The 143,582-nt window shown below is 47.5% G+C and overlaps 2 protein-coding genes and 1 long non-coding RNA gene across 3 annotated transcripts; 2 read left to right on the top strand and 1 right to left on the bottom strand.

The window, feature by feature from the left end:
* Positions 1-30,110: 30,110 nt before the first annotated feature.
* On the bottom strand, positions 30,111-127,501 carry LOC148774699 (uncharacterized). Its single transcript, XR_016035510.1, has 7 exons — positions 127,401-127,501; positions 60,778-60,914; positions 59,943-60,038; positions 46,825-47,031; positions 33,911-33,982; positions 32,042-33,395; positions 30,111-31,341 (listed from the first exon to the last, which is right to left on the bottom strand). It is a non-coding gene; the product is annotated as an uncharacterized LOC148774699 (long non-coding RNA).
* On the top strand, positions 65,528-67,229 carry PIRT (phosphoinositide interacting regulator of transient receptor potential channels). The gene has a single exon (XM_088828460.1). The coding sequence runs from the start codon at positions 65,632-65,634 to the stop codon at positions 66,037-66,039; it is 408 nt and encodes a 135-aa protein (XP_088684586.1). The 5' UTR covers positions 65,528-65,631; the 3' UTR covers positions 66,040-67,229.
* On the top strand, positions 81,441-87,062 carry TMEM238L (transmembrane protein 238 like). Its single transcript, XM_088828459.1, has 2 exons — positions 81,441-81,868; positions 86,753-87,062. The coding sequence occupies exon 1, from the start codon at positions 81,441-81,443 to the stop codon at positions 81,783-81,785; it is 345 nt and encodes a 114-aa protein (XP_088684585.1). The 3' UTR covers positions 81,786-81,868; positions 86,753-87,062.
* Positions 127,502-143,582: the final 16,081 nt, after the last annotated feature.

The raw sequence follows: 143,582 nt of genomic DNA, 5'->3' as shown, positions 1-143,582 counted from the left end.
AACTTTCTCTCATGGCAGGCAACCTAAATTCAGGGGTAGCCCTCCAGTTCTTAAGAGAGAATTGGGATTAGAAGAACAAAGAACTCCAGGGCGACCACTTGCTGACTTGAGTCTTCCAACTGGCAGAGGAGGTGGGTGGGGCTGGAGGGCGTGGCAGAGCCGTATCCTACCAGGAAGGGTTGGGGCCAGAGCTCTGAGCAGCCCGGGTCTCCATGTGCCCAGTGTCACCACACCAGCCTAGCACGGAGTCGATCAGTCAGAGCTGTTGTCACCAGGAACACGGGGGTGATGGTGTAGCTTAGAGCCACAGAGCTTGTCTGCACCTGCTGGCGCAGCCCAGGCTGGAGGAAAACCAGTAAAGTCGAGGAAGGGAGGCTCGGCGGAGAGGCAGAGGAAAGGACTCTGCCCTTCATTTCTCTATTTTCTGTATCCTCAGCGCTTAGTGCACAACTGGCCTGGTCAGATGGATCCAGTTCGACCCCTGCTTTGATGCTCTCTCTATGTGAGCCTGGGTTGAGTCTTTTACACATCTGAGACTCAGTTTTCCCACCTGTGCAATGGGACTGACATTTTGTCTGTGTGATAAAATACACATAGCATAGTATTTACCATTTTAAAGTGTACCTATAATCCAATGGCATTTAGTGCGTTTACAGTATGGTACAATTATTCCGGCTATTTCAATCCAGAACATTTTACATCAGGTGGCCATGATTACAATGGATGGCTACATTTATATGAAACGCAAGACCCAGTAACACAAGTCTCTGGTGACAGAGATCAGAGCGGGAATTGCTGTGAGGCAGAGTTCACTCGATGGAGCACAGAGAACCTGCTGACGTGAAGGAAATGTTCTCTGTCTTGCTGAGGTTTGGGCTCCATGAGTAGATACAGGTTCAAAACTCATGTCAAAGTACGGGGCTAAGACCTGTACATTCACTGTTGGTAAATTTTATCTGAGCGCAAAATAAAAAGCAATGACCAAGAATTATTAAAAAAAAGCACCTGATGAGGAAATAGGTGACATTTCCTGGAAAAAATGTCAGATTTCTAGTTGGTTCCACAGGATGAAGGAGGCAGAGACACCATCAAAAGTTTACCTGCCTTTCTGCCTAGTTTGCTTTCATCTGTGTCCATATAAGGCAATGAGACCTCAAGAAAGAAAGAAGTAAAAGTGGCTCAGTCATGTCTGACTCTTTGTGACTCCATGAACTGTAGCCAGCCAGGTTCCTCTGTCCATGGGATTCTTCAGGCAAGAATACTGGAGTGGGTTGCCATTCCCTTCTCCAGGGGATCTTCCCAACCCAGGGATTGAACCCAGGTCTCCCACATTGCAGTCGGATTCTTTACCATCTGAGCCACCAGGGAAGCCCTCTACAAAGTTAATAATCGGGTGGCATGATTTGGGAGAATGGCATTGAAACAGGTATATTATCATATGTGAAGCAAATCACCAGTCCAGGTTCTACGCATGATACAGGATGCTCGGGGCTGGTGCATGGGGATGACCCAGAGGGAGGATAAGGGGAGGAGGGAGGTGGGAGGGGGGTTCAGGAAGGGGAACTCATGTACACCCGGGGCGGATTCATGTCAATGTATGGCAAAACCAACCAATATAATATTGTAAAATAATTAGCCTCCAATTAAAAAAAAAAAAAGTTAATAATCGCTCTCTGTAATACTGGGGGTTCCCAGGTGGCACTAGTGGTAAAGAACCCGCCTGACAATGGAGGAGATCCCTTGGAAGAGGGCATGGTAACCGACTCCAGTATTCTTGCCTGGAGAATCCAATGGACAGAGGAGCCTGGAGGGCTACAGCCCATCGGGTCACAGAGAGTCGGACACAACAGATGCGACTTAGCATGCGCACACTCTGTAATAGCAGGTCCTGGAAACCACCATCCATCCACTCATTAGCAGAGACTGTAGAGGCTTATGCAAGTCTGGCTCACAGGACATCAGCCATTCCTGAAACACATCCACCAGTGCCACTCTGGAATGAGGGCAGATGGCATTCTGCTGATGAAAGTGCAAGACGTCAAGAAGGAAACTGCCAGATCTGACATGATCCATCTAAGAAGGTGTAAAGTAAATGAATGACAATAACTTCAATGGGAGCAAGACTGAAGTAGACAAGGCACTGATTTCATGTGAATTCCCCAGCAGCAGAAAAGGGAGATTAGAAAGAACACCATCTAAGAGCCAGCGGCAAACGCACCTCCACATCAGCACATCACAGCCCCAGCCTCGCCCCGGGGCCGTGCAGGGAATGGTGATGCCGCATTCCTATTCTCTGAGGCTCCAAAGCGGCTCAGGAAGAGGCTGGAACAAACACCAGCTGCTCAGGCTCTGCCCCCACCCCTCTTGTCCTCATCCTTGTGGCTTTGCTCAAAAGTTGCAATCAAGACTTCGATATCATGACCCTGTTTGTAAGCTCCAATGGTAGTTATTCTTACCTTAAAAAGAAAGACCATTTAAATAAAAATGCAAAGGTGAACTTTTCCCTAGGAAACCTACTGAATTGGTGAGCTTGCTAGGTACAAGGTCAAAACAAAGAATCTGAAAACAGACCGCGTAAGTGGAGGCTGGTCCTGAGCCAGAATTTCAGACTCCCTGAGACCAGTGCCCACTCCACTCCCTGTTGCCCGTTTTCACGTCCTGAAGGCGTCTCCATGACACTCCAAGATAGAGCTCCCGTTTGCTTATTCCTGAACTATCAGCACAACTATACAAGTATCTGGTGCTCATAAAATATGATCTCTACTTTCAGTGCCAACTAAACATATATCTATTAGTGCATTCTAAGTTACTTCAGTCGTGTCTGACTCTTTGTGACCCCATGGACTGTAGCCTGCCAGGTTCCTCTGTCCATGGGATTCTCCAGGCAAGAATACTGGAGTGGGTTCCCATTTCCTCCTCCAGGGAATCTTCCCAACCCACGAATCAAACCCACATCTCTTATGTCTCCTTCATTGGCAGGCAGGTGTTTTTTTTGTTTGTTTGTTTTTTGTGGTTGTTCTGTTTCGTTTTGTTTTGAGCCACCAGGAAAACCCCTGAATATATATTTGAGGAACTCCCAAGAATCAAGGCAACTTGAGCACAAACATGTAACTGTACAGCTATCTTCTTCCTCATCACTGGTCTCCCAAATCTCAATTACAAGTGCCAAAGAAATACCAAGTATAGGGAAATCAACCCTGAAAATTCACTGGGAGACTGATGCTGAAGCTCCAACACTTTGGCCACCTGATGCAAAGAGCTGATTCATTGGAAAAGACCCTGATGCTGGGAAAGATTGAATGCAAAAGGAGAAGAGGGTGGCAGGGTATGGTTACAGGCTGAAGTAGATGGTTAGATAGCATCACTGACTCAATGAACATGAATCTGAGCAAATTCCAGGAGACAGTGGAGGACAGAGGAGCCAGGCACGCTACAGTCCATGCGGTCACAAAGAGTTGGACACAACTTAAACTGAACAACAAGAGGAAAATTACATCTGGAAGGTGAGAGAGAATGTCACACACATGCCATTCACTCTGTAAGTTGTAGGCGTTGAGTGAAGTACTGTGCTGTGTATTGAAAGCATTCTGATATTCCTGCTAGATGTGTAGAGAAAACATGAGCCACATGGATACGGCTGGGATCTGCTAACGAATAGTGATCTTGACACCCTTTCATCCAATGTGAGCTCCCTGACAAGCAGTACACACACTTACACAGAGTCTCTAGAAATTTTTTACTGTCTCACTTTAAAAAAACTACATGAAAATAATTGAAAGCAGGGACTCAAATAGATGTGTGTACAACCACGTTCATGGCAGTATTATTCATAGAAGTAAAACATGGATGCAACCCAGGTGTCCATCAACGCGTGAATGGGTAAACAAAACGTGGTGTAGACAGCCAATGGATTATTGATTATTCGGCTTTTGCAAGGTATGAAATTCTGACACCTGCTACAACATGGATGAACCTTAAAATAATTGTGTTGTTGTTGTTCAGTTGCCAATTCATAGTCGTGTCCAACTATTTACGATCCCATGAACTGCAACATGCCAGACTTGTCCCACAGAGTTTGCTCAAACTCATGTCTCTTGAGTCACTGATACTATCTAACCATCTCATCCTCTACTGCCCTCCTCTTTTTGCCTTCAATCTTTCCCAGCATCAGGATCATTATATGATTTATGTATGATTATAAAATCATTATACTAAGTGAAATAAGCCAAACACAAAAGGACAAACACTATGATTCCACTTATGTGCCATATGTAGAACAGTCAAATTAATCAGAAAAGTTGAATAATGGTGAGCAGGAGCTGAGGAGGGAGTTATGGTTTAATAGGTACAGAATTTCAGTTTGGGGTGATGGAAAAGTTCAGGAGATGCCTAGTAGTGATGGTTGCCCAAAAATGTGAATTTACTTAATTCCATTGAATTGTATACTGAAAAAAATAACTAACATGATAAATTTTATATTAAGTATATTTTGCCACCATAAAAAGACATGACCAGCAAAGGATAACTAGATACTTGAGAAAGGCATCTAAAAGAAAAAGAACAAAACAAATAAATATAAACAAGAAACCTGGATGATACAGAGATGACTCAAGGAGCAGAAGAAAAATCTATAAATAGTATCTTTAGTGGAATGAAAGGAGACATCACCCTTATAAACTGTATATTACAGATAGAACAGCATACTACCCAAATGATCATTTCAAAAACAAAGAATGAACTTTTAGAAATCAAAATATTTGATAACGAAAATTTAATAACAGTATGTAAAGTTAGGGAAATAGTCAAGAAATGGACCAAAAGATCAAGAGGTAGAAAATAGTGGAGGAAGGAAAGAGTATTTTTCAGAAATTATGATATCTAAATAATTGGACTTTGAAACAACAGAGAAAACAAAGAAAAGGAAATCATCAAAGGAAATAATAGAAAAGCATTTTTCAGAACTGAAATCTCTAAGTGTCCAGATTGAAGGGGCTCATAAAATACTCTGCAAGATGAATAATAAAAAGGCAACTAAGGCACACTGATTTTTGAAATTTCAGAACTTCGGGGATAAAGAAAGGAGTCTAAAAATACCCAGAAAGAAAAAACTAATATGTAATATGCTAAGGATAAGAAATCAGAACCAGAACAGACCTCTTAAAAGCAACATCAGACACTAGAATATAATGGAGCAAAACCTTCAGAATTTGGGGGGAAATTTTACTGTCAACTTGGAATTTTATATCCATTTAATCATAAATTCAATATGAGAAACAATGCAAATGCTTTAAGACATATATGAAGACTCAAAACTTGCTCTTGCCTTTCAGTGTTTCTAAGAAATCTACAAGAATAAAAGGAAAGCACTAAACATAACACAGGAATTGAAGGAGTCCCAGGATAACAGCTGTGCTTTACAGTTTAATGCAGGCTCACGTTCTGCAAGTAGACTTTTATGTCCCCATTTTTCTTGACATTTAAGCAGCAACCAGTTGCATTACCTCATCTAATCTTCTCAATGGACCCTATAAAGAAGACATGATTTTTCAATCCACGTGGCTTAAAGGGTAGAAAGGCTACATGTCAGGAAAAGAACTAGTTTTAAGAGGAAGAGAAAGATTTCTTTTTGATATACATACACCCCAATATTCATACACACTATTCCAAAACATGAAAACAACCTAAGTATCCATCAAAAGATGAAAGGATAAGGAAGATGTGGTACATATATACAATGGAATATTAGTCAGTCTTTAAAAAGAATGAAATAATGCCATTTGCACCAGCGTGTTTGGACCTAGAGATTATCACACTAAGTTAGTAAGTCAGAGAAAGGCAAATATCATATGACTTTACTTACATGTGGAATCTATGAAACAGTACAAATTAACTTATTTACAAAACAGAAATAGACTCACAAATATAAAGAGCAAACTTGTAGTGACCAAAGGGGAAGGTGGGGAAGGGATAAATTGTGAGCACTGGATTAACAGATGCATACTGCTGTTTACAAAATAGATAAGCAAAACGGATTTACTGTACAGCACAGGGAACTATATCAATATCTTGTAATAAACTATAATGGAACAGAATCTTAAAAAATAATATAAATACATATCTATGTATAAATGCAAATTTATATGAACTTTGCTGTACGCATGGAACTAACACAACATTGTAAATCAACTACACTTCAATTTTTAAAAATAAACAATAAATACAACTAAGTAATTTTTTAAAAAGAATTTTTCAATACAATAAACTTGACAACAACTGGATATGTGTATCTGAAGCTTAGGGCAGAGGTCTGGGCTGAGACATGGATTTTAGGAGGAAAACGAAAGCATGAGAGGTGATGAAACAAGCTATGGAAATAAACATATTTTTAAAACAAAGTGTTGAAAGCTTTAAGAGAAATAAAAATGAATCAGAGAATAGATCAGAACTAACAGGATAGTAACGGTAATCAAAGCTGTATCAGGAGAAAGAATCCATGACTCATAGAGATACCAAAAGCTATCAGAGAAAGGCTTTCTACATGTAGATGGAAAGATCAGTGAAAAGAAACCAAGATCAAGACTTTTCTTGGTTAAATGTGTTATATGAGAGAGACAGAGAGAGAGAAGAAGAGAAGAAGGAGGAGGGGGAGAGTGAGGGAGTGAGGCGGAGGGGAAGTTTCCAGAGATAAAATGTTGGTTACCATTGAGGGAACCAACCTCCCTGCTAGTCTCATGCTTCAGTGAAGAGGGACTTCTGTCAGGATAACACCACTAGCTTCTCTCTGCATTTCTACTAATTTCTTCCCATAAGAGGAACAGTGATTTATCTGATATTTGCTTTTGAAAGAGAAAACTGAGCTTGCTTGGTTCAGCCCCTAACTCCTGTCTGGTCAAACTCATCAGCTATAAAGAGTATGCACCCATCTCCTTACCGGCCAGGTGGTAGAGTCTAACTCTCAGGTAGAGACATGCACTTGAAGGGTGACCGTGTCCCCTTCAAGTTTTGGCAAAATCAGAAGATGTGATTATAAGTCCAGCCACAGACCTAAAACCACTTTCAGCTTTCATTTAAACCAATCAGCTTTAAAGTAATGCAACTGATTTCTGATCTTCCTCTTCTGTCCTCTGTGTTCTTAAGTTAATCCCTAAATTTGTCACCCAAGGTAGTCCAAATTAGGAGGGAAATAACTTAAAATACAATTATTACCCACATAAGATTATCCATAACATTAAGGATTAGAAGACAAGAGCAAAGTTCACAAACTGCTAGTTCTTGAGCAAAATATAGCCCAGGCATATGTTTTGTTTGGTGATTTTGTATGGCATATACAATGTTTTATATGGCCATGCGATTAGGCAGGCATACAATATTTGATTATAACACCTCTTCCTCCAAGGCTGCCTCACATGCAGGTGTCCTGCACAATCTCTGGAGAACTTGAGTTTGCTACCCCTTCAACAAAGCAATGACCCAAGAATCCAAAGTAAAATAGAACAGCTGTTGATCTCTAAGCGCCAATATGGCTAGACCTCCAAGCCAACTCTTGGCTGAACAAGCAAGGCAAGCTATTGGTGGCATTAAGTCCATTCACAGTGTTCTGCAACCCCCACAGCTATCTCTTTCCAGAACTTTTTCATCACCCTGAACAGAAACATGGTACCCACCAAGTAATGACTCCCATCTCCCCTTTCCTCCAGTCCCTGGAAACCTCTAATCCACATTCTGGCTTTATGAATTTGCCTATTCTAGGTATGTCGTATGAGGCATCGTGCAATATTTACCTTTTGGGTTGGCTTATTTCATTTAGCATAATGTTTTTGAGACTCGCCCATATCGTACCACGTATCAGAATTCCATCTCTTTTTATGGCTGAATAATATTCCATTTTATAATAACTACATTTTGTGTAACCCATCCAGCCACTGATGGACACGTGCATTGCTTCCACATTTTGGCTGCTGTGAATAATGCTGCAGTGAGGCAAGACTCCCTTCCAATGCTCACCTCTCTCTCTCTAACTTTCCATCACATCACCCCGCTTTATTTTCTTCAGAAAACATAATGTCACATGACATAAACTGTTCGGCTTATTTTTCTTCCTTCCCCTCATTCTCCTCCCAAAGGTACAGTCCATGGGAGCGAGAACATTTTCATTCCCCACTTTCATGCCTTAGCCTAGTATCCTAGTATAAGGGCTGGAATAGAGCAGACACTAAAAAAAATATCTCTTGAATGAATGAATAAAAAAAGCAATAATGAGAAGCATAGGTTGGGCAGGTGACCAGACTCACTAACTTGCTAAGCCCTGCCCTCCCACCACAGAGCAGGTCATACAGACTCATAGTTTAGCAACATGACAAATTGCTCCATTCCATGGTTCTTCAGAATATGATGCATAAAATAGGAATGACTAGTGTTAGATCCTCAAAGCTGAATATCTGTGACACTACATGGTTGAAAGTTGCTGTAACGGCAATGTGTGGCAAAAACTCCAAGACATGGAAGGGTCGGTGAGTAAAAAGAAGTGGGAGGAAAAAAGGAAAGAAGCTTTGTGCAGCTTTGTGCGCTGAAGAAAGGGCCGCTGGGTCCCTCTTCCACCAGGAGAGAGTCTCATTAGCATCATTGGCCAGAAAAGCATGTGGGAAAGTGGTCCAACCTTCAGGGCTTTGCCACTGCCTTCTGCCCTGGAAGCTCCCAAAGTCAGGACCTGATTTAACAGGTCTCTCTTTATCCCCAAAGTTGCCACACACCCTCTCCCTGAAAGAGAATTCTTCGCACCACTCTTGTCCCCGGGAGGCTATGGAGAATTTCAGTTCGTGCACGTTGATCCTATTACCGCTCACTACAAGGCTATTTCCTGGGGCGGGGAGATAATCCAATTCTGCTCCTTCCCAGCACACAAGCATAAAGCCATAATATATAACATATTATGTCGGACACAGGCGCTGTCCAGCTCAGCATTCTGTCCCTGACACCAGGAGCAAGGAAGATTTTGTGAGCAGCTCCATTACTTACTTTGGCTTCCCAGGTGGTTCTGTAGTAAAGAATCTGCCTGCCAATGCAGGAGACATGGGTTTAATCCCTGGGTCAAGAAGATTCCCTGGAGGAGGAAATAGCAACCCCCTCCAGTACCCTTGCCTGGAGAAACCCATGGACCAAGGAGCCTGGTGTTCTACAGTCCATGGGGTGGCAAAGAGTCTGACATGACTTTGCTACTGAGCACACAGGCACACATGCTACTACTCCCTCACATGACACAAACTCCAGGTCCTGCTCCCCCTCCACAGAGCCCCATCGGATCCCTGCTTCCTGCTCATCCTTTTGATCTGGACCACCTGCACACCATCCTCCATCCATCATCCTGCATATGCCTCCCACTGGCATCTTTCACTGTTTCAGGATGGACGTTGGGAAGCGGAAATTTTAAAATGAAGGACTCATGGCCCCTGTGGGATTCCACTAGGCAGCAGAGCCAAGGACCACTTGACAAGAGCAAGTAGGAACTGCTTAAGCAGTGGAAAGACAGGGAGGTCTCGAAAGAAAAGCAAAACAGAAGAAAAGAGAAAAGGAAGAGGAAGAGGAAACATGGACATATTTGGACACCAGGGAGAAAAGCCTGAGTGGAGAAGAAAGAGAGATGGAATACATGAGAGAGGGAACGAAATTTTTCCCAGAGAAAAAACAGGAAGCAAAGGAGTCAGCATTTACTTTTAGAAAGGTTAGCTTTAGCGATGAGTAAGAACTCCTTCAAATAGAACCATGAAGGAAGCAAATATAGGTAAAAAATACAGGTGAATCTGGGCTTTCTAAGTGGCACTAGTGGTAAAGAACCCGCCTGCCAATGCAGGAGACATAAGAAACCTGGGTTCGATCCCTGGGTCAGGAAGATCCCCTGGAGGAGGGCATGACAACCCACTCCAGTATTCTTGCCTGGAGAATCCCATGGACAGAGGAGCCTGGTGGACTACGGTCCGTGGGGTTGCAGTGAGTCAGACATGACTGAAGCGACTTAAGCAAGCACGCATAGATGAATTTAGAAGACCAAGGGGGCACCCATGAGATAGATCATCTCTGAGGGACTCCATTATCTCTGTAGAGCCCCAGCTGCCCCTGAGTGGGGAAGGTAATGATGGTGGGTTGGGTGGAGTGAATGGAGGTCAGGGGCAGCCGCTGAAGGAAGGTGAGAGAAGGTCGACCAGAGAATTAAAAGACGACTGAGTGGCAGTGGCTGCCCTGCAGAGGCCAAATGGTTCATAAATGTGTAATGGAACCAATCTGCCATGGTGATGCAATTTTTCTCAAGTATTGTCCTGCAGCACCGGGCCGAGGAGAGAGAAGAACAAATGATTGGGTTGACACCGCACTGGGGCCCGAGGCGCAGCTGCAGAGGGTGAGGAGGACTTGATGAGAGGGTCCTTGAAGGGATGGGTGATGAATCCCAGCCAAAGCAGGGGAGATGGGCAAGGCCAAGTGAGGTCTGACAGCCTGCAAAATCAGGCGTCAAATGTATCCAGTGTGTAGTCAGCCATAAGGCTTTGTGTTAGTCAACAACGTCCTCTGGAGAAACAACCAATTCCTTGTAAGTCTCATTACAAGGAATTGACTCACAATTCCAAGATTATGGAAGCTAAGAAGCTCCAGGACCTGCTGTCCTCAAGCTGCAGATCCGTGAAAACAGTGCTGTAGTTCCATTCCAAGTCCAAAAGCCTGAGAACCAGGAGAGCCAGGCTTGTAAGGACAAGTCCACATGTCCGGGAGAAGACCAATGTCTCAGTTTAAGCAGTCAGGCAGAGAGAAAAAAGGCCACCTTCCTCTGCCTTTTTGTTCTAATCAGACCAATGAATCAACACCCACGGGCACTGGATGATGCCCACCCATACTGAGGAAGGCCATCTGCTTTACCGAGTCCACAGATACAAATGCTGATCTCTTCTGAAAACTCTCTCCCAGACAGAAATGATGTTTAACCAGATATCTGGGCATCCCACGGTCCAGGCAAGTTGGCACATAGATTAACTATCCCAAACTTGGTAACAGTAGCTCTAATTGTAATCCCTGGCATGTACGCAGTGGGCACTCACAAAGAGCTTTACATGTGCGGTTTCATCCTCTCTCAGTTTACAGAAGAATAATTGCAGCTCAAGGAAGCTAAGTCACTCTGGACTTCACTCATGCCAAAACTCATGCTCTTAAACACACAGCCAGTGAGATTTCTGAGCATGTGGTTTCGTAGTTTGAGGCATCCCAAGGGATGAACAAGGAATAGGAGGTGGCAGTGGGTGTGGATTGAGGAAGTGAATAGAGGTTGAGTCATTGAGGCTGAGCACATCAGAGCAATCTGCGACTGTGAAGTTGAACGGCTCACCAGGATGTAGAAGTTGTGTCAGAGGGCCAGGTCGGGGACCTTGGAGTCACAGGAAAATTTGGCCGCCCAGAAGGGTTCATGTGAGGAAGAACCAGCCTGAAGCCAACTGGAAACTCAAAACCTGGCATCTCTCCCTTTGAAAGTCTCCCAGTTGGGTCAGGGGGTCCCCAAGGCCATCCTGAGACTCAGGGATTTCACCAGGAGGACTCAGAGAACTCAGAAAACCTCTTACACTCATGGTTACGGTGTGTGACGGTGAAAGGATACGGACTCAGATGTGCAAAGGCGATGGGTCCACAGGGCGAGTCCAGGAGAAGCCAGATTGGCCTTCCAGCTGTCCTCTCCCTGCAGAGTAGCACAGATGGGACATATTCCTCCCAGTAATGACACAGGATAGCTCAAAGGAAGTAATCCCAGCCGGGGAAGCTTTCCTGAGCCTTCCTATCCAAGATTCTTAGGGAGTCCATCACAAAAGCAATGAAATACCTGCATGATTGACTTAGGTACCTGACTCCAGCACTTCTAGAGGTCAAACTGATACAGCATGGCTCAGAGCCCCAGGCAAATAAAGGCACACATTCTTTGTAAGTCACGTGACAGCCATAAACTGGGCTTCCCCTGTGTCTCAGCAGTAAAGAATCCACCTGCAATGCAGCAGCCACAGGAGACGCAGGTTCTATCCCTGGGTTGGGAAGATCCCCTGGAGGAGGACGTGGCAGCCCACTCCAGTATTCTTGCCTGGAGAATCCCATGGACAGTGGAGCCTGGTGGGCTACAGTCCACGGGGTCGCAAAGAGTCATACACAACTGAAGTGACTTAGCACTCACACATGCACAGTCATAAACTATCTGGGGTGGCTGACGGCTCCAGGCATACAAAAGCACTCTTACAACCAGAACACTTTAAGGATGTAGAAGGTCTCTCTGTTTAAGGGCCAGTCCTTCCTCTGGAATGTGCAGGACTTAAGCCAACCAAGCAAGGACTCTGGATTAACCCTTTGCAGCACACAAGCCCCAGAGACCAATAAACCTGATTTGTGATGCAAGACACCCATTCTGGCCCTGGACAGCACAGAAGCTTCCAGGGATCAAGGGTGTCCCAGTCACTTGAAGGTAATCTCTTCATTGAAAGTTAGAATGTCATCCTTTGAGCTTGGAGTTCACAATGAGCTGAAACTCTGAGGCTGGTCCAAGAACTCTTCTACTTTAGATCATCCTATGCTCTCTCTGTATATGGCTAAACCCTCCCAGGTGACATTAAAAAGAAGCAAGCAAAAAAACAGACCGCTCTAATGTCCAGCCCTGGAAAACAAGTAAAAAAGAGTCTCTGATATCCTTTGTTACTTAGTCGCTGAGTTGTGTTCAACTCTTTGTGACCCCTTAGACTGTAGCCTGCCAGACTCCCCTGTCCAGGAGATCCCCAAGGCAAGAATACTGGAAATGGCTTGCCATTTCCTTCTACAAGGGATCTTCCCAACCCAAGGATCAAACCTGTGTCTTCTGCATTGGCAGGTGGATTCTTTACCACTGAGCCACCTCAAAGGCCCCCCTGATACCCATAAGGCATCTGCAAACACGCTGCAATGAGGACCAAGAGATTTCCCTCTCTGCACTGGGCATTGGGATCCTGTTCCTGAGAGCCCTAGGCACAGAACTCTCCCAGAATCCAAGCACCAGGCTGAGGGGCAACCAGGAAGCAGCTGCTGTGCTTTCGTCTAAACTTGCAGTGGGTTCGCCGGACACCTCTGGGGTGGCCGTTCTCCTGTGTCTGCAAGGCACAGTAGGCAGCAACTATCACCTTCTCCTGGGTGCACAGGCTTATAAAGAGTTGAATAGAGATGGAATTAGCGACAGAGACAGAGGCAGAAATAGAGGTCTGAGTGGATGTTTTTGTTAACATAGCGGTTTCTGTCATTCTCTTGCATTCTGGTATGCCTTTTGTTTTCATTTATGTGAAACTTGATTCTTTTTTATTGAAGCACAGTTGATTTACAATATTGTGTAAGTTTCAGATGTATAGCATAGTGATTCGGGGTGGGGGGGTTGGGGCAGATTTTATTCCATTATAGTTTATTACAAGATATTGGATGTGATCCCCTGTGCGACGCAGTACATCTTTGTTGCTTATCTATTTTATGTATAGTGGTTTGTGTAGGGAAAAAAGTAAATGGATCCTTTACCCTTGGTGGTTGAGAGCATGGACAGCGCTCAGCTCTTCCTCTTCCTGCCATAGTCCACTTTCAGATCTCAGATCAGATCAGAGCTCCCTGTTTATGACACACAATGGGTAACCCTTTTGTAGAAGGATGTTCTACTGTTGGGGTAATCCATGAGTTTAGCTGGTTAACCCCTTTGTCTCTACCTTCCACTCACCAACAGTGAGACTGTCCTGTTCCAAATGTCTTTGAGGAAGGTTATCACAATGGTAAAGAAGGGAGGAAAAAACCCCATGCTCAGTTTTCACATTTCAAAATGAACGTTTGAACCCAAGGCAGAAGCAAAAGCCTAATGGAAAGGGATATCAGAGTTCCAAAGCAGAGCCCAAAGAGACCCAGCACAGAAAAGTCATTTTCAAAAAAGGAGGCAAAAAGGATTCAGGATTGGTTAGAGCCAGTTTTACTATCATTCATATTATATTAAAATCCCCTAGAGTGGGCCTCCCCTGGTGGTCCAGTGGCTAAGAATCTGATCTCTCAGTGCATGGAGCCTGGGTTCAAGCCCTGGTCAGCGATCTAGATCCCACATGCCACAGCTAAATATCCTACATTCTCCAATGAGGGGCTTCCTCGGTGACTTAGTGGTAAAGAATCTGTCTGCAACGCAGAAGACGTGGGTTTGATCCCTGGCTCAGGAAGATCCCCTGGAGGAGGAAACAGCAACCCACTCCAGTGTTCCTGCCTGGACACTTCCATGAACAAAGACGCCTTGCGGGCTATAGTCCATGGAGCCTCAAAGACTTGGACATGACTAAGCACTGAGAACTGATGGTCCAATGAAGACTGAAGATCCCGTGTGCTGCAACTGAGACCCAGCCCAGTCAAATAAATAACTAAAATGAATAGATATATATTTTAAAAATTCCCTTGGTGGGAAAAGGGGGAAATTAAGAGCGGTCCTGAGGTGGAGCTCCTGTCTTGCCCCTTTGAGGTCAAGTCTGTAGGGATGGAGGAGAACCATAAGACCAAAAGCAGAAGGAACCACAGCTTACCTGCTGAGTGAGGCCTAGGAAAGTGAACACGGTCTTGGGATTCTCCACTTGCACCCTCCCATGGGGCCACAGTGATGGAGAACTGACTTAGGGTCTAGAGAAATGAGCTTGACCTTCAGGTCCCACAGGGTGAGGGGAGAGACTGAAAGCTTCACATTCATTCTTTAGGGCTGAGGGGCCCTAGTGTCCTCTAGTCAGCTCGTTGGAGACAGAGTGAGTTTCATGGGCCAGCCACCAGGGAAAAGATGAGGACTCAGACATCCCGAAGGGAGCCGGCAAGGATGGACTGGGACAGTCAGGGCCAATGACAGCGAGGCCGTGGTGGAGACGCAGAAGACAGGATGGCCTGAACCAGACGCAACTCCCAACGCCTGGACAGCCCTCGGATCTCCTGGAAATTAGGTGCAATCATGGGGGAAAGAGGAAAGTGGGGAACTGTGAACCAACCAAAATAACCTTGAATTGGTTGAGTTTGTCCTGCAATGACCACAATCAAGTTTCTACAACAGTGGCATGGAACTGCAGATAGAAACACAATTCAGTGATGGAAAAATAGAGGCCTTGACCTTTATTTGGGCTTCCCTGGTAGCTCATCTGGTAAAGAATCTGCCTGCAGTGCAGGAGACTCCGGTTCAATCCTGCGTCTAGAAGATCCCCTGGAGAAGGGAATGACTACTCACTCCAGTATTCTTGGTTTCCTTGGTGGTGGCTCAGATGGTAAAGAATCCACCTGCAATGTGGGAGACCTGGGTTTGATTCCTGGGTTGGGAAGATCCCCTGGAGAAGGGAAGGGCTACCCACTCCAACCTTGAGTTGGAATGTCTATGAGAGGAACACTTCTAATGTTTTAAACTCCTGAGACCTCAAAGATGTGAGAATAGATAGGTCAGTGATACCAACAAGAGCAGCAGGCTGCATATACATTTTATACAAATGTTTAATGCTGTAGATATAAAGTCTAGTTTGTCCAAATCAAAATTTGGGGTGCACTGTTCTGACCACCGCCTTCCCAGGTGGCGCTAGTGGTAAAGGATCTGCCTGCATTACAGGAGATGCAAAAGATGCAGGTTGGATCCCTGAGTCAGGAAGATCCCCTGGAGGAGAAAATAGCAACCCACTCCAGTGTTCTTGCCTGGGAAATCCCATGGACAGAGGAGCCTGGTGGGCTACAGTCCACGGGTTCGCAAAGAGTTAGATACGACTGAGAGAATGAACACGTTCTGACCATGGAACAAGTGTAAATGGGGCTTGGCCCTAAAAGTGTGAATCGTGTGTGCTCAGGTCATCTTCTTTCTGTCTCAGGGGTGTACCCATTCCTGGCCAGGTGACAGACAGTGTGACTGTGCCTTGCAAAAGAGGAGCCATGTAGACGCCACTTCTGGACAAGTGAGGCCATCTTGGAGTTGTAGACTGGGTCCCCAAGGTTGGGATGGCTGGAACTAACCAAGGATCAAGTTTAAAGCCCTCAGCATGACAAGGCTTTTCTCAGTGGGATCTGGCTTCCCTGCCCAGCCCCTTGGGACTTCACAAGGACCACAGGCCAACCTCTAAATCCGCTCTGTCCTGACCCTGGGCCTTTGCACAAGCTTCTCCCTCTTCCAAATGTACCTGGCTATTCCTGCGTGTCCTTCACATATCAACTTGAACTCACCTCTTTCAGAAAGCCTTCCTGAATTTTCCCAAGCTGATTCCACTGCCCTTCCATGAACTCCCACAGCCTCCTGGGTGAACCCCAGGTGTACTGCTTATCAGGCTGCATTTAACCGCTTCCCTACATATCTCCTCCACGAGACAGTCAGCTTTTAAGGGCGAAGGCATGTCTTGACCATCCTTGTGTCCCCAGAACTGAAGGCAGCACACGAACATGAGAAGGTGCTCCATAAACACTTATTCTTTTGACAAGGTGGATGACGACTGGGGAAGCAGGGGTCTGGGCAATTTAAGAAAATCCAAGCCAATTGGCCCACCTCCCTGGGGAAATGGCTCCAAGCGATAGACATCAGAGTCAGAAAGTTGTGGCCAAAGGATTTTTCTTCCCTTGTTCCCCTGGGGAAAATGACTGCTTTGAGCAGTGATGTTATAAACCTGGTTCTTAAAGGAAAGAAACCTCTTCGGGTTGGTAACGTACATCAGCAGATGCACACCCGCCCCCTCTCTGGTCTGTGCTTCTTCAGTCAGGCAGCACCGCAGTCTCCCCATCTCTGAGACCACTGTTCTGAGTCTGGGCTTCTGGGGTTTATTTGTGCCGGCATTCCCCAGGATTCCTACTCTGCTCAGGGTTTTTTCCTGTAAATGCCCTGAACAGAAAGACTCTCTTAGTGCCTTCTCAGTGCAGGGCTCTGGACCAGGCACTTCCACATAGAACATTAGACTGGTGGTGACGGTTTAGTCTCTAAGTCGTGTCCAACTCTTTTGCAACCCCATGGACTGTGGCTCGCCAGTCTTCTCTGTCCGTGGGATTTCCCAGGCAAGAATATTGGCATGGGTTGCCGTTTCCTCTCTAGGGGATCTTCCCGAACCAGGGATTGAACCCGTGTCTCTTGTGTCTCCTGCACTGCCGGCAGATTCTTTACTGCTGAGCCAGCCGGGAAGCCCTAGAATGTCAGATTTAACCCTCAGACAACCATTTTGAGATAAAACCTTTCCTCTCAGATGTACATGGTTGAAAACTGGGGTTCGGCGAGGTTAAATAACTTGCTCAAGAGCCCAGCTGGCCAGGGGCTGAACTGTTCTTGGGAGAAAAAAAAAAAGCCTCTGCTATAAGACTGTTCAATTTTTTACACTGCTGTCATAAAAAATGCAAAATTCCACTACTTTTTTGAGAAAGCTCTGGGTGACAACACACACACACACACAGAGGCTCCATGAAGAGTCCAGCAGGTGATAATTGGTGTTGCAACAGCATGAAAGAACAAGAGAGCTGTGAAATTCTCCACTATCCTGGGGAACAATCAGGCATTTTTCTATATTGCTAACCACAGTATTCTCAAGCACAAGGTAAAGATTGAAGCCATAGTTTCCCATGCTTCTGATTCCAGTTTAAAATTTCCAGGAAGACCAGAAAATGTCAGTTAGTTAGGTCTTCGCGGTTTCTCTATTTTTTAGAGAGAAAGAGATTATGTAAGTTGTTTACTCTCACAAATAGCCAGGAAGAGTCGGGTGTGTTCCCTGGCCTTGCATCAACATTCCACACACTCATTAATCATTCACAGATTACTTTATCCTCTGCCCATGCCCTCAGATGTCCCTGTACCCAGGTTGGGCAGCTGAGGTTACGAATGCCAGGGCCCAGAGGAGAAGCAGACCCATAGTAGAAATGCTTGAACCCCAAGGAGCTCACGTGGAGGGTTGCCCAGTGACTCAGAGAACCTGTGCTCTGCCTGCAGGGGGCGCCATGGCTCCACTCCAGCCAACGGTTGCCATGTAGGATCCCCAAGTCCTTGTGGCTAGGTCTGATTTTCAAAAAGAAAAAATGGCAGAAGTCTGAAATTTTACATGAAATTTCCTGATTGGTAAAACACTCTGAGAGGCTAATAGCATGTGCCTGTGGGTAATTTTTCACCCATTGTGAACCCTTGGATTAGTGTCTACAGCACCACTGGCCCTAAGGACCCAGGACTTCGACGAGCTCATCAGAGTGAACCCAAGAGCAGACAGCCGGACAGCTATGGGGGGGGCGGGGGGGGCGGTGGCATCAGAGGACTTTGCGTCTGACGAAGTCATGAGCATTGAATCAAGGAAAAGAGGAACTGTCTATCCCATGACGAAACAATGACACTCAACAAGTCCTTGTGGCCTCGATTCTAACAACCTTGTGGGTTCAATTCCTGGGCCAGGAAGATCCCCTGGAGAAGGAAATGGCAATCCACTCCAGTATCTTGCCTGGAAAATCCCATGGACAGAGGAACCTGGCAGGCTACAGTCCATGGGGTCGCAAAGAGTTGGACACGACTTAGCAACTAAACCACCACCTACCATCTCTGGTAATTCTGCAGCAGTTGCATCTGCTCAGGCAACAAGAGATGCAGCTTTAGGAACATCATATGACCCCTTTTGTCTCAGCTCTGAGTGAGGTGAGCTGCGAGTCAACTATTCAAAAGCAACACAATCGCAGGTACAGAGCCTCGCCGAGATGCTTGGTGCAATTCAGAGGGACTCTGACCAGGGGATTAAATGGGCTTCTGAGAGCGTAGTGGAAGGGGTTGGAAGAGGCTGGGCTAGTGGGAAAACTCATGAGCTGATCCCCAGAAGCATGTTTCATCTCTTGAGCAAGGATGTAGAGGCTTCCCCTCGCGCCAAGCACAAGGCTAGACAAAGCTGTGAACCACGCTCACAACGTCCACTGGTAGAAGTGAAGAGGGAGCCTCTGAATTCTGTCCTGTCCAGGCAATATCGCCCTCCACCCAGCCTGGTCCTTCCCCAGCTGACCTGCAGGGAATCCCGGGGCTCCCTGCCCCTCTTCCCTTCTTATCTGAGACCCCAACAGGACTGAGCCCACCTGGCTTTTGTCTGCCCATTTCTGCACGGGAAACCCCGAGACTTCCTCAATTCATCCCTCGTCACCCTTCCTCCCATCCCTGAAACCTCTGTCCACCCCCTAACTGAAGATCCCTAAGGCCCCAAGTCCTCTCTCTGGGTCCTCTCTTGGAACTCCTGGTCCGTTATCAGCAAAATCCTTCCATCTTCGGTTGGATCTCTAAACATTTTCTTCACCTTTTTGTCCTAACAGAGCAGGGAGCCTGTTCCGGAACAAGAAACTGAGCAGAAAATTAATTTTAAAAGTAATCATATTATTAGCGAAAACTAGTGTGCACATTCACCGTGTTCTAGGCATGGTTCCAAGCGCTGTACCTGCATCGATTCCATTAATCTTCACAACAACCCCATAATTAAAGCCATTACCACCCCTATTTTCTGATGAGGAAACTTGGGCACAGAAAGGTGAGGTAATTAGCCTAAGTTCACAGAGTTAATAAGCAGGGAGCAGGAAAATGGGATTTGAGTCAAGGCAGTTGGACTCCCAAACCTGTGCGTGGAACCACTGTGATACGTTGTATCATAGAATGGTCTTTGGCGGAAGAGAAGACCAATCCAAAAAGGGGCGACAGAGACCACCCTAGGGAGGCAGCACTAGGAGGACCCCAAATCCATGTGGGTCTAGAATCCACCCCTAAGAGAAGCTCAAAACTCCCGCTAAGGACACAGCTTCTCCTGCCACCTCTCTCAACAAGCGGCTATTTTTTCATTTCCTTGCTCTTTGTTCCACTGGGCCTGGTGGCGGGTAGTATAACTGGGGACGGTTAATTCTGAGTTTACACTGGATCTGCTTCTGTGACTTTAACCCTTATTTTGCAGCTTCTGTTATTATAAGCATCCATGATGGCCTGCCTCGGGGAGATAATCTGAGCCGCCCTCCTGTGAAGGACTGTAAGGCAGTGAAACTAACACATTCCCCTGCCTGAAGCTTGCCATGCTAGGGAACTTTTACAAAGATTGAATAGTCTTTTTACTTTAATTCCTCACCTCTCCCCTCATCTCTGATCCATAAAAGAATCTGACATCCAGACCCCGACCAGATGGTTATTTTCAGGCACTAGCCTGCCATCTTCTCGGTCAGACGGCTCCCAAATAAAGTCCCTTCCTCGTCCCAACACCTCGTCACAGATTCATTGACTTACCTTGCGGTGAGCAGAGCTGCTTGGACTCGGTAACAGAAGAGGGTCCCCCTGCTCTTTATTAATCTTCTGTACCATCACCCCCCCCACACACACTCTTGGTCTTGAAGATCATGCTGCCAGACTGAATGATCTACTGCCTCTGCGGGTTGTAGTCATCCAGAGACGCCCTCATTCCTACAAGATCGGCGCATCTGCTCTCTGTCCCCTCTCTGATACTACTTCAGTTTTGATCTCAGGAATTTCACTTTCCATTGAGGAAATCTTTGCAATGTCCTGGACTTGCAGTGCCACAACCACTTCTTGTCCCATTCTAACTCATCTTAACTCAGCCATCCCCTCCCACGGCTACACCTAGACCTTTCCATACAGGAAATTCACTCTTCCACTATCTTAATTCTAAGGATCTTACTTTCCAACCGCAATCTCTCATCTTTAGTTTGCCAGTTCCGAAAATGAATGACCCCTGTCTAACCTAAATACATTGATCATTGCCACCTTTTTCAGTTCAGTTCAGTTCAGTTGCTCAGTCGTGTCCAACTCTTTGCGACCCCATGAATCACAGCACGCCAGGCCTCCCTGTCCATCACCAACTCCCAGAGTTCACTCAAATTCATGTCCATCAAGTCTGTGATGCCATCCAGCCATCTCATCCTCTGTCGTCCCCTTCTCCTCCTGCCCCCAATCCCTCCCAGCATCAGAGTCTTTTTCAATGAGTCAACTCTTCGCATGAGGTGGCCAAAGTATTGGAGTTTCAGCTTCAACATCAGTCATTCCAATGAACACCCAGGACTGATCTCTTTTAGAATGGACTGGTTGGATCTCCTTGCAGTCCAAGGGACTCTCAAGAGTCTTCTCCAGCACCACAGTTCAAAAGCATCAATTCTTTGGCGATCAGCTTTCTTCAGAGTCCAACTCCCACATCCATACATGACCACTGAAAAAACCATAGCCTTGACTAGACAGACCTTTGTAGGCAAAGTAATGTCTCTGCTTTTTAATATGCTATCTAGGTTGGTCATGACTTTCCTTCCAAGGAGTAAGCGTCTTTTAATTTCATGGCTGCAATCACTATCTGCAGTGATTCTGGAGCCCCCAAAAATAAAGTCTGACACTGTTTCCACTGTTTCCCCATCTAATTCCCATGAAGTGATGGGAGATGCCATGATCTTAGCTTTCTGAATGGTGGCATCTGCATATCTGAGGTTATTGATATTTCTCCCAGCAATCTTGATTCCAGCTCGTGCTTTCTCCAGCCCAGCATTTCTCATGATGTACTCTGCATATAAGTTAAATAAGCAGGGTGACAATATATAGCCTTGATGTACTCCTTTTCCTATTTGAAACCAGTCTGTCATTCCATGTCCAATTCTGTTGCTTCCTGACCTGCATATAGGTTTCTCAAGAGGCAAGTCAGGTGGTCTGGTATTCCCATCTCTTTCAGAATTTTCCACAGTTTACTACCCCTCAATTCCTTCATATCCTTACACTTTTTTCTTACCTGTTTATTATAACATTCTACCATGTACTCTGGAGAAGGCGATGGCAACCCACTCCAGTACTCTTGCCTGGAAAATCCCATAGACGGAGGAGCCTGGTAGGCTGCAGTCCATGGAGTTGTGAAGAGTCAGACCCGACTGAGCGACTTCACTTTCACTTTTCACTTTCGTGCATTGGAGAAGGAAATGGCAACCCACTGCAGTGTTCTTGCCTGGAGTATCCCAGGGACGGGGAAGCCCACTGGGATATGCAGTCGCACAGAGTCAGACACGACTGAAGCAACTTAGCAGCAGCAGCAGCAACCATGTACTCCAGATCCTTTCTTCCTCTTTCCCTGGAAAAAATACAACCCTTATTAAATTTTACTCTATTCTGAATCTTCATCCAAGCAACTGGGCTTGCTCTGAAGAGAATTTCACAGCCTCCTGCCAACACATCTACCAGCCTCAGGGCATCTCTTCCCTACCAGCACTTCCCTTGAATTACTGTGGATGAATGGAAAGGCTCCTCTCTAAGGCCAACCTCTCAATTTGAATCCCATAGCCTCATTCTCTTTTCAACACCAAAGTCATTGATCAGTCAGTCATCTTTGACGTGGTCCAGGCGCGGGTTGGAAAAGAATTTCCAGACATGAGGCAGAATGAGAGGAGAATAAAGTTTATTAGAGTGGGAGACACTGTAAGAACAGTGGGCCAGCTCAAGGGAGAACGGACATTGAACAGGGGGCACTTAGTCCACTTTTTTTTTCTTAGTCCACTTTTATAGCCAAGGTACAAGGAGTGGGATAGGAGTCTTGCAGGTCATTTGCTGATTGGATGAGGCACGTATACTGGGTGTGGGGAAGAGTAAGGCAAATCCCTTCTCCCTATGGGGTAGGAGGGGAGACAGGTTATACTGCTCAGGAGGACGTGAAATCCATTAATAGTTACAACATGGGGGTGGGAAGGACCATAAGGGTCTGCTTTTTCCGTTCCTGCATTCCAAGACCCTCTTTGCTTTTATCTGCTCTTTTGTCCTTGGGTCACCACAATCCTCTTTCCCTGCATCACTGAATTTCCCCCCTCTTCTTAATCGTTCCCATCACCTACCAAAAGTAAAAAGCCCACCTGTTCCTCCAACCGCTTCCAGCTCTCAGCCCCGCTTCTCAGCCCCTTTCCTAGAGTTGCTTCCACTTTCTCTCCTCTCTTGTTCTCTTGAATCCAATGCCCCCTGAATTGCTTCCTCATTACTCAACCACAGTCCTGCGAAGCACATCTGATAACCCCCAGGTTCCAAGCCTGGGGGTCAAGTCCCACTCTTCATCTTACGTAGCCTCAGAAACGTTGGACAAAGCTCGCCCCTCCCTTCTCTGGGAACCCTTCTGATGCTTGCTTTCAGGACGCTCTTCTCACCGGGAGTTTCTTCTACATCACCGACTGCTCCTTTTTGGCCTTCTCTCCTGGTCCCTGTCCATATTCCAGACCCTGAAGAGGGCCCTGGAGTCAGCCCTCAGCTTTCTTTAATCTCTCTACCTTCCTGTCCAGGGATCTCATCCAGTCTCATGGCATTAACCCTGATGGCCTCCAAATTTCTATCTTCGGTTGGACCTCTCCCCTGAATTCCAGACATCTCAGCTCAACCCCACATCTCAGTTGGGTTTCTAATAGGCACCTCAAACTTTACAAACCCAACTCCTGACTCACCTCTGACATACACACACACACACACACACAAGATCCTGCACAATCTTCAGTAACTAGGGCCTCAGTTCTTCCATCCAAAACCTTGAAGTCATTCTTTCCTTTGCTTCTTTCCTCACTCCCAATGCTCAAACAACAAATGCTGTAGATTGTGTTGGGAGAGGGTGTCTCTTTCACAGTCTGCTAACCCCCACTTTGCCACCTGATGAGAGCTGAACCAGGGATGAAGGGTTGGAAGAATGAATGACTGGATAGATGGATGGAAGAAGGGAGAGGTGGATGAATAGCAAACTGACAAGGTGTCAGATGGTCTGCTTTTTCCCCACTCTTGTTCCCTGCCATACTCTTTAGAATAAGAAGGGAAATTCAAGAAGAATCTACATCAGTCTAATGATTATATTCTCAATTCCCATAACTTGGTGTTGGAATACAAGTGAAAATAATTTTTCACAGTCTCTCCAAACAGCATCCATCTCTTCCTAGACCTCAGTAGTTAGGATGTCATCTTGGATTGACTTCCCAAAGATTCTCGACCTCAAAACCAGCTCTTTACACCATTGGTCATTATCATCACTTGGCCAAAACACTTACTCTTACACAAACACTTAGGGAGCACTTACTCTATATAAGACCATTAATAGAGCTGTAATACAGATCATCTCTTGCAATCTCACCCTCCTCTCACCTTATAAAACAGATATTTATCATTTTTATTTGCAGATTAGGAAACAGAGACTCACAGAAGATAAGCAAGTTGCTCACAGCCACAGCCAAAATTTGATAGGACCAAGTTTCAGATCAGTCAACCTTAAAGGAAATCAGTCCCAAATATTCATTGGAAAGACTGATGCTGAATCTGAAGCTCCAATACTTTGGCCACCTGATGCGAAGAGCCAACTCACTGGAAAAGACCCTGATGCTGGGAAAGATTGAAGGCAGGAAAAGGGGACGACAGAGGATGAGATGGTTGGATGGCATCACTGACTCGATGGACATGAGTTGGAGCAAGCTCCAGGAGTTGGTGATGGACAGGGAAGCCTGGTGTGCTGAAGACCATGGGTGGCAAAGAGTTGCACACGACTGAGTGACCGAACTGAAAGGAAGTTTCAAATCCAGATCTGACCCTGACCTGTTCCAAACCATTATGCAACTGCCCCCACAAGTACCATCACTGTGCCCGATACTGTGGTTACACATTAAACACATGATTCAAGGGATCTAATCCTCACGTTAACTTTCAGCCACTTTTTCCAGATGAAAAACTGAGTCTTGGAGAGGTATTTATGAGTCACCTGCTCAAGGTCTTAGTACAAGCAAGTGGCAAAGTGGGTTCACCCAGGGCTGTCTGCAATGTCAAATTCCTCATTTCATAAAAGAAAAGAAGACCAAAAAGCTAAAGCGAAATGCTGAAAGAAATGGGGGAAAAATGGAAACAGTGACGGACTTTATTTTCTTGGGGTCCAAAATCTCTGCAGATGGTGACTACAGCCATGAAACTCAAAGACACTTGCTTCTTGGAAGAAAAGCTATGACCAACCTAGACAGTGTATTAAAAAGCAGAGAAATCACTTTGCTGACAAAGGTCCCTATAGTCAAAGCTATGGTTTTTCCAGTAGTCATGTATGGATGTGAGAGAGTTGGACATAAAGAAGGTTGAACGCAAAAGAATTGATACTTTCAAACTGTGGTGCTGAAGAAGACTCTTGAGAGTCCCTTGGACAGCAAGAAGATCAAACAAGACAATCCTAAAGGAAATCAACCCCGAATATTCATTGGAAAGATTGGTGCTGAAGGTCCAATGCTTTGGGCACCTGATGTGAAGAGCTGACTCATTGGAAAAGACCCTGATGCTGGGAAAGATTGAGGGCATGAGGAGAAGGGGGTGACAGACGATGAGATGTTTGGATGGCATCACTGACTCAGTGGACATGAATATGCGCAAACTCTGGGAGATGGTGAAGAACAGGGGAGCCTGGCGTGCTGCAGTCTTTGGGGTCGCAGAGAGTCAGACACGATTTAGTGACTGAACAACAACAACCTCACTAATCTGTGAGAACAGTGAGACTGAATTACCATTGTCACCCTCACTGCAGCATGGCAGTGCCCTCCAAGAAGCAGTGGGTCTGCTGCCTGTCCTGACCCCTCACAATGACTCCTGGGCAATTCAGAAGACGTCCCTTCATGATGCTGCCTGGGGCCCGGCTGAGTTCCCAGTGAGCAAAAACTCTGGGCCAGTCTTTCCCCAGGACGGGGCCCAAGTCAGCCAGCGGTGGAGCCAGGACAGGGTAGGGGGCTCTGTTCTGCTTCATCACACTTGACCTCGGTTGAGGGGGGTGGCGGGGGTGGAGGGTGAGGTGTCTGCCGGAAGTGAACCACATTTATCTTGTTCCCTGTGCCCCAGAGAGTGCTGTTTACTTTCTCACTGGAGGTGCAATTATTTAACGAGGTGCCAAAGCCTGGGGGAAGATTGCACATTTTAATCAAAGCTGAGCTGGTCTAGATGACTCTACAAAATGTATCTGAGGCAAATTTTGCACAGCAGTGCCTGGGTATCAGGTAATTACGGGCAGAGGGAAATAACTTCCCAAGGGGCGTAAGCAAACACACCAAGTCAGCCTCACTTCAGCGTTATGCTGAGTGGGGAAAATGGATTTCTGAGTGGACTGCAACCCCGGGGCTCCTCCTTCAAAGTCGAGTCAGGCTGTGTGGGGTGGGGAGCCCACGGGCTAGGCTGTGGGGCCACGGCGCCCCCTGCAGGCCGAGGCGGGGAAGACAACCCAGGGAACCTCTGGGAAGCTTGCAGCCCTGAAAGGCGAGGTGACTTTCTCAAGGTCACGTGACACCCAGGGTCAGAGTTAAGACCCGTCCCTGGCTTTCTGATTCCCAGTCCTGTGTTACTTCCTGTCTGCTCCTCCAGGGCTACCCAGATGTCAGCTGCTGATAAAACAACAGTAACAATAACTCAGAAGGTGATAGCTTCCACGTGTGCATGTATATATCCTGAGCTGCTTTCTGTGCCTTTTATCCATTAATTCACTAAACTCTCCCAAGGACTTCATGGAGACGCTAATAGTCTATGCCCAGCTGAAAGCTGAAAAAAAACGAGACGCAGAAAGAATTTAAGGAACCAGCCCAAAGTTATACAAGTAGAGAGAGTTACTTCTTGTTAATTTAGTTGCAAAGTCACGTCCAGCTCTTTGGGCTACCATGGACTGTAGCCTGCCAGCCCCCTCTGCCAATGGAATTTTCTAGGCAAGCCTACTGGATGCTCTTCTCTAGGTTTTCTTTCTACCCTCCTGGTCCCTGTCCACATTCCAGACTCTGAATCGTCAGAGCGCCCTTTCCTTGCCATTTCCTTCTCCAGGGGATCTTCCTGACCCATCAGCAGGTGGATGCTTTAGCACTGAGCCACCAGGGAAGTCCAGAGAGTGTCATCGGCAGGTATTAGACGCAGACCCCCAGACGTGCCAGCTCCCTGAGCCTGGGCCAGCCCTGGGTTCCATGATCTCTGGGTGTCCAAATCCTTCCCCGGTTCCTACGGTGAGCCTGCGCCCCTCTGCCTCCCTGGCTCTGCTTCCAAGCCTGTCTGTGTTTGGGGCCACACTGATCCTAATGAGTAGTTCTGTCCTTTTCTCAGTTCTCACAAAACATAATAAAGACAAACAATGAAACCCGAGCAAACAAAATACACTGGAGCATGCTGTAAACTTCAGGGTCACAAGCTCGGCAATCTACTGAAAACCACTTACTAGACATTTTCTGCAAAGGCCCAGGGATTTTTTTTTTTTTAATATTTTACTGGTTTCTCTCAGGGATTTCTTGCTCTTTTCTCTGATTCTGGTCTTGGCTGTGGTTTGCCACCCCAGGTCTTATCTCCTCCTCTTACCCCATCTTCATGCCCCCTTGGTCTCTCCTTCCTAGTGAGGTGGAAACAAATTGATCCATGCCCTCGGGGTCTTGCCTTCTGCCCTGAGCAGCTTATCAAGATATTTCCATTGGACAGAGGCAATTTCCTTCTCTGAAAGCAATTCTGGAGCTAGTTGCTAAGAAAATGCATTATTCATTGTTCATTGTGTGACACCAATAAATAGGAGGTCTCCACTTGCATTTTTTAAGTCCACATGTATGTTTATTTGCAAAGCTTATGGTCTCCACATGATCATCCAATCAGGAAACCTGGGAAGTCAAGCATATCCACACATTGTGTCCCCTGTAAAGCCAATCATTCCTTGACTTTCACCCTCAAGAGTTCATCATGATGCAAACCGAAGGCTGTCCTCCCACCTCCTGACCCCAGCCTCTGAGCAGCGGCTCTCAGAAACCACGGAGAGTGGCAGTGCCTCGAGGGTAGAAGCCTCCTTGGTTTAATTTTGTCTCCCCAGAATCTAGCACAGAGACTGTACAGAAGACACTCATTCATTCATTTCAACAAACATCTGCTTGTTGTATATGGGCTACAGTGAAAAACTGATCTGAGATCCTATTTCTAGAAAGTATGCATATTTTGGCACAGTCCTTGGTAGGTAGGTGCACTGGCCCTGATTCCTCACCTTTTTTCCCCCTGTATTATGCCACTGGCCATGTAGCTTGGCAGGACCTTCCACTGTGGGTGGGATGGGGGTGGCCTGCCCCACCACTTGGCTTTGAGCTCATCCCTGGACCTTGCTTGGGCCAATGGGATGCCAGTGAGAATGACACACACAGAACTTAAAATGACTTGCACCCTGAGGCATGTTCTTTTGCATTTCCACCACCACCATGCAAAGGGCAAGCCTGGACTGGCTCTCTGGCCCAGAAGGGAGATGAGAAACATGTGAGTGGAACCCACATGCCCCAGCAAAGGCCAATCTCAATCAGCCATCAGCCAGGTACCCCCCGAGATTTAAACAAGCCCATTCAAGATAAGCAGGTTTCCCCGACGGCTCAGCGGTAAAGAATCCGCCTGCAATGCAGGAGAAGTGTATTCTATTTCTGGGTCGGGAAGATCCTCTCGAGAAGGAAATGGCAAGCCACTCCAGTATTTTTGCCTGGGAAATTTCATGGACAGAGGAGCCTGGTGGGCCACAGTCCATGGGATCACAAAGAGTCGGACATGACTGAGAAACCAACCCCTGAAAGAACCCCGGCTGACTCCAAACATGTCAGGAACAGTCATTTCTGCGGGAGGCCACTGAGATGTTGTGGCTGTTTGCTCCTGATTATTGTGGCAGTTGGTTAATAATTCAAAAATCTGAGGGCTTTTTGAATAACCCAAAGGTTGGTAGATCCCAAGTTGGGAACCCTTGCTCTTCTAAGGGACTCACGAAGAACACAGGAATTATAGCACAGAGAATGAAGCATCAAAGGTTCCTCTGCGTGTTTTAAGAGCACCTAGCAAGGCTTGTTTTCAGGAGGAGATGATGTCCAAACTGAGATCTGAAGAACAGGCAGGAGTTAGCCGACGGAAGGGGAGGAGGAGGGGTCCCAGGACTGGGAATTAGCACAGAAGCCATGAGAGGAGAGAACGTGTCATCAGTTAGTCTTCTTTCGAGAGAAGAGCTCTGAACACTTTGAATTTTTGAGGATGCTGATACATTAAAAGATGAAGATATGCTAAAACAGGGTACAGAAATAGTGGTATAATTTAAGTAATCTTCTTGGAAGAAGTAAACAGTTTGAACACTGGGAGGAATGCAGTGTTCATACATAGAACCTTATCTGGATGTAGCAGTAAATGCCTAAACACGACCCTCATGAACATGAGAACCAGGCCTGATGGCCTTCCTGGCCTCCGACCTCCAACTTTGTCTAAAATAGAGGGTGTGAAGACAAAGAGGGTGGCTGGCGAGAGCTGAGACTCAATGATTCCTTGTTAAACTGAATTAATAGGAAGTGAGTAATTTTCAGATGTCAGCAAGGAGAAAATGTGCCCTGGCTTTGGGAGGGTCGTCTCACAAGGCCCCCTCATGGCGATAAACTGGAAAGCCCTCAACCCCAGCTACAGGGCATGATGCAGGGGCCCCATCTTGGCTGTCTTGGTCACCAGGAGGCCCCCGGTTATCCTGCCAGCCCTTTAGAACTGGTCCAAGCTGCTCACTACCCACTGCGAGGCACAGAGGTGACAGTGGTGTCACACTGCCACCTAGTGGTCACACCCGAGAAGCTATCTGCTCCACCCCTGGGACTGACGCGCCCACCCAGGTAGGTCTCACCCTTGAGAAAAGTCTGCTTAGTTTACATATATACTATATATTAGAGTTACTATAAAATACCTGGCCCAGAGCCTGTCACATAATGCTTATCACATAGTAACTGCTGCTATTGATAGCCTCATTATTATTGCCATGATGCTGAAGAAATATACCTGAGTCTCTCTGAAATTTAACTGAGCTGTGGGAACACGAAATTTTTTAAGACAATTAAGAATCCAGCTAGTGGTCACTGAGGAGAGGGAGCTGGGGAGGGGCGGGGTGGGGGAGGGGGTTAAAAGGTACAAACTACAGTGTATAAAACAAATGAGCTACTATACAAGGATATATTGTACAATACAGGGAATATAGCCAGTGTTTTATAATAACTATAAATGGAGTATAACCTTTAAAATTTTAAGTTGCAATACTATACATATAATATCTGAATGCTATACATATAATATGCTGAAATATATAATATCGTACATCATCTATACCTCAGTAACAGGAAAAAAATCCATTCCCCCTTTAATCATCCAACAAACCTGTGCTAGACATTTCATATATGCCAGATCTGTGCCGTATAACTGGGACAGCATGAAGAAGATAGAAAAGTGACTAAGATACGGTCCTTACTGCAACACATTTCCAATCTTGAAGGAGAGGTGGGCTAGTAAACAGCCAGCTCCCACGTGCTAAATAGAAATGCAGCTGGAGAACTGGCTCTGACAGTCAGAAGTGGCAGCCACTCCTTCAGATGCCAGCAGTTTCCCTTCACCCCCACAAGGGAAAGGGACCTTATTATGACCGTGGCCACGCCTGTCTGGGCCTCTCCGGGCCTCTCTCCAGCACCTTGGAGAGCTCCTGGTCAGGCAAGGGTAATGGGACGCCTCATGAAGTTGTGAAGTAAGCAGGCAAGGGAAGGTTGGGGGCGTCACTTCTGGAGTCAAGGTTTCAAGCTGGACGTCCTTGGCCGAGTTACTTAACTTCTTTCTGTGTTGAATCCCTCATCGGTGAACAGGAGGCTGTGAAGAGCAGCACCTGCCTCCTGGGTTTGTTGTGACTTAGTGACTGAGCAAGCACTTACGAGGTAACTTTTTATTTTCTTTAAGAGGAAGGGAAGGACTTTCTGGCAGGGCTGAAGGGATCTTAGGAAAGGAGTTGACTGGGTGCCATTCGCACCAACTTCGGGGTCTGCAGTCAGATGGCTGCCCAGAAGCTCACAAGAATGTCACGTGGAAAATGTCCTTTGTGCCACCCAGTCACAAGTGCCCTAAGAGCTCTGTTCTGTCCTTCCTCTTCTCCACACCTTCACAGGAGGGCCCCAAAATCCCTGCTGGGGGTTCACGGGAGGTGAATGGAAATGAAGGAAGGAACACTCCAGTGTCCTCCCTCAGCCTGAGTTCTGAGCCTGGAACAGACCAAAGTGACAGAGAGTTTGGAATTCACTTATCAGCCGGGATTAGGTTTTCTATGACTCAAAAGTAACTGAATAACTTTGTTTTTTTTTTTCTTATTGTCGTCTGAGAGTGACCAAAAAAGCTATTGCATTGACCCAAAATGTTCTCTAGGGGGAGAGAGCAGGTAACAAGGAGCAGAGGTGAGAAAGAGTGACGCTGTTTTCTGCTTGAATCTCACTCATTCAATAAACCAGTTGCCAAAGTTCTGATTGAATAGCACCAGGAGGCTGGAATTTCTGCTCCAAAGAAGATCCAAAAGTGGGTGTCCACATACACATGCAGACCTGTAAGAATGGATTTGCTAGAAGTCACTTCTTGAAACCTTTGGGGACTCGACTCGAGCCCACAGGCACAGCCACTGTGCATCTATGCTCATCACCAAGAGCCTTGTGGAAGCTCAAGGCTGTTAAGACCATGGGAAAAGATGCAAACCATCCCCCACTTCTGATTTTCAAATCTAAAACAGGCTAAAGTGATGGAAGAAGAGTATAGGGTTTACATATTAGACTGGATTCGATTTTGCACATAATAGATTTTCAGTGCATTATAGAATAAAAGATCCAAACTCTATCACGTTTCCCATGTGATGGGCCCTCTCAGGGCACACCATAATCATAGCTACTTTCACCCTTGTGAGAGCCCTTGAAAGTATCCCATTTTATAAATGGATAAGCTGTTGCTCAGAAATGCTCAATTACATGCCCAAGTTCATATAAGCATCAGAGATGGACTCAAACCCAAGTCTGTTTGATTCCAAATCCCAGAGTCTTTCCCCCAGGCATCACTGCCTCTGTGCCTATTACTGAGTAACGTGGAGAGGACCGTTAACGTGGGCATTGGAAAGCCTCTCTTCTGAAAGGCCAGAGGTAGTCTCTAAGAGGAAAGGCCAGCAGTAGTCTCTAAGAGGAAAGGCCAGCAGTAGTCTCTAAGAGGAAAGGCCAGCAGACTGTTTACCGAGACGTCTCATAAACTGGTATTACTGACCTTGAGGAATTTCCCATGTTCCTCCATCTGACTCCATCTGACTCTTAGATACGACAGAATCTGAAGAGGGGTCCATCTCTCAGTAGAGACATTTTAACCAAGCATGGAGTACTGATGCATTAATATAAAACTCAAATGTTTCTTTCTTCATTCACAGTGAGAGATTACCAACATGAAGACCTAAAAAAAAAAAAACTTGAATTCTGTAGGATTAGCCCTTTCTTGCCCCAAAGACTGACTCTGAGAAAAGCCAAATTACAATCTGAGAGTTTTCTGGTGTGCCTGGAACAGAACAAGGGGAATTTAATAATCCTGTGCTCCTGGGTCCAGCTGAGATAGCCTGGCATCTATAAGAGGGATGGCCTTTCCAATGGGACCAGAGACATTTTGCATGTGGGGCTCCACTCTCCGCCCCCATTGAGTTAAGTCTCCCTCTTCCCTGGAGTTTGCCAGAATGGACACTGCTGACATTTTCCTCCCATATCTTTTTGCTTTCAGCATTGACCAGTACTGCCTTTGATGGACACATCTTTTATTTACAGTTAATGCAGTCAATCTGGTGACGGCAGGGCCTGCCCAACTGGGAGCTGTGCCTTCTCCGCCAGCTGACTTTGCCTATCTTTACTGTGCTCCACCGTGTTATCCTACAGCTGAACTTCCAAAGGGCAATCCTATTCCCTTCATTCCCAAATTCAGAAAAACAAAAGTCAACTTACTGTACCCCAGGAAGGATGGCTGAGGGGAAGGTATAGAAGGTTCTGCAGACAAGTACTACATTCTATACTCAAGTATTAGCTCTTCAAAAGGCGCAACTAGTTTTAATGAGAACCCAAAAAGGAATATGTGAATATTAACTCCCAAATGCTTAATAAGGAAGGGCCTGGATCTATCCTTTGCGAGCTAAGTTGCTTCAGTCATGTCCGACTCTTTGCAACCCCATGGACTGTAGCCCGCCAGGCTCCTCTGTCCATAGATTCTCCAGGCATGAATACTGGAGAGGGTTGCCATGCCCTCCTCCAGGGGATCCTCCCAACCCAGGGCTGGAACCTGTGTCTCTTATGTCTCCTGCATTGGCAGGCAGGTTCCTACCACCTAAGAACCACCTAAGAGCTTTCAATCAGTGCAACAACCCTAAGAAGTAACTATTATCATGCTTTTTTACAGCTGAGAAAACTAAAACCCAGGTTAGGTAACATCACTGGTTTCAGGAGAGCTGGGATTTCTGGCCTGTCTCCAGACAAGAAGAGTAGATTTCTATTCCAATGGAAACACAAGAGTCTTTTAAAAAAGTGCTAACATATGTGAAGCTGTTTTGTGAGCTGCCAATGAGCTTACATAGGTGCTGCATCTGAAACTGAAAGGAAAAGAAAGTTAGAAATGAACTGTACATCCCAATTAGCAGACTGCTTTTTCAGCAAAAATGGGACTCACTTTCTAAAACATTTTGCGGAAAGTCTCTGATATCTGAACCTGCTGTATCTCCACAGGGGCATCATTTAAATCCAGCCAGGCGGAGTCTTCCTGCTACAAACAAGCTTAGCCGTCCTTCACTTAATTCCATCCTGAATCACTAGGGCGGTGATTCAAACATCAAACATCAAATGTTTCCATCAGAAGCCCAGAACTGTGGTCACAGCCATGTCCAGAGCTCACCCACCCTGGTAGACAGCACATTCTTTAGAGGAACAAGAAACTGCTCAAAGGGACAGGGACAGAGCCTGCTGGAGGTCATGGCCAGCATGCAGTCCACTGTAACTCTCCAGTTCCTCCCATCACTCGGGCCCTGAAAACCACTGTCCTGGCAGCTCCTCCTGGGCAGTATCCGTCCTCCCGCAGTTGGCTTCTGCACACTTACCTTCCCTCACTTACCGTTTTATGCAGCGAGGAACGAAAGACAGAAAGAAACCCTGGGGCGCTTCCCACTCTGAGAGACAAAAGAACCTAAAATATGGGGGAGAAGAAGCAAGAAAAGATTATGGATAGTCATCCCAGCATAATGCTCATGTCTGATTCCTGGCATGAGGCCCCTTCTGCTGCCAGGACATAGTAGACCCTCCCTCACTTAGAAGCAAACTCCGTGTATTCACTTCATGGTTCCAGACAATCAAGATCTGAAAAGGAAGGGAAGGAGGGGGAAAAAAAAGGCATTTATCAAGTTTAAGAAAGAACATATTTGATTTCATATAATCCTTCAAACAATACTGTTAGTATCTATATATTTCATGGAGAAGAAAACTGAAATTCAGAGAGGTTAGATGGAACCCATGCCTGACGAAGTGGAAAGTCCATACTCTTTTCACTAAACCACAGACTCAGAAGATCTTCCTGTGTGCATCAGAGAAGGGACATTTACACGTTTACTCATCTGGCACCACAGTTTCTAGGCTGAAATGAGTATTCTTCAGTGTCGTATATGGCAGTATTTTGTCCTTTGTCCTCATTTTGTCAAGGTGCACCTGTTAGGCAGAATGATGTCCCCTCCCAAAGATGTCCATGCCCTAATCCCTAGAACTTAGGAAATTCTAAGTTCCTTGGAAAAGAGGATTTGAGGTTACAAAAGGGATAAAGATTGCTCTTCAGTTGACCTTGAGATGGGGAGACTAGCCTGACTTATCCAGGTGGCCACGATGCACTCACAGAGGCCTTAGATGTGGCAGAGGGAGGCAGAAGCAAGAGTTGGGGACAGAGAGATGAGGAAGCTGCTGTTTTGCTGGCATTGAAGACGGAGAGAGAAGCCAGGGGACAAGGAACGCGGGCAGCCTCCGGAAGACAGAGAAGGACAAGGAAACGGATTCCTTCCTAGCGCTGCTGGAAGGAACACAACCCAGCTCACCCTTGGATCTTAGCTCCAGTGAGACCCATGTCTACTTGAATTTCCAACCTTCAGAACTACAAGTAATAAAATTATATTGTTTTGCACCTCTAAGTGTGGTCATTTGCTTCAGCAGCAGTAGAAAACGAGTACAGCACATGGAAACCAAATTGCCATGCAAGGAGGTGCTAACTTTCACGGTGCAGGCCACGAAATCTCAGAAGCCCCTCTCCCCACCCCCAGCTCGAATCCCCGCCTGACCCTGTCTGCTCGAGATAGCTCAGTGGAACGTCATCTCACTCGCAGGACGAAGATCTTACCGAGGCAAACTGAGATAGATCTGTTAGCTAAGATTCCATCCCGTGAGGAATGGTTTCATTGCATATCCCTACTCACCAAAGCTTAAATTAAAAAGGAATGCCGTTTAGAAGCAGAACGAGACTTAAGGAACCAGAAAAATCAGTGGGTCTTTCTCCTCCCTTACTCTCCTGCGCCCTGTTTTTTCCCACAAAAAGCTTATTTATTCTTCTCTTCTGGCAGACACTTGTTGTCTTACTCCTCTGTACAAGGCTGCAGCGTGGTCATCCCAAGCTGATGGCTTCTCTCCCAGGGACCATCCAAACTTCCAACGTGGTTCCCCCACAGCCAACTGATTTCAGTCTCCCCACCCTCAGTCCAAAACAGGGTACTGTGGTGACCTGAATGGGAAGGAAGTCCAAAAGGCAGGGGATACATGTATACGTATGGCTGATTGATTTTGCTGTGCAGCAGAAAGCAACAGAGGCTTCTCAGGTGGCTCAGTGGTAAAGAACCTGCCTGCCAAGCAGGAGATGTAGGTTCCATCCACGGGTCAGCAAGGGAAGATCCCCTGGAGGAGGAAATGGCAACCCACTCCAGTACTCTTGCCTGGGAAATCCCATGGACAGAGGAGCCTGGTGGGCTACAGTCCATGGAGTCACAAAAGAATTGAACACGATTTAGTGACTAAACAACAAACAATAAAAAGTAACACAACATTATAAAGTGGCTATACTCCAATAAAAAATAACTTTTATAAAAACAAGAGAAAAATTCCTTGCATGCCTGCCTCGTCCCCACAAATTGTTCAGAACACAGAGAAAATGATAGACTGGTATTAATCTGGTACTGGACTGTATTCACTCCAGGGGGCGTTTAACGGGAATACCAATCTGGCATTCGCTCTCTGTCCTGATCAGCAGGGTGGGGCTGGGAGCAAGGGCACCTGCTACAAAGACCTCTGGCATCTGAAGCTGCGGGGTAGGTGAGATCTTCAAGAGGCATCGGGTGTGGGGAGGCGATGATTGGCATCTTCTGTGCGTCTGCTGACTCCAGGGATGGCCTTATCTTTGGAAACAGAAATGCACCATCCAGGGGGCTGAGCTGCCTTTCCGCCCCGCCCGGGCCAGGTTGAGCCCGTTTGCATCTGTGATAACTTCTTCTGTCCCTGCCATTCTGTGATTGACATACTGTCTCTTAATATGTTAATCTATTCAACCAAGTTACATTCAGATGCTGCTGGTCCGGGAACCAGGCTGTATCTTTCTGGTGACTTTGCATATTTCACGACTTAATTCTCCAAGGGAAAGAATGACAGCCTGGCTTTTGAAAGAAGGGGCACCTCAGTGTGAGCCCCAAGTTCCAACTGTTATAATCGCTAATAATAATAATCCAGATGACAACGCATTTATTTAGGGTTTCAGAGTCCAGAAAAGGCCCCCCTAAGATAATTGAAGGTGGCAGAGAAGATAAGAGATAACACAGATCATGAAAATGAGGTTCGGAGAGTCGAAACAATTTGGGCAAGGCCCCAGAGCATTGTGGGATGCTTTGAGCTAAATAAAATGGGATGATAAAGCACTGCCTGCAACTCCATACTTGCTGTTTCATATGCTCACACCGGCCTTTCCAGGTAAGACTTTGCCTGAAGTCCTACAGTTAGAGGAGCATCTGACTTGAAAGCCCGGGCTTGTCACCAAGGACTCCATCCATTTCCCTAAATTCTTGGAAGTGGCTTCAATGAGGGCTTCCTGTGTCCGTCCTTCAAAGCTCAGCTCAGACACTGTCTTCTGTACAAATCCTTCCCTGGCTCTCCTACTCTCCATCCCTGGCACTCGGTTCATCCACAGATGTATACTGAGGGCTGTCCGTGTGCCGGGCACAACACGGATGGCTGAGCATATGGCTTGGCATAAACCAGACATGATTCCTGCCCTGGGGAAGCTAAGGTGTGGTAAGGGAGGGAACGGTGGGGATTGCCAAGCGGGATTCCCCCTCCAGAGGGGCAAGGCCCAGCCTGGGCGCTCAAGACAGCTGGCTTCCTGAAGACCCGGCATTTACCTTGAGACCTGAAAGAAGGGCAGGGTGGGCATTGAGGGGACCCCAAACAGCTGCAAGATGGCATATCCGGGATCTGAAAACTTCCTGTGGCAACTGGAGCAGAGAGAGGAAAGGCAGGAGGGACCCCAAGAAGACTAGAGAACCCTCCAGGGCCTTTGGGCCACCTGGGGAACCTGCGTCTGTGTCCCGGTGTGCGGGGTGCGAGGTTCACGTGATGATGTCAGTGTGAGCGAAGACTGCTTGGTCTGAAGGGATGGAAATCAGGGAGGCTCAAGTGAAACTGGGCTATTTCTTAGAAATTCCCAGAAATTGAATGGAATCTAAGAGCATGGATAGTTCTCAGGAAGGACCTGGAGTCCGAATCTGGAACACTCTTCTGGAGCCTGAGAGTTAGTCTCTCTCGGCCACATCCACTCCTCTGTGTGTCTGCTCTATTATTTTCTCTTTCTTTCTCTGCACTTTCTCTTTCTCCGCTTCCCTAAAACTAGGGTAGACACTGGCCAACCTCTCAGTGCTCAGGTTATAAGCTATGTGGGTGCATGTGGCCAGTCATTCAGTTGTATTCGACTCTTCATGACCCCATGGACTGTAGCCCACCAGCCTCCTCTGTCCATGGGATTCTCCAGGCAAGAGTATTGGAGTGGGTTGCCATTTCCTTCTCCAAGGGATCTTCCTGACCCAGGGATCCAACCTGCGTCTCTTGAATTTCCTGCATTGGCAGACAGTTTCTTTACCACTGCGCCTCCTGGGAAGCCCCATAAGTTACAGTTCGAGCCATACAGAGAGACACAGTGGTGTTTATGAGTCCCAAATCAAAATGCCTGGAGAACTCAGTTGAGTCAGCCTGGGTCAGAGTATTTGCCCCTAACTCACTGAGCTACAGGTGAGGTCCAGGAAACTCAAGCCCTTGTAATAAAAACATGCCTTCCAGGAGGTGGGATGGATCTCGGACGAGAGGGGGCCCTGGCTCCTAGTTAGCACCCTTCCAGTGGCAACCACTGCAGACATAATCAGACCCACACATTACACAGATGGCCGCACTATCCCTCGGGGAAAGGACAGGAGGGGGGCTCCAACGGAGCCAGATACTCCAGGAAGGGACTCCACGCAAGGGAGAGGTGGTGAGGACTGGAGTCAAGAGTGGTGGCTGTGGGGCTGGGGGAATGCCCGAGAGACGGTGGGGAGCTCAGACTAGCAAACTGTAGAACAAGCTGGGGAGGTCCAAATAACAAGACAAAGATTTGCTGTCCAGGAGGTCTAAATGGGGGGAGAACGTCAGGTGATGGTCGGGTTTATGGTCTGACCAACTGGGTGGACAGTGATGTCACGGATAAAACAAGGAAAGCACGGGGAGAGGAATGGGTTGGGACGGGCACAGTGCGGAAAGCGCTGAATTCTGTTTGGGACAGTGGGGTCTGGAGTGGTCTGTGGGCTGTTGGACATATAGGTCTGGAAGAGAGCTGTTCTTAGGAGACTGGCAAAGGGTGGTAATTAAAACAATGGGAGTGAAATAAATGGCCTGGGGAAATCGTGGGGCATACAAAGAGAAAGGGGTTTTGGGGACAGGTCCCAGGGGGTTTCCAACTTCTAATTGTTCTAAGTATCCAGGACGTGGAGAAAAAAGAAGCCCAGGGCAGAGACTGAGAAGAGCAGCCTGAGAGATGAGAGGGACACCAGGAGAGTCTCGCCCAGTAGATGTTTCAGAAAGAATGGAGATGCTATCTTTGATAAGCACCACCAAAGAACCAGGGGGAAAGAGCCCACTCAACTTATTTATCATCTTACACTTTTTTATTAGTGTGTCTATTTCTCTACTAGACCGAAAGCTCCTTTAGTTAAGATGTTTTCATGCCTTTATTCCCAGCAATTAGCCCAGATGCCTGGCAAGAAGTCTTAATAACAGTTGAATGAATGAATAAAAATGTCACAGGCATTGAAAATATTAAGGTTCGCATCTGGATGATATAGGAAACATACCCTGAGTCTTTAGTAATTTACAATAAATGAACAGGGCCGTTGATAGGACCTTTGGAAAGAAATGCCATCTCACGGTTGTCCTTTGTATGAATAACTCAAGAATGGCTTACAGGGACTGTCTTGCTGTAATTGGAAGCACTTCAGTTAAAGAGCAACTTTGGTGGTGCTTGAAAACGGTTTTATGTATATGCTCTTAGTATTCAAATTGTATTTGCATAATTAAATCTAATTATCTCCAAAGTCAAGGTCATCTTAGTCGAATCCTTGCCTGAATTATCCAAAAACTCTGCCATTGATGGGATTTTCTTCTGTTTATGAAATCCAAGTGCCACTGCGTGTATCATTAGACACAGTTGGGATGTCAGTGCTTGACCCTAGCTGGCTAACAACAAAGAAACAGATGGAAAACTCTAAAAAATATCCCTTTTCTTTTTGTTTGTCAGAAATGTAAACAGCTCCTAATTCATAATGTGGGTAATGCTCTTCCCTAAATACATGGCGACCATCAGGGGTAATACTTAAACTGTTTAACCATAGGCAAGTCAGAGGTACGGATTTCCTAAAATAAGGTCCTGATCATGATGCTATGTAGGGGCTTCCCAGGTGGCATTACTGGTAAAGAATCCACCTACCAATGCAGGAGATATAAGAGATGTGGGTTTGATTCCTGGGTCAGGAAGATCCCCTGGAGGCAGAAATGGCAACCCACTCCAGTATCCCTGCCAGGAGAATCCCATGGACAGAGGAACCTGGTGGGGTACAGTCCATGGGGTCGAAAAGAGACATGACTGAGCATCTGAGCACAGAAATAATGCTGTGTTAAGAGCTCCTGCTGGACCAGACGTTAAACCTTAGCTGATGAGTGATGGCGGTTGGGGGTGGGGGGCGCAGGGATGGTCAGGTGAAGGAATCTGTAGCCAGAGCAACAGAGAGGCCCTGGGCAAGGGGTGTGGGCAGGGGGAGGGTGGGTTTTTGCCAGTCAGTGCAGAAGTATATCAGCATTTTAACAACTGCAGTGAGTGTACCCCTTTGTGCTGACTCCCAGCTATGGGCAGAAGCCAGAGGCGCTCCAGCCCAGACTTTCAGTCCTACTGGTTTCACAGAGAAAGAAACTGAGATTTAATGAGAAAAGGTTTGGGTAAAAGTCCAAAAACCAGTGGCAGAAGAAGTGGCAACAGAACTCAAGTCTCTTTATTCCCAAACCTGATGTTATCACCCCTAAGTTTTCCCGAGAATTTTTATGAGACAGAAATTCTTGTCATGAATGAGCACACAAAACCTGGATTTGTTCAGCAATTGTTCTGAAACAACAATGGCCATATGGTTAGCAAGAGATGCCGTCCACCATGGAGACACAGTACTATATGGCAAGTCACTCCAGTACTATTGCCTAGAAAATCCCATGGGTGGAGGAGCCTGGTGGGCTGCAGTCCGTGGGGTCGCTAAGGGTCGGACACAACTGAGCGACTTCACTTTCACTTTTCGCTTTCACACATTGGAGAAGGAAATGGCAACCCACTCCAGTGTTCTTGCCTGGAGAATCCCAGGGTCGGGGGAGCCTGGTGGGCTTCCGTCTATGGGGTCACACAGAGTCGCACATGACTGAAGTGACTTAGCAGTAGCAGGAGCAGTAAAGGGCTTCCCTGGTGGCACAGTGGTAAAGAATCCGCCTGCCAAGCACGAGACGCGGATTTGATCCCTGGGTCAGGAAGATCCCCTGGAGAAGAAAACGGCAACCCACTCCAGTATTCTTGCCTGGGAAATCTCGTGGACAGAGGAGACTGTGGGCTACAGTCCATGGGGTCGAGAAGAGTCAGACACGACTGAACAATGAAACGATAGCAATGCATTCTGAGAAGACTGCCTCAAGGCTCTCCCAGCAGACTAAACCTGAAATGTCCCCAGGGGAAGCCAACTGCAAGTGACCCATTTCAGGACGAGGAGGATCCATCTCCGTGACTTTCCCACACACTTACTATTCTAGGTATGAGATACGGTAATTAATTTCGTGTTCTTATAAACTGGGAGACAATTACAGGGGAGGTTGCTAAGCGGTCCTGAGCAAGCTCGCCTTATGAGACGTACGTTTCATATTTTGTGACAATGGTCGGGAAAAAAAGCACATAATGACTCCTTGTGGATGAGGCCCCTGCTAGTTATGTTTTCATTATTAACCCAATTATACGGGTGAAGCAATAGGTGATAATTTCACTTCTTCACTGCCGCTTCATTTCTGCTCCCCCAACCACCAGCCTGGGGGACACTTCAGAAGTCATTTAAAGGGGTTTGTTCTAGAATACAGCCAGCAGCAGCCGGGTCCCACCTCCTGGGTCTCTCACCTCATTTCCCCGAGACCCTGAGGCAGGAATGGGTTGGAGAGTGGTCAGGAAAAGAAGCAATGTGTCCTGGTAAATGGTCGTGATTGGATGCATGAGACAGCAGAGTGGAAGTAGCCCCAGGAACAAGACAAGGGTGCCCACTCTCACCACTACTATTCAACATAGTTCTGGAAGTTTTGGCCACAGCAATCAGAGCAGAAAAAGACATAAAAGGAATACAAATTGGAAAAGAAGAAGTAAAGCTTTCACTGTTCGCTGATGACATGATCCTCTACACAGAAAACCCTAAAGACTCTACCAGAAAGCTACTAGAGCTAATCAATGATTACAGCAAAGTTGCAAGATATAAAATCAACACACAGAAATCCCTTGCATTCCTATACACTAATAATGAGAAAATAGAAAGAGAAATTAAGGAAACTATTCCATTCACTGTTGCAATGAAAACAATTAAATACTTAGGAATATATCTACCTAAGGAAACAAAAGACTTGTACATAGAAAACTATAAAACACTAGTGAAAGTAATCAAAGAGGACATGAATAGATGGAGAAATATACCGTGTTCGTGGATTGGAAGAATAAATATTGTAAAAATGAGTATACTACCCAAAGTAATTTATACATTCAATGCAATCCCTATCAAGCTACCAACAATATTTTTCACAGAACTAGAACAAATAATCTCACAATTTGTATGGAAATACAAAAAACCTCGAATAGCCAAAGCAATCTTGAGGAAGAAGAATGGAACTGGGGGAATTAACCTGCCGGACTTCAGGCTCTATTACAAAGCCACAGTCATCAAGACAGTATGGTACTGGCATAAAGACAGAAATATAGATCAATGGAACAAAATAGAAAGCCCAGAGATAAACCCACGCTCCTATGGACACCTTATCTTTGACAAAGGAGGCAAGAATATAAAATGGAGAAAAGACAGTCTCTTTAACAAGTGGTGCTGGGAAAACTGGTCAGCCACTTGTAAAAGAATGAAACTAGAACACTTCCTAACACCATACACCAAAATAAACTCAAAATGGATTAAAGATCTAAATGTAAGACCAGAAACTATAAAACTCCTAGAGGAGAACGTAGGCAAAACACTCTCCGACATAAATCACAGCAGGATCCTCCAAGACCCACCTCCCAGAATATTGGAAATAAAAGCAAAAATAAACAAATGGGACCTAATTAAAATCAAAAGCTTCTGCACAGCAAAGGAAACTCTAAGCAAGGTGAGAAGACAACCTTCAGAATGGGAGACAATAATTGCAAATGAAGCAACTGATAAAGGACTAATCTCCAAATTATACAAGCAGCTCCTGCAGCTTAATTCCAGAAAACTAAGTGACCCAATCAAAAAATGGGCCAAAGAACTAAACAGACATTTCTCCAAAGAAGACATAAAGATGGCTAATAAACACATGAAAAAATGCTCAACATCCCTCATCATCAGAGAAATGCAAATCAAAACCACAATGAGATACCATTTCACACCAGTCAGAATGGCTGCTATCCAAAAGTCTACATGCAATAAGTGCTGGAGAGGGTGTGGAGAGAAGGGAACCCTCTTACACTGTTGGTGGGAATGCAAACTAGTACAGCCACTATGGAGAACAGTGTGGAGATTCCTCAGAAAACTGGAAATAGAACTGCCATATGATCCAGCGATCGCACTCCTGGGCATACACACCGAGGAAACCAGAATTGAAAGAGACACATGTACTCCAATGTTCATTGCAGCACTGTTTATAATAGCCAGGACATGGAAGCAACCTAGATGTCCATCTGCAGATGAATGGATAAGAAAGCTTTGGTACATATACACAATGGAGTATTTCTCAGCCATCAAAAAGAATGCATTTGATTCAGTTTTAATGAGGTGGATGAAATTGGAGCCAATTATACAGAGTGAAGTAAGCCAGAAAGAAGAACATCAATACCGTATATTAACGCATATATATGGAATTTAGAAAAATGGTAACCTGAACCCTGTATAAGAGACTGCAAAAGAGACATAGGCATTGAGAACAGTCTTTGGGACTCTGTGGGAGAGGGTGAAGGTGGAATGATTGGAGAGAATGGAATTGTAGCATGTATATTATCATAAGTGACCAGTCCAGGTTCGACGCATAAATTTTCCTCTGTTCATTTCTTTGCATTTGTGCTTTTTTAATAAAATTCTTTTTTAAATTAAAAAAAAAAAGAATTAGGAACAATGTATAGTAGGCATCTAGCATCATATAGTTACATAGGAAGGTATTAAACAAATGAAATATAATAAAAAAAAAAATAAAGAACTATTCAGATTAAAAAAAAAAAAAAAAAGGAAGTAGCCCAGGCAGGGTCTGGCTTTGTATGAAAGGCTGGGTGTGTCAGGCACCCTCTGAATCTCAATTCCAGACACTGCAGGGGAAGATGGAAAGGGGGAATAATCTGCTTGGATTGGGGGGGATTTTTCTGGACACCTCTCCACCCTTAAGAGATGGGAATACAGTAAGTCCCATACATACCAAACAGTTCCATTCCGAGAGCACATTCGTAAGTCCGATTTTGTTCCTAAGTCCAACAAAATTAGCCTAGGGACCCAACTCACACAACTGGCTACCTGGTACTGAAGGATCATCGGCAACAGGAGACAGAGGGCAAGCTGCAATGCCACTTACACCTGACGCTGATGGAACACACGTTTGCATCGTTGGAAGTTTTCAACTTAAAGGTTCGTATGTAGGGGACTCACCATATGGGTTCAAGGTTTCTGTAGTTAGTATTTCTGCCCCAGTGCCTTTCATAAGAGCTTTACATAGTCTTACAGAGCCACTCTGTTGCCCTTAGAGAGATGGGGGGATCTATTCAACTCTGATACTTGTCTGACTTACCAGTGGTAGATAGACCTGGTGGGGAGGACAGAACATGACAGAGGAAGGAAAGAAGGGAGAATATGGGGAGGATAATGACCCAGGGAAAACAGATCCCGGGACTCTTCCTGGAAGCTGGAAATGCAGTCAACTTCAAAGGTAATTCAGGCAGCCACATGGGAGCCCAACCTCAAGCCTGGACCCTGCAGCCAAGATCGGGAGGTGAGGCTTAATTCCAAACCCAACCCAGAGTGGGTGCTGAGCCACTGATGACATGGCTAGTACCTCAGTCAAGGTTGGGTTTAAAACATGGGGCAAGAGAGACATTCACATTTGTGACCTTTGTAAATACAGATATCCACAGCCCACACCTTGAATACCGAGGGCTTAGAGCAGGGTTCCCCAACCTCAGCAATCCTGCCATGTGGAGCCAGGTAATTCTTTGTTGCCAGGGGCTGTCCCATGCATTGCAGAATGCTCAGTAGCACCACTGGATTCTACCTGCTAGTTGCCAGAAGCAGCTTGACCCCAAGCTGTGACAACCAGAATATCTCCTGAAATTGCCAGATGGTCTCTGGAGGTCAAAATCACCCACTGGTTGGGAGCATAGAGAACTAGGAGTAAGGCACGCCACAGAGAGGGGCTTTAGTGGGACTGGCATCTCAAACGATGGCACAGCGTCCGGTATGCCATTTGCTTGACCTGTCCAGAGTAATCAATGAGAACTTCTTACATATGAAGTGGTTTAACTCTGCCTATGTACATTTCAAATATTTGCTCCCTTCTGGGACTTCCCTGATGGTCCAGTGGTTAAGACCCCGAGCTTCCAATACAGGGGGTGCAGGCTCAATCCCTGGTCTGGGAACTAAGCCTTCATGCTGTGTGGCATGGCCAAAAAAATTAAAAGACAACAAATATTTGCTCTTTTTGATGATCTGCCTCAGCTCAAATTATGCAGTAGTCAAACTGTTGATATTTCTTCCAAAGGCAAGGAAAAAAAAATCTCTATTTTAAATCATGTTACTTTTTAGCCAAGGAATGCTCAATTATTTGGGAATATAGGGTAGACCAGTGCCTTGTTTAAAAAAAAAAAGTTCCTGCCAGTGTCTTCATTTAATTGCTATAAAGAACATCCCCTGTGATAGCCCAATGGCAGAGCCATTCTAAGGAAGTGCAGGAAGGGCCCTTTGCAATACACATCTTGAATCACATGATGCGATGGCCACCTGCTTCACCTGTCCAGGTGAACATCTAGTGAACCTTTTCATCGTCCAGAAAATGATGCACTTCCCCCTTGCTCTCTCAGAGGGATTGTAGTGATCAGATGAGCAAAGACCTTCTTAACCTGCACGGTCCAGTTCAGCAGCCACTTGTGTTTAGGCAGCTATTTAATGTAAATTAATGAAAATTAAACAGAATGTAACATTTAGTTTAGTCACATTAGCCACTCTTCCCAACCACAGGTGGTCATTGTATGTTAGTCGCTCAGCCGTGTCCAACTCTTTGTGACCCCATGGTCTGCAGCCACTGGGCTCCTCTGTCCGTGGGATTCTCCGGGCAAGAATACTGGAGTGGGTTGCCATGCCCTCCTCCAGGGGATCTTCCTGAGTAGGGGATGGAATTCGGGTCTCCCACACTGCAGGCGGATTCTTTACCACTGAGTCACCAGGGAAGGCCTGCTTAGTGGACGGTGGATAATGGATAGGTAACGGACTCATACACAGAGGACAGCTCTGTGGCTGGAGAGCGTTCCACCCACATCACTATTCTCAATGACACAACCTGGTGCAAATAGCAAGTCATAGTCTTAGGGCCACTGCCGGAGGTTAGACCCAGGGTACACACACGAGGAAACACACCCATTCACAAATGGCCACACACCTTGAGCACTGCCATTGCGGACTGCCGAAGCGCTCGTTTGTCACCACTGCGTCGTAGGCAGTCACAAAAGCAGCAAAAACATAATAAAGCCTTGGCGGCTCAGATGGAAAATAGGAGCAAGGATCAAATAATTATGGGTCATCACTTTCAATAAATGTCATTGTCTAGACTACAAATAGATAGTTCCATGAACCTTTTAATTATAGCAGCAGAAAAACAAGATGAACACTCCTTTCCAATAAAATTACTAGTTTTGATTAGCTATTTATAAAAAGACATGTTATCTTCTGGGTTCTAATATCCTTTACTTGTGTTCTTCAAGACTGAGACTCCAGGCTGGGAGTGCAGAGAGTAGGAAGCAGCTACAGAGGAGCTGTGTCCCTGCCCACAAGGAACCGATGGCACCAGTGCTCTGCGGATGCCGGAAAGGAAAGCCACAAATGACGTGTCCCCCCCGCAAGGACCGAACGAAGCAGTCATTGATACCAACAAGAATAACAACGTCCAACACTCATCGTGTGCCAAGGCTTATGCTCAATGCTTCAAAAACCTTACCTCGTTTGTCCAGCAAAAGGGAAAGTGCTAGCTGCTCAGTCGGGTCCGACTCCGTGTGACCCCACGGACTGCAGTCCGGCAGGCTCCTCTGTCCATGGGGTTTTCCAGGCAAGTACACTGGAGTGGGCTGCCATTTCCTCCTCAGGGGACTGAACACACGTCTCTTGCATCTCCTGCACTGGCAGGCACATTCTTTACCAGAGTCACCTGGGAAGCCCAAAATAGCGATGCGGTAGATGTTCGGCATATTAACAGATTGTATAGATTTATAGACAAGGCTCAGAGAGGTTAAGTAATTTGCCTGAGGTCACTAAGTAAGTAAGTATCAGAATCAAGGATCAAACTTAAGTGTGTCCGACTCCAGAGACCATGGCTCATGAGCCCTGTTCTCAATCAGGGTGGCCCTAAGTGGAGGAAGCCATTCCGTCTGCTCCTTTGGGGAAGGATGGTTTGGGTGGGAGGGTGGGGCTGGGGGTGGTGGTGTGTGTCTCACCCTCCCATTCTTCCCCACCTTGGCTCCATCCTGAGTTGCAAGGGCCTCCCGCAGCTTTTGGACCAACCCGCCCGCCCCACCCAACCTAACCAATACCTCCACCTCCATTCTCTTTTCCATTTCACATGAAATGACCCCATGCAGGTTCTGGAAGCTGGTTCAAGGCTGCCTGGACAAAAATTCTGGGATCTCAAGTGCCCAGAGTTTGATCTAGGAGCAGAGAGGATGGGTCCTTGACACCATAGACATCTTTGCTTTGGGGGAAGGGCAAGCTGAAGAGGGCCATGCAAGGGTCCTCCAAAATCATTCCTCAAAGCCGGGTCCAGCAGCAACATCCCCTGGGGGCTTGTTAGGAAGCAAACTATCGGGCCTCCCACCCCACACCAACTGAAGCACCAACTCTGAGCAGAGCCTGTGTTTTTACAAGCCCTCCGGTGATTCCGATGCTCGAATCAGAATCCTCTGAGGTTCTCCGAGACCCGAGGGCCACTGATCCAGGACAGCTTTTTCTACCTGTGGTCCAGGGACCGGCAGCATCAGCACCGCCTGGGAGTTTGTTAGAACTGCAAATTCTGGGTCCCCCTGCAGATCTGCTGAACTAGCACGGGTGTGGGTGAGCCCAGCAGTGTTCGGGTCAATGTCCTCTCCAGGTGATTCTTATTGCAGGAAGGTCTGAGAAGCAAGGACTTGAAGTTGCCCCTCTTCCTATTCCTCCTCCTCACTGTTACATTGTCAGTAAGGACTGTTTCTGACCAGCAGGAAGATGACAGAGGACGAGATGGTTGAATGGCATCGTCGATTCAACAGACACGAGTGTGAGCAAACTCCAGGAGGCAGTGAAGGACGGGGAAGCCTGGCGTGCTGCAGTCCATGGGGTCACAAAGGGTCAGACGTGACTAAGCAACTGAGCAACGAAGGACTGTTTCTAGTTCACAAGACAGAAACTCATCTCATAAATGGGCTTAAGGGAGAAAAAGGAGTTATTTAGCTTAAATAACTGAAGAAATTGTGAGTATGCAAATTTAGCACCACCGGGTCTGGTGGCCAACTACAATCCAAGGGCCAGACCGGCCCACTGTCCGTGTTTGTGAATAAAGTTTGAGGGAGACACAGCCACACCCATTCATTTCCGTATTGTCTGTGGCTGCTTTCCCACTGAAACAGTAGACAATGACATTAGGACCCACGAAGCCTAAAATATTTACAGAAAAGATTTGCTGAGCCCTACTTTTAAGCATGGGGGCCAGGACAGGGATCCTCCTACCCAGATGTACGTGGAAGATGGGGATAAAAGATGTACATTCACCCCTCATTCACCCTCTGTGGGCAATTATGCTTTGTTCATTCAAGGGCAGGAATGCCAGCGGTTTTAACGCTATGAAATGAAACACCCAGAAAAACCTTAAACTGAAGAGGCTCAGAGAGGTTAGGGTTGGTGACCCCATGGAGGAGCTGGGGGAGTGGTGTGCTGGTGAGGGCGCTGAAATTCTGCCCCCCGCCACACACTCGTGTGCTTGTACCTCACCCTGGGTATCTAGCACATCCAGCTCTGCCTACACTATCCTTCGCGTAAACAGGAAACGGAAGTCAACCACTGCTGTGAGTTCTGTGACCCGTTCTAACGAATCATGGAGCCTGAGGAGGGAGTCGAGGGGTCATTATACGTGTCAGAATCAAACTGACAGCCAGTTGAGTACCCAGAGATCTGGAAAACATTTCCGAGGGGGCCTCAAACGTTAACTTTAATTTACAGTATCCCAGGAGTAATCGCTTTGTAACCTATCCGTGTGTGTGCCAAGTCACTTCAGTTGTGTCTGACCCTTTGCAACCCCAAGAACTATAGCCCACCAGGCTCCTCTGTCCATGGGATTTCTCAGGCAAGAATACTGGAGTGGGTTTCCATTTCCTTCTCCAAGGGATCTTCCCGACCCAGGGATTGAACCCAGGTCTCCTACTTGGCAGGCGGGTTCTTAACCACTGAGCCTCCGGGGAAGCCCAGAGAGATCACAGTCTAGCATTAATTTGGCAGTTTCTGGAGCCGGGGCAACCATGTGATTATAAGGCATGCCTGCAGCAGAAACTCAGCAAATAGCAGAAACCATAGGGAGGACTTTGAATCTCCTCAGGAGTCTAGAAAAATCTTACCTGAATTTCAAGGAGCTCTCAAGGTCATTTAGGGACTTTCAAAGGTGGTAGGTACCTTTATGTTTGGAGACATCCAATCTTACATCATATTAAACAAATCAAACTCTATCCACATTGAACACAATTTATACGTAATGATGTAAGTGTTGAGTCATGTTTTAGTAGACTCAATGATTTAATGTTACCTTTTTAGCAAAGATTTGATGAATAATTTTCTTTCTGTGTTTTTTTTTTAAAAAAAGAAACTTTAATTATGCCTGTAGGCACCTGTAAATTTAACAGAGCCTTGACTCTGGAAGCTGATCGCCGAAGAATCGATGCTTTTGAACTGTGGTGTTGGAGAAGACTCTTGAGAGTCCCTTATACTGCAAGGAGATCCAACCAGTCCATTCTAGAGGAGATCAATCCTGGATGTTCATTGGAGGGACTGATGCTAAAGCTGAAGCTGCAATACTTTGGCCACCTCATGCGACGAGTTGACTCACTGGAAAAGACTCTGATGCTGGGAAAGGTTGGGGGCGGGAGGAGAAGGGGACGACAGAGAATGAGATGGCTGGATGGCATCACCGACTCTGTGGACATGAGTTTGAGTGTACTCCGGGAGTTGGTGATGGACAGGGAGGCCTGGCGTGCTGTGATTCATGGGGTCGCAGAGAGTCGGACACGACTGAGCGACTGAACTGAGCTGAACCGAACTGACTCGGGAAGGGCTAGCCCTGCATTCACATGGCAGGATCCACGATGCGTGTCCACCTGTCTGGGCTGGATGGAAAGAGACAGTGTGTGAAAGTCATCTTGGCGAAGGCAGAGGTCAGACACCAGAGTTCTGCACTTTGTAAGGTTAGCAGGAACAAAGCAGGACATCATAGTTTTGCAGTGTCATTGTTCTTAGGACAGGGGTCCAGCATCCTACAAACACTGCCTGACATTGCATAATCTATTTTGAAGATGCCCTCCCCCCTGCCCTGCCACCAGGGAGGCTGGCTTGAGTCAAACAGGTTCACGGAGAAATTAGTGGGAAGGACAAGATAAGGTCACTTAAAACCAGCGACTGGCTTTGTAGGACCTGATGGGTACTTTATGGGCTAAAGAGGAAATGTCCATCCTTGGGGGGTTGTAATCCATTGCTGCAGTCCTCCTCAAAGTCCCCGGTGAGATTATCAGCAGAACAAGAGACCCCATTACTTAAATGGGTTAATACACTCCCCACACTTTCTTTGTTGCTATTCTGACTTTGAGAAATGGAGCCCCCAGAGCCTCCAGTAACCAGTGCCACAAAAAGTCCACTGTGCTCTGAAAGTGATTACAAAGATCACTGCAGAGGATGGGCTGCCTGGCTGACCTCCACCTCCAGGGTGTCCCTGTGTGTCTCCGGGTCCTAAGTACTCTGCCCCATTGACTCTGTCCTCCCATAGCAAAATGCCCAGCCTGACATATAGCAGGTAGTCACCACTATTTGTTGGATTAAAAACAAACAAACAAAAAAAGAATAAATGGAAGGAGAGAGGGAGGAAAGGGAGAAGGAAAAAGGAAGGGAAGGAAGAAATACATCGGATTCTTCCTTCTGCAATGAAGTCAGATGAGGGAACTAACCCAGGCAGGGAGACCCCTGGGCAGACTATTACATAGTCCACACTGGACTTCATCAAGGCCCCAGCCCAACAGCCTGAAGCACAGGAAGGAGCTGCCGTTTTAGCAGGAGAAAATGGACACAGTGTCAATACGAGCAGAAGAATTGGTAAACACGTTAGATAGAAGTTCTTTGGGATCCTTTCCAGCTCCAAAATTCTATAATACTAGTATAATAATAAACCAAGGGGTTTCCCTGGTGGCACAGTGGATGCAGGGGACACGGGTTTGATATCTGATGCTGGAAGATCCCACGTGCCTCAGAGCAACAAAGCTTGTGCGCCGCAACTGCTGAGCCCGCGCTCCAGAGCCCGCAGACCACAACCCCCGAGCCTGTGTGCCTAGAGTGCGTGCTCTGACACGAGAGAAACCGCCGCAGTGAGTCGCACTCGCTCTCGGCAACTAGAGAAAGCCTGTGCAAAGCCACAAAGGCCTAGTGCACCCCAAAATAAATAGATAATGAAAAAGAGAAAACTCTGAATCTTAAAGATAATAAATCAAATACTTGGCTAGAACACATTCTGCACACTTTAGATTGAATTCCTTATGAAGTGAGAGTGAAAGTCGCTCAGTCGTGTCTAACTCTTTGTGACCCCATGGACTGTATAGATGGATTCTCCAGGCCAGAATACTGGAGTGGGTAGCCTTTCCCTTCTCCAGGGAATCTTTCCATCCCAGGGATAGAATCCAGGTCTTCCACATTGCAGGTGGATTTTTACCAGCTGAACCGCAAAAAAAGCCCTTATAGTCACAACTGAATGCTTGAGGAATTCATAAAAGGAGAAACTGAAAAGATCCCCGTGGTGTGTTTTCTCTGTCTCCTGATCATCACCACTCCCTCCATCTTCACCACTTGCAACTCCTCCATCACTCTCTCTGGCTCCGATATGCTCTTCAAGGCTCACCTTAGCCGTCATCTCCTTCAAGAAGCCTCTCCCTTCCCTTCCAGCTACCACTCTAGGCCAATCTGTCTCAAGACAACCCTCCTTTGTATTCTCAAAGCACAGCACAGACATATCTGCATTGAAGCATTTTTCCTTCTAGATTGAAATTGTTGGTGTAGCTGGCTTTCATTTGCCACATAAGTCATACAGTCCATCGAGGTTACCTCTTTATTTCCAATGTCTAGCCTGAAACATGCCTGGCTTGTAATGGTGGTTTAGTTGCTAAGTCATGTCGGACTCATTGTGACCCCAGGAACTGAGGCCTGCCAAGCTCGTCTGTCCATGAGATTTCCCAGGCAAGAATATTGGAGTGGGTTGCCATTTCCTTCTCCAGGGGATCCTCTTGACATAGGAATCGAACCCGGGGTCTCCTGAATTGCAGGCAGATTCTTTACCGACTGAGCCACCAGAGGAGCACTGGCATGAAATGGACCTACAGTAAATACTGATGATGCGATGACTACGTGAATCATTTAAATTATCCAAAAGCTAGAAACTAATAATTTTTTCAGATTTTGAAACTGTGGAGATTATTTGGGGTATTTACTGGAAAACATTGTGACCGGTTGACTTTTCCAAAGTCAGTTCAGTTCAGTTGCTCAGTTATGTCTGACTCTTTGCGACACCATGGACTGCAGCACATCAGGCCTCCCTGTCCATTGCCAACTCCCAAAGTTCACTCAGACTCATGTCCATGAGCCAATGATGCCATCCAGCCGTCCCCTTCTCCTCCCATCTTCAATCTTTCCCAGTATCAGGGTCTATACAAACGAGTCAGTTCTTTGCATCAAGTGGCCAAAGTTTTGGAGTTTCAGCTTCAGCATCAGTCCTTCCAATGAATACTCAGGACTGATTTCCTTTAGGATGGACGGGTTGGATCTCCTTGCAGTCCAAGCAATTCTCAAGAGTCTTCTCCAACACCACAGTTCAAAAGCATCAATTCTTCGGCGCTCAGCTTTCTTTATAGTCCAACTCTCGCATCCATACATGACTACTGGAAAAACCATAGCCTTGACTAGTTGGACCTTTGTTGGCAAAATAACATCTCTGCTTTTTAATATGCTGTCTAGGTTGGTCATAACTTTTCTTCCCAGGAGCAAGCGTCTTTTAATTTCTTGGCTGCAGTCACCATCCGCAGTGATTTTGGAGCCCAAGAAAATTAAGTCTGTCACTGTTTCCACTGTTTCCCCATCTACTTGCCATGAAGTAATGAGACCAGATTAAGTCCAGTGTTAAATTCAGGCCAGAGACCTATTGCTGGGCATGGACTGACTGAACTTCAGAGAGCAACACTACCCGAATCTCACCACTAGATGGCAGCCGCGCCCCAGGAGCAGGCGATTCCTGCCCTCTGACCACACCCTGCCCAGGGCTGTCCACTTTCTGGTCCTGCTCCTTCAGGGATCTCAGATCACCGGATGAGGAGGGCAGGTCCTGGCAGGTATTGATGACCCTGGGAACCACATCCCCAGAAGATGTTCCTTCCTGCCCCACTCCACTCTCATTTGTTCTCATAAATGCCACCAGTCTCTTCCTCCTTCATGTCCCCGCTTCTCTACCCGCCAGCCACCACTTGATAAAATTCCCGTTGCCTACAGGGCAATCCGATTCCTCATGCAGGACCCAACCCAGCTGCAAACCACCTGCTCAGTTAATACGCACTAGGAAAGAAAGGCTCAGTGTCTCCTGAGTGTCTCCCAGCGAAATCAGGCATCTTGAGAACTGTCACGTAGGAGAAATAGAAGTAGCCCAGGAGGAAGACAGACAGATAGACAAGGGAAAAAAAAGGTCTCAAGACACAAGTAGAGAAAAGCAAAAGATGGGAGTGCCAGAGGAAACAGCTTTAAGAACATAGCTCCGGGTGCTATGTGGCTTAGAGAGGAAGAGGCTTGACCAGCCAGAGAGACTGGTGAGGGGGACACTTGACTTAACTGAATTTCTCAAGAGGACCAAGGGGTCAGACCCGGAGAGACTCAGGGCCAGAGTCCTGGCTCCTTGTCCAGGGCACCTCTGATGGAAAAGGAAGGGAAGCAGAGATTAACCCTGTGGGGGCTGAGGGGAGGCGGAAGGCGGTGGCTTCTCCCTGGGACTCCCTGATCTGAGCAATTGCTTGGCATGATTTCCCAGCACCCTGGAAAATGAAAAGGCTTCTCCTGTTGAGGTGACCTACTGAGAGACAGACACAAAGTGTGGCCCTGCTTGTGTCACGGGGCTGCTTTGAGGACCCGGTGTCACGTACATAATTATGTGAATTACGTATTCATATACAATATATATAGTACGGCAAACGGCCTCTATAAATTGTAAGGTGTCTTGTGAATGTTCTCTTGGCTGTTTATTCCACGCTGACCGGCACCTCTTTGCCAAGGCCCTGTTCTAGGATCCCCAGCAGAGGCAGAAATCCAGACCCAGCCCTTGCAGAAAAGAGGAAAATGCGAGATGACACCATTTAAGCTCTGCAAGTTAGCGTGGTTTCCAATTTCCACTTCTCTTACAGGGAGTCTTCAGTCATCTGAAGCAGTCGGCCAGGTCTGGAATGCGGGTTCTCCAAGCTGCACACCCTGGAATCTTCAGTAACTGGACAGTGTGAGCCGAGGCAGGGGCGGCTACAGATGAGACGAAACTTGGGAGACCCGACAACTAAGTGTCAGGCCAGCCCTTGGGAGGACCCTCTTCATGGAGACCTGACGTCTCTGAGGCAACTGGGGATCTGTGAGTGTGGGGTGGTAATTAACATTAAGGAACGTGTCCATTTCAAGTGAGCTTATGATGGCATTGTGGCTATTGTTTTAAAAAAGAGGAAGAGAGGAAGGAAGGAAGTCCTCATTAGACATACACTTCTCTACTTGCAAGGATTTACGGAGGGAAAAAATTATTGGATTTGCTTCTTTAAAACACTTAAAAAGAAAATGTAGAAAAAGGGGTAGTTCCCCGGTGGTCTAGTGATTAGAACTCAGTGCTTTTACTGCCATGGACCAGGATCAATCACTGGTCGGGGAACTGGGATCCCACAAGTTGCATGGGGCAGTCAAAAATAAATAAATAAAAACATGTAGAAGGGTGACAGATGAAAAGGAATGAGCATTGGCTACCCTGTCATACCCTGTCATGTGGGTGGTGGCTGGCCATCCTGTGCCATTGGTACATGGACTTCTGGGCTAGCCGGGCGAGGGCGGCAGAGCTGAGCTGGAGCAGTTGGGAGCTACACAGTGGGGAATGGTGGGGCACAGATATCCCCAGGCAGGGCCTGGGACTGCTTTCTGTCCCCTTGATACCACAACTGCCTGTGATACCTCCTCTGTCCTGTGACGGAGGAGCCTGCAGACAGCCCAGCTCGTCCCTGGACACTTGTTCCTGGGCCCAGATGCCCCCAGTTTGTGTATGTGCTTATGTGTGTGTGTGTGTGTACATTGATATTATATACATATACATGCATACATCCTACATAATATACACATTATATCTGTGATATATTAATCATATATCATATATTACATATTATGATTATGTAATATGTGAATTATGTATTCATATACAATATGTAATAGTGTTAGTCACTCAGTCATGTCCAACACTCTGCAAGCCCATGGACTGTAGCCCACTGGGCTCCTCTGTCCGTGGGATCCTCCAGGCAAGAATACTGGAGTGCGTAGTCATTTCCTTCTCCAGGGCATCTTCCCAACCCAGGGATCAAACCCAGGTCTCCTGCACTGCAGGCAGATTCTTTACCATCTGAGCTACAGGGAAGCTGTACATATATCCATCAAGCCCTTGCTATATGTATTTTCTTATACAAGACTTAGAAAAGCTGTCTAAGGTAGCAATGATCACATCCACTTAACAAATGAAAAAATTAAGGCTCAGAGAAGTTAAGTAATTTGTGCAAAGCCAAATATAAGGATAGCAATATACCTCACATCCCTCCCAATCAGATTTTGTGGGGAAATCAGTGAATTGCTGTGCATAGAAAGTACTTAGACTGGTGCCTGACACAGAGGAAATGCTAAATAAGGGTTTGTCTTTCTGACTGCAGTTACTCCACCGCCTGCCACACCCTGCAGAGGGTGGAGGAAAGCAAAGACATCTGAACCAGGGGAAAAGAAATGATCTGATTATTTGCCTTGCAAAGTAAGTCACCCTCGGGTTTCTTCACCAGCCAGGCCATTGGGCTTGACAAACCGACTGTAGGACTGCAGAGGCAGCTACAGCAGAGCAAGCAACATTCTCAAAAGCCTCCAAGTCCAGGACTCCTGGTCACTCAGCCCCTGCACATAGAATGCTCAGCTTCTAGAGGAGGCCAGAGGAAAAGCCCCCTCAGCTCAAGCCCCACCGGCAGCTCGGTGGACGCTGGCCCTCCAGCCCTCTGCTTCTCAGGCCCCTCATCCCACATCAACCTCTGCAGAGCCTTCCCCCACTGAAACTTCATCTCACAAGATTCCCACTCCTGCCTGGTCTGCACATCCCAGCTCCCTCCTAGGAGAGCCTCCCCTGTAGGCCACCTAGGGAGTCCTCACCCAGTCCTGTTACCGTAGCAGGGACCTCTCCAGCCTCACCCTGGGGCTCCCAACCAGAAGAGAGGCTTATCCCCCTGGAGTTGGTGTGAGAACGGAGGGTCAGCCTGGCTTTCTTGTTGGCTTCAGGGTGCAGACTCGCCTCCATTCTTCATCACCTCACACCTGGCTTCTGACAGCACAATGTGGTGACTGCTAAGAGAGATGGGAATTCTGCCCCTCCACTACTGTGACCTTCCTCATTGGCTTCTTATCACCACAGTAAGTAAGATGAAAAGCACAGGGGTGCAGTCAGGAAAGGGAGGAGAAGCGAAGGTGAGCGTGCTGCTTTGCCCCCAGTTCAGAGATGTCTGGGCGTGGGGGTGCGGGCGGGGGTGGAGTGGGACCCCATGTGCTCCTCTGACCTTCGGCTGTGGGTTCCTGGCCTTGGGTCACACAGGATGCCCATGCATAGGCCTCAGGGTGCTCCCAGAGGTACCCCTACTGTCTTGGAACCGAGGATGTTAAAAAAGTCTACACTTGCTTTCTCCTACATCCAGAACAAACAGGCCTCCTAGGTCCCATGGCCAAGACCTGCCCTGGACCGAGCTAGTGTAGACTCTGAGTGATCCACTTTTTGGCAGCCACCACCATCACGGTCACACACTCCACTGACCCAGGGACCCACATCTCCAGATTTCCGAGCCTGGGATTGGGAGGAGTGGCTCTGCCCACACACCAACCTCATGCAAATCTCCCCGAAACCTGAAGACCAACTGCAGAGGAGCTTCATTAATTTTTCACCGGATTCATCTACTGGAGGCAGAGCAGAGCTGAGCCAAAGCCCTATCACAAGCGCCTCTGCCGGCGGCCCACCAAGGGTTAACCCATTAGCCCACATCCTGGTGAGCTCACCCGGCTGGAGCCAGCCCTGCGCTGGGATTCGCTGCATGCAGCTCCTGGAGGGGCCAGGGAGGCTTCTTCCCGGGGCTGGGGTGCAGGACTTGAGCAGGAACTCACTGCCCACTTGCTCCTGGCGCCAGTTGTGTGCGATCCCCAGGTCTCCCCCATCTTCCCTGAGGGGCGTTGAGCACAGTAAGTAAGGAGGCCACTGGCCCTCTGCCCCTCCCTCCACTTCCCTGGAGGAAGGAGCCGGTTTTAACTTTGCTTCAGAGCGCCTTGAGTCTGTGAGCCGGAGGTGGGAGGCAGATGCGCACAGCCGGCTAGGGGGAGGCGGGCTGGCTGCGCCCGGGGAGAGAGGAGAGGGGTGGGCTGCCCACCCTGCGCTGCACCTGGGGAAGGAGAAGCTGGGTGCAGGCGGTTGCCTCTGCCCTGTAGTAGGGCAACCAGCCTTCACCCTCCACAGCCGTGGGTGGGGACCACCCTCCCGAGCTGACAGATGAGCCAAACAGCCTGACTTCGAACTGCAAGGCGTCCTCGGGTCCCGGAGGGCACAGACGGACCTCAGAACTAGACCTAGGCATCCCCATCAGACCTCAGCGTCTGCCAGCCCATCCCTCCCAGCTGCAGGTGTGGCAGGCGCCCAGGGCAGGTGCGGGCAGGGGCTGGGCAGGCTCCGTGTCGGGAAGGGGAAAGCAGGCTGGCCCATATAAACACGGACAAAACGTGCAAGGGAGACGTGTGCCTTGGGGACCACACACCCAGGGAAAAGCAGACATTACCACCTGAGCTGTTTTTCCACCTTGTTACTGGGCAGGGCCTGGGCTCCAGCTGCATGGAATGAAGAGTGAGGTGAGTGGCCCTGTCTAGATGGAGCTGGAGAACTTCCCTTCCCAGAATCCCTGGGAGCAGGTGACAGACAGGTGGCCCTGCCCCGGGGACAGCAGCAGCGGATTCAGAAACCTTATCAGTTCAAGCACTAGGGCACCACTCACCTCATCGGGAACAGGGTCGCCAATGGAATGTCTGGTCGGGGGGTGGCCAGCGGCCAGCAGTGACAGCTGGGTGGGGGTGCTGTGGGGACCCCAGTGGGAGAGGCTAGACCCTCCACATCTAGGGAATTCCAAACAGAAACTCACACTTGCGTCTTTCTCAGGAATCCTCTTATCTCTGTCACTTGTGTTTTGCAACCTGCCCTCCCCTCTTGTCCCACAAGAGGACCCTTCCCTCTGGGCCACCTCCTGGCTGGGAGACATGAGCCCTGTCTCCCCTGCTCTCAGTCCCTGCAATTCCCAGAATAGTCCAGGCTCCTCTCAGGGATGAGAAGCGTGAGAAAGGACTGATAACTCCAGCCCCAAGCACAATGGGGCCTCCTACCATATCGGGGTTGCAGATATATTGACAAGGATGCCAGCTACTTTTGAATTTCTCACAAACAACAAATGCATTTCGGTGTAAGGATGTCCCAGGTCACCTTTGGAACATTCTTATAAGTAAAAGCATCTGTTGCTTATCTGAAATGCAAATTTAACTGGGCATTTTGACATTTTATTGGCCAAAGCAGGCAATCTATTAATACTGACAGTGTTAAGTGAAGGGGAAGGGCAGGCTTCTTCCTTGAGCAAACACAGTAGCGTATAAGGACCATGAGTTGGGTTTAGGCAGCTCTGAGCCTCGGTTTCCTTATCTGTAAAATGGGAATGATAGTAACAGTACCACCCTCACAGAGCTGGGGCTTCCCTAGTGACTCAGTGGTAAAGAACCCACCTGCCAATGCAGGAGACTTGGGTTCAATCCCTGGGTCAGGAAGATCCTCTGGAGAAGGAAATGGCAACCCACTCCAGTATTCTTGCCTGGAGAGTTCTATGAACAGAGGAGCTTGTTGGGCTACAGTCCATGGGGTCGAAAAGAGTCAGACAAGACTGAGTGACTAACACGTTCACTTTCACTTTTCCAGTGTTCTTGCTTGGGAAATCCCATGGACAGGGGAGCCTGGTTAGCTGCAGTCCATGGGGTCACAAAAGAGTCGGGCATGACTTAGTGACTAAACAACAATAACATCATGGAGCTATTAAGAGATGCTCCAGGTGAAGAAAGTGCAGGTACCAGGCATTTTTTGCTCTACTGGGATGATGGCGGTGGGGGTTGGGGAGGGCTTTGTGGCCACTGTCACAGGCCTCTTGTTGTTCTGCTACTTGCAGCTCAAGGCCCCAGGCTCTAGCCCGCACATCCTCAGCAGTTTCACCCAGGAGTGTCAGCCTAATGCCTCCCCCAAAGCAGCCACCCTGTGATTCTGTTCATGGCCCATGCCCCCATTGCACTCTTCACTCACCGCTCCCCTAGTTTGAAAAGGAAACCAAAAGCTCAAAACCTTCCCAACGGGGAGCAGGATAGACTGGAACCCAGGCTCTGGAGCCAAACAGGCTCCACGACTCCCATTTCTAGCCTGGTTCTCTATGAACCTGCTGAGTAACTTTGGGCAAATCACCTAACCTCTCTGATCCTCAGTTTCCTCACCTGCAAAATGGGATAATAATTGTCCCAGAATCAGTGACTTGTCAGGAGAGGGAAATGACGCACTGCCGAAAAGGCACTCAGCCCAATCCTCAGCCCCTGGTAAGAGTCGGAGAAATGACAGTTGTTATTGTATGAAGTGTCGACCCTCCCCTGATGCACCAGGTCCTGCTTCTGTTAGGAGAAGCCACTGGGGCACCCTGCAGACTTCAGGGAGGCCAGCCAGCAGAAAGCACCCAGTCTTGACGAGAGGTCTGTCCATCAGAGACCAAGGAGGGAGGGGAACAGTCAGAGGGTGCCCTGCTCCTCACAGCTGCCTCTCCTGCCCCCAAGTTAGCCAGTCCCATCCTTCTACCCCCTGTAAGAGCAAAAGGAATGGGTGATGGATGGGGAGGCACGGCAATGGAGACTTGACCCTGCGATGCTCTATCTTCCCGTCGCAGTTCCGCTGCTTAGTGAGTCATTTAACATGTGACTGGTGATCCCCAAGCCCCAGCCAGGTACTGAGCTACCTGCTGGAGGGCACGGGAAGCCAAGGAAGCCCCAGGCCCAGCCCTGCAAGGACTCGGGGAGCGACTGGAGAACATCCAGCCCTGTAAGAACTGACATGCCTCTGGTCACCTCCAGGGTGGTGACCGGCTTATTTCACTTTTAACTGCCGTCCGTTCAGTGGTGCATTTCTGACACCCAAGAATCTACTGGAGGGAAAACTATATGGTCCTTACTATCCTGGACACTCGCAACCCACCCAACCATTGGGGAATGAACCTATGAATGCGTGAGAAAGAGCCAGAAAGTTCCTGCCTTCTCTCCCCTCTCGTTGGAGACATCACTTTACCTTGTTCGTCAGAAATGTTGCTGAGCCAGGAAATGTGGACACCCAAAGCTCCTCTTTGGAGAGGGACGTGGTTTGAGTTGTGTCTGTGGCTCCGCGTCTAGAGTTTGGTGTGGTGTCAGGGAGCACCATGGGGCAACCTGGGGAACACAAGGTCAAAGGGCAAACGCTGAAGAGATATTCATAGGCAGGGTCTCCAAATACCTGATCCATTACAAATACCCCACAAATAAGGAGATGCGCTCTAACAACACTAGAGACAGTCCCTTCTGGACACTAGTTCTGCCAGCCAAAGCCTGTCTTCGCTCTGTCCAGGGCCTCCTGGCTCTGTGAAAGAGTTTTCCTTCAAGAAAGTGAAAGTGAAGTCGCTCAGTTGTGTCCGACTCTTTGTGACCCCATGGACTGTAGCCTGCCAGGCTCCTCCATCCACGGGATTTTCCAGGCAAGAGTAATGGAGTGGGTTGCCATTTCCTTCTCCAGAGGACCTTCCCGACCCAGGGATCGAACTTGGGTCTCCCGCACTGCAGGCAGACGCTTTACCGTCTGAGCATGTCTCCAGAGATGAGGTGAAAACAGTAAAATTCTTGTTCTCTCTCTCCCTCCATCTCTCAACTCCACCTCTGCCTCCATCGTCCTCTCTCACCTCTGCCTCCGTCTGTCATCATCTCCATCCCCATCTCCACTCCCATCTCCATCCCTACCTCCATCTTCTGTCCCCAAATCCCAGTCTCTCAAAGATGTACCTTCTCTTTCTCTCAGGATCTCCTCTTTCTCAGAATCAGCACAGAGGGTTCCTGTAAGAGCCAGGTGACACTCTCACCTCAGAGATTTCCTTCTCTGTCCTATTCTGGGGTCACTTTGCCCCTGCCCACACCCCCACTTTCCTTCCCTGGGGTAGCGCGCTTCCTGCCCACACCTCTACCCTGGATCCCGACTTCCATCATAGGACTTCAACCATTATCAACACTCTGCTGTTCTTGGTTTAACCACACTTTCACCTGCTCCCCAGACTGACCCACTCAACGATTATTACTACGACTTGTACAGTTCTTTTTCACCGAGTATAATTTAAACACATTGCAATGCACAAATCTCAGTGTACCACATTGACAAATGGATCCTCTATGTAACCCACACTGACATAAAGAGATGGAACATTTCCATTGGCCCCAGAAAGTCCCAGTTATTTCCTCCCCACCCCTACAACCACTGTTTTGAGATCTGTCAACTTAGATTAGTCCTTAGAAAGTTCTAGTAAATCATATAAGTGGAAACATACTATATGTGCTCATTCATGTCTGACTTCTTTCACCCACCACATCGATGGGACTCATCCAAGTTGTGTGTGTATCCAAAGTTGGTTCCTTTTTATTGTTGAATAGTATTTTGTATTGGAGAAGGCAATGGCAAGCCACTCTAGTACTCTTGCCTGGAAAATCCCATGGATGGAGGAGCCTGGTGGGCTGCAGTCCGTGGGGTCGCTAAGGGTAGGACACGACTGAGTGACTTCACTTGCACACATTAGAGAAGGAAATGGCAACCCACTCCAGTGTTCTTGCCTGGAGAATCCCAGGGATGGGGGAGCCTGGCGGGCTGCCGTCTATGGGGTCGCACAGAGTCGGACATGACTGAAGTGACTTAGCAGCAGCAGCAGCAGCAGTATTTTGTATACTTGTGAACATACAACGAGTGTTCATCTTTTCTGCTGTCGTGGATATCGGGGTTGTTTTCTGGATTAGAGCTACTGTGAACAAAGCTGCTATGGATATTCTTAAACAAGTCTTGGTGCACATAGGTTTCCATTTATCTTGGAGTGGAATTGCTGGCTCAAAGGGAAGGTGGATGCTTCACTTTGTAAGAGACTATTTGACCTGTTCCAAAGGCTGTCCAATTTTACGTTCCCACCAGCAGTGTACAAGAGCCCTGGCTGTTCCCCACTCTCAAAGCATTTGTGTTGTGAGATGTTTAAAATTCAGCCACTCTAGTGAGTGACTGTATCTCCTTGTGGTTTTAATTTGCATTTCATCTTTCATTTAATTTGCAGGTCAATCTCAAGGTTTTTTTTTCATGGATTTCTTCTTCGTCTGTCTTCCTCTGTAATGGATCTGATCAAATCTTTTGCCCATTTTTCAAATTGTGCTGTTTGTGTTGATATTAATCCCACGTGGTAGTTCTTCACATATTCCAGATACAAACCTTTTGACGATACATATTTTGCTAAAATTTTCTCCCAGTCCATAGCTTGCCTATTCATTTTCTTCCGGTAGCTTTTAATGAGCAGGAGTTTTAAATTATGATGAAATCTAATTTATTGATTTTTTTTTCTTTCTTGGTTATTGCCATCTCTGTCCTAAGAAATCTTCCAGCCTCCAGGTCACAAAGATAGCCTCCTATTTTTTTCTCCTAAGAACCTTATGGTTTTCACTTTTGTGTTCAGGTTTTGCCCATGATCCATCACAAATTCATTTTTTGTTGATGGCATGAGGTGGAGACAAGTTTCATTTTTTTCCATATGAATATTCAGTTATTCCAGCACCACTGGTTGCAATGACTTCCCTTTCCCCCGTGGAATAGTTTTGGTGTATTTGCAAAAGTAGTTGTCTGCAGTTACTGTTAGGCTTGTGGGGTTGGTTACTAGGAATCATGGTGTGACTTCCTGCAAGTCTGACTTCCAGAGAGAGGGTTGGCTTCCTGGGCTGGTGACTTCTCAGGTTGGTTCCTCAGGCTGGTTGCTGCAAGTTGTGGGTCAGAGTTCTGCTTTTATTCGTGTCTGGCTGTTGTCCATCTGTACACTCAGTGTCTCATCTATTACAGACATTCGCAAACATGTTTATAGCAGGATAAACAACTTAAGTAAGACAGTAAGATAATCAGCTTCCATATATCCATTTTCCATAAAAAGATTTTATAACCTTTAACATTTTGTCATATCTGATATGGAAGTTCATGTTTTCATGTCTATCACGCCGTCGAGACATTTCATCCCCGGATGAGGTTTCAAGATGTAACTCCATACTCATTAAGATGCTTTCTTCTGTGTCCACAGTATCGTCATTGTACCGAATACAAATTTTTTTTTTTAGACACGCTGCAGGGCTTGTGGGATCTTAGTTCCCCAACCAGGGATCAAACCCAGGCCCACAGCAGTGAAAGCACCAAGTCCTAACCACCGGACTGCCAGGAAAGCCCCCAAATACACATTTTAAATCCTTAGTGGCATTTAACATCCAAACCAAAGTCAAACTTCCCTAAAACTATCCCAAAATGTACCGGTTGGTCTCTTCTAGTCAGAATCCAAAAAAGGAACATATTGTATTTAGTTATATTTTTAAAATTTTCCTTATTGAAATATTTTACTGATCTTTTTTTTTTTTTAATCCCTCTCCCCCTTTCCCCTTTGGTAACCATAAGTTTGTTTTCTATGTCTATGGGTCAGTGTCTGTTTTGTATTTAAGTTCATTTCTATCATTTTTTTAGATTCCACATACAAACAATATGATATTTTCTTTCTCTGTCTGGCTTACTTCACTTAGTATGATCGTCTCTAGGTCCATGCCATTTTACCGATCTTTAACACGCGCACATGAAAGTAGTCATGTCACAGTAAACAGCCCATGTAACCAGCTATGGCCAGATAGAGAGTTGGACCATGATGGCACTCCAGAAGTTTCCATCTAGTCCCCCTTCCGGTCACCATCCCAACTGAAGGTAACCACTATGCGGCACTGATCATCTTACACATTTTTGAATCTTACGTAAATGGGAGATAGCATCCAGCTTCTCTTGCTCAAGTTTGGGGTCCTGCACAGACAGACGTAGGGTTCATTCTCTTCTCCTCACGCTCTGGAGCCCCAGGCCGGTGTTCCCTCCTGGCGCCAGCCTGCAGCCTGACCTTCCCTAGTTCTGTGCAACAAATATTGATACATCTCCACACAATACACCTGCCTCCTGACACTCAGAAGTGGCCTCCAAGGGAAAAAGACCTCCATCTCCCTTCTCAAATTGCTCCCCTAGGGGCTGAGCCAACATGCAAATCCATGGATAGTCCTGGAGGCCCGCACCCCAGACCTTCCTTCCACTGACTCCTCCCAGCCCAGCCCCTTGGGGCTTTCAGTCCTCATCCAACTCGGCCCACCTTCCCAGTAAATTTACTGCTGTGTACAGAAATCTCTCCCATCCTGCTCACAAAAAGGGATATTAGTAAATGCTGTTTGAGAGGGGCCTGAGGTGCCCCAACAGGAAACACGAAGGAAAAGGAAGAACGGGAAGCACCAGGAGGGGGCCTGGAAGGGATGCCGAGGACCGGGGCCGTAACCCACTGCGTCACACAGCTGGAAAGTGGCTGAGTCTGAAAAGAAGAGGCCATTTCGTAAATTACAGATTTCATTTGTTCTTTTAAAGGACATCATTGTTCCCTGATTTAAATAATAAGAAGAGTTGATTAAAGTGTTAGTCGCTTAGTCGTGGCTAAGTCTTTGCGACCCCATGGACTGTAGCCCACCAGGCTTCTCTGTCCGGGGAACTCTCCAGGCAGGAATACTGGAGTAGGTTGCCATTCCCTTCTCCAGGGGATCTTCCCGACCCAAGGATTGAATCCAGGTCTCCTGCATTGCAGAGAGATTCTTTACCATCTGAGCCACCAGGGAAGCCCATTTATCTCTCACATGGAAAAAAAAAAAAAACAAACAGCTTGAGAGGCTTCTTATTTTTATAGATCTCATCTGCTTTTCCTTTTGACTTTCAGCACTGAGAGCCAGGCTGGAGACGGATGCTGAGAACAGGAAGGGTGTGAGGAGTCCTCGCCCTTGCTTCTAACCATTGCCAGTACCAGGAGCCCAGGCCGTAGGAGCGGTGACCATGGAGGCCCTCCCCAAAGCCCTGGAGGTCGAAGAGAAGTCTCCCGAGTCCAAGGACCTTCTGCCCAGCCAGACAGCCAGCTCCCTGTGCATCAGCTCCAGAAGCGAGTCCGTCTGGGCCACCACCCCCCGGAGTAATTGGGAAATCTACCGCAAACCCATCATTATCATGTCCGTGGGTGGTGCCATCCTCCTCTTCGGTGTGGTCATCACCTGCTTGGCCTACACCCTGAACCTGGGCGAAATGAGCCTCAAGGTCCTGAAGATGGTGGGGCCTGCCTTCCTGTCTCTGGGACTCATGATGCTGGTGTGTGGGTTGGTCTGGGTGCCCATCATTAAGAAGAAACAGAAGCAGAGACAGAAGTCAGTGTTCTTCCAGAACCTCAAGTCCTTCTTCCTGAACCGCTGATGGCAACCTTGCCCTCTGTCCGCCCCACCACCCCGACACCTTGCCCAGGAGAAGGTGTGATGGCCAAAGTCCAACCTCTCTGGTCCCTTGGGTGGTGGAGTCTGCCATAAAACTGATGTAGGCAAACCCTCTTCTGGGCCCCATGGGAAAAAGCAAGCTCAGGGCTACGCCCTCCGTGTGCTGGGAGGCACCGCTGGATGATCTCATTTAGTCTCCGTTATGTCCTACGCTTCCCCCAGATCCTGGCTGCAGCCGTTGCCTTCCATGGCTGTTACCTCGGCCTGTGCATCCAGGTGTCTCTCATCTAATGAATGCACTCTGCCAAGCGCTATGCATGTTGGGAAATTCCTTGAGATGGACTATCGCCCAAGAAGAACCTCCTGCTTATACTTCTGAGTGCCTGAACTGGATTCTGCATTTGCTTCCTTCCAGAACCCAGACTGACCAGCAGAGGCCTTTGCAGAGAGGAGGGAAGTCCTGACCACTGGGCTTACCCACCCCAGCTCTCTCTGTGGGTGAGTTGCTAGCTTGCATTTCAAGAGATCAGATAAGTCACAAGTACTAAACATTCCAAAGAGTGAGAAGTGAAGGGTGACTGGGAAGAAACACTTTCCAAGAAGGCACATTCTCCCCTGGAAATGGCTCTGGGAGTTAGAGAAGCAATTTAACCTTCAGTTATACAGTATTTACACCAGAGGTGGTGGCATGCACTAGGGGGTATCACAGTCTCCCCTTGACTTTCTAACTCCTTCTCTGTGACTACTCTTCCATCTGAACTGGACACTTAGCCAAGGACAAGCGCATGTTGCCCTAACTTCCTTCTCCCCCAACCCCGGCCTCAACCCCAGGATTCTGGAACAGCTGGGTGGAGAGCCGCTGCAGAGGGCTGTTGTAAGCGTTTGCTCTGCTTCATCCCTATCGAGAACCACAACCCAGAGATTCAACTCCACAACTGAGTGTCTGGAGGTTTCCAGAGACGGCTTTTACTTCAGCAAGTCCCGAATTCTGCTCTCCCAGCCCCCACCCACCCACACGCAGACATTCAGCGAGGGCTTAGCTCGGGGCCAGGCCCTGAGACGGAGCAAGCTAGACAGCCGGTCCCTGCATTCATCTTCCACATGAAGAGAAAGACGCGGCCAGGCCAACAGGCGGCCGGACACCTGGTGCTGAGTCCTTTCTGGGGCTGTGAGGGTGGGGGCAGGAACATGGCGGCAGGGGAGGGGAGCAGTCTGGTCTAGCTGGAGGTTGTGCAGCCAACAGAACCAAAGGGAAGAGGAGGACTGGCACAGGCAGGAGGGGAAAGCATTTGGCGGGAACAGTGTGTGCAGAGCTGGGGGCGAGGAGCAGGATAAGCTTAGGAAGCCATGGAGCAAGTTCCCAAATCTGGAATGGTCACTGAGCCCCTCCCTTGGCCTGCTCCTCGCCCCGCCACCTGCTTCCCCAAGTGCCTTACTGCAGCTTCTCCTCGAAGCCCTCCTGGGTCTGTGGCAGAGACTGGGTGGGGGCTCCCCGGGGCTAACCACGCAGAAATCACCCATGAGGATAGTGTTCCCCAAACCAGGGGCTTCCTGCAGCGCCCAGAGGTGGCCAGACCAGGAGGGTGCCTGTGAGGAAGCCGGACTCCCACAGGCCTGTGGCCCAGTGGACGGCATCCAATCACCAGGGAAGGGTCACCTCAGCCTTCTGCCCCCGCCTCCGCCTCTGCCCTGGACTGTGTCACTATGGCAACCTCTCTCTCTAATAGGCCTCCAGGTGTCTCCCTCCTTATGGGGGTGGTTCCAGATGCAGAGGCAGGACACCACCTTGTTCGCTCTGCATCATGGGAAATTCTGTGAAGGCAGGTACCTGTGACATGGGGACACCCCCTGCCCCGCCCACCCAAGGAGCCAGAGTTGAGGGAGTTTCAGCCAGCATGACCATGTTTCTCATTCAAACAGCATGGTCACCTGGCCCCTGCACACAGGCAGTCAGGCCCTGTCATGGGGTGTCGCCAGTCACTACGTCACTCTCTGTGGTTCCAGCACCTCATGTGGCTTACGGATGGTTTCTGACATGAAAGCAGATTCCATAATGGCCCTACCCTGTCACTGCCAGAGTCCTCTATCCTTTCCCACCTGGGAGCAAGCAGGGAGGACTCCTGGCTGGTTCGATGGTCATCCACATGTCCCAAGTCTCATTTCCTCCCCTTACAAGCTTGTCATCTGGGCACTGCCGTGGAACGGGGGCCAGGTGATGTTGCTACCACCTGTTATCTTGGCAGAGGGCAGTTTGGGGACCACAAGACTCTAGAAGGCATCCCAGGTCTGGACTGACCTTGAAGGCTCCCGCAGTCTTGCCCACATTCCCTGCTCCTTAAGCTAGTTTCTCAGTAAGAAGAATGAGGAAAGATTCCAAGCATCGTTCACCACCCCCCTCCTCTGGGCTTCCCTATATGACTGTGGACCAAAGGGCATGCCTGGGTCAGGCTGAGGGGCTTTTGCCAAAGACCGTTGCCACATGGAAGTCTGAGGAATGCATGTGCCTGGTCAGATGCCATGTTTCTGGCAAAGAAAAATTCCCCACCATGCCTCCTTCCATGCCATGGATGCATCTGTGCGTCTGGTTACTGGATTGTATTATCCCAGCCATGGCTTTTCTGTCTGGGAGAATTCCATTTCATCTAAGCGCTGAAGGAACTGATGGGATGTTAAACTGTATCCTGTTTGACAGTGTCCACTGTGTTTCATCCTGCTCCATCAGGAATTGCAGACTCTCCTACTAAATCATTCCTCTAAAATGCCCCCCACCCTACCTCATCACCACACGCCCTTCTCGGCAATGTGCTGTCTGGGAGAAACAGGACTGTGTGGGTTTCATGCCTGGTTCTTCGGGGGGCCCTGTAGGAGCTGATGACCCTACTCTGAGATGCGGACAGAGCAGACAGAACAGAAGCTCCTGCTTCCCTCCTTGCAAGCCTGGTCTTGAGAGATGGAAAAAGAACCTTCCTGAATGAATCAGTGGTCCAGGGGAAGAGACTGGACTGCCTGGCACCATGTCTTATAGGAAATACAAATAACATCTCATTTAAGCCACTATTTTTGGGGTCCATTACTTGCAGTCAAATAAAATTCCTATTTACACACAGGTGACAAGACTGGGGATAGAGTTCTTTTCTTCCTCTAAGCCTCTACATTCTTTCCTTCCACTACTTGATGAGACCCGGAAGTGATGTATTTAGAACAAAGACTTTCACAAATAAGCTCCAAATCAGTGCAGTGTATCTTTCCTCCAAATCCTTCCAGGATTCACTACATCTCTAAGGAGAGAGACACAGGAGGGGAAAGCCAGAGCAGAAAGACCACAACGGGGCCAGACTTCCTGTCCCCCTGTCTCTGGGGCGCAAGGACCTCCATCAGCCTGGGCATCACGTGGTGGACATGGAAAGACTGGGGTTCGCACAGGACACCTGGCAGCCTCTGTGACCAGTCGGGCTGCCCCACCTACTCTAAGAGCTGAGGCAGGGGTGGGTGGGAGAGGGTGGTCAGTTTACAGAGGGTTCTATAACCTAGAATCATTAATGGGAAGAGACACCTAGACACTCAGTTCTCTTTCTCCCAGTTTTCAACCTCCACATTTGTTAAAATTAAAGTGACCCAAGTTCGACTTCACTTTCACGTATTGGAGAAGGAAATGGCAACCCACTCCTGTGTTCTTGCCTGGAGAATCCCAGGGACAGGGGATCCTGGTGGGCTGCTGTCTATGGGGTCGCACAGTGACTTAGCAAGCAAGCAAGCATGTTTACAAACATAGAGGATTCTGTACTGGTCAGGAGCACAGATTCTAGACACAGCCCACCTGGGCTCATGTCCCATCTGGTCTTGCCTGGTCTTTGACCCTGGACAGCTTACTTCATTTCTGCCTCCATTTTAGTGTGTGTGTGTATGTGTGTGCTCTTTTTTTTTTTTTTAATTTTTTCTATGGAGGTAATATTTATTTAGGGGCTTCTCAGGTGGCTCAGCAGTAAAGAATCCGCCTGCCAATGCAGGAGACACAGGAGATGTGGGTTCAATCCATGGGTCAAGAAAATCCTCCGGAGGAGGAAATCACAACCCACTCCAGTATTCTTGCCTGGAGAATCCCATGGACAGAGGAGCCTGGCAGGTACAGTCCATGGGACTGCAAAGGGTTGAATATGACTTAGTAACTGCACAACAACAAGCATTCCATTGCACATATACCACATTTTCTTTATCCATGCATCCAGTGATGGGCATTCAGGCTGTCTCCATATCTTGGCTATTATAAATAATATCAGGATGAACATGGAGGTGTAGATATCTTTTTGGATTACTGTTTATTTTCATCCATACCCCCCATCTTCACAACTGCAGATGGGGTTAATAAAAGTGCCTGCTTCTTCCTGAAAATTAATTGAGATAATATACATAAGGCTTTTATGTATTAAACCCTAAATATTAGTCATTATTAATGTTAATGGACTACACCAGGCAGTATATTCTCCTGAATGGTTTTACATAAGGAAAGAATGCAGGTCTATACAACTAAGTGTGAGCTGATTGGAAAAAGAGAATTGGGAGGTTGAGGAGTTCACCGTGTACTGTGCTGTCTGGTGAATGGGGGCCTGATGCCACCAGCCAACAGTTTCATTCCGACCTTTTTGACTCCTGCCTCCACTCTGCTCCACAATCCATCCCAATCAACCGTGCATTCGTGCTAAGTCACTTCAGTTATGGGCGAATCTTTGTGACCCCATGGACAGTAGCCCACCAGACTCCTCTGTCCATGGGGATTCTCCAGACAAGAATACCGGAGTGGGTTGCTATGCCCTCCTCCAGTGGGTCTTCCCAACTCAGGGATCTGGCCCATGTCCCTTTAGTGTCCTGCATTGGCAGATGGTTCTTTACCACTAGAGCCACTTCAGTTCAGTTCAGTTCAGTCACTTAGTCATGTCCGACTTTTGAGACCCCATGAACTGCATCACGCCAGGCTTCCCTGTCCATCACCAACTCCTGCAGCTTGCTTAAACTCACGTCCAGCTAGTCAGTGATGCCATCCAACTATCTCATCCTCTGTCTTCCCCTTCTCTTCCCACCTTCAATCTTTCCCAGCATCAGGGTCTTTTCAAATGAGTCGGTTCTTTGCATCAGGTGGCCAAAGGATTGGAATTTCAGCTTCAACATCAATCCTTCCAATGAATATTCAGGACTGATTTTATTTAGGATGGACTGGTTGGATCTCCTTGCAGTCCAAGGGACTCTCAAGAGTCTTCTCCAACACCACAGTTCAAAAGCATCAATTCTTTGGCGCTCAGCTCTTTTTATGGTCCAACTCTCACATCCACACATGACTACTGGAAAAACCATAGCTTTGACTAGACGGACATTTGTTAATAAAGTAATGTCTCTGCTTTTCAATATGCTGTCTAGGTTGGTCATAGCTTTTCTTCCAAGGAGCAAGCATCTTTTAATTTCATGGCTGCAGTCACCATCTCCAGTGATTTTGGAGCCCAAGAAAATAAAGTCTGTCACTGTTTCTATTGTTTCCCTATCTATTTGCCATGAAGTGATGGGACCAGATGCCATTGCATCACCTTAGCACCACTTCAGTTCAGTTCAGTCGCTCAGTCGTGTCCGACTCTCCGCAACCCCATGAATCACAGCACGCCAGGCCTCCCTGTCCATCACCAACTCCCGGAGTTCACTCAAACCCATATCCATAGGAAGCCCTAATCAAAGCCTACAATTTCTATCTGTCAAGGATGGCCATTTGTTTAAGGCCTAGGCAGCTCACTCACTGTCCAGAAAAATCCATGTTTCCCCTTAGAGTGAGGGGTGAAGCAGCTGGCCCATCAGGTCCACACGTCCGGGGACACTTGAGGTCCAGGTGTGACCACATGATAGGCTCACGGGAGCAGAATCGGCATTGACTCTCCTGGGCTGGACCTAATAGGAAGTGGGCCTATTCTCCCAGCTCTGCGGGGAGGAGCCACTGCGTGCCAGGAGCCGGGATCCAAGTCACCAAGGGAAATGGTACAGACTGCTGCGCCTTTGTGTCTCTCCGAAATGTATATGTTGAGGTCCTGGCTCCCCAGGGGATGTTATATGGAGGTAGGGCTTTTGGCAGGTAATGGGGTTCAGATGAGGCTGTGAGGGTGACACCCTCAGGATGGATTAATGACGTCATAAAAACAGGAAGAAACAGGACAGCTGTCTCTCTACACCCACACACCCAGGAAAAGCCACATGAACACATGGTAGGAAGGTGATCATCTGCAAACCAGGAACTCATCTTCCCTGGACCTTGTACTTCTCAGCCTCCAGAACCATGAGAAACACACATCTATTGTATAAACCACCCAGTCAATGATATTTTGTAAGAAAGGCCTGAGCTGGTTATGACCTTAAGGAAAGTGCCATGAAGATCAGAAACACCACACTGAAACTCCCTGCAGGCAGTCGCTACATTTCCCTTGCTCACTTCTAGCTGACTTTGTATGGAAAGGAGTTTCAACAACTCCAGAGAGCTGAGCTCAGCCCCAGCTTAACCCATGGTGGAGAGGCTGCTGGACATGGAGCTGGAGGGTAGAGGCACCCAAGCAGAGGCCAGGGGCTTGGCTCTGGGCCTGACTGGGAGAGGGAGAGGGTCACAGACATCTGAGCCCTGTGCAGCTTCACAAACAGGCTTTGCAGGTAACTGCTCCTGCGGGAGGCGAGAAAAATGGTGACAGAGGATTCTAGCATCAAACCCAGCAGATATCCTGGAGTGATGTCTTTGGATTTACTGAAATCCAAAATGTCATACTGTGGTGCTGGAGAAGACTTTTGAGAATCCCTTGGACTATAAGGAGGTCAAACCAGTCAATCCTAAAGGAGATAAACCTTGAAAATTCATTGGAAGGAACGATGCTGAAGCTGAAACTCCAATATTTTGACCACCTTATGCGAAGAGCCAACTTTTTGGAAAAGAGCATGATTCTGGGAAAGCTTGAAGGCAGGAGGAGCAGGGAACAACAGAGGATGAGATGGCTGGATGACATTACCGACTCAATGGACAAGAGTTTGAACAAACTCTGGGAGACAGTTAAAGAGAGGGAAGCCAGCCATGCTGCAGTCCATTTGGTCGCAAAGGATCAGACACTACTGAGTAACTAAGCAAAAAATGTCAGGAGGCCCTAGGCAACTACCTTTCTTAAGCACGGCTGGTGTGGCCTGAACTCCCGAGGGCGCTCCTTAAAGGTTGTACTCTGCAGAAAGCTGCTGGGGACTTTGCAAGCCCTGACGACAACAGATTCTAGTATTTACCGAGACTGGATTTTCTATCAACTTTGCAAGATCAAAGTTGTACTTAATATTCAAGGTTGGTTTAATTTGATTTTAAACATTAAGCAATGTGACATTTTTCTGTAGACTTGAGTTTGTGGAAACACATTCATATCCACTAAAATTTAGTCCTTTTTTTTTTTTTGGACCAACACCATAGTTTATAGTATAAGCATAATATACTTCCTAGAGAAGGAAATGGCAACCCACTCCAGTACTCTTGCCTGGAGAGTCCCATGGACAGAGAAGCCTGGAAGGCTACAGTCCATGGGGTGGCAAAGAGTCAGACATGACTGAAACAACTGAACAAGCATAATATACCTACTAGATGGCAAACTTAAAGGGCACGAAAAGGAAAACTAGCAGCCCAGTAGACCGTTTCTGCCGTGTGATAAAACTTTAGGGTGTCCTCTGGAAGTGTTTTGCTTCAGAAGGAGCTGTGGGAGCACTAGTTCCTCAGAAACAGGGAGGAAGCAGGAGATGAAAGCTGCAAAGGGACAATGAAGGGATCTGTGCAGAGCTGGGGGAACTCTGGTGAGTCACTCTCAGCTTTCCCAGTAGCTGGGGGTTCCCAGGGGTTACAAAATGAATCCAGTCATAAACAGTGGGTGCTGGGTTACAAGAAAGCAGAGCCGCTCCCCAACTCAAAGGGATGCCCAGGCTAGCGAGAGAGATGGAAAACTCAACAAATTACCTCCATAAATGTACCAGGTGCTATAAAAGTAACCATCCAGTTAAACAGGCATCTGTTTCTTATCCATTAGGATATAGTCAAAAGTACAGAAAGCAGCAAGTGTGGCTGAGGATGTGGAGAGATTGGAACCCTCATGAATTGCTGGTGGGAATGGAAAACGGTGCCATTTGTATTGAAAGCGGAAAGGAAGTTTCTCAAAAGAAAGAGTGACTCCTCTGTGATCCAACAACTTCACCTGTAGGTATATATTGAAAAGAATTGAAGGCAGGGACTCATACAGATATGCATTCACCCTTGTTCACAACAGCGTTATTCACAATAGCCAGAGGGCGAAAGCAACACGAGTGTCCATCAACAGATGAGCAGATAAACCAAACGTGGTCCATAATACAGTGGAGTCTCATTCTGCCTTAAAAAGGAAGAAGATCCTGATGCATGCTACACTGTGGCGGAAACCTGAAGCCATTGTACTAAGTGAGATAAGTCACTGACTAAGAGACACGAGTAATGTGATCCCTCTCATGTGAGTTTCCTGGAGCAGTCAGATCTACAGAGACAGAAAGCAGGGTAGTAGCTGCCAGGGTCTGGGGAGAGTGGAATGAGGAGTTATTGTTTCATTCGGACAGAGTTTGATCTGAAGAAGATGAAAAGGTTCTGGAGAGGGATGGTGGTGATGGTTGCCACCGAACTGTGCAGGTACAAATAGTTAAAATGATAACTTCATGTTGTGCATATTTCACTACCATTAAATAACTTCAAAAAATAATTTTTTAGGGACTTCCCTGGTGGCCTAGTGGTTAAGCCTTCACCTTCCCATGCAGAGGGTATGGGTTCTATCGCCGGTTGGGGAGATAAAGATCCCACATGCCTCAAGGTCAAAAAACCAGAACATAAAACAGAAGCAAAAGTGTACCAAGTTCAATAAAGACTTTTAAAAAATGGTCCATGTCACACTACACATTTAAAGTAATTTTTAATTAAATGGGATTAAGAAAGGAACTAGTCTTTCCTGGTGGCTCAGATGGTGAAGAATCTGCCTTCAGTGCAAGAGACTCAGGTTCGATCCCTGGGTCAGGAAGATGCCCTGGAGAAGGAAATGGCAACCCACTCCAGTATTCTTGCCTGGCGAATTCCATGGACGGAGAAGCCTGGCGGGTTACAGTCCATGTGGTCTCAAAGAGTCGAACATGACTGAGCATACACACACACATACACAAACATAAGAGTAGGTGTCTAATATGCTACTGGAGAAGAGCAGAGATGGAGTCAAAGCAAAAACAACACCCAGTTGTGGATGTGACGGGTGATGAGAGGAAAGTCCAATGTTGTAAAGAGTAACATTGCACAAGAACCTAGAATGTTAGGTCCATGAATCAAGGCAAATTGGAAATGGTCAAACAGGAGATGGCAAGAGTGAACATCAATATTTTAGGAATCAGTGAACTAAAATGGACTGGAATGGGTGGATTTAACTTAGATGACCATTATATCTACCACTATGGGCAAGAATCCCTTAGAAGAGATGGAGTAGCCATCATAGTCCAAAAAAGAGTCCAAAACCCAGTACTTGGATTCAATCTCAAAAATGACAGCATGATCTCTGTTCATTTCCAAAGCAAACCATTCAATATCATGGTAATCCAAGTCTATGCCCCGACCAGTAGTGCTGAAGAAGCTGAAGTTGAACAGTTCTATGAAGACCTACAAGACCTTCCAGAACTAACACCCAAAAAAGATGTCCTCTTCATTAAGGGGACTGGAATGCAAAAGTAGGAAGTCAAGAAACACCTGGAATAACAGGCAAATTTGGCCTTGGAGTACAAAGCGAAGCAAGTCAAAGGCTAACAGTTTTGCCAAAAGAATGCACTGGTCACAGCAAACATCCTCTTCCAACAACACAAGAGAAGACTCTATGCATGGACATCACCAGATGGTCAATACCAAAATCAAACTGATTATTTTCTTTGCTGCCAAAGATGGAGAATCTCATCAGCAAAAATAAGACTGGGAGCTGATTATGGCTCAGATGATGAACTCCATATTCCCAAAATCAGACTTAAATTGAATAAAGTGGGGAAGACCACTAGACCATTCAGGTATGACCTAAATCAAATCCCTTATGGTTATACAGTGGAAGTGAGAAATAGATTTAGATCTGATAGACAGAGTGCCTGAAGAACTATGAACGGAGGTCCATGACATTGTACAGGAGGCAGTGATCAAGACCATCCCCAAGAAAAAGAAATGCAAAAGGCAAATGGTTGTCTGACAAGGCCTGACAAATAGCTGAGAAAGGAAGAGAAGCTAAAGGCAAAGAAGAAAAGGAAAGATACACCCATTTGAGTGCAGAATTCCAAAGAATAGCAAGGAGAGATAAGAAAACCTTTCTCGGCGATCAATGCAAAGAAATAGAATGTGAAAGACTAGAGATCTCTTCAAGAAAATTAGAGATACCAAGGGAACATTTCATGCAAAGATGAACACATAAAGGACAGAAATGGTATGGACCTAACAGAAGCAGAAGATATTAAGAGGTGGCAAGAATACATAGAAGAACTGTACAAAAAAGATCTTCACGACCCAGATAATCACAATGGTGTGATCATTCGCCTAGAGCCAGACATCCTGGAATATGAAGTCAAGTAAACCTTAGGAAGCATCACGACAAACAAAGCTAGTGGAGGTGATGGAATTCCAGTTGAGCTATTTCAAATCCTAAAATGATTCTGTGAAAGTGCTACACTCAATATGACAGCAAATCTAGAAAACTCAGCAGTGGCCACAGGATTGGAAAAGGTCAGTTTTCATTCCAATCCCAAAGAAAGGCAATGCCAAAGAATCCTCAAACTATTGCACAATTGCACTCACCTCACACACTAGCAAAATCATGTTCAAAATTCTCCAAGCCAGGCTTCAATAGTACATGAACTATGAACTTCCAGATGTTCAAGATGGATTTAGAAAAGCAGAGGAACCAGAGATCAAATTGCCAACATCCGTTGGATCATTGAAAAAGCAACTGAGTTCCAGAAAAATATCTACTTCTTCCATATTAACTATGCCAAAGCCTTTGACTGTGTGGATCACAACAAACTGTGGAAAATTCTTCAAGAGATGGGAATACCAGACCACCTGATCTGCCTCCTGAGAAATCTGTATGCAGGTCAAGAAGCAACAGTTAGAACTGGACATGGAACAAGAGACTGGTTCCAAATCAGGAAAGGAGTACATCAAGGCTGTATATTGTCACACTGCTTATTTTACTTATATGCAGAGTACATCATGTGAAATGCCAGGCTGGATGAAGCACAAGCTAGAATCAAGATTGCTGGGAGATATATCAATAACTTCAGATATGCGGATGACACCACCCTTATGGTAGAAAACGAAGAGGAATTGAAGAGCCTCTTGATGAAAGTGAAAGAGGAGAGTGAAAAAGTTGGCTTAAAACTCAACATTCAGAAAACTAAGATCATGGCATCTGGTCCCACTACTTCATGGCAAATAGATAGATAAACAATAGAAACAGTGATAGACTTTATTTTTGGGGCTCCAAAATCATTGCAGAAGATGACTGCAGCCATGAAATTAAAAGACAATTGCTGCTTGGAAGAAAAGCTATGACCAACCTAGATAGCATATTAAAAAGCAGAGACATTACTTAGCCAACAAAGGTCAGTCTAGTCAAAGCTATGGTTTTTCCAGTAGTCATGTATGGATGTGAGAGTTGGACTATAAAGAAAGCCGGGCGCCGAAGAATTGATGCTTTTAAAATGTGTTGTTGGAGAAGACTCTTGAGAGTCCCTTGGACTGCAAGGGGATCCAACCAGTCCATCCTAAAGGAAATCAGTCCTGAGTATTCATTGGAAGAACTGATGTTGAAGCTGAAACTCCAATACTTTGGCTACCTGCTGTGAAGAAGCGACTCACTGGGAAAGACCTTGATGCTGGGAAAGATTGAAGGCTGGAGAAGGGTATGACAGAGGATGAGATGGTTGGATGGCATCACTAACTCCATGGACATGAGTTTGAGCAAGCTCTGGGAACTGGTGATGGACAGGGAAGCCTGGAGTGCTGCAGTCCATGAGGTCACAAAGAGTCGGACATGACTGAGCGACTGAACTGAACTGAAGAGCAGAGCAAGTGGAGAGATCTGAGACTAATGATGATAAAGAGCAGCTGCAGTAGAGATGAGAGAGTGGGGACTGGAAAAGCATTTCACGAGGTCAATGGCTTCATCAAGGATGAACCTGTAGCCATCACAAATGGAGGCAGGGTGGTCCAGTGGCTAAAAATTTGCCTGCCAACGCAGGAGACACAGGTTCAATACCTGGTCCAGGAAGATTCCACATGCCCCGGGGCCCGCAACTACTGAGCCTGAGAACCCTGGAGCCCATGATCAGCAGCAAGAGAAGCCACCACACCACAGCTAGAGAGCAGGCCCTGATTGCTGCATCTGGACAACAACAAAGACCCAGAATAACCATAAGTATGTAAATAATAACCAAAAGGATTGAGGGAGGGCTCAGCATGGACCTAGTGGGGTAGGGTGTGGGGGCAGAGGGACAGGGGGACAGGGAGCTGCCCCAGGTGAAGCCAAGACTTATAAAAGGGAGAGGATGATGGTACAAGAGAGCTGGTGGCAGGTCCCTCCCAACCTGGGGTTCTCCCTATAGAAGCACCCTGGCAAAAAGGATGTAATAAAAAAGACACCAGTGACAACCATACGGTAACACTTGTCTGTGTCCCAGCTTGCAGGTTCCAAGCACTTTACACCTATGAACTCACTTAATCTTCACAGTAATCCTGTGAAATAAGGGGTTATCTTACAATGAGGAAATCGAGGCCCAGAGAAGGCAAGTGACTTTTCCAAGGTCACACAGCTGATGAATGGCACAGGCTCGTGTGGTCAGACCTGCTCAGCATCCAAGCCCTGCCACTCAGGCAGTGACTGAGCCTTTGTCATCCAGAGTCAGGCCCAGAACTGTGGCTCTGGGTCAGCTCAGCACCTGCCTGGCCTGTCCCTGTCTCATTCTCTGCCTGAACTGTAGGATCCAGGTCATGAAGAGGTGTGACATCACAGGCATGACAGACCGTGGTGACTTTGCTAAGGGAGTGACCGGGTCCCCATGGCCAAGAGGAGGCAGGACTGTGTGGTGACAGCAGAGACAGAGATCCCTCTGAGCTGTCGGGGCGGCCAGCCCCAGGGATTCCCAGAAGTGGAGGGGTGGGAGAGGGCCCTAAGGGACCAGCCCCCGGAGTCACTGCCTGGGGTTCAGGCATCTAGCTGCACCCTACACATCACACTCATGGTTTAGAAAGCATAACAGATGCCTGCTCTCTTGCATTTCCCCGTTTTTGTAATTTTTTCCATCATATTTTATCACTCAAACAAAGAATTGATGCTTTCGAACAGTGGTTGCTGGAGAAGACTCTTGAGAGTTCCTTGGACAGCAAGATCAAACCAGTCAATCCTAAAGGAAATCAAGCCTGAATATTCACTGGACAGAGGAGCCTGGTGGATTTCAGTCCCTGGAGTCGCAGAATCAGACAGAACCGAGCAACTAACACTGAACACCAGTATGCTTCTGTTAACCCAAGCTCCTAATGTACTCTTCCTCAACCCCCACCCTACCCTCCCCACACCAGCTTCCCTTTGACCCCCATGTCAGACAGAAGAATGGTGACCAACCATTCGGGTGGCCCAGGGCTCAGAGACCTCCTGGCATCCAGAAATTTTCACACTAAAGTTGTTGTCACACACATGTACACCAGACACTGCCTGGGAGCCTGGGAACCCGTGGACAGGCAGGCGGGGACACACCAGCCTGGCGCTGCCCACCCCACACCCTAGAGGCCCTCCTCCTGGCCCTAAAGAGGACAGGGTTGTCCCTCAACTATTCTTCCCAAGAGACTCTCTCTAGTCAAAGCTGGGGACAACAGAAGGGAAGAGCTGAGGCTTCTCCTGCCCTGGGAGGTGTTCTTGTGTCCTGGGAGGTGTTCTTGTGTAGGTACCTAATCCCTTCTGAGGACAGATTGGGGACACAGTGTGGATACAGGGTAGGGGCTTGGCTTTAGCGATTTCTCGAGATGCTGATGCTCCAGACTGGCTCCCTGGCTTTGGACAAGTCTTGTGTTTCAGATCCTAAAATCTATAACTTAAAACACTCTCTCCCTCCGCGATGCTTTTTACCTGAAAGTTTCTCACTCATCCTGCTGAGTTTACTTGTAGGAAACTAAATTTGAAGCCCCCTGAGTTTATTTTCATCCACGTGCATGCGTGGGCTCAGTCGCTTCAGTCGTGTCTGACTCTTTGTGACCCCGTGGACTGTAGCCCGCCAGGTTCCTCTGTCCGTGGGATTCTCTAGGCAGGAACACTGGAGGGGATCGCTGTGCCCTCCTCAAGGGGATCTTCCCAGCCCAGGGATCGTACCCATGTCTCTTGAATCTCCTGCATTGCAGGCAGATTCTTTATCTTCCCAGAGCCACCTGGGAAGCCATTTTCATCCACAGGAGAAGGCCAAAGAAAAAGCAGAAACGATTTCAGTACAGCGTGTTTCTCAGCCGACGCTCACTTCTCCACCACACCCTGGGAGGGGCTGGGTGATAAGACACCCTGTTTCACACATAACCCCTCAGGATCACGTGCAGCGGCCCCAACACATAAAGCAAACAAGGAGTCAGTCAGTCTGGAAAACACACACTGCCAGAGAACCAGGTAAACATTTCTTGATCTTGGCCTGGAGTTGCCTTCTGGTCCACACCCAGCCCACCCAGACTGAGGTCATGCGTCCCCTCCCTCTTTGGTGTCCCTGCCCCATCCTCCCGGTCCTTTCCATCGCCACCCCTCCCCAGGATCTGCCTTCAGGCCAGAGGGCACAGCCCAACTCCAGGCAGCTTGGGCCTGGGGGCTACAAGACACACAGGCTTTTCCTGCTGCTGACATGGACTGCTTCTTACAGCACAGTTTCAAGATCTATTTACATGGACAAACCCTCTTCTCTAAATTTTACATGAAGCCTCCCGTCCCCGCCCAGAAGAGTAGGGCAGAAGGCAGGGGTGGGGGGAAGCCCCTAGCCGACTGCACATCTCAGGAGCCCGGGAGGACCCGCCCAGGACTGGAGAGGCCACGGGCCAGGACAACTTGTCCTCCAGACCCACAAGGGCACCCAGACCCCTCCCCTGCCACGCCATTCGTTTGGCCCCCGGGGGACGACACTGTCAGGCTGCACCAGTGGTGATGTCAGGCTGCTTCCATCAGGGTCACACCTGAGCTATGAAACAGTTAAGAAATATCTTGCCCCACTGGCTGCGGCGCTCATAAAGGGACGTCCACCTGTACTTCCGTGTGGCTCCAGAAAGGGCGGCTCTCTCTGTCTTGCTTGCTCATGCCCAGCGGGGAGAGAAGGCAGAGGCTGGCAGCACCACCCCCTGCCCATGCAGGCTGGCCTGGGGAGTGCAGCCAGGCCCCTCCCGCCCCTGCCTTCCCAGCGATGCTCCTGGGGAAGCTGTGGGGAACGTGCCGCCTCGGACGCTGTGCTCTCTTCTTTGGCCTGGCTCTCCTGCTCGATGTCGTGGGTCTGGTCCTTCTGCTCGTGGGCATCTTTGCCTCCCTTGACTTCTGGGACTTCTTGATCTACACGGGGTCCCTGATCCTGGCTTTCAGCCTGCTCTTCTGGATTGCCTGGTACACCCTGAACATGGAGGTACCTCTTGAGAAACTGGACTTGTAGTCTGGCCGTGGGCAGAGGAGGAGGGACGCGGGCTTCCTGGCAGGTGGAGGAGCGCAGGGCTATGCTGTCCAGCCAGGGACCAGGTGAGTGCCCCTGACCGGCCTGCAGGGCTGGCAGGAGGCTGGACTGAACAGGGGGGAGACTGAAGGGGCAGGTGGCCCGAGGACTACTCCCCGGCTGGGGACTCTGTCCACCTAGGTTCCAGGGGCAGGTGCTTCCCTCCCTGGGGACCCCTTTACTCATGGAAACTGGAAAGGGGGTCTCCACAGACACTATTACTTCGGACCCACCACAAGGGTCCTGCCGTGTGGAACAGGAAGTTATCCCTTCAGCTTAGAATGTGGAGCGAGGAGCCCACCTGGACTCTGTTCAGGAGAATGCTTGCTGGGGAGAACTTTGAGTGCTGCTTGCTGCTGGAGGAAGCGGAGCAGAACCTTCCAGAATGGCCCTTCTCATTTCCTTCCTCCTGCATCTGTCCAGATGGGACATGCGGAAGGGGTCAGGACCTGCCTCCATGTCCCCCGCCTCAGCGCACCTGCCTCCTCTCTCAGTCCTGACCCCACCCCATGCTCCCAGGCTACCAGCGCCCCACCTGCCCACTCCCCGCCAGCCAGAGAGACCGGGAAGCCGAGGGACCGTGACTGACCATTTCATCCCAGCTGGGCCAGCACTGGGTTGACCGTGTGTAACCAGGGAGGCAGATAATTATAAGGTGTTTCACGTGAACATGGAATGCAAAAGACAGAGCTGGTTCAGCCCTACAACCCTGAACTAGAAGTGGGCAGATCTCCCCAGAGGACTGAAGTTGGGGTCCTGATTAGTTGGGTCATCATCCCCTCCTCCAGGTGGGCTGGACCCTGCCCCCAGGCACAGCTGGGCACTCCCTTTTGATAGCTGCATGGGAAAGCAAAGGTCATCTTCGGGTGGGAAGGAGGCAATAATAACTGTCTTTTCTGGGGGATTCCACCTGACCCTTGGAAGGGGGTGAGGCAACAGTGGTGTGGAGAGGTTTCAGAAGGGGAGACTGAACTGTCCCCAGCAGGTGAAAGGACAGAGATGAGAAGTCAGAGCTCCTGGGTCCTGCTCACAGCAGCACCACTTGTTTGCTCGGGAGGCATCACGCTTCAGTATTCCCTATTTACATTTCCATCTGTTAACTGGGGATAATGACCTGCCCTTGGTGTTGCAACACAAGGATGCATCAGGCACTGTGCAAGGAGCTGGGGATGCTGTGAAGAGTAAAACACATGAGCTCTTTATCCTCAGGGAATTCCCATCAGGTGAGAGATAGACATGAGTCAAATAGCCTCACCAACGAGGCGTCAATACAATAAGAGTCTGGTGAGGATTAGGAAGAAAAGGGATATTGCTCCTTGGGAATGTTCAGTAGAGAAACTGACCCAGAAGGTGGAGTCTTACAGAGGGAAGAGGTGGCTTGAGCAAAGACCCTGGGGTAGCAGGAAAGAAAAGACAGCAGAGTGATTGAAGGACAGGCGGCAACTGCAGGGGAGGTTCAGGGCCCCGCGGCAGGGGGAGGCCAGACCAGGCAGGGCCTAAAATCCTTTTAGTAGTGAGTTCAAGAACAATAAGTCATTAAAGAGGTGTAGGAGGGGGTAGGCACTTGACATAATTTGATCTGTTTCCAAAAGACCACCTCGGCCAAAGGCACAGATGACAATGATGGTGGTGACCCCTGCAAGCCCATCTGGGGAGTTCAGTCGCTCGCCTAAACAAGCGGTCCCCAGTTCAGTCTCCTTGTCCCGCACACCCTCCCTTCATTGAACTGAAAGTAGTTCAATAACCCAGTGATGAAGACCTCGGGTCAAGATTCAGACTGTCTAGTTTGAATCCAGTCTTGTTTCTTACTAGCTATAAGACCCGGGCAAGTTACAGACTAGTTATAAACTAGTTATGACTCTGTGACCTAGTTTCCAAATCTGGAAAATGGAGAGGGTGCTAATAATAGCCTCTATTTCAGAGATGATGCTAATGATATCCCCACCCTCACAAGGGTGCTGCGGAGATTAAGTTCATGTGCATACTGCACCGTATGAGTGATAATTGATGAAACAAGGGGCCCTCAAATAAACCTGTGTCCTGATGCGGGTAGCCAGCCCATTATAGCGGGGTGGGACCTGCCTCGGAGACAGACATCCCTGAAGCCTTCCCAACCAATTCCTTAAGCAGCAGCATATGGCGTTAGATTCCCCAGTGGACATGGGTGAGGTTCGCCCCAGAACTCCAGGCTTCTATTTGGGCTCAAAGGGATGTCAAAAATTGTGGGCCCGCTGTGGTCTTACTGAGCACAATCAGGCAAATATCTCCTTCACCAGTTCAGTCCCCCAACTCTGAGTTCTACAGGACGCGAGAGTCAGTTGGCCCTTCCACCCAGCTCAGCTTGGACCCTGCATCCCTGATGGTATCTGGGCCGCCCAGAGTGACAGGTTACAACTGGCCAGGACCCACTGTTCAGGGGCTGATTACCACCCCCTGGACAACCTTGGGCAAGTCATCCGACATCCCTCTTGGAGTAGGAAGGTTTGGTCCCCAGGAGAGGTTTCAGATTGTTTTCTGCAGAGGCTGCTGGGGGCTGGGGTGGCAGTGGGCAGGCAAAACACCCACAGACCACCTGCCCCACACACCAGAGCCATGGGGTTTCCAGTATGAAGGTTCATACCAGACTTTGACATAAGACTTCATGAATTTGAACCCAAGTTTTGATGCTAAAATATATTTCTGAAATGCCTCGACCCACCCACTTCCTTTCTGTGACCTGTGTCCCTGATGTTCTCTCTGACCATATTCACGATTTATGGGCAGTTTATATAACTGGCTCAGCCAGTTCCGCAGTCCTCGGAGTGGAGCAAAGGGAAGAGTGCGTGCCCCAGAGGCTTGGTGGGGTGGTTGCTAGGACACCCCCACCCCACCTACCAAAGACCAGTAAGCAGGTCGCCCCCCCAGGCAGCAGTCAGGACGGGGCAGGGCCACCCAGTCTCTAAAACCTCAAAGACATTCCAGGAATTTTGGGATGAACAGCTCGTTTTTATCCCTCGACTATGTACCAAGCGGTTTTATAATTCAGTCACTATTTTCCAAAGCTTTGCTCGCTCCACGCTCTCCTGGTTGGGCATCTCTTGTGGATAAAGTTCCTGCAAAGGCAGGGGAGGACACATCCATTCACAAGAGGGGGTGAGTCTACACTCCCCCCAAAATGCACACAAGCACACCACAGACATGTACTCACGTCCCTGCCCTCTGCACACATTCCAAATGTACAACCCCCTCCGCGTCCCCTAATAAACATGCCCACAGGCACACACTCTACGTGCACACCAACCTCTCCCATCACACACACCCAACTCGCACACAATCTATCCCTGATACACTCTGCCCACACACACCCACATTCCTCACCTACACCGTCCATACACATCAACACCCCACGCACGCACACGCGTCACATGCTCTCACCCGCTGCACACACATTCACACACACATAAAAACCTCACACTCACAAGGCTTCCACATCCCGTCTGCCCTGTTCACACACAAACAGGCCCTCACACCTACCACGCACATGCCAGAAACACACCTCCACAGCAACAAGCACTTCCACCCCCGGCAACCAATGCCGAAAGGTGTGGAAAGGCGCCAGCCCCGAGCCCTGGGAAGAGCACTTCTTCTCACCCACAGGCTCTCCTCTCTGCCTCAGAGGGGCCAGTGAGGCTGCCCCAGAGCAGAGCCGGCTGGAAAGGACTGCCTACCTGTGCAGTGCGTGCTCTGGGGCTACAGGAAGATCTAGACTTTCTCCAAGTCCCAGAGGAACTGTTGGTCTAGAAGGACAGAGCAAGCAAGTGCACAGGACCTCGCAAAAGTACACGGAAGAAGCACGGTCTCAGAGGGGCCTGAAAGCCCAGATGAGGACGAGGGCTGGGGGAGAAGCGGGGGAGATGCGTGGCTTCAGCTTCTGGGTCCCGAGCAACAGATAAGAGCATGCCAGGCAGAGCCGGCACCTGGGAAGGCCCAGAGAGAAAGGAAAGGAAGAATGAAAGGGTGGCCCAGAAAGGTGTGCAGACACCGGTGACCGGGGTTCGGGGCCCTCACTGCTGAACTTGGAGGATGTTGAAAGCCAGATGAGGAAACTGGCACCTGGAAAGCAAGGAGGGACTTTCGATGACTCCGTGGTCTGGAGGGCAACTCAGCAAGGCTCTGATTGAGGAAGAGCAACCTGGTGTCCCTTGCAGCAGGGGCTGGGGAGAAGAGGCATGGAGAATGCAGGGGCGGGTGAGGGGGTGCATTTGAAAGCAGGGGCAATAACAAGAAACTGAACCAAAGTGATGGCTGCAGGGAGGAGGGGAGAGGGACAGAGACCATGTGGGTGGACAACAGACGCCCAGGAGACATCCTAGTCTCCCTCAAGGGCGAGGGGGAGTGGTCATGTCACAGGCTTCAGAAAACACTGCCACCATGGAATCAGGAGAGGTCAGGGGAAGGCACGGGCTTGCCCAAAATCGGGTGTTTTCCTCTGCACATGCAGAACTGGGGGTGCAGGGGATACTGATCAGCAGAACTGCCCAACAGGCCTTGAATGTGCAGAGCCTCAGAAAGGGGCTCATATATGGAGGTGGAGGTAGGGGCTGAAGATAGGACTGTGGACGGGATTGAAGCAGGTGGGATGGCCGAGGCAAGGAAGGTGGGTCAGTATTCGTTGGGCTCGTCACTTACTTTTAAGATGTCATTTGATGCTTACAACTCTGTGGGTTTGGGCTTCAGATCCCCATTTTACCGGCGAGGAAACTGAGTCTCAAGGTAGTTTCCGGAAACTAGCCCTGAAACTGTCAAGGGCCAGCACTAGAATTCACACCCGAGTCCAGCAGGCTCTGAGAAGCATGCTTGTTTCACCTTGTCCAGGCTTGAGTTGACGGGTTCAAGTCTCGGACTGATCTATTTAATCTTCATTTATTCAGCCTAGGTGCCGTCTGATGGCGAAGCAGCAAACAGACACTCAGTCTCTGCAGAACCTCCTGTAACAGAATCCACAGGAACCAGAGACTTTCAAAACACCCGGCAGGATGTCCAGGGATGGCTACGAGGGCCAGGCTTCATCAAGACACCCGCACCCCTGCCTCTGGTCACTGGCTGAGTGCTGCTGGTGCCCCAACTGTCTGTGAGGGTCTGGAGAGCCCCTAACATTCGCACAGTGGGGTTTTATGGCAATAACTCCACTGTTGGCTTGGGCAGTCAACATTGAAGTCCCATCCTCCAAGGCTCCTCTCATTACTGTTCCTTTAAAAAAATATATTGGAACCAAGTATAGAAGTCCAAATGAGATTTCTGCGAGCACGCATCACATGGAATTGCTGCTCCTTCGGCTCTTCAGACACACCGTGTGAGCCCCTGGATTGTCTACCTCACTCATCCTTCCTTGTCGTCCAGTCAGGACATGGGTGCATATTTCAACTGGCCGGCTGACAAGGCAGACGCAGAGCCAGTGCTGAGGGCAGAGGCCCCTTCCTTGGCTCGGGACACCGGGAACCACCAATGCTGCCCCTGACTTGCACAGCTGGGCCATGTCGGGGGGCTCACGTCAAGCTTTCGGTCAACTGAAGCCCTCTGGGGTTTTTCTGAGAAGCAAGCTGGGCTCCGCTGCACTGCCCTTGAGTCGCTCATTTCTTGATCCTAAAATCAGTATTCTATTTTTATCTTGATTCCATTGCATCTAATTCAGTGCAACCCAACTAGAGTACCTGAATTGGCGGGGGGGGGGGGGTGGTCAACCTTCACAAGTTCATCATCACTAATTTATATTTTCCATGGTCTCATTTTGTACTTTTTATTTATTTCTCACCCTAACCGAGTATGTGTTTCTTAGAAGCTGCCTCGGATCTTTTATGGTGTGAGGTGGTTACCCAAATAAAAAAGTCAACTGGCCTTTTGTTTTAACTTGACATTTACTGTTTCTGGGGCTTTCCGGGTAGCGCTAGTGGTAAAGAACCTGCCTGCCAATATAGGCGACATAAGAGACATGGGTCTGATCCCTGTGTAGGGAAGATGCCCAGGAGGAGGCCATGGCAACCCACTCCAAAATGCTCGCCTGGAGAATCTCATGGACAGAGGAGCCCGGATGGCTGAAGTCCATAGGATCACAAAGAGTCAGACATGACTGAAGCAACCTAGGATGCACACATACACACACAACCTGTTTCTGGGTCTATGTGGTTCCATAACAATACCCAAACTCCCAGCTTTAGGGCAACTTCTTCTTTGTTTCACTGGCCTCTGTGCAAATTCTGGAATCATATATTCAGCTCAGCACCTCTTGGGAAGAAACACACAGAACCAGGTGGATGGAGACAGTACATGGGTTATTCTGACACCATGGAAGCTTCTGGAAGCTCTGTACTCGGCCACCAGCCTGGCTTCTCAGAATTAGGCTGGACTCGGGAACCTGAGGGCTTCTCCTCAGACGGTGGCACAGACGGTAAACAATCTGCCTGCAATGGTAGGAGAACCCAGGTTCGATCCCTGGGTCAGGAAGATCCCTTGGAGAAAGGCATGACAATCCACTCCAGTATTCTTGCCTGGGAGATCCCATGGACAGAGGAACCTGGCTGGCTACAGTCCATAAAGTCACAAAGAGTTGGACACGATTGAAGCAACTTAGCACACATGCACCCACCTGGGGACCCAGGTTAAGAGCCAGAACTGAGAAGGCACACTTAGGCAATGTGTGTGCAAAGTCAGGGTGTTCCCATAGGGGCAAGGCTTGGTCTGTAACTGAGTGTCTGCCAGGGCAGGATAGTATCTCAGGGATCCCTGATGGCACAGAAATAGAGGCCACAAGCGCCACACTCCATCTCAGAGATGATGGGAGCAGCACCCTGCCAGCGGGATGCAGATCCACTGGGGGTCTCATTGAAAGAAGACTTTAATTCAGGGAGGGCTTCCATTTCTTACAGGCACCAGGCAGTATCACTGCTGCATTTAAAGAGTCCTTAAGACACTTTGAAGAGTGAGGACCTTGAATAACCCTGTCCGTTTAGAGAAGGGGACTCTGAAGCCTTAGGTGACCTGAGTTTCCCAAGTTCAAGCAGTTGAAGAGCGGCAAAGCCAGGACCGGGGCCTAGTCTGCAGGCTGCCTGTCGAGCCCTCTCTGACCACCCTCCCCACCCCACCTTAAGCTGCTGACAGACTCTCCCGAGCCCTGCGGAGCCCCGGGCAGCTGGAGCAAGCTGGGCAGCAGCCAGGGCAGGTGAGCACCTCACGCTGCCGGTGAGTCATGAACCAGCATGTCTCGTGCTTCACCCTGGCTGTGCCGCGCACCAGGAATGTGACCCTGATCAGGCTTCCACACTGCTCTGTGTCACTGCAGGTGACAGGGCCGTGAGCCCGTGAGCACCCACCACCCAGGGCAAGCAAGGGGAGGACAAGGAGGGGCTGCGTTTCCACCAGACAGGGCCACACAGAGCTGAGCCAGGTCTGATCAGGGCTCATCCTCCCAGTCAGCTGGGCATGGAACACTTCCTGCCGCCCTCATGGCCCCTCTTCCTATCTCTTCCCTTGAGAGACAACTGGTCTTTTTCAGCGACCTGACTCAGTCCACTCTGCCACTTACAAGCTGAGTGACCTTACAGGTGATCCCGGCCTGTTAGGGGATAATATTATAACAATAATGACATCACAGTCACAGGACCAGGTGTCATTCAGTGCTGACTTTCTGAGACTCACAACCTCCTGAATGTAAACACCTCACAGAGTATCGTTTCCCCTTTTGTAGAAGTCAAAACAGAACTATGAACTTTAGGTCACCTCCTCAGATGCCTAATGACTCCAGGACTGCAGGACTGGTCACCTGTAAAGCTTTTTACAGTCAAGACTGCCACTAATAATCAAGTCTATACTTCACACAACCTTGTTTCCACGCTTTACTGCAGACAGGACCCACAGGGACCCACAAAGCCAGGGCAGATGGCAGATGACTAGGGAGCAGGATTGGTCCATCTCAGCTCTGCAACCCACCCCAATCAATAGCCTTAAAGCCCCTCTGAGTCAACTCATCTCTCAGTAAAATTACAGTGTCGTGGAGGAGGTAGATCAGAAGCTGAGCCCCTCAAGGTGGAGGCCGGTTCCAAAATGTATTTAGGTGAAGGACCAAAGAACTTTCTGGGTAAAGACCTGATGGCTCGGATGGTAAAGAATCTGCCTGTAAGGCAGGAGACCCAGGTTTGATCACTGGGTTGGAAAGATCCCCTGAAGGAGGAAATGGCGCCCCACTGCAGTATTCTTGCCTGGAGAATCCCATGGACAGAGGAACCTGGTGGGCGACAGTCCATGGGGTCACAAAGAGACAAGAGAGCAATTAACACTATCACTAAATAAGGGAAAAGAGAGTCAGGAAGCCAAGTGTGGTTCAGCAACAACTACTTCACACAGGCATGCCCAGTGTCCTGCATTTCCCCACACCTCAGGGAAGAAGGGCTGTAAGAAGGATTAGGCAAAGCTTGGGATAAAGACCTATATAAGATACCAAGGCCCATACACTGTCACTCGGGCACATCCAACACATATCTGGCAGAAAAGTAACACACGGAGGTGCTAATGTTGTTTATTGTTCGGTCGTTTAGTTGTGTCTGACTCTTTGTGACTCCATGGACTAAAGCATGCCAGGCCTCCCTGTCCTCCACCATCTCTCAGCGTTTGCTCAGGTTCATGTCCATTGAGTTGGTGATGCCATCTAACCATCTCATCCTCAGTTGCCCCCTTCTCCTTTTGCCCTTCTGAAGAGTCCAGGCTACTGCAGCCATTCTAGCCTCTGCTGTCGCCTGGAGCAATGAAGGGAGACTCTCAAGGTGTGGTCCTGGGACCAGCAGGTCAGCCTCACTGGGAATTTCTAAGAAGGGTGAGGGCTCCAGCCCTGGTTGGGTGACCAGCTCATCCTACACTGCGGATTCCATCCCAGACCTGAACTGAAAGGCCTCGGGCGAAAGGGCCCTGCAGCCAGGCTCTCCAAGCCCTGGGGATTCCAGTGCACACTCAAGTCCTGGATCCTCTATGGGGAAGGAGCTCTGAAGCCCAGCTTGTGCTTGGAGGCTGCCCCCCAGCTGAACCCATCTCCTCCACAGCTGCCTCGTCCACTGTCGCATGGAGTCCTGGCCAGGCTGGACCAGCCCCGGGTGGCTCTGTCAGCTCTGAGGGACCTCACATCCTGGCCAGCCCATGCTGTCCTGAGTCAGCTGCCACTCATGTCCCTTGCCAGCCAGGGGTGGTTTTTCTTTCTTCTTGCTTCTTCTGCATTTCAGTTTTTAAGACAATTAAGTTTCCTGTTGTTTCAAAAGAAAGTCAAGAGGGGGAAGCTGCTGGAGCCGATGGACAAAGAAGGAGGGAAGAGGCAGGAGAAAAGTCCAGAGGGAACGGAGAGAAGGCTCTGAGGGAGTGTGAGCAAGTGGGAAATAGGAGTGCTTCTCACCTGTGCTTCCTGGACCGGCAGCAGCAGCCTGGCCTGGGACCATGTTCTACATGGAAATTCTTGATCCCGCCCCAGACCTTTCCAACCAGGAACTCTAGGAGTTGGGCCCACTTGTCTGTTTTTAAAAGTCTTCCCACCCTTTGCTGTTCACGTGAAACTATCACGACATCGTTAATTGGCTATGTGTGCTCAGTCATGTCCGACTCTTTGCCACCCCATGGACTGTAGCCCACCAGGCTCCTCTGTCCATGAGATTTTTCCAGGCGAGAACACTGGAGTGGGTTGCCATTTCCTCCTCCAGGGGATCTTCCTGACCCAGAGACAAAACCTGAGTTTCCTGAGTCTTCCTGCATTACAGGTAGATTCTTTACCACTGAGCCACCAGGGAAGCCCTAATCATCTATACTCCAATAAAAAATTTTAAAAAACATTTTTTTTTAAAGGAAGAGAAGGAAAAATAAAAAGTCTTCCTAGTAACTGTGATGCACATTACAGCTTGAGAACCACTGGGCTGAATGGCTCTATTGGGTTGGTCAAATGTTTCGTTCAGGTTTTCCATAAGATGGTAGAGTAAAATCCAAGCAAACTTTCTGGCCAACCTAGTATTTAAGCAGGCAGACTTCACCTTGATCTTGAGTTTCAGTGGTTTTTTTTTTTAATTTCTGCTTGGGGTATGGTGACTCAGAAGAGAGTCCTGATGTGCTTCTCATACATGCCACCTCTTGGCCTAATAAGATTATGCAGAGATGGGAAAAAATAGCTGTAACATGCCTTTCTCCTCCCTCACTCCCCCAAACCACTGGTACAACCTGCCTTGGGCAGTTCTAGACCGTGCAGCCTTTTTCTAGAAGGGTTTTGGGCCTGGAAAGAACCCTAAAGAGCCTCTGATCCTATGTTACTTTCTGACCAATTCAATACTGAGACCGGCTTTATTATTTTTCTCCCATTTCTCCCATATTGTCTTGATATAGGCTGTCTGCTGAAGAGACTAATCATTAAGGAATAATTAATTCATTTCCCCATTATTTATTAATCAAATGCATCCATAACTGTGTCTGCAAAAAGCAGAAAACAGATGTATTATGGTTTCCATTAGAGTTTTTGAAACATTTAAAACAATCCATTACAACCATCGTGAACCCCTAGGGACCTGGGGAAGAAGAGATGAAATGAGAGATCCCAGACCTCGGCTGCCAGAGTGAACAGAGGCAGGAGGAGGAAACAGGGAGGCAATCAACAACACGTCTGCAGGCTCCTGCTTCAGTCACTCAGGACTTTGCCCCCTCCAGGAACTTCACCCCACCCACCCCTGTTTCCGGGTTTCTCCAAAAGGCATCTCACAGATTCATGAACAAGCCAGCCCTAATCCAGGGAGGCTTTGGGGCAGTGGCTAGTGTCTCTGCTCCCTCCCGACCCACCCCCTTGGCAGACCCCAGACCCTCCTCCTCCTGCAAACACTGGAGTCATCCTCAGTCTCCACTGTTAAACACACTGGAGCCCCTACAAGATGCCAGGCTAAGGTGACAGCTGTGGCCGAGTTGTGGAATAACCCCCTATTCCCCTCAATCAGGTCATCTCTGAGCCCAGTTGCGTTTCTAGGTGATAAAGAAATGACTTCTCCCATTTCTGCCTATAGACCCCCTGTTCAGACATGAATTCATGGGAGCCTGGAGATGAAGGCAGGTGATGGATCCCTCTTCCCCTCGAATGACTAAGGCTGTCCTACTGCTTTGGGCTGGATGGGCCTGCCTTTCATTGCCTGGGACACTGGTCAACTGAAGCATCTCAGGGCAGAGGTGAGCAAGCTGAGGTCCAGGATGCTAAGTGACTCGGCTAAGGCCATGCCACCAGCAACTGACAGAGCCTGGTACCACAAACCACTTTGAAAACCCACATTAGTCATGCATTAAGCAGAGTACTCAGAAGGCTTTTGCCTCAGTAGTGGAGAGCATTAGTTCTAGACTAAATGTTACTCTGATGTTGCATAACAAATTTACAAGCAAAACTCAATATGATCAAATTATTTACTTTACCTGCTTGTAAAATACATGACAAAAATTGTATAAAGGCCAGAAGGAGACAAATTGAAGTATAATCATACTATACATGAAGCGGTAGGTACTATTTGAAAATAGATTTTTATAACAGACTTTGTAATTAATAACTGGAAAAGACCCTGATGCTGGGAAAGATTGAAGGCAGGAGGAGAAGGGGACAACAGAGGATGAGACGGTTGGATCGCATCACGGACTCGATGGACATGAATTTGAGCAAGCTCTGGGAGTTGGTGATGGACAGGGAAGCCTGGCATGCTGCAGTCCATGGAGTCCCAAAGAGTCAGACATGACTGAGTGACTGAACTAACTATAGCTAATAAACCAGCAAAGAAAAGGTAAGTGGATAATAAAGTTATTCAATTTCTAAAAGAAGACAAAAAATAAAGCTGGAGAAAATAAATAGCAGATGGGTCAAATAGAAAACAAATCACAAGATGATAAACTTTACCATATCAACAATTAAACATAAGTGGTTGAAACACCCCCAAGGCAGAGATTGTCAGATTTGATTTTTAAAAAAAGACCAAAATATGCCACCTACAAGAAATGTACTTTAAATATAAGGACACAAATCATTAAGAGAAAAAAGTTGGAAAAGATATTCCATGTTAACACTATTCAAAAGAAGACTGGAGTGGCTACAGTATGTCAGACAGAATAGATTTTAGAGCGAAGAATATGACCAGAGATAAAGAAGGTCATTTCATAGTGATAAATGGATGGATTCATAACATAGCAATCCTAAACATATATGTACCTGATAATAAAGTTTCAACATGTAGTAGATAAACACTAATAGAACTGCAATGAGAAACAGCCAACTCCACAGTGATAGTTGCAAATCTCAACACCCTGCCATAATAGCTGATTAAAAAAATGTAGAGAGAAAAAATCAGCAGGGAGATACAATACTGGAACATTACCAACCAACTTGACCAACTGGCATTTATAGAACAGCCCATCTAACAACAGTAGTACATTCACCAAGACAAACCATATTCTGGGCCGTAAAACAAGTGTCAGTAAATTTTAAACGACTGAAATTATACAAAGCATATTATCTCACCACAATAGGATTAAATTAGAAGCCATTTACATAAAGATATCTAGAAAATCTTCCAAATATTTGGAAACTAAGTAACACACTTGTAAAGAGTCCATAACTCAAAGGGAAAATCAGAACATTTTTGAATTGAATAAAAAAGCACATACAACTTAAAATTTGTGAGATACAGCTCAAGCAGAGCTCAGAGGAAGTTTATAGTTTTAAATTCTTGTGTTAGAAAAGAAAGTCTCAGATTAGTAACCTAAACTTTGTTTTTAAAATACTGATTTAAACATCCCTATGCACACTGAGTGACTGAACTTAACTGAACTGAACTGATGCACATATTCAGAGAACTAGAGTTTAAAAGACCGACCTCACCAATCATTGGCCAGGATATAGAGTGACTGCAAGTCTCGTGCATTGCTGACAGGAATGTGAAATGGTACAACCACTTTGGAAAACAGTTGGCTGCTTCTTAAGTAAAACAACCCCCTATCATGTAATCCAGTCATTCTAGTCCTAGATATTTACTCAAGGGAAAAGACAATCTGCATCTGTACAAAGACTTGTACCCAGATGACTATAGCAGCTTTATCTGTAATAGCCAAAACTGGAATAGTTATCAGTCTTTCAACAGGTCACCAGAGATACAAATTGTTGTATATCATACAACGGAACAGTACGAATCAGCAATAATGAATTATTGATACAGCCAGCGATGACGATGAATCTCCAGATTGTAACACGGAGTGAAAGAAACCTGATGAACTTACAAAAGAGCACATTTTGTATGATTTCCTCTGTATAAAACTCAAGAAAACTAAGCCACAGGAACAGAAAACAGATCATTAGAGGAAGGGCAGGAGGGAAGGGAGTTAGGGAGAGAGGGATTTCAAATTTTTACCACAGGGATTAAGAGAGTAATTAGCTCCTTTACTCCCCATTCCAGAGTCCACAGCAGATATTGTCAATTGATCACAATGCTTTCCTGCAATTTACACATATGTACAATACCCACCAACTTCATCCCAAGTCCTTCTCCTTGGTCCACCACCAGATAACTGATCACTTGCATTTGTCTGTGCTTTTGACACTAATTTCTTCATCCCCTCTGCCCAAAGTGTCAGTCCATCCCAAGTCCAGCTTGGGGTGTTCTGAGAAATATACCACTCCTCCATCTTGCCCACCTCCCCTTGCTATAGATACTTTCTATGGTGCCGGCCTCCTGGAACAAGGAGGCTGCAGAGGGGATGTGCTGGCAACAACTGACTACAGGAGTAACAAAGTTGATGGGTGGGCAAGGCAGATTGTGGGGGCTCTTTCTAGGGAGTTGCAATATAATTACTTTGGTAAGCACCCTGATAGCAGGGATCTTTGTCTTTTTGGCTCTGATATATTCCAAACACCTAGAACAATATTTGGCAAATAGTAGATACTCAGTAGACCCCAGTTTGATTCCTGGGTCAGCGAGTTCCCCTGGAGAAGGGATAGGCTACACCCACTCCAGCAATCTTGGGCTTCCCTGGTGGCTCAAACGGAAGAATCCGCCTTCAGTGTGGGAGACCTAGGTTCAATCCCTGTGTCAGGAAGATCCCCTGGAGGAGGGCATGGCAACCCACTCCAGTATTCTTGCCTGGAGAATCCCCATGGATAGAGGAGCCTGGAGGGCTACAGTCCACGGGCTAACAAAGAGTCAGACACGACTGAGCAACTAAGCACAGCATACAGCACAGCACAGATACTCAGCAAGTACTCACAGAAGGAATGAATGATAAACATTCTAAATAATTCTTCTTTCTCTTTTTTCCCATCAAAAGACCATTTGTTTTTCCATTGTTCATTAGTTGTTTTTCCGCTGAGAGCAGAGTCAATCTAATGTCATGTGTTCACAGCCTACTATTGTATTGCAAATGATTTCAAATCATGTAAATTGGAAGCCACTGGAGGTATCGTACCTACATTAGGTCATGGCAGTATGGAGTCTAGGGGAGATGGGAGGGGTTTAAACAGAAATGACCAGACCTCTGGGTCCCAGGCAGGTCCAGGGACCCTGTGCACTGGCTTTTGGGGAGAAAGGTCTGTAGAGTGGTGTGTTTTTGTGATTATGAGTATGTCATGAAAATTAAACTGCATTACTTATATGCAGGTCAGGAAGCAACAGTCAGAACTGTACATGGAACAACAGACTGGTTCCAAATAGGAAAAGGAGTACGTCAAGGTTGTATATTGTCACCCTACTTATTTAACTTATACGCAGAGTACATCATGAGGAACGCTAGGCTGAAAGAAGCACAAGCTGGAATGAAGATTGCTGGGAGAAATATCAACAACCTCAGATATGCAGATGACACCACCCTTATGGCAGAAAGCGAAGAGGAACTCAAAGGCCTCTTGATGAAAGTGAAAGAGGAGAGTGAAAAGGTTGGCTTGAAGCTCAACATTCAGAAAGCAAAGATCATGGCATCTGGTCCCATCACTTCATGGGAAATAGATGGAAAAACAGAGGAAACAGTGTCAGACTTTATTTTTTTGGGCTCCAAAATCACTGCAGATGCTGACTGAAGCCAGGAAATTAAAAGATGTTTACTCCTTGGAAGGAAAGTTATGACCAATCTAGATAGTATATTAAAAAGCAGAGACATTATTTTGCCAACCAAGGTCCGTCTAGTCAAGGCTATGGTTTTTCCCGTGGTCATGTATGGATGTGAGAGTTGGACTGTGAAGAAAGCTGATCGCCGAAGAATTGATGCTTTTGAACTGTGGTGTTGGAGAAGACTCTTGAGAGTCCCTTGGACTGCAAGGAGATCCAAGCAGTCCATTCTAAAGGAGATCAATCCTGGGTGTTCATTGGAAGGACTGATGCTAAAGCTGAAACTCCAATACTTTGGCCACCTGATGCGATGAGTTGACTCACTGGAAAAGTCTCTGATGCTGGGAAGGATTGGGGGTGGGAGGAGAAGGGGACGACAGAGAATGAGATGGCTGGATGGCATCACCAACTCGATGGACATGAGTTTGAGTGAACTCCGGGAGTTGGTGATGGACAGGGACGCCTGGCGTGCTGTGATTCATGGGGTCGCGGAGAGTCGGACACGACTGAGCGACTGAACTGAACTGAATAATGTTTACAGATTTTGGAGAACAAGGGCAGGGGGAAAATTTATGAAAATTCATTTTAGCTGAATGGTGCTAATTGCCTTCTTACACGAGCTACTTGCCGTTAATGCGGGATTACTCAGCACATGAGAAAATGCACAGGCGTTACACTCGTGTCAGCTGGATTCTGAGGCTTTATTTGATTAGGATGCACTGTGAAGGATTTGGTCTCCTAAATGGCTTAAACCTTTGCCCATGACTTTAAGAGGCTTTGCTGCATGCATTTCAAATCTCAGCTGACATTAAAATCACTTGGGGAGGATTTAAAAAAAAAAAAAAGCCAGCGAAAAATAACATGATATTGGGGATTTGTTTAAAATGACCCAACACAAAAAATGGGGTGGGGGCAGAAAAGATGAAACAAGAAGGATGAAATGCTGATAATCATCAGAACTGGGTTATCTCTTATTTTGTGTATGTCTGAAAATGATGCTGACAGAAAGCTATGTGGGGAATTTCTTTGCACGGCCATGAGAGGACAAAATACTCTGAAGCAGGCACGGGGGATATGGACATTCCGGTTACTGGGTGCTTTTATCTCTGTTTGCACGTTTGCATTCTCTGCCACCAAAATGATTCTTACTTGAACAATTCTTGGTGGCTTTATCTTCCTACCTATCATCACCTACTAGACCAATTGACTCAACCTCTGATGGGGGGTGGGAGTGGGGGAGAGGGCGGCATGTTCTCACATGTTCTAAAGTATCCAGATTACTCTAATGTGTAGCCAGCGTTTAGAACTACCAGGAAGGGAAAGCTTCTGAGGGCAAACCTCAGGTGAGTTGCTTTTTTAAAAATAAAACCTGCTGCTTTGACCTGTCTCTGAAGGCCCAGACTACACACAGGGAGGCCTGGGTGACATGAGCATAGATGCAAATATCCTCAATAAAATGTAAGCAAATTGATTTCATCAATACAGAAGAACAATATACCACAACTAAGTGGTGTTTATCCCAGGATGCGAGGCCGGTTAGACAAAAAATCCTTAGACATGGCACCGAAAGAGTGATCCATTCTTAAAAATTGATAAATTGGACCTCATCAAAATTATAATCCTTTCTTCTGCCTAAGACACTGTTAAACAAATGAAAAGAGAAGCTATAGACTGGGAAAAAATGATTCTCAAATCACATATCCAACAAAACGTTTGCATCCAGAATATATAAAGAATTTAACACACAAAGAATTCTCAAAATTCAGTAATAAGAAAACAACCTGTCAACTTTGAAAAAAATAACTTGAGAGTCAAGTTTTATTTGGGGTAAAATGAGGACTGCAGCCTAGGAGACAGCATTTCAGATAGCTCTGAGAAACAGCTCCAAAGAGGCAGGGGGGAAGGTCTGTATACAGGTGATTTGGGGGAAGGGAGAATGCATGCAACCAAGCACGTATTTTTTGCACAAGGTTGCTGTTAGTCATGAGGAGCAGTTGTCACCATGAAGGATTTTTAATGTTTTAAGATATGAGGAGATACAAGAATTGAGCTCACAAAATAGGCTCCTGAAAATATCTATCTGAAGACCTGTTCTGCCAGTTTTTCCCCCAGCACATTTCAGTTCTTCACCCTGAACTCCTGTCAAGGGCGTTGAAAATCCAGAGCTGCAGCAGCATCTGGTTTAATCCTTGTGGAAGCAGATGGCAAGCACCCATGGCACTTGTAGTTGACAAACCCAATTTGAAAACGGGCAAGGAGTTAGCAGACACTTCACCAAAGTTCACCATATGATTGTAAATATGTTCAACATCAATAGGCCTGAGGAAAGTGTAAACAAAATCCACTTTAAGACATTACTACACACTTATTACCATGTGCTTAGTCAGTTGTATCTGACTCTTTGCAGCCAGTTGGACTGTAGCCCACCAGGCTCCTCTGTCCATGGGATTTTTCAGGCAAAAAAAAAACTGGAGTGGTTGCCATTTCCTTCTCAGGGGATCTTCGTGACCCAGGGATCAAACCCACATCTCCCTCATCTCCTGCATTGCAGGCGGATTCTCTACTTTTGAGCCACCGGGGAAACCCATTTTATATATAGTAGTGTCTATATGTTAATCCCATAATCCTAATTTATCCTCCCCACTCCCTTTCCCCTTTGGTAACCATAAGTTGTTTTCCACATTTGACAACCTCTTATAAAGTTAAACACACACTTTCCAGATGACCCGTGAAAACTACTCCTGAATATTTACCCTACCAAAATGGAAAGTTATGTTCACACAAAATCACAAATATTCGTAACAGCTCTACTCATAATCGTCCCAAACTGGTAACCACTCAAATGTCCTTTAAGGAGTGATCCAATAAGCAAACTATGGTACAGCCATACAGTGAAATACTACTCAGTAAAAAAAGAAACATGTTACAGATATAACCTGGCTAAATCTGAGAGGCACTGTGATGAGTGAAAAAGGCCAGTCTCAGAGGTTACAGGCTGTGTGATTATAGATAAGCATGAAAAGACAAACCCACTGTGATGGAGAAGAGACAGGTACTTATCAGGGTTAGGGTTGAGGTGAGGGTGTGATTTCAAAGGAATTTCAAGGGAGGGTTTCAGTGATAGAACTGCTCTGTATTCTGATTGTCGGTGTTGCTGCTTGTGTGCTCAGTTGTGTTGGATTCTTCTTGACCCCACAGACTACCAGGCTCCTCTGCCCATGGAATTATCCAGGCGAGAATACTGGAGAGATTTGCCATTTCCTCCTCCAGGGGATCTGCTCAACCCAGGAACTGAACCCATGTCTCCTGCATCTCCTGCATTGGCAGGCAGGTTCTTTACCACTGAAGGGAAAGGAAAGTGTTAGTTGCTCTGCTGCTGCTGCTGCCGCTAAGTCGCTTCAGTTGTGTCCGACTCTGTGCAACCCCATAGACGGCAGCCCACCAGGCTCCCCCATCCCTGGGATCCTCTAGGCAAGAATACTGGAGTGGGTTGCCATTCCCTTCTCTAGGCGATCTTCCCAAACCAGGGATTGAACCTGAGTCTCCTGCATTGCAGGCAGATTCTTTACCATCTGAGCCTCTAGGGAAGCCCCTTTACCACTGAGCCACTTGGAAACCCCCCTGATTGTGGTGGTGGCTAACAAACCTATTCATGGGTTAAAAGTCATAGAACTGTACTCCAAACCTCCCTCTGCAGGTGCCAAGGGGGATCAGGGGAATGTGAGCTTCCCCTCAGGCTTTAGCATTGGCAGTAGACATGTCCAATGTCAAGTACAGTTTCATTTTCCCCATTTCCAATCATTCTGGCACCCCTAAGCTCTTCCCATACAGAAACAATGGAGCAGGCTATTGCCCCAGGGTCTTCCCTGGTGGCTCAGTGGTAAAGAATCCACCTATCAATGCAGGAGATGTAAGTTCAATCCCTGGAAGATCCCCTGGAGGAGGAAATGGCAGCCCGCTTCAATATTCTTGCCTGGGAAATCCCATGGACAGAGGAACCTGGTAGGCTAAAGTCCACGGGATTGCAAGAGTCTTAGGTGACTTAGTGACTATACAACAACTTCTCTCAGACCTCCCTTCCCTCCCTTTGCTTCCCAATTGGCCTTACAAAATTAAAAAGAAATCTTCTAGTAAGGGAGGACCTGCAATGACAGTGGGGAGAAAACGGGCTAGGTTAGCATTCTCCTTGGGTGATTAGAAGAAGGTGAAGTTTGGAAACCCACTTTATTTTATTTTTTTATTGGAGGCTAATTACTTTACAATATTATATTTGTTGGTTTTGCCATACACTGACATGAATCCGCCCCGGGTGTCCATGTGTTCCCCCTCTTAAACCCCCCTCCCACCTCCCTCCCCATATCATCCCTCTGGGTCATCTCTATGCACCAGCCCCGAGCACCCTGTATCATGCGTCGAACTTGGAAATGGTGATTCATTTCACATATGATAATACACATGTTTCAATGCCATTCTCCCAAATCATCCCACCCTCACCCTCTCCCTCAGAGTCCCAAAGACTGTTCTATACACCTGTGTCTCTTTTGCTGTCTCGCATACAGGGTTATCGTTACCATCTTCCTAAATTCCATATATATGCATTAGTATACTGTATTGGTATTCTTCTTTCTGGCTTACTTCACTCTGTATAATAGGCTCCAGTTTCATCCACCTCATTAGAACTGATTCAAATGTATTCTTTTTAATGGCTGAGTAATACTCCATGGTGTATATGTACCAAAACTTTCTTATCCATTCGTCTGCAGATGGACATCTAGGTTGCTTCCATGTCCTGGCTGTTATAAACAGTGCTGCGATGAACATTGGGGTACATGTGTCTCTTTCAATTCTGGTTTCCTCGGTGTGTATGCCCAGGAGTGCGACTGCTGGATCATATGGCAGTTCTATTTCCAGTTTTTTAAGGAATCTCCACACTGTTCTCCATAGTGGCTGTACTAGTTTGCATTCCCACCAACAGTGTAAGAGGGTTCCCTTTTCTCCACACCCTCTCCAGCATTTATTTCTTGTAGACTTTTGGATAGCAGCCATTCTGACTGGCGTGAAACGGTACCTCATTGTGGTTTTGATTTGCATTTCTCTGATTATGAGGGATGTTGAGCATCTTATCATGTGTTTGTTAGCCATCCATATGTCTTCTTTGGAGAAATGTCTGTTTAGTTCTTTGGCCTATTTTTTGATTGGGTCACTTATTTTTCTGGAATTGAGCTGCAGGAGCTGCTTGTATATTTTGGAGATTAATTCTTTGTCAGTTGTTTCATTTGCTGTTATTTTCTCCCATTCTGAAGGCTGTCTTTTCACCTTGTTTATAGTTTCCTTTGCTGTGAAGAAGCTTTTAATTTTAATTAGGTCCCATTTGTTTATTTTTGCTTTTATTTCCAATATTCTGGGAGGTGGGTCATGGAGGATCCTGCTGTGATTTATGTCAGTCTCTTTAACAAGTGGTGCTGGGAAAACTGGTCAGCCACTTGTAAAAGAATGAAACTAGAACACTCCCTAACACTATACACAAAAATAAACTCAAAATGGATTCAAGATCTAAATGTAAGACCAGAAACTATAAAACTCCTAGAGGAGAACATAGGCAAAACACTCTCCGATGTAAATCACAGCAGGATCCTCCATGGAAACCCACTTTAAAGTAACCATGAGTGTGAAAGTGAAAGGGTTAGTCGTTCAGCCATGTCTGACTCTTTTCCACCCCATGGACTGTAGCCCACCTGGCTCCTTTGTCTATGGAATTCTTTAGGCTCGAATACTGGAATGGGTTGCCATTTCCTCCTCCAGGGGGTCCTCCTGATCCAGGAAATTGAACCTAGGTCTTCTGCATTGCAGGCAGATTCTTTACCCTATGAGCCTCCAGGGAAGCCCCATACATACATCCAAATACATTATTTGAAACAGCCAAGTTGGGAAGCTGTAGATTTATCATGCCATTGCCATGGTCCAAAAAACATTTCTAGAATTTTTTTAATAGCCTCCAAGCCAGTATGGGCTGCACAAGAACTCCAACACTAACAATGAAGATTTGAGCCCTTTCTATGTATTAATGTATAATTTAATCCTCACAACAACTCTGAGAGGTAGGATCCCATTTTACAAATGAGAAAAAGTAAGGCACAAAGTTTAAGCAACCTGATCAAGTTTGCAGGGCTAGCAGTGGCTGTTGTAGAGGCTGGCTTTGAACCCAAATTATCAAGATCACGACCCATGTTCTTAACAATGAAGCTAGGCCATCTATTGGTGCTTTCAATTTCTTTCTTTTGTACAAATTGTTGGATTGTTTTTTAACCTCAAGTTGTATCGATCCATTTTATTCCAATTGGGTTTTTAGTGATTCCTAAAAAGTAAGCTCTCCTCCAAAGAAAATCACCAACACAGAATAAACTCAGAAGAACTTGCTGCAGGCTCTGGAAGTAACTCCCAAGAAAGTTACCCAACTGCTTGGGTAACGGCAGTCTTCTGGGATGACGTGTTCTACCCGAGGCCCCAGAGATGTACTATTGGAGCCGGTATGTTGATTAACAATCTCCCACCTCACTCCTTTGGAGTCACACCTCAAAGCAAGCAGACACCGGTGGCAAGTGAGGGGGTGCAGCTTCCAGAATCCTGTATCCCCTTCCTTCTCAAGGATGCTCAGTGAGCGTGAGAGGGCAAGTCAAATCCCTGACTTGGACATAGAAGATTAACAACTTCTCCCCTACCCAGCTTACCCCAAATGAGGAATAATATTTCTGCCCAATGTGTTTGGTGAGCTCCAGGATATGGAGTGGGAGTAAGGTGAGTGAAGAACAGCTCGGGTATCAGCACCCTCCTCACATCCCCAGTCTTCAGCTGTGCTCACCTGGAAGCTTTGCCCACTCCCAGCCCCACCCCCATCACTTGTTTCCAGGCAAAAGAAATGCCTCTCAGATCCAGTTCAGTTCAGTTCAGTCGCTCAGTCGTGTCCGACTCTCCGCGACCCCATGAATCACAGCACGCCAGGCCTCCCTGTCCATCACTCAAACTCATGTCCACAGAGTCGGTGATGCCATCCAGCCATCTTACCTTTTATAAAACAGAGACACAATTTCTTTTTTTCTGTCCAGTAAATAAGTGTTGTGCTTAGTCACTCAGTCATGCCCAACTCTTTGCAACCCCATGGACTGTAGCCAGGTTCCTCTGGATTAGGGATTCTCCAGGCAAGAATACTGAGAGGGTTGTCATTTCCTCTTCCAAGGGATCTTCCCAAGCCAGGGATTGAACCAAGGTCTCCCTCATTGCAGGGGGAGTATTAACCATCTGAGTCACCAGGGAAGTCACAAGTGTGGAAATAAAAACCACTTATACTTTCTGATTCCAATGTGATCAAGCTCTTCATATACCACAGCTAGGAAGAAAATTAAAATGAAAAGAACAGGGTCACCTTGCCTACCACTGGTCGCCCACACCGAAAAACCTTGTCTATTTCCCATAAACCTACAACACCTCCCTAACAATTTCCATTTACCCTTGATTTTTTCTGCTATCCTGATATCTGAAGATATGCCATGACCTTTGGGATTATGATAATGATCAGAGAAAGTTGATGTTTTTCATCATGAAAAGGCTAATTTAAACTTGATAACCTTGGTAATTTTACAGAGGTGTTTTTTTTCTTTAAGGGCTCATTATGTTTTATATTTGGCAAGTCAGCCCTTCTGAAGTCTCACTCCCTGATATCTTTGATGGTAAACTTTTTCTTTCATTTCCTAAACACTATCATCTCTGAGTCTCTGATGGAAGATAATGGGTGATGTATTTATTGCCCAGTTGAATATTAACCAGTTTTACACTGAATTGCAAAAAGTGAATTGGTACTTTTCTTTCAGCATTTTTTTTCCCACTGACTGCATAAATCAAAATTTCTCATATCTTTTAGTGAACCAGCTATTTTTCTTTCTGTTAATCCCCTCATGTATCAGGTAGCTTCAACTGTGCAACAAAACTCCAAACTGAATGGCTTCAAACAAGAGTCATATATTTCACTCATCATTCTGCATGTTGGCTGGGAAGTTCTTCTGATCTGGGATGGACGAGTGGTCTCTACTGGACGTGATTATGTGCTTGTAGTTAACTGGCAGAACACCCTACAGTGTTTTCCTACCCTGAGTATGAGGCAAACGTGATAACCACTGCACTACAGAAATGTGACCCTGCCCCTGAGTGATCTAAAATGTCTTTGCTTCCCTGGCAGGTGATTGGCTGGCTGCTGACCGGAGCAATAGGGTCAACCGTAACTGTGTCTCCAATCACCCAGCCGACTAACCCCAGCTTTTCATACCGTAGTTGCTGGATTCCAAGAGCAGCAAGTGAGGGCAAGCACTGCTAGGCACATACTTTTCCAGTCTCTGCTACTATTTCCTTTGCTATCGTGTCACTGGTACATGGCAGGGTGGGACGTACAGATAGGGGGAGGCGTGGATGAACTGGAGGCCTTGTTGGAATGACTTACCACACCTCATTCATGAGCTGAATGAAAGTTTGGCACAGGCTAAGAAATAACTGTGTCAGAGTATGATGCTTCTATGGGATGAAGACATGCCAGGATGCCCAAAAGGATCCCTGTAAAAGACAGGGATCAGAAAAGTGAAGAGGCAGTGAAGGGAAGTGTGCTGCCGGCAGAGGGGAAAGTGCATGCCAAGTCCTGGAGGTGGAGCTGCAGAGCCTGCTGCAGAGAGATGCCTGCTGTGGCTGGAACAAAAGGCAAAGTTCGTGAACCTTGACCTTTTTGTTGTTCCATCACTAAGTTGTGTCCGACTCTTGGTGACCCCCATGGACTTCAGCACACTGGGCTACCTTCTATTTTATTCATATGTGCTGCTGCTAAGTCGCTTCAGTCGTGTCCAACTCTGTGCGACCCCATAGACAGCAGCCCACCAGGCAACCCCATCCCTGGGATGGAGCAAGAACACTGGAGTGGGTTGTCATTTCCTTCTCTAATGCATGAAAGTGAAAGGTGAAAGTGAAGTCGCTCAGTCGTGTCCAACTCTTCGCAACCCCATGGACTGCAGCCTACCACCCTCCTCCATCCATGGAATTTTCCAGGCAAGAGTACTGGAGTGGGTGGCCATTGCCTTCTCCGTATTCATATGTACTTCTGTTTAAATACATTAAGTACTTCTGTTAAGTACATGGGGGAAGACCCTGATGCTGGGAAAGGTTGAAGGCAAAAGGAGAAGAGGGCAGCAGAGAATGAGATGGTTGGATGGCATCATTGACTCAATGGGATAGGAACTTGGACAAACTCCGAGAGATAGTGAGGGATAGGGAGGCCTGGTGTGCTGCAGACCATGGGGTCTCCAAGAGTTGGACACGACTTAGCGACTGAACAATGGTACTTCGTATTTAAACACGAAGAGGTTTCAATCACCAGTTTATCAATGGCCAGATCACTGTAAGATGAAACTTTAATGCTTTTTTGTTTTGGCTCCTTATCTCTGCCTTCTGAGAAGACCTATGGGCCAGAGATCGGATCTTTCCTTGAGGAAGGATCAGGTCTGATGGGCCATCGCAGTCCACAGTGAAAAGACTTGCCTTTTTGGAGACATGAAGGATTCCTCACAGACTTTGAAGGAGGTTTGAGGAAGAAGGGAAGAGAGGCAGATGTAAAGAGGGGACTGGCAGGAAGCTGGGCGAGATCCCGGGGAATTTGACCAAGACAGAGGCTGCATGCACTTGGGAAGAGCTAGGGGCGGGGAGAGAACCTGGCAGACTGTTGTGGAAGGTTTCGTGGAGTCCAGAGGTTGCACAGGCTCCCTGCCTCCACCCGGGCTGTTCCTCTCACAGGTGCCAGCGAGGAATTCACTTTGACCGCACCCAGCAGTTTCCCAGTGACCTCTCACCTTGGTCCCTATCTGAGTTTCTCATCTGGAGAAACCACTCTCTGTGCCTCCGAGCTCCCATAAGCCTAAGAGAAGGGTGGCAGGGGAGCTGGGCTGGGACTGAGACAGTGGATTAAGGGGCATCCTCTTCCTTCTGTTCCTATATTTTTAGGGTCTGATGGAGTGAAGTAAGACGGCACTGAATCAGCAGAAGAACCCCTGCGCCACCCTGACATGGGAGATTTCACGAGAGAACATAGACAAGCTCGAACACACAGTCCCCTCCCCAGAGGCAGCCACTGAGAAAGTGGACAGTGAAAGTGCTAGTTGCTCAGTTGTGTCCGGCTCTTTGTGACCCCATGGACTCCTCTGGCTCCTGGAGCCAGGCTCCTCTGTCTAAGGGATTCTCCAGTCAAGAGTACTGGAGTGGGTAGCCATTCCTTTCTCCGGGGGATCTTCCTGACCCAGGGATTGAACCCGGGTCTCCCAATTCTTTACTGTCTGAGCCACCAGGGAAGCCTCAAGTGTGCTGTTCCAAAACTTTTGTATGTTTTTACCCACACCGAGCTATGTGTGACATCTACCAATGTGGATTTCAGATGTGTTTTCAAACTGTTAAAGAAAGAGTGGAGGGGAGCCCAAACAATCTAGGTTCCTATAAGAAAGCCAGATGGAAGTCACTGGGTTGGCTGTCTGAAAGGACTGAGTGACTTTATGCAAAGTAACTGGTACCTGGAGGTAAGGCTCAAAGACAGCAGGGAGAATGAGAAATGTAGCTTCATTTCCAAAGCCGCTCTTCCTTAACTTCAGGAGGAAGTGTCAGTCAACTTCTACAATTACCGCCTTGATACCTCCATCCTGCTCTCCTGATCACAGAGAGGAAAGGAAGCTAAAGCGACTTGCAAGGAACGGGCCCCTGGGAGAAGAAATGAGATTCTCCCCCCTTGAATGCCAGCAGAGAGGGAGGAGCAGAGAAGGCCAGATTGACGAGAGCTGATTAAGTCTGCACAGGAGCCAAGAGGGCCTCTCCCTGGGATGCTGCCAGCAAGCGAAGCTTTTTGATGTAGCTCTGAAGTCTGGGCGGGCAGGCAGAGCCAACTCCAGGCCCTGGAATGAGGGCCTGTGTTGCAGCTGCCAGAAGTTTCAGGAGAGGAGGAAATGAAGAAGGCGCCCCTGGGCAGACTGAAGACCACCACCTGATTGTGCTACGACAGAGTGAGAAGGGCATTCAAGCCCTTCTCCTGGTATGATTATGTCAGTAAATGTATTGTAATCAAAGAGGGTAAAACCCAGCCCCAAATGACACCCTCCCAGTTCACGTCATGGATCAGGCACCACCTAGTGTCAGCTCCTGGAATTATAAGCACAGATGTTAACTGGATTTGACTATTTGCAAGGCCCAGGTCGGTAGGTGCCCAGTATGCCACTGGAGATCAGTGGAGAAATAACTCTAGAAGGAATAAAGGGATGGAGCAAAAGCAAAACCAATACCCAGTTGTGGATGTGACCGGTGATAGAAGCAAGGTCCAGTGCTGTAAAGAGCAATATTGCATAGGAACCTGGAATGTTAGGTCCATGAATCAAGGCAAATTGGAAGTGGTCAAACAGGAGATGGCAAGAGTGAGCATAGACATTCTAGGAATCAGTGAATTAAAATGGACTGGAATGGGTGAATTTAACTCAGATGACCATTATATCTACTACTGTGGGTAGGAATCCCTTAGAAGAAATGGAGTAGCCATCATGGTCAACAAAAGAGTCCGAAATGCAGTACTTGGATGCAATCTTAAAAATGACAGAATGATTTCTGTTCGTTTCCAAGGCAAGCCATTCAATATTACAGTAATCCAGGCCTATGCCCCAACCAGTAACACTGAAGAAGCCGAAGTTGAACGGTTCTATGAAGACCTACAAGACCTTTTAGAACTAACACCCAAAAAAGATGTCCTTTTCATTCTAGGGGACTGGAATGCAAAAGTAGGAAGTCAAGAAACACCTGGAGTAATGGGCAAATTTGGCCTTGGAGCACGGAATGAAGCAGGGCAAAGGCTAATAGAGTTTTGTCAAGAGAATGCACTGGTCATAGCAAACACCCTCTTCCAACAACACAAGAGAAGACTCTACACATGGACATCACGAGATGGTCAACACCGAAATCAGATTGATTATATTCTTTGCAGCCAAAGATGGAGAAGCTCTATACAGTTAGCAAAAACAAGACCAGGAGCTGACTTTGGCTCAGATCATGAACTCCTTATTGCCAAATTCAGACTTAAATTGAAGAAAGTAGGGAAAACCACCAGACCATTCAGATGACCTAAATCAAATCCCTTATGATTATACAGTGGAAGTGAGAAATAGATTTAAGGGACTAGATCTGATAGATAGAGTGCCTGATGAACTCTGGACGGAGGTTCGTGACATTGTACAGGAGACAGGGACCAAGACCATCCCCATGGAAAAGAAATGCAAAAAAGCAAAATGGCTGTCTGAGGAGGCCTTACAAATAGCTGTGAAAAGAAGAGAAGCGAAAAGCAAAGGAGAAAAGGAAAGATATAAGCATCTGAATGCAGAGTTCCAAAGAATAGCAAGGAGAGATAAGAAAGCCTTCCTCAGTGATCAATGCAAAGAAATAGAGGAAAACAACAGAATACCAAAAACAAGAGATCTCTTCAAGAAACTTAGAGATTCCAAGGGAACATTTCATGCAAAGATGGGCTCAGTAAAGGACAGAAATGGTATGGACCTAACAGAAGCAGAAGATATTAAGAAGAGGTGGCAAGAATACACAGAAGAACTGTACAAAAAAGATCTTCACGACCAAGATAGTCACAATAACGTGATCACTGACCTAGAGCCAGACATCTTGGAATGTGAAGTCAAGTGGGCCTTACTTTGTTCGCATCACTACGAACAAAGCTAGTGGAGGTGATGGAATTCCAGTTGAGCTATTTCAAATCTTGAAAGATGATACTGTGAAAGTGCTGCACTCAATATGCCAGGAAATTTGGAAAACTCAGCAGTGGCCACAGGTCTGGAAAAGGTCAGTCTTCATTCCAATCCCAAAGAAAGGCAATGCCAAAGAATGCTCAAACTCCCGCACAGTTGCACTCATCTCACACGCATGTAAAGTCATGCTCAAAATTCTCCAAGCCAGGCTTCAGCAATATGTGAACCGTGAACTCCCAGATGTTCAAGCAGGTTTTAGAAAAGGCAGAGGCACCAGAGATCAAATTGCCAACATCCGCTGGATCATGGAGAAAGCAAGAGAGTTCCAGAAAAACATCTATTTCTGCTTCATTGACTATGCCAAAGCCTTTGACTGTGTCAATCACAATCAACTGTGGAACATTCTGAAAGAGATGGGAATACCAGACCACCTGACCTGCCTCTTGAGAAACCTGTATGCAGGTCAGGAAGCAACAGTCAGAACTGTACATGGAACAACAGACTGGTTCCAAATAGGAAAAGGAGTACGTCAAGGCTGTATATTGTCACCTTGCTTATTTAACTTATATGCAGAGTACATCATGAGGAACGCTGGGCTGGAAGAAGCACAAGCTGGAATCAAGATTGCTGGGAGAAATATCAATAATCTCAGGTATGCAGATGACACTACCCTTATGGCAGAAAGCGAAGAGGAACTCAAAAGCCTCTTGATGAAAGTGAAAGAGGAGAGTGAAAAGGTTGGCTTGAAGCTCAACATTCAGAAAGCAAAGATCATGGCATCTGGTCCCATCACTTCATGGGAAATAGATGGGAAAACAGTGGAAACAGTGTCAGACTTTATTTTTTGGGGCTCCAAAATCACTGCAGATGCTGACTGAAGCCATGAAATTAAAAGACGCTTACTCCTTGGAAGGAAAGTTATGACCAACCTAGATAGCATATTAAAAAGCAGAAACATTACTTTGCCAACAAAGGTCCGTCTAGTCAAGGCTATGGCTTTTCCCGTGGTCATGTATGGATGTGAGAGTTGGACTGTGAAGAAAGCTGATCGCCGAAGAATTGATGCTTTTGAACTGTGGTGTTGGAGAAGACTCTTGAGAGTCCCTTGGACTGCAAGGAGATCCAACCAGTCCATTCTAAAGGAGATCAGTCCTGGGTGTTCATTGGAAGGATTGATGCTAAAGCTGAAACTCCAATACTTTGGCCACCTCATGTGAAGAGTTGACTCATTGAAAAAGACTCTGATGCTGGGAGGGATTGGGGGCAGGAGGAGAAGGGGATGACAGAGAACGAGATGGCTGGATGGCATCATCGACTCTGTGGACATGAGTTTGAGTGAACTCCGGGAGTTAGTGGTGGACAGGGAGGCCTGGCGTGCTGTGATTCATGGGGTCGCGGAGAGTCGGACACGACTGAGCGACTGAACTGAACTGAACTGAACTGAAGGCTTCCCTTGAGTGTGTGTCTGTGTGTGTGTGTCTGTGTCTGTGTGTGTGTGTTAGCAGGTCAGTTGTGTCCGACTCTTTGAGACACAGCCCACACCTCCCATGAACTGTAGCCTGCCAGACTCCTCTGTCCATGGAATTCTCCAGGCAAGAATTCTGGAGTGGATTGTCATTCCCTTCTCCAGGGCATCTTCCTGACCCAGGGATCAAACCTGAGTCTCCTGCATTGCAGGCAGATTCTTTACCATCTGAGACAGCAGGGAAACCTTGCAAGTAGCCACATCCAAGGCTCAATGGTGAAGCATCCGCCTGCCAGTGCAGAAGTCTCGGATATAATCCCTGGCTTAGGAAGATCCCCTGGAGAAGAAAATGCCAACCCACTCCAGTATTCTTGCCTGGGATATCCTGAGGACAGAGGAGCCTGGTGGGCTACAGTCCATGGGGCTACAAAAGAGTCAGACAGAACTTCGCGACTAAACAGCTCCAAAGCTAAATCACAGAGCAACCAGGGTTGCTTTTCTTTCACTACGATCTCGCTGCAATTGCCCACCCACCTCTGGCCTCACTCTTCGGTCTCTACAAAGGGCTAACACAAATAATGCTAATAATATTTCCTCGCATTTGCGTGACCTTTCAGAATCTCAAAGTCCGTTCACATAAATAACCTCAAACCACGGAGAGGAGGCAGGCAGGAAGCTGTAACGATCCCTGTCTTACCAAGAAGGAAAAACTAAGGACCAGAAAGACAAAATAGCCTCGATGGTTTCACGAGGGAACCAACTCTGAAAGGCACCCCACCCCCGTCCCGGCTCCAAGTTCAAAACTGTGTCCCCTTGTCTTACTGAAGCCTCCTGACACACAGCTGCCCTGCTTTCCTAGCAGGGGAGCCCAGGCCTGGCTGCAACTGGAGTGACCTGTGGAGTTTCAGGCACACAGTGGGGCCTAGGTCCTGAGTCCGGAAATTCTGATTTAACCAGTGTGATACCCAGGGAATCGGTATTTTATACAGCTCTCCAGGTGAGGTGAGGTAAAGTGCAGCTGGGACTGAGAACCACGGTGTTAGAGAAATGACACAGCAGGAGAGAAAGCCATCAGGCTTCAGTCTCAGAGAGTTTATGGCCACTAGAACACCAGACACACCAAAGACTTCTGAACATCACAGAGGCCAGAGTCAGCCCTCTGAGGCCCTTCTCCTCAGCACTTACAGGTACTTGCAGACAGACACACACTCAGGGATGCAGAGAGACACACACCCAGACACACACAGGCACAGACACACACGTATGACGACTTGACACTATTTAAGGGACATATTCTTGGGCAAACTCCAGGAGATCATGAAGGACAGGGAAGCCTAGCGTGCTGCAGTCCACGGGGCTGCAAAGAGTCAGACATGACTTGGTGATTGAACAACAAAGGGACACATTAGTACCTGCCCTCTTTTCCAACTAACTCATACCCGAACCTAAACAGGAGATTCCCAGCTTTCTACAGCCCCTCCAGGATTATGGAACTCCTCTGCGTTTACTGAAATCATTTCAGAAATCAGAACTCAGGAAACCCGCCAGACCCCAGCCCACTTCCTGCTCTCTCTGCTCAGAGAACTACGGCATCCAGAAAGGTCTCGGGTCAAGCCATTCATGGCACAAGGGAAGAGGTTGCCCCAGAAGCATCCACAGAGAAAGCTGGAACAACTGGATTTCTTGAACTTCAAGTGTCACCTGGTAAGTCATACAACATTTTCTGTGCTTGGTGGAGACTGGGTAAGAGTCAAGTCTACAGTCAGATACCTCCCATCTCCCTCATCTGTCTGGCATCTTGCACACCTGTGTTGAAGCCAGTGATATTGGGACTGGGGTAGTTGTGCATTCAAACTCAGCCTCTATTCCCCTACCCAGGGCTAGGAGACAGCACCCTACAATGGGATTCCTGCAGAAAAGGAGGCTGGTACCACCTGGGCATGTAGCTTTCTCTAGGTTCAGCCTTCTCTTGGTCCTTCTCTTGGCCTTCTATAGGTCCAGCCAGGAGAGTTCCTGCCCCACCCATCCCTGCCATGGCCGGGCCTGCACTACGCCCAAGGCATGGCCCACCCAGACGCAGCATGCCTGAACAAGGAAACCTCTGTCCTGGAAGGTCACCCTGGCAGTCCTGCAGCTGAGCCAAGGGGAGTGGAGGAGGCTAACAGGATTAGGTTAGTGAGGTCATGGCCAGGGTGTCCTGCCTGTGTCTTAGATGGTTGCATTTTCCAGCTGGTGATTAAGAGGCAGGCTCTGCAGGATTCAGGCTCATTACCATGTAATTGAATCTCTTCCCAGACGCCAGCTGAGGCATGGAGCGTTTAAGTACATTTTCCGAGACCGCAAAGCCAGGCAGGCCACCATCAGAGCTCCGTGGGGATATTCTGGGGTGCTGGGAAGCGTCAGGCCCTCTGGGGACGGCACTTGAGCAGAGGACTCTCTGTCAACTGGTGGCAACCTGGGCAGCTTCTCTGAGCAAGGACTTCAAATGAAATGCCACCCTCTTCTTCTTAGCAGCCACCCCGCACTTAGCACTGCCCCTGGACCTCAGGCTAAAAGCTTGAGGCTCCAGAGGAGTCACAGAAAGAACCCTGGAAGTGGGGTAGCTGGACTGGGGTCCTTCAGCCTAGTAGCTGTGGGGCGGGGGCTGTGAGGGGTGGGGAGGCAGCGTGACTAAGTGATTATGTAGTCTTGTCTAGTCACTAAGTCATGTCCAACTCTTTTGCAACCCCAAGGACTGTAGCCCACCAGGCTCCTCTGTTGACAGGATTTCCTAGGCAAGAATACTAGAATGGGCTGCCATTCCCTTTTCCAGGGGATCTTCCCAACCCAGGGATCGAGTGCATGTCTCCTGCATTGGCAGGCAGATTCTTTACCACTGATTATGGGCAAGCTATTAAAAACCCACACTAGCTCAGTGACCTTCAGTTCAGTTCAGTTCAGTTGCTCAGTCGTGTCCGACTCTTTGTGACCCCATGGACTGCAGCATGCCAGGCGTCCCTGTCCATCACCAACTCTTGAAGCTTGCTCAGACTCATGTCCATCGAGTCGGTGTTGCCATCCAACCATCTCATCCTCTGTCGTCCCCTTCTCCTCTTGTCTTCAATCTTCCACAGCATCAGGTCTTTTCAAATGAGTCAGTTCTTCGCATCAGGTGGCCAAAGTATTGGAGTTTCAGCTTCAGCATCAGTCCTTCCAATGAATATTCAGGACTGATTTCCTTTAGGATGGACTGGTTGGATCTCCTTCCTGTCCAAGGGACTCTCAAGAGTCTTCTCCAACACCACAGTTCAAAAGCATCAATTCTTTGGCACTCAGCCTTCTTTATAGTCCAACTTTCACATCCATGCATGACTACTGGAAAAACCATAGCCTTGACTAGACAGATCTTTGTTGGCAGAGTAATGTCTCAGGTTTTCAATATGCTAAGTTGGTCATAGCTTTTCTTCCAAGCAGCAAGCATCTTTTAATTTCATGGCTACAGTCACATGTGCAGTGATTTTGGAGCCCAAAAAATAAAGTCTGTCACTGTTTCCATTGTTTCCCCATTTAAAGACTCAGTGACCTTAGCCAGGGTACTAACCTCTGTGTGCCTCGGTTTCCTTATCTGGAAAAGGGTAATAATGAAATGACATATCTCATAGTTTACAGCAAAGATGTAACAAATAACACTCTGTGCAAGTGCTTGTCACTTGTCCCTCTTGGCATCTGGACTCCCAGGGGCTTTGCCAGAGCACCAGCCTACAGGTTGCTTTTCTTGCCTTTCTCAGAAACAAGCACAAAGAGATCAGCAGCATGAGTTGGTCATGGCTGGGACTCCATGGGGGTGTGGGTATAACAGGCATTCGCTATATTCCAGATGGGGCTTCCCTGGAGCCTCAATGGTAAAGAATCCACCTGCCAGTGCAGGAGATGTGGATTTGGTACCTGGGTCAGAAAGATCCCCTAGAGAAGGAAATGGCAACCCACTCCAGTATTCTTGCCTGGGAAGTCCCATGGACAGATGAGCCTGGCGGGCCTACAGTCTGTGGGGTCACAAGAGTCAGATATGACTTAATGACTAAATGCACACATACACATATTCTAGATACTCAGCCAGGCACCTATTTATAAAGTTGAAAGCACACTTCATGGCATCCCAGGTTATGTTTTATGAAAACAGGCTCAGAGGCTCAGTGAAGAAAGGACCTTGCCCAGGGTCTCACACCCACAGACAGCAAGTGAGGGGGTTGGGATTTCGAACCCAGGTCTTCATGAAGAGCATGTACACAAAGGTGAAGAATGCATCTTTAACTGATGGAGGTTGTGAGTTCCTAGAGAGAACCAACAGGAGGGTAGTTGCAGAGGCTCTTCTTCCTCCTTGTCGGGGGAACACAGAGGTCTCAAGACAGGAAAACCAACGCGTCACACTGCTGATGTGTTGCTCGTGACTGCATTGCTTTTTTTCCTCCTTTTCTCAGGGTTGACCGAAGCATCTACCTCCTTCATAGCACTGTCTGCATCACTCTTCTGTAGGTAAAGAGTAAACCTACTGAGGCATTCCAGAGGGATTATCACAGAGACCGTAAGGCAGGTTGTTGCTAACAAGTAAAATTCTGCTTTGCAATGGAGTAAGTACAAAAAGCAAAAGGGATTTGCTAATTCTGCTATCATTTAACATGAGGTTTTTCAACCTCAGCACTATTGACATTTTGGGGCCAGTATGTTTTTGTTGTGGGGGAATGGCCTGTACACTGTTGAATGCTTGACAGCATCCCTGGCTCAGTTATTAGATGCCCGCAGCACACACTTTGCTCCCTACCACAAGCTTAACAACCAAAAATGTCTACACATTGCCAAGTGTCCCCTGAAGAGGTAGCATTGCTCAAGGTTGAGAACCACCACACCAAGTCATACCTCTACAGCTACAATATATATAATGCAATGCAATTTATATAGTAGAAGTCTAGTAAGTCCTAGTCATTGCAATAAGATAAGAAAATTAAATACAGTGAGTTAGTTATAGAAGGAAGTTAGTTCACTTCCTTATATAATGGAACAAATTAAATTTCAAACAGACTAAAGAATTCAGATTTTTTTTAAAAATCAAAGAATTAAAACATATAGAAGAATGTTTATCTGACCCTATGGTCTAAAAATTAACACTTTTAAATTTAAAAAACAGCATAAATAAAAGGTAAAATTCAAGGTGACATATTCTATATGTATATTAATATATTAACAGTCTACATTCTATGTGACATATGAAGGATTAATATAGTCATACATTAAAAATAGGTGTTATAAATAGAAAATAAAAGACCATTGCCTCAGTAGAGGAAAAATACAAGGCAAAGAATATGAGCTGGATATGCACAAAAGAAGGAAAGTAAGTTAGTCAGTTCAGTTCAGTTCAGTTCAGTCGCTCAGTCGTGTCCGACTCTCCGCGACCCCATGAATCACAGGACGCCAGGCCTCCCTGTCCATCACCAACTCCCGGAGTTCACTCAAACTCACGTCCACAGAGTCGGTGATGCCATCCAGCCATCTCATTCTCCGTCGTCCCCTTCTCCTCCCGCCCCCAACCTTTCCCAGCATCAGAGTCTTTTCCAGTGAGTCAACTCGTCGCATGAGGTGGCCAAAGTATTGCAGTTTCAGCTTTAGCATCAGTCCCTCCAATGAACATCCAGGATTGATCTCCTTTAGAATGGACTGGTTGGATCTCCTTGCAGTATAAGGGACTCTCAAGAGTCTTCTCCAACACCACAGTTCAAAAGCATCGATTCTTCGGCGATCAGCCTTCTTCACAGTCCAACTCTCACATCCATACATGACCACGGGAAAAACCATTGCCTTGACTAGACGGACCTTGGTTGGCAAAGTAATGTCTCTGCTTTTTAATATACTATCAAGGTTGGTCATAACTTTCCTTCCAAGGAGCAAGCGTCTTTTAATTTCATGGCTGCAATCAGCATCTGCAGTGATTTTGGAGCCCAAAAATACAAAGTCTGACACTGTTTCCACTGTTTTTCCATCTATTTCCCATGAAGTGATGGGACCAGATGCCATGATCTTTGTTTTCTGAATGTTGAGCTTCAAACCAACCTTTTCACTCTCCTCTTTCACTTTCATCAAGAGGCTTTTGAGTTCCTCTTCACTTTCTGCCATAAGGGTAGTGTCATCTGCATATCTGAGGTTATTGATATTTCTCCCAGCAATCTTGATTCCAGCTTGTGCTTCTTCCAGCCCAGCGTTCCTCATGATGTACTCTGCATATAAGTTAAATAAGCAAGGTGACAATATACAACCTTGACGTACACCTTTTCCTATTTGGAACCAGTCTGTTGTTCCATGTCCAGTTCTAACTGTTGCTTCCTGACCTGCATACAGGTTTCTCAAGAGGCAGGTCAGGTGGTCTGGGATTCCCATCTCTTTCAGAATGTTCCACAGTTTATTGTGATCCACACAGTCAAAGGCTTTGGCATAGTCAATGAAGCAGAAATAGATGTTTTTCTGAAACTCTCTTGCTTTCTCCATGATTCAGCGGATGTTGGCAATTTGATCTCTGGTGCCTCTGCCTTTTCTAAAACCTGCTTGAACATCTGGGAGTTCACGGTTTACATATTGTTGAAGCCTGGCTTGGAGAATTTTGAGCATGACTTTGCTAGCGTGTGAGGTGAGGGCAATTGTCCGGTAGTTTGAGCATTCTTTGGCATTGCCTTTCTTTGGGATTGGAATGAAGACTGACCTCTTCCAGTCCTGTGGCCACTGCTGAGTTTTCCAAATCTGCTGACATATTGAGTGCAGCACTTTCACAGCATCATCTTTCAAGACTTGTAATAGCTCAACTGGAATTCCATCACCTCCACTAGCTTTGTTAGTAGTGATGCTTTCTAAGGCCCACTTGACTTCACATTCCAAGATGTCTGGCTCTAGGTCAGTGATCACGTTATTGTGACTATCTTGGTCGTGAAGATCTTTTTTGTACAGTTCTTCTGTGTATTCTTGCCACCTCTTCTTAATATCTTCTGCTTCTGTTAGGCCTTGGAGCACGGAATGAAGCAGGGCAAAGGCTAATAGAGTTTTGTCAAGAGAATGCACTGGTCATAGCAAACACCCTCTTCCAACAACACAAGAGAAGACTCTACACATGGACATCACCAGATGGTCAACACCGAAATCAGATTGATTATATTCTTTGCAGCCAAAGATGGTGAAGCTGTATACAGTTAGCAAAAACAAGACCAGGAGCTGACTGTGGCTCAGATCATGAACTCCTTATTGCGAAGTTCAGACTTAAATTGAAGAAAGTAGGGAAAACCACTAGACCATTCAGGTATGACCTCAATCAAATCCCTTATGATTATACAGTGGAAGTGAGAAATAGATTTAAGGGACTAGATCTGATAGATAGAGTGCCTGATGAACTCTGGACGGAGGTTCGCGACATTGTACAGGAGACAGGGACCAAGACCATCCCCATGGAAAAGAAATGCAAAAGAGCGAAATGGCTGTCTGAGGAGGCCTTACAAATAGCTGTGAAAAGAAGAGAAGCGAAAAGCAAAGGAGAAAAGGAAAGATATAAGCATTTGAATGCAGAGTTCCAAAGAATAGCAAGGAGAGATAAGAAAGACTTCCTCAGTGATCAATGCAAAGAAATAGAGGAAAACAACAGAATAGGAAAAACAAGAGACCTCTTCAAGAAAATTAGAGATTCCAAGGGGACATTTCATGCAAAGATGGGCTCGATAAAGTTAGTCAACAAACTTTAAAATGTCTGATATATTCAATAACTCAAAAAATGTAAATTAAAACAATTGCAATGTACTTTTGCATATACAATTGACAGAAATTGGCTTTAAGCAGTAACATCTAGTCGTGGGAAGAATGTGCAGAACGTGGTTTTGCATATGGGAATTTATGTGGTTTTATCTTCCCAAGGGAGTTTTGGTATCAAAATTGGCATATTTTTGACCCAAACATTTCACTTTCAGAAATGTATCCAGGAAAAAAAAATCATGATTGTGTATAAAATGCATCATCAAGATTGCTTTTCACAGCAGGAGGCAGCTGGTTGCATCAGTGATGCTATATCCATAAAAGTGAATCCCATGAAGTCTGTTAAAAGAATATGCAGACTGTGTTTTCCAAACTGGTCTTTCCCAATTCCGAGGGGTTCCTTGGGCTGCTTCAGCAGTTGCCTCTGGTTGGTGGGGGTTGTATGGGGGGGACTATAAGCCAGGGAGGGGCAAGGGGGCGGGAACAGGTAAGATCGAGAGCTTCCCACTCCTATTCAGTGTAGTCCACTTCATTTTGTTTTACATATGAGGCTTACAGAAGAAGTCCCTTAAAGAATGCATTCCAGGGCTGAAGAAGTTTGCATGCCATTGTTGTAGAATAGCATCCTGGCAGAAATGACATGAGTTTGGGAATCAAACAGATCTAGTAATGGTCCTTGTTCTGCCACTAAACTAGTCCTGTGACCTTGGGCAAGATGCTTGTGCTTTTGTTTCCTGATCTGTAAATTAAAAACAATAATGATGCGTAACTTACAAACACTATTGTGAAAACTGAAATAATACATGTCAAGTGCCCAGACCTCAGCACATAATAAGCAGCAATCAAGGGTAGCTACCACTATATTATACATTATATATCTACTGAGATGCAAAATGTCCACAAGTACACTGAACAAAGATTGTCTGCAGCAAAATCATACATGTCAAAGTATAATGGAACACGTGAGAGAAAATGTATATATAACACCAGTGCTAATGTTTGCTGGGAGGCAGAATGCCAGGCAGTTTCAAGTTATCCCTTTTTGCTTCCTCTCCCAGAAAGTGCTTTTTTAGACTCCCAAGACCCTGTATCTCTTTATGTGTAGGAGGGTCACATGATATGACTCACATTCCTTTTCACAATGTCCCATCAGTCCAGACAGAGTTAGACTTCACCTTTAGCCTGCTTGATAAGTAGGATTTGTATCATCTTCAGGATTCATCTTGTCTGCTAATTCTGGGCCTTTAGGAGATGATACCGGAGAAGGCAATGGCAAGTCACTCCAGTACTCTTGCCTAGAAAATTCCATAGATGGAGGAGCCTGGTAGGCTGCAGTCCGTGGGGTCTCTAAGGGTCAGACACGATTGAGCGACTGCACTTTCACTTTCACTTTAACACATTGGAGAAGGAAATGGCAACCCACTCCAGTGTTCTTGCCTGGAGAACCCCAGGGACGGGGGAGCCTGGTGGGCTGCCATCTATGGGGTCGCACAGAGTCAGACATGACTGAAGTGACTTAGCAGTAGCAGTAGCACAGGTGATGATACATTGGTGTCAACATGTGAAGATCATTAAATCCAACTGAGAATTGTCTCCTGGGAGCTGGTGGAAGGATGCTGGAGGTCACAGCAAGCCAGCATCTCATAAGCCCTGAGGACAAGTATCTGTGAAAAGGGGCAGGGTTGAGAGCCAGCCATTTCTCCTGCCTCTTTTGATATAAATGCTGCTGCTTATTATGGGATGTCCTGGGTACTGCAATAAGAGAGGGCAGAACAGAAAAGGGATTTTAGAATGTGAGAAAGGGTATGGCCCACATCAAACTATCTCAAATTTCTCTCTTATTTGACCGTGAAGTTGAACAGTTCTATGAAGACCCACAAGACTTTCTAGAACACCCAAAAAAGATGTCCTTTTCATTATAGGGGACTGGAAGTCAAGAAACACCTGGAGTAACAGGCAAATTTGGCCTTGAAGTACAGAATGAAGCAGGGCAAAGGCTAATAGAGTTCTGCCAAGAGAACGCACTGGTCATAGCAAACACCCTCTTCCAACAACACAAGAGAAGACTCTACACAGGGACATCACCAGATGATCGACACCGAAATCAGATTGATTATATTCTTTGCAGCCAAAGATGGAGAAGCTCTAAACAGTCAACAAAAACAAGACTGGGAGCTGACTGTGGCTCAGATAATTAATTCCTTATTGCCAAATTCAGACTGAAATTGAAGAAAGTGGAGAAAACCATTAGACCATTCAGGTATGACCTAAATCAAATCCATTATGATTATACAGTCAAAGTGAGAAATAGATTTAAGGGACTAGATCTGATAGACAGAGTGCCTGATGAACTATGGATGGAGGTTCATGACATTGTACAGGAGACAGGAATCAAGACCATCCCCAAGAAAAAGAAATGAAAAAAAGCAAAATGGCTGTCTGAGGAGGCCTTACAAATAGCTGTGAAAAGAAGGAAAGCAAAAAGCAAAGGAGAAAAGGAAAGGTATATCCATTTGAATACAGAGTTCCAAAGAATAGCAAGGAGAGATAAGAAAGTCTTCCTCAGTGATCAATGCAAAGAAATAGAGGAAAACAATAGAATGGGAAAGCCCAGAGATCTCTTCAAGAAAATTAGAGTTACCAAGGGAACATTTCATGCAAAGATGGGCTCAGTAAAGGACAGAAATTGTAGGGACCTAACAGAAGCAGAAGATATTAAGAAGAGGTGGCAAGAATACACAGAAGAACTGTACAAAAGAGATCTTCACGACCCAGATAATCACGATGGTGTGATCACTTACCTAGAGCCAGATATCCTGGAACGTGAAGTCAAGTGGGCCTTAGGAAGCATCACTACAAACAAAGCTAGTGGAGGTGATGGAATACTAGTCGAGCTATTTCAAATCCTGAAAGATGATGCTGTGAAGGTGCTGCACTCAACATGCCAGCAAATTTGGAAAACTCAGCAGTGGCCACAGGACTGGAAAAGGTCAGTCTTCATTCCAATCCCAAAGAAAGGCAATGCCAAAGAATGTTCAAACTACCACACAATTGTACTCATCTCACACGCTAGTGAAGTAATGATTAAAATTCTCCAAGCCAGGCTTCAGCGATATGTGAACCGTGAACTTCTAGATGTTCAATCTGGTTTTAGTAAAGGCAGAGGCACCAGAGATCAAATTGCCAACATCTGCTGGATCATCGAAAAAGCAAGAGAGTTCCAGAAAAACATCTATTTCTGCTTTATTGACTATGCCAAAGCCTTTGACTGTGTGGATCACAATAAACTGTGGAACATTCTGAAAGAGATGGGAATACCAGACCACCTGAGCTGCCTCTTGAGAAACCTGTATGCAGGTCAGGAAGCAAAAGTTAGAACTGGACATGGAACAACAGACTGGTTCCAAATAGGAAAAGGAGTACGTCAAGGTTGTATATTGTCACCCTGCTTAGTTAACTTATATGCAGTGTACATCATGAGAAACACTGGGCTGGATGAAGCACAAGCTGGAATGAAGATTGCCGGGAGAAGGAGAAATAACCTCAGATATGCAGATGACACCACCCTTATGGCAGAAAGTGAAGAAGAATTAAAGAGCCTCTTGATGAAAGTGAAAGAGGAGAGTGAAAAAGTTGGCTTAAAGCTCAACATTCAGAAAACTAAGATCATGGCATCCAGTCCCATCACTTCATGGCAAATAGATGGGGAAACAGTGGAAACAGTGACAGACTTTATTTTTCTGGACTCCAAAATCACTGCAGATGGTGATTGCAGCCATGATATTAAAAGACGCTTACTCCTTGGAAGGAAAGTTATGACCAACCTATACAGCATATTGAAAAGCAGAGACATTACTTTGTCAACAAAGGTCCATCTAGTCAAAGCTATGGTTTTTCCCGTGGTCATGTATGGATGTGAGAGTTGGACTATAAAGAAAGCTGAGCGCCAAAGAATTGATGCTTTTGAACTGTGGTGTTGGAGAAGACTCTTGAGAGTCCCTTGGACTGCAAGGAGATCCAACCAGTCCTTCCTAAAAGAGATCAGTCCTGGGTGTTCATTGGAAGGACTGATGTTGAAGCTGAAAGTCCAATACCTTGGCCACATGATGCGACAAGCTGACTCATTTGAAAAGACCTTGATGCTGGGAAAGATTGAAGGCAGGAGAAGAAGGGGACAACAGAGGATGAGATGGTTGGATGGCATCACTGACTTGATGGACATGGGTTTGGGTGAACTCCAGGAGTTGGTGATGGACGGGGAGGCCTGGCATGCTGCGGTTCATGGGGTCACAAAGAGTCAGACACGACTGAGCGACTGAACTGAACTGAGGCCACATTATCTGACAGCCATCAAAAGGGCAATGAAATGGCCTAAAATTTTTCAAATCAGTGTGGCCCGTCATGTCTGCCCCAGGAATACATAGCTACTAAGAGGAGTGTGTGTATGTGTGTTGCAAGGGATTAGGGGGTTGAAAGGGTCCGGGTCACAGTGTCCAGGGCTTTGCCAAGCTTTCCAGCCAAACTTTCTGAGAAGATGCATGTGTTTCCCATCTGTGCTGTCCAATTTGGTAGCTACTGGCCACATGTGGGTAGTGAGTCTTTGAAATGTGGCTTATGGGACTTTGTGATTTTTTCATGTTATTTAAGTTCAACTAATTTGTATTTAAACAGCCATGTGTAGCTACTGGCCACCTCACTGGACAACTCAATGTGGTGGTGAAGAACACAAAAGCCTGTTCAGATGGCCTGGGTTTGAGTTGCAGCTACTCCCACACTGACTCTGGCTAAATTACTTAGCTTCATTCTACTTATCTGTAAAATGGTGTGACCCTAGAATTTCCAAGAATTTCACGAGTTGTGTACAGGTAACATGAATTGCTGTGTATACTGTGTGCTCATAATGCTCGTCGGAAGTGACATGGCAGCTCCTGTGCTGGATTTCCTCCATCAGCCCCTCCTGACCCTCTCTCCACTCTTTCTGCCCTCCTCTGTCCTCCAGGAGTTTAGCCTTCATGGACCACACCACGGCTCCCTTGTCCTCAGGCTTCCAGTTGGCTTCAACCAATGAGAAGTGCTGACATGGAGCCGGAGGGTGGGAGCAGAGAGAGGGCAGGGTGTTTGGTGATCCCCGTCCATCCTGCGTGGCCACCAAGCTGAGTCCCTCCCCGTAAGGCCATGGCCCCTGTAGGGCCTCTCCCACAATGCCCCTCTCCCATAATGCCCCTCTCCAGTTTCTCGGGCCCGGGGGTGGTAGGGATATGCTCCTGGGGGCTTCACTGACCCTCCCCACTGACTTCTCTTAATGCTGCCCACACCTTGTCCCTGTAACAAGCCCCGCAGGTGACGTAATCATTTCCGGTCAGACCTGCAGGTACTGTCTTGCTACTCCCATTGTCATCCACGTCTCACTGTCCCCCCACCACTACCTCGGGGAGTCTTTCTCAACTGCTGGACTCCCTCTCTCTGTTGGATGCCTAAGCCTTATTCACTGCTCTCAGCTGGTTGGGTTGTGATCTCTGCAAGTGGGAAGATGATCATCAGTGAGGAGAAAATGTGTTTTCTCTGCAAGAATCCCTGCCCCCAGAGGATAATCAGATCCACTCCGCTCACAAGCCAGAGCCAGAGAACACTCTAATTGCTGCTTTTCTGTGCTTTGCATGGGAATCTGAAAGCCTGAATCCATTATCCCCATTCCAGGGGGAGGAGCACTCTCCCCACCCCACCAGTCTGCCAGCTTGTCACACCCTTAACCACAGCCATCACTGAGGACAGGCTGGGATGAACCCTATCTCCCTAAGAAAGACACACAAGCTCTGTCTCTGCCTCCTCAGGGTTCATTGGCTGGAAAGATGGCCAAGGTCAAGGGTTGCTCACTGAGTGCTCAGGGTGAGGACCAAGTATGGTCTTGAAAGAGACGAGGATGAAAGCTGGCATTGATCAGCGAATGTTTACTATTTGAGAGGCGCTGGTGCGTCTGGGAGGGTTTGTACACACAAGTGGCAAAAGAAGTCAATTCTGGTTGATTTAAGGAGAAAAGTAATTATTGAGGGGACAGTGAGTGAAATGGCCATGAGACCTGGAAGCCAGGTTCTGGGAATGGGCAGCTCAGAGGGAGGCTGAGCCAAAATCATGCCAAAGAGCAGGTCACATGACTTCTGTCCCCGGAAGCCCGGGCTCCGAGCTCGCTCCGCTTCGCCACTGCCTCTACAGGTGCCACCACCCAAATGCATCCCCCACTCCGGCCCCCATCCCTGCTTCTTCGGGGCACCAGCTTCCGATTCAAATTACCAGAAGAGTGAGACTGCTTGGCTGAGTCCGCATGCCCATGTCCCTGTGCCAGGGGGCTGGGAGGGCAGGACTTGGATCTTTCAGCTTCTGTGGGGAAGTGGGCTTTGTCTTCTATCAGGACAAGATGGCCAGGAATCCTCCAAACATAGGGAGGAGGAGGTGCTAGATGGCCATTTCCACAGGGTATACATGAGTGAGCAGCAGAGCCTGCAGCCTGGAGGAACTGACGGTCTCCAGACCAGAAAGTGTTGTCAAACATTAACGCCAATATGCGTAAGAATCAACCCGGGTAATTAAGTAACAATGCAGACAGGCCATGCCACTCTGATCCAATCAGCCTATGATGGGGAACATACGTGATGCTGAGGCAGGTGCCATGACCCTGCACTCTGCAGGCACAGAGGTTCTGACTTAACAAACCTAATACACAGGGATGAGCTGAGGCTTGAATTACAAGGGCCGAGGGTAGGTGACGACAGGAAGGATAACGATATAGACAGAGGGAATAAGGTGAGAAAAAGCACCAGAGTGAGGCCTAGCATGGGAGTACAAAGGAACTCAAAGGAATGGAGCCTGGAGACTGACAAGAACCTGCAACAGGAGTGGGGAGAGGTGAGGCCCGGGAGCTGGGCAGGACCTGGGTCACTGAGGCACCTCCTGTGCCATTCCCAGGGAGCTCTGCTTGTTTCTTCCAGCCGGTGAATTTCAAACAGATCACGACTCACTAGTAGATGGTGAAATCAGTTCGCTGGGTCTTGGCCAGAAGTTTTAAAAGTGATATAGGATGGCAACTCAGGTAAGTAATGACTCTTGAAAAATGTTGCCTCAGTTATACAAATAAGTGCATTGTAAAATCAGTTGCAATGTAAAATAAATTTCTTCCTGTAGGTCAAGGTCATAGAACTTTGAAAGCTGTGCTTGTGGGCAGAAAGGCACTATTTGAAGCTTTATGAAGGAGAGGGTCTTCCTTGGTGATTCATCATTGAAGAATCCATCTGCAATACAGGAGATGAGGGTTCGATCCCTGAGTCAGAAAGATTCTCTGGAGGAGGGAATGGCAACCCACTCCAGTATTCTTGCCTGGAAAATCCCATGGTCACTAACAGTCAGACATGACTGAAACGACTGAGCACAGCAAAGCATGGCAAGGACAGGGGTGACAGGATCAGATCTGCGATATACAAAGATGCCTCTGCTGCTGGCTGCACGTGGGAAAGACCCAAGGGCCAAGCCTTCAGGAGAAGGAAAGATGCCGCGGGCCTGGACTTCAGCAGTGCTCATAGGAATTGAGAGGAAGGTCATGGGCAAACGAGGTGAAGTCGGCACCACGCTGGAGGCCTGGAGGAGAGGAGGGAGGGCTCCCCACTCCCAGTGTGGGTAGCCAGGAAGACAGAGGTACCAATACCTGAACTGGGGAAAGGCCGGGGAAGGATGCAGACCTGGCAAACTGGGGAAGCAGAGCAGGTGGAGAGAATGAGCCGAGGTCTGGACACTGTGAGTCAGCCATGCCTGTGGGCCTCAGGGGGCCCTTTGTCCAGCACACGGCCTGAGACGTGGGGCACTTGCCCTCACTCAGCCCATCAGACACCGTCCCTAGAGTTGGAGCCTTGAGTAGCGGACACAGGGTTGTTCAATCTATAGGGCTGCCCTGGAGAGAGCCCTGCTCCTGTTCTGAAGGGTCCTTCTGTAGAGCTGGTCCTTCAATTTTCCACTGAATCAGTGAGTTCCCCTATCCTGTCCTTTCTGAGTAAATGAGCCAAAGTCATTTTCCACTGCTTGAAGGCGAAGTGAAAGCAGCTCAGTCATGTCTGACTCTATGCGACCCCATGGACTGTAGCCTGCCAGGCTCCTCTGTCCACAGAATTCTCCAGGCAAGCATAATGGAGTGGGTTTCCACTTCCTACTCCAGGGGGTCTTCCCAGTCCAGGGATAGAACCCAGGTCTCCTGCATTGCATGCAGATTCTTTATCATCTGAGTCACCAGGGAAGGCCTTCCATTGCTTACCACCAAAGAATTCTGAGAAATAACACCCACTCTGCTGACCTCACAACATCTGGGGGGTTAAAGAGGTAAGGTTTCAAAGTGCACTGCAAACTGTAAGGTGCCAGTCAGCTGTAAAGAACAAGAACTGGACAATACCTGCTTCCTCAGGTCCTTCACATCCGTGTTAGGAGCCCACTCATTCCTTCATTTCTGAGACTTTCTGAGAACCTCAGGGGAGGCATGGTGCAGGTGAGCCTGTAAAGAGTCCAGAGATGAAGGCTGTGTGGTCCTGAAACCGCCCCCACATAAAACAATCAACCAAAACTACTCCCAACCCATACTACCGACACCCTTTACAGGTGAGGAAGCATTTGTGATGGCCTTGGGAAAGCTGATCTAGACCAAGATGTGCCAGGAGAAAAGGAAGGAGGATCAGCCATCAGGGGGCCTGGCATAGGTGACATCACAGAATCTGCAACCCTGCACCCACCCGACTCAGTCATTACAAACAGCCTCGTGGTTTGTGCAACAGAAACAGGGGGAAGGCTGTGGGGATGTTACCAAACCAAACTTGGGTCCACTTGCTGGAAATGCAGCAAAACCAATGTACTGATACTGGGTTGCAATGAAGGAAAATGCAGCATTTATTGCAAGGTGCCAAGCAGGGAGTACAGGCAGGTTGTGCTCAAAGATGGAACTACCCCTGAGGGTTTTCAGGAAAGGGTTTCTCAAGGCAAGGTGAAGGAGAGGGTTGAGGGTGCCTGATCGCCTAGTGGACATTCTCCTAACTGACTGGTGGTGAGGTCACCATGCGGTATTTCAGGAGTCAACATGACCAACCTGGTTCCAACCATCCTGGGGTCTACGTGCTGGTGTTCAGCATGCAGTTATCTTCTTCTACCTGGTGTGGGTTTTAGTAGCTACAAAATAATTCAAGGATATTAAGATCCTTAGTTTTGTGTTTCAGCTAAACTATATGGTTTGGTTTTGTTCGACTGTTTCCCTTTGTTTCTGCATTTTCTCACTTCTCTGATTAAATTTGCTTTTTGGAACTTAGGGAAGATGGTGATGGACAGGGAGGGCTGGCGTGCTGTGATTCATGGGGTCGTGGAGAGTCGGACACGACTGAGCGACTGAACTGAAATGAACTGAACTGAAGAGGCTAAAACTTTTCTATAAGAGGCGGGGGACACAGAGGGTGGTCTGTCTCTAGGAAGGCCCCACAGGTTCCTGATCTGTTTCAGGAGCAGAGGGCTTGGCTCATGGAGATATGAAGATCAGAGCATAGATTTGATGCCAGAGCATTTAGGGATGGATCTAAGGGTTTAAAGCACTTCTGTTAAAAGGAGGGGAACAGAGTAGATTCATGGCTTATGAACAGGGCTTAGTGTCTTTTTATCTGACCCACCCCAGGACAAGTTAAGTGCCTCTTCCAGGTTCAAATCACCCCTATGCTTCCCCAGTGTGATCAGCCCTTCCTTGACAGTCACCCCAAAACTTGTCAGACTCAGGAGGGGAGGACAGTCCCTTTACTGAGTCCTTCATGTGGGGCCAGCACTCAGCAGGCACTCCACAAGTAAACAATGCATGAATGAATGGGTGGGTGAGTGCGTGAATGAGGGGTCCGTCCTCCTGCCAGGTAGCTACAACGCCCCCCTTTCTACTGAAGGGTCAGAACTGAATGCTGTGTACACATGGCACCGTGGGACTTATCAACCCCAGAACTGGCCGTCTCAGCTCCTTCTTTATGGGCTGTGTGCAGGGCTCTTGTTTACCCAGGTAGATAAGCAGAGGCCATGGCTGGTCAAAAAGAGCTGAACACAGCTGGGTCATGAAAGAGGCAGCAGTGGAAAACACCCAGCCCACCCAACCTAGATGCCCCACTGGGGGTGGGAACTCAGATCTCATGCTCCTTGTGCAGCAACATCCTGAGGGTGCTGGATGGCAGGCAGTCCTCACCCAGGATCCCCTCTTTGCTCCCACTCTTCCTCTTTAATATGTGGTGATGGTGTGGAGGGCACAGGTCTGGGTCAGGCACAGGACAGTCCTTCGTCACTGTCCACCAGACCCCTTCAGGCTCTGAAGAGGGGTTGGCAAAGCTTTTCTGTAAAGGCGTGCTAAGTTGCTTCAGTCATCTCTGACTCTTTGTGATCCCATGGACCAGAGCCTGCCAGGCTCTTCCATCCATGGACCAGATGGTAAATATTTAGACATAGCAAACCAGACAGTCTCTGGAAAAGGAAATGGCTCCAATATTCTTGCCTGGGAAATCCCATGAACAGAGGAGCCTGGTGATCCCATAGGGTCGCAAAAGAGTTGGACACAACCTACCAGCAAAACAATAACAATCCATCTTCTCCACAACTTCACCAAGGCTTGTTACCTTTCCTCTTTCTGATAACAGCCATACTGACAGGTGTGAGGTTTTGATTTGCATTTCTCTGATGATCAGTGAAAGAAATAGAGGAAAACCATAGAATGGGAAAGACTAGAGACCTTTTCAAGAAAATTAGAGATCCCAAGGGAACATTTCATGCAAAGACGGGCACAGAAAGGACACAAATGGTATGAATCTAACAGAAGCAGAAGATATTAAGAAGCGGTGGCAACAATACACAGAAGAACTATACAAAAAAGACCTTAATGACCCAGATAACCATGAAGGTGTTATCACTCACCTAGAACCAGATATCCTGGAATGCGAAGTCAGGTGGGCCTTAGGAATCATCACTACAAACAAAGCCAGTGGAGGTGATGGAATTCCAGTTGAGCTATTTCAAAACTTAAAAGGTGATGCTGTGAAAGTGCTGCACTCAATATGCCACAAATTTGGAAAATTCAGCAGTGGCCACAGGACTGAAAAAGTCAGTTTTCATTCCAATCCTAGAGAAAGGCAATGCCAAAGAACGTTCAAACTACAGCAAAATCGCATTCATCTCACACGCTAGCAAAGTCATGTTCAAAATTCTCCAAGCCAGGCTTCAGCAGTATATGAACTGTGAAATTCCAGATGTTCAAGCTGGATTTAGAAAAGGCAGAGGAACCAGAGATCACATTGCCAACATCTGTTGGATCATCGAAAAAGCAAAAGAGTTCCAGAAAAACATCTACTTCTACGCCCAAGCCTTTGACTGTGTGGATCACAACAAACTGGAAAATTCTGAAAGAGATGGGAATACGAGACCACCTGATCTGCCTCCTGAGAAATCTGTATGCAGGTCAAGAAGCAATAGCTAGAACTGGACATGGAACAACAGACTGATTCCAAATTGGGAAAGGAGTATGTCAAGGCTGTATATTGTCACCCTGCTTATTTAACTTATATGCAGAGTATATCATGAGAAATGCCAGACTGGATGAAGCACAAGCTAGAATCAAGATTGCCAGGAGAAATATTAGTAACCTCAGATATGCAGATGAAACCACCCTTATGGCAGAAAGAAAAAAAGGAACTGAAAAGCCTATGATGAACGTGAAAGAGGAGAGTGAAAAAGCTGGCTTAAAACTCAACATTCATAAAACTAAGATCATGGCATCTGGTCCCATCACTTCATGGCAAATAGATGGGGAAACAGTGGAAACAGTGGGAGACTTTATTTTTGGGGGCTCCAAAATCACTGCACATGGTGACTGTAGCCGTGAAATTAAAAGATGCTTGCTGCTTGGAAGAAAAGTTATGACCAATCTAGAGAGCATACTAAGAAGCAGAGATATTACTTTGTCAACAAAGGTCCATCCAATCAAAGCTATGGTTTTTCCAGTAGTCATGTATGGATGTGAGAGTTGGACTATAAAGAAAGCTGAGTGCCGAAGAACTGATGCTTTTGAACTGTGGTGTTGGAGAAGACTCTTGAGAGTCCCTTGGACTGCAAGAAGATCAAACCAGTCCATCCTAAAGGAAATCAGTCCTGAATATTTATTGGAAGGACTGATGCTGAAGCTGAAACTCCAATACTTTGGCTACCTGATGCAAACAACTGACTCATTGGAAAAGACCCTGATGCTGGAAAATATTGAAAGCAGGAGGAGAAGGGGACAACAGAGGATGAGATGGTTGGATATCATCACCGACTTGACAGACATGAGTTTGAGCAAGCTCTGGGAGTTGGTGATGGACAGGGAAGCCTGGCGTGCTGCGGTTCATGGGGTTATAAAGAGTCAGACATGACTGAGCAACTGAACTGAACTGATGATCAGTGAAGCTGAGCACCTTTTCATGTACCTGCTGGCCATCTGTGTATCTTCTTTGGAGAAATGTCTATTTAGGTCCTTGGCCCATTTTTAAATCATGTTGTTTGCTGTCTTTGCTGTTGAATTGTATGAGTTCCTTGTCTCTTGTGGATATCAACCCCTTAGCAATTCTGGAAAGTTAATGTATAACATTGTGACTATAGTTAACAAAAACTGCACTGTAAGCTGGAAACTCAATAAGAGGGTGCTTGCGTGCTCAGTCGCTTCAGTAGTGTCCGACTCTTTGGGACCACATGGACTTTACCTGCCAGGCTCCTGTGTCCCTGAGATTTGCAAGGATACTGGAGCGGATTGCCATTTCTTTCTCCAGGGGGGGATCTTTCTGACCCAGGGATTGAACCTATGTCTCCATTGTCTCCTGCATTGCAGGTAGATTCTTTACCCACTGAAGCCACCTGGGAAGCCCAATAAGAGGGTAGACCTTAAGTTTATTTTAACTTCCAAAAAAAACAAAGAAAAGGGTGTGACTATGTGAGGTGATGGGTAAATTTACTAGCTTGACTGTATTGACTGAGGGTAATTTCACGATGTATATGTACCAAATCAGTAAAGCGTAAATCTTTAAATGTACACAATTTTTAATTGTCAGTTATACCCCAATAGAGCTCAGAGGGGAAACAACAGCAGACAAGCTTTCCAGGTGATTCTGACACACACAAAAATCTGAGAACCGCTGGGGTAAAGAGATCAAGAGGGGCTGGAGGAAAGGGAGGTGAGGAAGGGCAGGGTGCCAGAGCTGGTGGGCTCTGTGTCAGGAGGGGTCTCGATGCAACGAGACAGAGGTCACATGACCCACAGACACAAGGATCAAGATGGGAGCCCGTGGAGATGGGGGTGGCGGCACTGAGGGTGCCAGTCCTGGAAGGAGGCGTGAGAGACAGGAACGTGGAGAGATCAACACTTCGAGCCAAGGGTGGAGCAAGGTGTAGCCGAAGGGCATGGACAGATGAGGGAGGTGAGCAGAGTTCACCCATTTCCAGAAGCTGCTAGACAAAGAGCAGAGCCCCTGATGGAGGAAGAGGACGAAGGGGAAGGGGGACATCGTGGACAGTCTTATTACCTTCTCAGAGCAACTCTGAAAGTGACAGCTGATTATCAGCTCTGTTTCGTGGATGAGGCTCAGAAAGGTTCAGTAACTTACTCAAGGTCACACAGCAGGGACATGGCAAAGTTGAGACTCCACATCCTCAGGAAGGAGTCCATGCCCTCAGAGCACAGAAGTGACTGGAAATCAGGAGGGGACTCGGAGACTGGCTCTCTCCACAGGGCTCTGCAGTGGAAGAGCTGACAGCCACCTATTTATCGCAGCAATAGTAAGATCTCCAGCACCCCGCTCCATTCAGGGCTTCCCCGCCCCCTCCCCATCTTAATTCCTATAATTTCTCCTTGAGAGGAGGATCAGCCAACTGAGACAAACAGCTATTCCAAATTTCAAATAAACATAACCCTGGGAGATGAGAATTCTTTTCTAGGCCATTTTTTGGCGAGAGGCTTGGCTGGGGTTGCAAAGATAACCACTCCTGTGCTTCTCCCCCACCCGCCCCTGCTGATGTTCTCAACTACAAAACACTCCCCCCTGGGATATTCTCCCTCCATAAAGTTCTTCCAGCATATTTTCTGATGGATTTCAAGAGTGAACCAGAGATTTTTATCTTTGTGATTTAATTAAAATGTGTTTGCTTGATGGTGAGGGAAGACAAGCTTCACCACTGAGGACACCTCTACAAAAATGCCCTTTTCCAGCCCTTTGGTGGCTCCCCCGATGCCTGGGGCTGTCCCACCCAAGAGGGTAGGGGATGTGGGCTCTTTCAAAAAGGTTCCCACCAGGGCGCCCCCTCCACAGCCTAATTACACATGCCCACCTTCCCCCGGGGCAGCCTACAGGAATCAGAAGGGAGAAAGCGCTGGGTGTGTTAGAAGAGCAAACCAGGCAAATGCCGTTTGCCCTTTGGGTGTTAGGAAATTGGCTGAGCAGCAGTGGCCTCCTTAATTGTTGGCTTTGAGCTCACAGGAGATGAAATGAGTGGGAAGAGTGAGCAGCCACTGTCTCCAGGGCCAGCCTCAAGGGAGACAAGCGCAAACTCCTAGAAACAGAGATGAAGGAGACGGGCAGTTACTGAAACAAAATCAGAAAGCTTACCAGGCAGTGTCCAAAACAGACAACTCCTGGATTAATCTCTTTGTCCAGGGTGACTCACACATCCTCACTGAGCCCCACCCAGCCCCACCCAGCCACAGACCAGCTGGTCCCAGAGGTGGGGAGATACAGTGCAGCAACTGGCCTGAACGGTCATGGTCCAGCAAGTCCGAAGTCCTGGCTTCAGACGTGACACTCATGAGAGCACACTGTCTACCAAAGCCGAGGAGGGATTTCAAGGAGGTGCTGAGACCAGCAACTCAGACATAAGTCTGAGAGCACTTCAAGGCAGCCAACTGGGGATAGTAAAAGGGGACCAATTCTCAACCCATCAAAGCCCTCTTTGCCTTTAGCAGTAGAGATACACTTGGATACCTTCTTTACTTTCCTGAGCCCCACTTTGAGCATCCGAGCTCTTCACTGGACTGACCTGTGCTCAGGGTCTCCCACTCAGAAGCTCACAACAGTAAGGGTCCCACACCCTCCCCCTCCATCACTCAGGAGCTCACAATAAATGTCCCCTTACCCCACCCCTCCATCACTGACTGCCTGGCAACTCCTCCTGCCTACTTATATTTTATGGGATATTTATATTGTTCTATAGCTTTCCCGGGAGTGTATGGTTTTTCCAAGCATATAAAAAATCTCCTGGAGATCAAGGTCCATACTTTAAACTCCACACTGTTGCACAGCATATTAGACCCGTGTCTCAACCAACTTGATACTTTCGGAGACGTACACAGATTAGTGGCTCGATTGATATACATAGTAGAGGCAAAAAAATACATGTATTGAGTGAGTGAATGAATTTAGCCTCCATGCAGCTCTTCCTAAGAAGGCCCAGTACATCTCCTCCCTAAGTCCTTTCTCAGAGCCTTCATGGCTCAGAGCTCTGATTAATGGCCCTGCTGAGGAGGGCAGAGGCCAGTCTGCTGTTCCCCAGCAAGCAGAGCCCACAGGCAGCCAGGAGCTCCCAGAGCAGATACTCACACAATGCCCCACAACCCTACAATGAGCACACAAGACCCTTTGTGTCCTGTGCTCTGTGTCCACACCATGTGCTCCCCTGGGCTGCCAGGCAGGGGAGGACCTTTATGCCGTTGCTAGGCAACCACCTCACTGAGCTTCCAGGTGGTGGAGGACCTTCGGGTCGTTAGGGTGAGAAGCCCCTGCCTGCTCCCAGGTCCAGACACTTGTGATGGGAGCAGATTGTCCTCATCTGGACCATCACCTGTGCAGAGGGCTTCCGCCAGGGCCTGTAAAGGTATGGATCAGGTCCTCCTGGAAAGACACAGTGGTTGATGGGCCCTCCCCTGTGAGGATTGCAGGCAGCCACCACTCTGTCCTGTCTAGCAAGGAAAGATAACGGTGGAGGGGTGAGGATGAGACCACATCTTGGGGATGCTTGGAGGTGTTGTGTGGTGTCTGTTCCTTGGTGTGAAATCCCCAAGGGAGGCAGAGAAATACTTTACTTTTCCCTCTCTCCTTTCAGAATTCGGCTTCCTTGGTGGCTCAGAGGTTAAAGCGTCTGTCTCCAATGCGGGAGACCTGGGTTCGATCCCTGGGTCGGGAAGATTCCCTGGAGAAGGAAATGGCAACCCACTCCAGTATTCTTGCCTGGAGAATCCCATGGACGGATGAGCCTGGTGGGCCACAGTCCACGGGGTTGCAAAGAGTCGGACACGACTGAGCACTTTCACTTTCAGAATCACGGAAATCAGTGGACCCCAACCCAGAATAATTTTGTCTCTCTGCCCCCTGCAGGAACATTTGGCCGAGTCTGGAGATATTTAGACTGTGATGACCGGGGTCTCCATGAGCTCCTGTTCATTCTTCAAATCTCTCCTCCCCAGCAAGCTTTTCTGATCCCCCTGCCCCGGCCAGGTCATCTCCCACCTCATTCTCTTTAACCCTCTCAAAGCACCTTGTGCTCACGCATCATAAAAACACTCTTGTAGCTAAAGCAGTCGATGTGCAATTGCTGATTCAAAGTCCCTCTCATTAGAACATAAGCTCCTGACAGCAGAACCGGAGCTTTCTCATCCACAGTGCATCCCCCAACACCAGGATCAGGATGGAAAACTGAACCAGGAGTACCTTTGCTACTGTACTGTGCTCTTCTCCAACTCGTTCATTTCTTAGCACAGCTGAACTCACCTTAGACAAATGCCTAACAACTCAAAGGCACTTAGTGAGATTTAATAAACATCGTTCCCTCCCCCACCTTGTTTCCATCCCCTCCCCTTCTCCCTCTTCATTCGCCAATCTGAAGTCAAGCACAAGAGGGGAGAGTCAACAATCAGTCTGCTGATTGATGCCTGCCAAATTCCCCTTCCAGGCAGAGGGGTGAAGGATTCTCATGCTTCCAGAGACTGAGGGCAGGAGCCAGGACAGCTCTGGACTGAGCCCCCAGGCAGCAGGCAGGGAATTAGCTCAAATCACATTAACATGCTTCTCAGGAAACACTGCTGAATTAGAGGTTACAGTCATAGCTGCTGCCTCTTTTTAATAGGATGCTAATGCTCATTCTGAGCAATTACTCTATTTGCAACGGTTTCTTAATGTTCAGCTTCTGGAGCTCTGAGAGGAAAGGTCCTTGTGTTTCCAGTAACCCCGCCCCCCCTCCACTGGCAATGCAGAAGGATGAGCTGTGGAAATGCACCTCATGGCCAGACCAGGGACCTGCTCCAGTGAGCCTGGGGAAGGGGCCGGCAGCTGGCTCCCCTGACTGGGAACAAGGCCAGGGATGAGCCCCTACAGGCTGAGGCAGGACGGTCTCCCTGAACCTCCTTCTCAGTTCCCTGAAGAGCTGTGCAGCTGATGAGCACTCTTAAAGCATCCTGTCCTTCTCCCAGCATAACACTTACCATGCTTATTTTGATTTTAACATTTCCCCCTTTTGATTATTAGAACAATGGAGGTTCATTGCAAAAATAAAGCAAACTGTAAGAGAAGAAAACAGATCACACTGCATGGTGCCCAGAGATCACAGAGCATGCTGCTGCTGCTGCTGCTGCTATGTCACTTCAGTCGTATCCGACTCTGTGTGACCCCATAGACGGAAGCCCACCAGGCTCCCCCATCCCTGGGATTCTCCAGGCAAGAGTACTGGAGTGGCTTGCCATTGCCTTCTCCGCAGAGCATGCTACCAGATTTTATTCCACATACAGGCACACATAAAAATCTGTAAATACCTTTAAAAAAAAAGGTATTCTCCACCCTGCTTTTTAACAGTAGGATGAACATACTTCATTGTCATCACTTATGCAATTGTCTGTCTTTCCCAGTGAGTTTTCCCCACAGTGTGGGCGGCTCCCAACTTCACTAGGTTCACTGTGCCTGCTGGGCACAGACCCTAGCGCATAGCAGTCATCCCTTAAATGTTAACTAGAGATGACATGTCAGTCAGGATTCTTTGGGGCTACAAGTCGCCCAGTTAAGTACCCAATTAAAGCTAGCTAAAGCAAAATCACTGCAGATGCTGATTGCAGCCATGAAATTAAAAGATGCTAACTCCTTGGAAGGAAAGTTATGACCAACCTAGATAGCATATTAAAAAGCAGAGACATCACTTTGCCAACCAAGGTCCGTCTAGTCAAGGCTATGGTTTTTCCCGTGGTCATGTATGGATGTGAGAGTTGGAGTGTGAAGAAAGCTGATCGCCAAAGAATTGATGCTTTTGAACTGTGGTGCTGGAGAAGACTCTTGAGAGTCCCTTGGACTGCAAGGAGATCCAACCAGTCCATTCTAAAGGAGATCAATCCTGGGTGTTCATTGGAAGGACTGATGCTAAAGCTGAAACTCCAATACTTCGGCCACCTCATGCGACGAGTTGACTCACTGGAAAAGACTCTGATGCTGGGAGGGATTGGGGGCAGGAGGAGACGGGGATGACAGAGAATGAGATGGCTGGATGGCATCACCGACTCTGTGGACATGAGTTTGAGTGAACTCCGGGAGCTGGTGATGGACAGGGAGGCCTGGTGTGCTGTGATTCATGGGGTCTCAAAGAGTCAGACATGACTGAGCGACTGAACTGAACTGAACTGAACTGAAAGCAAAAAAGGAGTGTATTGGCTAAAAAAATCTGGGATGTTCAGAAATCGTTGTAGCTTCAAATGAGACTTGATCGGTAATTCACCATGGCATCCAGGACCTAATCAATCTCTGCTCATCGTCTCTGTCTTGTCTCTACCTCTCTCATCTCATGTGGTGTTAATGTCAACGTTAGGCTCCTCCTCGTGGCCCAGATCCCCCAGATCACGTCCTCACACCACACGGTCCAGGAGAAGAAAGCAGGTCACTTTTGATAACGGCAGCATATGTTCTAGGGGTGGTGGTGGGGTGGGAAGGATGGGCCACTCTCTCTTTAGCCTAAATTGGGACACAGGCCTTTCTCTGAACCCATCCCTGTGGCCAAGGGGATGCTAGAGCTGGGGGTGGGGTCAACCCCAGCCAAGTCCCAAGCACGAGGATAGAGAGTAGGTGGATTCACGGAGGAAGACAACACGTGCCCACTAGAAATGAATGATCACACAGGCAGGTGGGAGAATGAGTCAAGTCCTGGGGAAGATGGGCCAACTGTCTTCTGCCCAGATAGTTTAGAATCTAAGAAACGAAAGTACAAGGAAGGAAGGAGCATGGCTCACTCTGCCCCGAGTTCCCAGCTCACCAACAAGGTGCAGAAGCAAAACACAGTGACACCCACGTCAGTAAAAAACCCTTGGGCTTGTGCTCATCAAGTGTGAAGGGTTTCTTTCTCCTTCTCTCTCGCCTCTATCCCTCCTCCCTCCCTTTCTCTGTCTGCATGCAGGTGTGTTTTTCCCCATCTCCTTCTCTCTGTTTTGCTGCTATCAGGTATTTGAACTTGATCAAACGCAGTTACTATACTATCAACCAAGTAGGCGCTCAATATTTGTAGTATGATTCTGGAATTTCAAATCTCCTTTCTGATAAGTGAATCCTATTTATTTCCATAGACTATGAGTTCTTAAAACACACTTAAGAGTGTAAGTTGATTTTTAAGAGCCATAACATGGGTCTCCTCACAGAGATCAAAAGGCCCCACTTCCTGCAGGTGGTACCGTGGGCCGTACCTGAGTGTTTGCAGAGATAAGAAGGGCAGTGTCCAAGCTGAACTAATTTCGGAGCACGCCTGGCAGACTTCTGGCCAGTCTTTTAACCAGCTCTGCTGAAATGTCCAACAGCACTGCCTTGCAGCCACTGGAAAGCTCTGGGCTCTGAGTGGTAGAATGTTAGGGTCATTTCAAAGAAAGTCTTCCCAGGTAGAATCAGGCAATCAAATGAAGAAAGGGCTTTAGGGGAGGGCAGACTACCGACCAGGAAGTGGGGGCAGCCATGTCTGGATCATGTGACATTCTAGCTTCCAGTTCACCAAAGCAACATCTGATCCACACCCATAATGAACCTGACCAAGGGATTCAGGATTTTTTCCACTCAGCTCCTAACGTTGGGACCACAATTGAGACCTCCCCCACAAATTTTGTCCTTTTTCTCCATAAAGGACCATCATTATGGTAACGAAAAATCATCTGTGGGTGCATTTTTCAGGCCAGCACTGAGCTGGGCAACTCTTCACCTGTTCATTCTTCCTATAGTTCTTCATTGGCCAACTACTGAGTGCCAGGCTGTCTTGGGTGTTGCGGCAACAGTAAGGGATAAAATACATGAAGCCTGGGTTCTCAGTGGGAAGAGACAGGTCATTTAAAATGAGTATATAAATATAGAATATTGAGCAATGAGAAGTGCTCAGAAGAAACACAAAGCTGAGTAAAGGGATGGAACGTGAAGAGGAATGCCATTTCTGACAGAGTAGTACAGTCTTTAGGATGGGGTGCCATTTGAGAGAACCCTAAAGGAAGTGAGAGATCAAGCCACAGGAGAGGAAAGGATGGTCTGAGTGGAGAAAATCATGTCCGGAAAGGTGACAGTCTGCTTGGTTTGCTGGAGGAAGAGCTGGGAAGTCAGCAGGGATGGTGCAGAGAGAGCAAAGGGGAGACAGTAGGACGCAGGACCGGGGAAGTCATGGACCTTGTGGGAAGGATCCAGATTTGGGACTTTATTCCAGTGCCATTGGAAAGTTGTGAGATGGGGAGAATCTTGGGGTTTTTTTGTAAGAATGGTTCTGACTTCTGAGGGGAAAGGAGGGTCTGGGACAAGAGTGGAAATGCAGGCACAGTGAGGGAGCAAATGCAATCACAAGGTGAGAGATTTTAGGGTGGGGAGGAGGGGCTGCTGTGCATGGATTCTAGAAGCAGAACAGGTTTCGTCGCTGAACTGAGTACAGAGAAGCATAAGTGGAGGATGGCTGCAAGGATTTTAGCTTGAATACCTAGGAGAACTGGTGGTGCCATTAACACACTGAAGCCTCAAGGGCAGAGCCCATGAGGGGTGGGGGTGGATCCAGGATTTGATCCCAGATGCGTTATCACGGTTGGGGCTGGGCGCAGGGAGATGGAAAGGCTGAAAAATTAAGCCCCAGAGGATGGGGCAAAGGAGGCTGAGAAAGAGTGGCAGGGAGGCTGGGAGGGACCCAGGAGAGACAGGCAATCCCTGCCTGAGGGCAGCAAGTATTCCATGGAGAATTGGATCAGCCGTGTCAAAAGTTGCTGGTAAATGGAGCAATGGAAAACCAGGGATTGACCTTGGAACTGAGCAGACAGGCCGGGGGAAGCTCAGTGGTGCCCCCGAGGCCACGTCAGCAGGGAGAGGGTTGCAGTGTGGATGTCTCTGTGCCCCCATCAAGGTCATCACACCCCAGCCATCCAGGCTCCTCACTCCTGTGGCCCCTGAGAAGACAGACCTGACTTTACTGCTAAGGCTTTGGTGTCAGCAGGCAGTCCTTTTAGAAAGCAGCTTCAGTTCAGTTCAGTCGCTCAGTCGTGTCGGCCTAGCTTTGAGATGATATCTTAAAAACGTTATCGTTTGTAACTGGACAATTTTTGGTGAGCTAGTTTTGAGGGCTAACTGCCCACTTGATGACTAGGGGAGCGGGTGGCCGCTGTCTCCCTTCTCTGTGCCTATCAACCCCTTGAAACTAACGCGAAACGACAATGAGTGATTTTCTTTTCCTGCATCTTTGGACTGTCTTATGGATTACAGAGAACATTAGCTACCTTTGAAATACATTTTTTTCAGATTATGTTACTTTTTTTAAACAGCTCATTATGAAAATTTTCAAACACAAAGTTGAAAGCATTGTGCTGTGACCACCTATATACTGCCACCTAGCGTCCACGTGTAGCATTTTTTCCTACTTGCCTTATCCCATCTACCTATTTATCCTGCTGTCTGTTATCAATTGATTTTATTTTTTGAGGCATTTTGAAGTAAGAGGCAGATATTAGTACACTTCACCGCTGAACACTTTGGTGTGTATATCATTAACTAGAGTTCAATAAGAGGTTTTTTTTTTTTTTTTTGAGATAAACTTTGCAAAAACAGAGAAATCAACACCTATCATGCATACATATGCTGAACTTGGACAAACACATTCACACCTGGGTAACTGAAACCTCTGTCGAGATGCAGAGGTTTCCTGATCACCCTGGAAAGTTCCCTCACCCCCTTGCCCAGTGGGTTCCCACCTTCACCCCAGAGGCAACCGCTGATCTGATGTTTTTCACTGTAGATGACTTTGCCTTTCCCGGGGTTTTGCATAAACAGAATCCTAGAGTGTGTACTCTCTGCGTCTGCCTTGCTTAGCTCAGCACAGTGCTTCTGCAGTTGGTGGCTGCAGTAGCGGGTTATGGGTGGTCCCTTTCCCTTTCCTGCTACTCGTGTTCCGCTAATGACTGAATTGCAGGTGGTCCACCCATCCTGCTGCTGATCGCAATGATTATCTTAATAAAGGAAATTACCCTTTGATGAATTTCTGGTTAAGATGCTTCTGCCTTTCTGTTAAGCATCTGCTCATCGTCTGAAGCAAACCAGGCCTGAGGTGTGGCTGTGAATGGTCTGTGAAATAGAAAGCTCTGCATCCCGAGTTCAGCTCAAGCTGTGATAACCAGGAGCCCTTGGGCCAGTTACAGACATGCATGTGCCCTGCTTCTCACATCTGAACACCAGAAGCAGAAGAATCTAAAGGATGTGAGATGCGTACTAGGATCAGAGCCGTGTATTCGGTCCCGGGCTCACTCATGAACTACAGTTAACAAGTGTCTGCTCTTCTAACTTCCCTAAGTGCTGGGAAAACAAAGGGAAACAAAAGCGGGCCCAGACCTCATGGGCTTTTAGCCCAGTGGGCAACATGAACACCAAACAACTAACTGCACAATTAATTAATTGCCATTGCTCTCGGTGGTGCAGGGGGAGCTGTGACAGCTGCTGAGGGCACCTGACAGAGGTGCTCAAGGCGCTGAGTGTCGTATGAGCCAGAGTGAGGCAGGCAGGGGAGCCTTCCAGGCGGGAGCCATCCGTTGGAGGAGCCGATGAACGCTGTGTACAGATGGTCCTGCGCATGGCCAGTGGTGGGAAAGGAGGGGGACGGGGCATACATGGAGGCTGACAGGCCAGGCTCCGTGGACAGTGTTCAAAATGTGGGGCTTTACCCACAGAGCCACAGGCAGCCAGGGCAGCATCACACAAGACTGTTCCATCCTTCCTGCTCAGAGCTGCGCCTGCATTGATTTGAGGGGCAAGGGGGCGAGAAGCCAGCAAGCAGAGGTTTGAGATGCACATCTTTCATGGAGCCTTGGTGAGGGGGCCGGAGGAAGCTCAGAGTCGCTGGGGCTGCTTGGGCTGCTGTGCCAAAACACCACAGGCTGGGGCTGGAGGGGCAGAAACGCATCTTCTCAGGGCCCTGGAGATGGGAGCCCAAGACGGAGGTGCCACCAGGTCTCTCTTCCCAGCTCACAGATGGCCAGCCTTACACTGAGTTCTCACAGCCTTTTCACGGTGCATGTGTGGACAGAGAGATCACTTGTGCCTCTTCCTCTTCTTAAAGGGACCCCAGTCCCCTCAGACTAGGGACCCACCCTTACAACCTCTTTTAACTTTAATTAGGGCTTCTCAGGTGGCTCAGTGGTAAAGAATCCACCAGCCAGTGCAGGAGAAGCACGTTCAATCCTGGGTCAGGAAGATCCCCTGGAGGTATGGCAACCCACTCCAGTATTCTTGGGTGGAGAATCCCATGGACAGAAGAGAATGGCAGGCTACAGTCCACAGGGTCGCAGAGAGTCGGACACGACTGAGTGATTAAACAGCAATATCTCCTAAAAGTCCCTTTGCCCAATGCAGTCACTGTGGTGGTTAGAGCTTCAATACACGAATGGGGGAGAGGGAGCACAGTTCAGCCCATAGCAGGGTGGGCGTGTGGATTCCAGTCAGGACATCAGGGCGGAAGTGCCAACAGCGTGGACTAGGTATTGGCAGTGACGGTGAAGGGACACCAGGCAGAAGAATCTACCAGAATCAGTGGAGGACATCACGAAGTGTGAGGGGAAGGGAGGTGTCAATTCTTAGGTTCGTTGTCAAGGGCAACTCCTAGGTTCCTAAAGTGCTGAATGATGCCCCCCTGAACGATGTGCTGAATGATGGCCCCCTGAAAAGGCATGTCCACGTCCCAACCTCTGGAATCTGTGAATGTGACCTTACTTAAAAAGAGGGTCCTGCAGATACAACTGAGATGACATGATCCCGTGTTACCCGGGTGGACCCACATAAAGGACAAGCCTCCTTATAAGAGACAGCGGGGAGACAACACAGACACCCCAAAGGTGGAGACTGGCCTGGTGTGGCCACAAGGTCCCCAAAGCTGGAAGAGACAGAAAGGACACGCTCCCCGCTGACACCGTGAATTTGAGCTCCTGGTCTCCACGTGTGTCTGTGGTTTGCAGCCACTGGTCTGGTGATGGATCCTTTGCTAAGGCAGCCCCAGGCAACTAACGCAAAGAGTAACTAAACAGGAGGTTCAGTCCCGGAATGGGGGA

The sequence above is a fragment of the Moschus berezovskii genome, chromosome 20, assembly GCF_049115385.1.
Source record: "Moschus berezovskii isolate FMDL1 chromosome 20, NW_MosBer_1.0, whole genome shotgun sequence".
NCBI classification, from domain to species: Eukaryota; Metazoa; Chordata; class Mammalia; order Artiodactyla; family Moschidae; genus Moschus; species Moschus berezovskii.
The sequence above is the reverse complement of the archived record's forward strand: the minus strand, read 5'-3'. Positions and strand labels throughout refer to the sequence as shown.

Excerpts from the sequence above, each read along its gene's own strand:
- PIRT (XM_088828460.1), top strand. The coding sequence starts at position 65,632 with ATGGAGGCCCTCCCCAAAGCCCTGGAGGTCGAAGAGAAGTCTCCCGAG.
- TMEM238L (XM_088828459.1), top strand. The coding sequence starts at position 81,441 with ATGCCCAGCGGGGAGAGAAGGCAGAGGCTGGCAGCACCACCCCCTGCC.